This window comes from Rissa tridactyla, chromosome 14 (genome assembly GCF_028500815.1).
Source record: "Rissa tridactyla isolate bRisTri1 chromosome 14, bRisTri1.patW.cur.20221130, whole genome shotgun sequence".
Taxonomy (NCBI): Eukaryota; Metazoa; Chordata; class Aves; order Charadriiformes; family Laridae; genus Rissa; species Rissa tridactyla.
The window spans coordinates 8,003,245-8,147,423 of NC_071479.1; the positions used below are offsets into that span (position 1 = coordinate 8,003,245).

At 45.4% G+C, this 144,179-nt stretch overlaps 1 long non-coding RNA gene across 2 annotated transcripts; it reads left to right on the forward strand.

The window, feature by feature from the left end:
- The first annotated feature begins 7,506 nt into the window (after positions 1–7,506).
- On the forward strand, positions 7,507–84,971 carry LOC128917545 (uncharacterized). 2 transcript variants are annotated; one of them, XR_008469296.1, is made up of 3 exons: positions 7,507–7,666; positions 77,215–77,277; positions 82,949–84,971. It is a non-coding gene; the product is annotated as an uncharacterized LOC128917545 (long non-coding RNA). The 2 variants fall into 2 exon arrangements; XR_008469297.1 differs by lacking the exon at positions 7,507–7,666 and adding an exon at positions 20,114–20,243.
- Positions 84,972–144,179: the final 59,208 nt, after the last annotated feature.

A 144,179-nucleotide genomic window follows, 5' to 3' on the forward strand; every position in this document is an offset into this window, starting at 1 on the left:
ACAGTGCTAATTAGAATTGAGTAACGTACGCAGACAAAGACAGCTTTACCTATACCAGTAAATGGAGGATCTGGGAATCTGACTGCCTTTTGTTTCACTACTCAGTGGAGAACTACGAAACTGTTCTATTTAATTATGACCAGGGACAACGTAAGCAACGAACAACCCACACGGCACAGTGCTGAGGGCAAGCTGAGTACAAACAGAGGATTTGGGGATCAGCCAGTCCTCATGGCTTATTGTGCCTCAGGGTTTTTTTTCTTTGACTTCAGATGAGCCACTTAAATTTCTCTGCCTCTGCTTCTTTGCATGTGACAGGCAGGAAAAATGTGTATGTGCCTTGTGTGGTAAATGGTATGAAGTGTTTTAAATGGTGGCAGGTTTTATTAGAAATCTTGTCACTGGTGCCTACGTACAAGAATGAAGGATGTAAGAGAAGCGGGACAAAGCAGCAGAGACCCCTCAGAGGATCCCTTTCTTTCCCAAAGAATTCCCATGAGAGCTCATGCAAGGCAGTTTATTCTGTGCCTCAGTTTCCCATCTTTCAAACGGGGACTACAGGCAGTGCTGCTTCTTCACCGTGTCCCTTTTTCCTTCTGGTTTCTTCCTTCTTTGGTGTATGTAGATCAAGACCAATGCTTTGACTGAACCCTGGAGCTTTGAAAATTAAATGCCCTGCCATCCAGTAAGTTGTTTTCTTCACCAATAAACAACTTTATCTGGTAATGGAAGAAAGCAGACAAGAATGTATCTGAAAGGAAGGGTGTTAATAGGTTAAAATGAATCCTCCCACCTTTGCAGAAGTGAATGCACATTTATCTGAATTGCTTGATTGGAGTTGGTTATGTAAATGAATTGTTAATATCTACACACGCTTTATTCTGTTACAATGAAGTCACAAATCAAATTAGGACAAAGATTTCTCTTTAATTTCTGTGCTTTTCTTCTTTTTTTCAATTACTGCACTTTATATAATTCTTCATCTCGATCTGACAGCTTATTAACAGGCTTGAAACCCACAAATTAGCTTTTTTTAAAGCCCACAATGGGAAGAAATGCAAACAGTCCATCAATATATTTATTTCCTCTCTATTTCTATGATCTAGTGACAGATATTTAAACCTTAGCCTCAAGTCTCTCCCCAGTCAACTTTTGGGCAAATCCATCTCCTTTCTTTACAAAGCTGAGCGCTAACAAAGTCACACACGGGGGGCAAACTCATTACCCCGGCTGGGTTCTGTCAGCTTAAAGCAGATGCAGACATTTAAATAGATGGTGGAGAGGACCGGTGATCACGGCTCCTGCCAACACCACGGGAAACAGATATTCCCCTCTCCTGACCTGCCTGTATACAAAAAGTTAAAGAAAATAGTGAGAAAAAAAAAGGCCTGTGTTTGCAGCAGATATTAGCCATGCTTTCCAAAGACCAAAGCGACCCCAGAGAGTTCAAATGGGGAGATGTTGTGTGAGTGACTTCAGTGTACCCTATGGAATGGATAACAACTCGAAGAATAATTTAGATGTAGAAGGCATGCTGAGAAACACAATTTCCATTGCAGCAAATCTGGGGGGAAAGAAATCAGTGTGATGCTGTTTGTTCCCTAACTGCAGAAAGGCTTTCACAGGGGATAGCATCAATTGCCTGTGCAGTGATCTTGTACGCTTTTGAAACGAGAACCTGCTCTCTTTATGGAAGGGGATGTCGCAGTCGGACAAAGGACCTCAGCAGATTAGATTGGACTTCTTCCCGACTCGAAGTCTCTTTTATTTACTTGCTGATAAATTCTTCTTCCAACACAGCAGACCTCACTTTTTTCCCTATTCTCTTACTATCTCCGTAGGCATTTTCATTTGGACTTCTGTGGAATACATTTTGGGAATCCAACTGATTCTTTAGTCAGGTGAAATCAAGTATGCAAGAGAACTCAAAAAATAACTAGAATAAGAAAACTCAAGGTGGATTATTTGTGACCATGTCATAAAGTTTGTTTTTCTAACTGCTTTGAATTCTCGGAAAAAAAAGGATGCTCTATAATCCCCTCACTGTTATAATGAAGTTTTTGTTCTCTAGAATGAGAAAGGCTATGAAGAAGAGGCAAATGTGTGGTTTCCTCTGTGAGGGGAGCATTTTGATCCAATTCAGAGAGCCTAAGTTCCCTCCAAGACCCAGTGTGTTGTGGTGCCTGTGGCCTGGCTTGTAGCCCCCAAAGCGAGTAGCCAAGGCAACTCTGCTGGTCTCTGCAAGTGGCCAGGGATCTGGATCAGGGCGAGTTTTCAAAAGGATATCAGCTCTTGTACTTCATTGTTTAAGCTACTTGAGAGATGAGAAGAGCCTCCTGAAATCTAGGTTCTCGCTCATTTACCTACTCTAATTATTCTCGCATTTTTTCTCAGAAGCACATGATGGCTGTTTTCGACAGAGGCAAAAAGCTAGACCGAATAGGTGAGAATCCAGCGGTTCCTGTGTTCTCGTCCGCTAGTTTCCCCCAGTTACTTAGGCTGCCCTTCCCAGCCATCACACTAGGGTCAGTCCTCAGTAATTCGACATCTCCTTTTCCTGATGGAGCCGAAATGATGTTTGCCCATTTCCACGGTAAATCAGCATTGTTTGATGCAAAAAGTATTTTACTGAGAACTGCCTGAACTATTATCTATTTCTAATTGTCTCTCAAATGTCACTCCAAGTGAGACCCACCCAGCTGTATCTCTGACATCACTTCTGCATGTTTCTTTGCAGGGTATAAAGGACATAGATCCTGTGTCTTTTAGTGTGTCTTCATCGGACAACTGGCTCTTATCCATAATGCAAAGTTATGAACAAATTAATACATGACCGTGCATCCAGCGAAGGACCCTCACCACTGACAGGTCCCAGGCTGTGTGCATGGCCAGGAGGCCAACGGCCGTGCACGGGCAGCACAGCTCACATCTGGTCATGTTCCTTCGTAGCCTTTCTTTGCATGCTGCTTGAGCAAGAGCTTTGGGGTAATGTTTGGTTCCTCTACAAAAACACCACAGGGGAAAAAGGACATCGCCCTCTTTCAACAGTGAGTTTTTTACTTCACGTATTGACTTGCCCCCTTGAAATCTGCACTCATGTCTACTTTGTGGGTTGTCGTGGTTTTTAGCGGCAGGATTGTCTGAATTTCTGCTATCTTTGACTCTGGCCGTGGGGTTTGAGTATCAATATCAGATGTCACATAATACTCACTCCTGCACTGATATTTAACTGTAAACCACCCCTGCAACGCATTCAGGAAACCCAATAACAAAATCACGTACGAATGAAAGTAACATTCACTTTCCAAACAGCCCGAAGGTTTCTCATCCCCTAATTCTGTTACTGTCACTTTGGCATAATCATCAAAGGCCAAAGTAAACTTTCCCCAGGTAAAACCAAGAGTGTAATTAGTAAAAGACTCCATCACAAGATGCCCAAGATATGCAGGTAGAACCGTTATCCAAGCTGAAGGCAAATCCACACCAACATAGCACGCTTAGACCATTGCATCCAAACACAGAGAATAAATAAACCACGCAAAATATTTGACCAGTTAATCCCCATTGCGTCAATTAACTTCATACAAAACTCTCTAAGGACACGATACAAGATTTCATGTAAGAACGACATAATGTGAACAGTCTGTTCTCCCTGCAAAAGTTGGAATTCAGACTATTCAGGCAATCTATCAGAGCTCTGCTTGTGCCCCACGTTGGGTGCCAATAAATCTGTCGTGATTTTGGCCAAATTGGCCAATGGCCGGCGACAGATGCTCCCCCCCAGCCTCTCGTGCACGGGGAGAAGGCGGAGAGATAAAGAGATTTATGAGTTTAGAAGAAACTAAACTACTTTAATGAAATATTAATAATAACATAAAAAGGAAAATAATGAAATAGATACAGTATATACAAAACTGTATTAAGCTCCCAGGATGATGTCACCGGCAGGCACTGGGGAAGTCCCAGGCTGGACTCAGCGATGGGTGGGAACCGGGCTCCAGAGTTGGAGTCAGGAACACACAGATCGGGATCAAAGGCAGATGAACAGACTTTCCTGTTCCTGTCCTCCTCGGACGTCAGCCATTGAAGGAAAAGAGCTGACCCTTTGATCCCTCAGCTTTTGTACTGAGCATGGGGCAGATGGGATAGAATATCCCCGTTGGTCAATTTTTGGTCCCCTGTCCTGTCCGCTCCTCCCCGCAGGTGGGACCCCTCTATGCCTCTACGCTTCCAACCCTCTAACGGGGCAAATAACGAAATTAGCTGACCTTGGTTGTTATAGCAGTAAGTATAAGCAAGAGCCTCTGTGCATACCATGCCTTGGCACAAACTGTCTTATCGCTCTGAACGAACCGTTTTAGACACAACGTGCCGTTAATTTCAGAGAGTTAGAAGAGACCTAACTAAGAAGTAAAAATTACTGAACAGAAAGTTGGTTCTGTTTTACCTCAAACCAGGACATGGGTGAAAGGAAACAAGTCTGTCCTCACGGCTACCTTTGCACAGTATTTGCTTCGTGTGCACGGACAGGGTTTTTTAGGATTACAGAATCGGTTTTGTTACCTGTGTCCAGTTTAGAAAGGCCATTAGGGTTGTGGTGAGAGAAGTCTTCGGCGAGCAGACCCGTGTTTGGCTCACCTTGTTGTTTTGTACTGCTGCGAGATCCTGGAACAATTGGCACAATTAGACATGCAGTACTATTAGAGCAGCAATACCTAGTCACAATGGAGCAATTAAGACAATTACTGTACGTTTTATGTAACAGGACAAATGGATCTCACTCTTAAAGTCTTTGAAAGTCTCCTATAAAAGCTCTAATAATGCATTAATATATTAATCCTCCTAATCCTGTCAAACTACCCAAGTATTTCCGTGAAGGGGTTGACAGGAGATCTCAATACTAAAAGGAATAGCAGCAGCAACCACTTGTTAACAATTTTTTAACAATTTGCCTATGTCAGGTGTTGCGAATCACTTTGATTTAGTGGATGAAGGGTGGGATAAAGGAGCAGAGAAATTTTGGAAAAGCTTCTCTTGACCTCTGACTTCGAGAAGGTTCCCTTGACTTGTGCACACCGATGTTCCTGCTGAATCCAGCAAAAGTATGACAGTTTCTCCTGATCCCCAAAATTAAAAGGAGAGGACTGTGGCCAGGAGTAAGCTAGTGGGTTTGAAGGTGCAGAACCCACCAAGCCAAGGAGCAGTCCCCGCTAATGGCTCTCCCCGCAGCCCCCTGCGTGGTCACCTCCCAAGCCAGCCCCTGCCTCTTGTCACAGACACAACCTGCCACACCTGCAGTGCACACACTTTGGGGACCTGAACTGACACCGAACATTGAGAAAAGAGCCAAATATATTTAAAAAAAAAAAAAGAAACTAAAATAGAACTAAATATAAATTGAAAAAAAAATATTTTGAAATATTTTGTAAAATATAGGTACTGCTAGCACCCTGGCAGTGTCGTGGAGAAAGGAGGAGAGAAATAAAAGAAAACAGTGTTTCTATTTACCTATGCTTAGATCAGATCTAAGAGACTTCTCCGATTCTCCATTATCCAGCTGGCAAGCCATTTGCAATACCCACTTTATCATGTGCTATGTCTCCTGCTCTTAGGCGAAGCCCATATACTTAGATTGCCGTCAGGGGAGAGGATGTTCATTTGGCTATACAAATTTTGGGTTGGTTTTTTATTTATTTTTTTTTTTAATAATCTGCCTGATATTTGGTTCCAACAGCAGTCTCTCCTCCCTGGATATCTTTGATTCCCAACATACCTTCAAATTAGTTTTAACCCTCCACCCACCAGCCTACCGGCTGTCTCAATGCTTTAGTAACTCCTTAACGAGTTGTTAACCTATTGTAAGATAACATACTCTTTTCTGCCTGGCATGGCAATGCTGAAATCTCAGCGTGAAGCCTTTTTCACATAGCCAAGCTTGCATTTCATAGCAACCAAAAATTGACAATCACATTTATACGATAATATACATCACACTGATACAAGTAGCTCATTAATAGCTCTTAATTGAGACTGGACTCAATGGCTAAGACACCACTTTGAGAAGATAATGGGTGTGAGGTGAGTGACCCCCACTCAGTCTTTGAAGGATTTCATAGTACCTGGATTTTCAGAACAGCCTGGGGAAATTAGAGCCACAACAGCTATTGTATTTCACTGAGAATGGGATACTTAGTCTGGCTTAGAAAAATAAGATTCCCAACTTTAATCTTCCTGTATTTTAGATCTTGATGTGAAAGCCAAGGCTAATTCTTCTTTTCCTAATTTAGAGGTTCATGGATCCCTTAAGGTCTGTGAATTACGTAGGTGCTAGTTTAGTAAAGTACTGTCTGAAAACCTGGGACATGTGTAAGCAAGGACCGTTCTTCTGCATTAGCCCAACAGTATGGGGCAAAAGAGAAGGTTTGGAACCCAGCCCCTTGCTACAGCTGAGCCCCTGGTTAGACAGAGGGCCCCTCTATTTTGGAAGACATCGTTGTGGAAAACGCAGCCCTGATCCTCACCTGTACAGATTTACGCTGATTTGCAACAAATGAGTGAATATCTGTCTGTCTGTGCCTAAATATTTGAGAGATTTACAGGCAGCAGCTAGAGAATGACAACAGAGGGGAGAGGTTATGCCCCTTTTTCCTGTGAAAGTTTTTGAAGGGAAGTTTTCTCAACGAAAACAAGTTTACGCTGAAAGGATGAAGATGTGAAATTGTCTCTAATGTAAAGGAGGGCGAGAGCGCAGGGCTGTGGGGGGGTGCAGAGCCTGCCCATGTGAGGGGAGCCTGGAAAATCAGCAAGGCCAAGTGCTGCTTATGATCCTGAGATGAGTGAGGATTACCTCTCTTTGAGCGAGCCATGTGGGGTTCTATGGCCTCAGACGGCACCAAAGAACCCCGTGCCGCTCTCTCCGGCTTCCCGATATCCCACGTGTTTCCCATTCCAGTTCGTTGCCCAGAGATGATAAACAGCATCGCAGGGAGGACATAAACCACACGGGAATTTGTATCACACAGCCACGAGAACAAACCCAGCAACGTGGTGACCAGCGACTATCCACCTAATGCTATAAACGCACACAACAAATCTGTTTTCACAAGCTCCGGCTGGACTCTCCCGTTCCCTCAACCCTCCCAGCCCCACGTCGGGCGCCAAAAAAGGGCCGTCGCGGTTTGGCCTCAGCCGGCACCAAGGAACCACGTGCCGCTCCCTCGGGCTTCCTAGTACGGGAAGAATCGGCAGAAAACAAGGGCAAAACTCGCGGGTTGAGACAAAGGCAGTTGAACAGAACAAGAAAACAACGACAGAGGAATAAACAAACCCGGCTCCGGAACCGCCGCTCACCCACCGGACCCGGGACGCGCCCGCCTGCTCCAAGCGGCGACTTCCTGCCCCCGCCCCCGGCAGCTCCGGGCGGGAAACGGCTCCCGCGGGATGGGATCCCGGTGTCCCTGCCGGAGCCTGGGCGGGGTTAACCCTGTCCCCGCCGGACACAGGACACCATGCCAGGAGACTGTCATGCCAGGCTGGCGTTGGGGAGGGCTGGGGCCGGGAAGGGGACTTGGCAGCCTGATGTCCCCCACGCGGTGATCTCCAGGAGGAGAGCAGCGGCGCCCCAGCAAATGACGGCCAGCCGTCTACCCATGAGCGTTTCATTAAGGTAAAAACCCGGTTCCCCAAAGGGTGCCATTTAGCAATAAGGTCGCAGCATGGGTCTCTGAATAGCGATGTGCAGTCCGGGGGGTGAGCCGGCGGGGACACCACAGGGGCTGGGGAGCTGGAGTTGGTGGTTCAGGGCTGACAGATCCCTCCCTGTCAGCAGCAGGTTGTAACGCCCGGACCAGCCAACCTTTGGCATACACCGAAAACACGTTTATGCCGCTTAATTAAGTAACACGCTGTGGGTGGGCTGGTGACCTCAACTCCTCATTCTGATAGCAGAATATGTTTACAAAAATTAAGGTTATCGATTGCAGCGATTCTTTTCAATCGGCCTATTAATGCTCGTTTTATGTAACAGGACAAATAGATCACAGTGTAAAGTCTTTGAAAATCCCCTGTGAAAGCTGTAATAATGCTTTAATGTATTAATCCCCTTAATCCTGTCAGACTCCCAAAGAATTTCTGTAAAGGCTGACAGGAAATCTCAATACTAACAGCAGAACCAGCAGCAGACACTTTTCAATAGGTGGTTTTTAACTATTTGTCAGTCTTCTGGCTTTAAAATACTCCTCAGCTGAGGGTGAAGAGAGCTGCAGTTTGTGAAGCGCGGGGAAGGATTTTAAGCGGTTTCGTGGGTTGGATTGTCCTTCAGCGTCCACCATGTTAAATCAAAACTACTGCTGGGTGTTGACATGAGGGTGAGGATCAGCATTTTACACCCTCCTTTATTTGTATCTCCCTCCTTTTTGCCGTGCTTCCGCTTCGTTTTTATCATCTTTCTTTGGTTTTTGCCAAGCACTCGCATATTCCGGCACCTTCCCGCGCAGGATGGTGATGTACACCCTTGTCTCCTGAGCCCTAATTGCATTGCATGCTCCTGCGGGTCCGACATGCTCTGCGAGCAGGCTGGGGGTGCCGGGTCTTGGCGTGATAGGATATAAACGCTCTGCCAGAACGCTCATGGATCTCTCTTGCTCGAGTGCTCGAAGGTAGAGAAATAACTTTGAAAAGAGAAAAATCGGATAGTGCCATGTTAGCAACATAATGGCAGTGCCTCTTTGAAAGGTGGCACCTCCAATTTCAGGCGTGTTCTTAGCAGTCTATAATTTAGACAGAGCTGAAGCGTTTAGTCTGTAGGACTTTGTTTTTCTTTCTTCACCTTTTCTTTAACTAGTAGAGAAAATGACATTCTATGTAAAATGTAATAACCAATAATGAATCCTTTAAAGTGCAACATTATCTTTTCAGCACACATTTCCCCTGCACCTCTCCTAATTATTTGATTAAATATATGCTTTAGCGGGTGTAGTGTTTACTGGAGTGATCAGGATGAATTCATTTTCCTTGTAGTGAAGAGAAGATAGTGTATTTGGGGATCCTGTGCAGTTACTTGCCTTTGTGATATGGGAGGAAAAAACAAAGCACTGACAGCTATGTGGGATCGGTACAGCCCATGTATTAACTCCAAGTCCGCTTTTGATTTCATTTACAGCAGTGCAAATGGTTAGTAATTTCAGTAAATCACCAGACTTGCTCTGAACATAAAATCAGAAACTGCGTGCTCCTCTCTGCTATCTCTAGCACGGCTGGTGTCTCAGCATCTTCCCTCCCTGGCCAGCTAGTTTAGAAACAGATTTTTCCATTCAGGGTAAAACCACTGGAAAATGAAGTCTTCTCTTGGCGTTCACACGCTGAGGAAAAAGCCCTTCTCCCTGACTGCAGTTTCCTGGTGGAGCAGTGGTGAAGTAATAGAAGGTAACTTCCCCATCTGCCGCTGCAGGCAGAAAAAATGGGCAAATTTTGTATTCCCAAGTCGGAACGCACTGATCCTCAGTCCTTGATCAGTGCATTGCTGTTCTCTCCTTTCACGTATCTGCATCTTCTTTGCTGTGGACTCCTCACTTGGACACAAAACTCTTGATGCGCTTCACTTGGGAACTCCCGTGATGAACAATGGAAAACCGCCAAGAAATGAAATTACAGTGTGCTGGGGGAAATGTAGTCCACCCACTGAGCATACCCCACACGGGAGAATGAAAACACAATGAAGGCAGAGCCGAAATGCCTGTGAAGTACTGTAGCATCATTTATTAATCTCTGGTTTGGGGTACATGATGTGCAAAAGTGTACAGTTTAGAGGTTTTCATGTAAAGATCAATGTTTTCCCTGGGTAGGCGGAATAATTATTTTCTGACAAGCTTAAACTCTGAGTCACCACCAAAACACAAAGCTGCGATCCTGGAAGGTAGCTCACTCGGCGGTGTCTCCGGCAGGAAGGCTCTCCGCTTGCTCCAGGCAGAGCCTGTGTGCGGAGCGTGGCTCCCCACTCTCCCCAGCAGATATAACGGCTTAGCCTGACTCATGCCTTTTCCACTTTATCCTGGGCATTGATAGTTTATTTGAGCTACTTTTGCAAGAATAGCGTTCAACATTTTCTTGCTTAATGCCTTGGCAACAGCATTTTTAAATTTTTTTTTATTATTTTTTTTTTTTACTAGTACAAGATGCCGTGCCAAGAAAAATCTAATGCTCATCCAGAAAGGATTAACTAGATATCATAGCAGTATCCGCCAGTTTACCCACAGAATAATGGAAATAGTTTCCTTTTGTGTAAGACAGTTTAGAGAGTATTTCACCTTAATTTTTATGTTGAGACTGTTTGTCGTCCAGAGATAAGTCTTTGCAGGAAAATCGATAATAATTCATGCATGCACAACTCGCATCAGCTTCCACAGGACATTAGGTTTTGTATTAACATAACTGAAAATTGGAAAGTTCCTTTTTCAATAGAGTAGAGATAACTAGTGTTAAGTGCTTTTTCACCTGTGTGTGTGTGAGTCCCATATGAGGAGGTAGACTGTAAAATATAGCTTTGTAGGTACATTGTTTCACACAAGCTCTGCATTGCAAGTGCTTCCAAAAGATAGCATCAGAAATTCATGACACATTAGGCTAGCTTCATTAGAGACACACAGAGATGTAGGTTTCATCTAGAGAATTGTGAACGACCAATTTGTCATTTCTTTACCTGTTGATCAAATACGGATGAGAAATAAGGGAATTCGTAGGCCTGGGACTGAAAGGGAAGGAATGTCTCTTTGGTACCATAAAATGTCGCTCTAATTAGTTGGGGAATGTCAACAGAACATAGAACCTCACGAACAGGAATTCAAGGGAGAGTAAATATCATATATAACATAGGCAGTGTCAGCCTAGGGATTGCAGATTCCCCCGCCTGTTTTAAATGGTATCTCTACTCTGTTACTGATGCTTGTGTTCGCTGTCCTACCAAAGAATGAAATAAATTATATTTGTGGTTAAAAGGATAAAAGATAAAATATGGAGTCTTTCACTGTTTTGTGATGGGTTTAAAATCTGGGCCAGGTTTGCAATGATCTGTGACAGGTCAGTTCTGTACCTCAGGTTTATTATGCTGAAAAACTGCACTGCGAGGCATACTCCAACATAAAAGCAAAGCCCTGCTACAGCTAGAATTGAAACCAAAGAAAAATAAGCTTCCTATCAGTAAATGTTCATGCTTTCCTACCATGAGATATAAAAAATAAATCAATCAACCTATCAAGGTTCGCTTTAAGGTACAGAGGCAAGTGTAGCTACTGGTCCCAATTTTAGTCTCCTTGCCTCTGAGGACTGCTGAGATTTGAGGAGTGGAAGTGAGCCTCTGGTCAGGCTCAGACCATGGACCAGGTTGACCACAGCACTTTCTGTCGTACCTCCCTGCCACGCTACGTGATATGATGGGGTTTGCACCATGTCATCCTTTGGAGAGCTTGAGCTGATGCTCGGCACTTGCATCCAGCTCACAGCGCTAGAAAAAAAGAATATATTCTCTGGCGATGCCCAGGGCTGCGTGCAGACGCTTTGTGATGCTTGTGCATTTGTGGGGGCAGATAACAGCGCTGCCGGTCTCCATCACGTAAGCTAAATATGTGCTGCTCTGCGTCATGCTAGTGGGGGTCTCATACCTGCCAACCGCCTCCCTCCCCAGGTAATGCCACTCTTGACTGTAGCTGTTAATTCCTGGTGAACCTGTGGGAAGCTCGTTGGTATTTCTGTTTGGAAAATTAGTCAATGGCTGGTTGAATGTGAGCCAGTCTTCGGCGTCTGTACTTGTCTTCATTCACAGACATGAGAGCATGAGTGCTTAATTTCTTTGGAGAGGGTTCTAACCTGCTGTTGGGTAGGTATTGCATGAGGTTTATCTATTTTATCAAATAATGAAAAATCAGAACACTCTGCAATCTGTTGTTGACCCAACTGGCACAACTTATTGCTCTGTGAGCTCTTCTTATTGATGGAAAATCTAAATCAGAAGAGCCGTTGTCTTGCTCGGCATGAACCGACTCATTTGTCATCATTCTCACCAGGGAAACCAGCAACCGAACTGGGTGTCAGGACTGAACTCTTTTGAGCCGCCTCTCTAAACTGGGCTTGTTGAACACGCGGGGGAAACCTCTTGGGAATACTGCCTCTGGTGTTCAGTTGATTGCCAGGCTATGACTTTTCGCAAGTGGCTCATGATAGAGCTGATCTCGCACTTCATGTTTGTAGTTGGAGACATATTGGAAGTGTCTGATTTGAAGCATCTACAGCTCTGAAATTTTGGTTCTAAATGGAGGTATACCAAATCCTCCATGAAAAAACCATACTCCCTATCCTTTATTCCCTTTGAAAATCCTCGCTATGGATTTTTCACTCTGACGTAGGTTCACAAGCCCCACAGTTACTCAACTGAAAATGAAAGAAAACTCTACTCATGAAATCATATGATCCTTCAGTGGAAAGATATCTATGTTATAGAGATTATCAGTTCTGTGGCACATTTACAGCATTTTATAAAAACATGCATGTGGGGATATGTATTTATTTCAGTAATTATGTGCTCCGTAGTGTTCTGAGAAGAAAAAAACACGCCAAGAATAATTCAAATAAATATTAAGGCCTTGACATAACTAGAATTCCAGTGATGTAGTTTTCTAAGTGCAAAAATTTTCCCAGCTCTTTGGTATGTCATGAAGGAATAATGAATGCAAATGCTGTTGATAGTCATTAAAATTCTGCAAATGAAAAATGACTCACCCCTTCGTTAATTCTAGCCCATTGCATAGAGAACCTGTGAATGCCTTTGTCAGTGACACTGTTAGCTTTGGAAAATGAGAAGAAGGTTCTTGAGTAGCTTTCCTGTTCCTGGGAAACTTTGTCCTTGTATGGTAGCAAGTTTTCTGACTGCCAAAATGATGAAAGCCATTTAACCACCTTGGATGTGTGAAATGGCTCCAAAAATAACGGCTGCATATGACAGTGAGATTGGAACGTGGTATGAAAGGGTCAGTGACGGTGCTGATCATTATGATTAAGGAAGGAATATCACCTATGTTCGTGAGGGAATTTGGGGCTCCATTGCACTGACTTCTAAATAAAACGTCTCTGGAGAGCTTGTAATATAAATAGGAATGACTGACAAAAGATGGGAACTATTTTAGGGACAGAGAATTGAAAAAGTGAAGGATTATTGTTCATCTTGAAGCACATTGAAGCCCTGCTCGCAGATCAGGACCTCATTGTGGTGGATGCTCTATCAACAGCGACTATCTGTGAGACATGGGGGCCATGGGGTCATCTGTGTGAGAGTCCACAAGGTCCATGGGAGGCAAGGGAAAATGGAATATTTGGGAAACTTGCTTTGGCATTGCCCTTGGACCAGTGTGTCTTTCCTGCTTGTAGGGTGATCCTCGGTAACTGTGGTGGTATAAAGAGACCAGAAATGGGAGGCCAAGTTGGCTGAAAACAGCAGTAGGAATAATTTGTCTTTGACAGAGCTGAAGTCCTTCATTTTCATTTAATTGGATAACGTGAGCTACAACCTTGCGATTTGCTAATTTGTGGCACTGGAATATGATTAGAAGATGTTTTGAGACTGGGTGATGAGGAATTTTAATAAGACATTTCTGAGGTGGGGCTGTTCCGACACCAAGGATTTTGTTACAGTATTTTAAGCTCATTGTGACTCTAATGATGTTACAAATGTGGAAGTGAGATAAATATAAATGAATTGCTATTGAAGCAATCCAACAAGAAACTTTTAAAGTGTTGTGGGACATATGTAAATGAATATGTAAATTAAATGGTTTGGGTTATAGAAGGACATGTCTGAAGAGTGGTTCTTTGGATCAGCATCAAGGATGCTGATCATTTGGAGCTTTTACATATGTTAATCATCTTGTTCTTCCAGGCCAAGGAGGCTATGAATATAAAAGTGCTAACAGCCTATTACCAAGTTGTTTGCAAGAGTCCTCATAACGGAAATGTTAACTGTACAGCTTAATTTCTACTTAAATAAACCTGCAGCTTTCTGTAATAAGTGGAGTGTGGTTGGTTGGAATCAGATCTATCTAAAATAAGCGGTGTAATTAGGCTGCCTTATCTTATCTCAGTTTAGTCTGACAGTCAACAAAAGGTTTGAAATGGAAACAAGTTGTTTTAGGGGTGATAGATAGGAAGTAGCTAAGGGATGGTAAAAGAGGAAGCCATGAAAGGGTCAGAGTGGTGGGCAGGGAAAATGACGTTCGCGGCAGCATTTTGAATGAACAGGAATTGCTCAGACTATGGCTTTCCAAGCCAAAAGAAAAGCATCAATCAGGATACAAGATGTTGAGAGGGTTTGCTTGGTTTGGCTAAGGTCGGAGAATGACTCTGTGGACTGGCTAAGTATAGAATGAAAATCTGTAAGGTTTTCTACCAATAGGTGATGGTCTCAAAGCTCTCAGACTTTTTCTTAAGTCCGTTTCTTGTGATTCTTGGTGTAAGACTCAAAAAAAAAAAAAAGCCCTATGACGACTGTGCCACTCAGTCGCCCTTTGCAGCGGCTCTCCTCACAGCTGCTGAGCTCTTCCTGCATTTGGTTGGCTGCAGGTGGGTGCCAGCCTATTTCTTTGTGAATCCCAGGTCACGTTTGTCTTTGGGAACTTTCAGTGATGCCCCAGCGTGTCTCTCGCATGCAAAACTGTAGTCGCCCCATACCATGTCTCGTACAAACATGGTACGTTTTACCTGGTGCCCTGTGCTGTGACGTTGCCTGGCCATGGCAGTCACCGTTGCCAGTGCTCGTGGTGTTCCACACTGCCTCACGTGCTCTTGTGTGGGGAAGGCTTTTGTGGCCTTGGTGCATGTTTCTGGGACCCTTTGGTGACAAATGCCTGTGACTGCAGGAGAAGCTATAGAGTGAAGTCTAGCTGGATGCCCTGCTGTCCCCATGTTTCCTTATACACCAGCTGTGATGGGTCCCAATGGAAGAATACCTCCCCCCTTCTAGGTTTTGGTCTCTAACTCCTTGATCACAACAAGCAAAGACCAGCAGCATCTCCAAGGCTATGGGGAACACACACTTGCTTTTTGCAGTTCTAATTCCCAAGGGTGAGTGGGTCTTTCTTCTTATCGCTGTTCATTTTTTCACCCTACTGAGGAGGATTGCTCTTAGACCTCTTGGTCATGAGTGGTGGGATGAGAAACTCAAGTTTTTCCCACTTGAAAATCACTGAGACAAGGAGTGATGCTACTGACATTTCTGTACAAAATAGTTTTTTTAGTCTTTTGAGGTGCACTGCTCCCCCGAGCTTGGCTTTTTGAAGTAATAACATCTAATCTAATTTCTGATGTATTTAACTGAAATCTAATTTCCATTTTTGTGTCCTGTAAAGAACAACGGGCTCTGGGGATCCCTGATAAAGCTGTGGGAGGGACCCCCTGCTTCCATATGCAAGGAACTAATCAATCTGCTGCCAGGAGTTTACACTAATATCTGTGGTGATTGCAGCTCACGTATAATGAAGACAAATCCTGTTCTGGCTAAAGATCAATAATTCAAGGGGGGAAAGGGGGAGCCAGGAATGGGGGATGGAGACTGCGGGAGCATCTGCCAATGAAATGCTTTTTGAAAACAAGGAGCTTTAAAAACAGAGTGGAGGACAATTACTGAGAATTACTGAATGTCCTGTGGGTACGAAGAAGACCCCGTGAATACAAAATATCCTCTCCCACCCCTTCCAAAATCCAATTCCTTTTAGGAGCTCCTAGGAGAGGTATTTAGAGCCTATTAGAATGGCAGGAAGCCAGCTGTTAATCAGCATGCTAATTCTGGGATGACATCATATGGACCAGTAGCGCTACCCGCATATGTGAAGGGTGAGGGAGCTGAGCTGGCAGCCTTAGCTTGATTTCCTCGGCTTGCAGCACCACAAAACTCTGGCATCTTCTGGGGACAATGAAGCATCCAGGGAGGATGGAGCAAGCCTGGGATGCAGCTGTAGAGGTTTTGTGGTTCGTTTGTACCATCATCCCTTCTTTATGAGATGGGAGAAGTGATGTCTTTGTTCACCGTTGGTACAGGCAAGAGGATGAGGACAGAGAGGTGAGCAGGCCCGTGAGACAACTTGACTGCTATTTTGAACGTGTTGGTGGGCCTGGCATGCCAGTTAAGCGATGCATCAGACAAGACACGGGCACTTTGGGGTGGACTGTGACATCTCTTGCCTTCTGCAGGGTGAGGATCCTGGCTCTCAGGGGCTCATCTCCGCCCAGGCACCATACCACTTCATTACACTTGCTTTGGGTCTTGATATTTTACCAGACATGTCTCGTATTTTAAAACATTTATTGGGACATGGGCTTAGGCAGTTGTCACAACATCTTGAATCAGATCAGAGCGTTAATGTTAACAAGTGTGACAAGGCAGAAATTGGCCTGTTCAGGCTGTTATTTGTCCTCCTCTTTAGAGTGTGAAAGGGTTAAGAAGCTGCCTGAGACTCTCCTTTTGCTGAGACAAGAGAACTAAGGGTGTATTGATTTCAGCCCCCCTTCCCTTTTTTTTTTTTTTTGAGCACTATGAGCTGTGTTTTTCGCTTGCCCTGCAAAAGTGATTATTCAACATAAATACAGACAGTTTACAGTGTTTACAAGTTAGCTGATATAGCAAGTCTCCTTGTCATGTGCTCCTGGAATATAGCGTAGGGTCGATGTTGCCAACCTTGAGCATTCAGGAATCACTAGTGAAATGCTTCTAGAAATCACAAGACTGGCTCTAAAAATCACAAGGGGGTTTTTACTGAAGAAAGGAAAAGGTGCAGAAGTATTTTGCCATACCTTTTCAGAGCCTGGAAGGGGTCACATGGTCACAATTTTAATTTTTTTTTCTCCTCAGTGAATTCGCATTGTCTTCCTATGTTTTTTGTGTCTTCTCCCATGGCTCTGGAGGCTGGAGTTTTAAGATTAAAAGCTGCCAAACAGTGTGAGGTGACAGCACCGAGAACTGATGTCATTGCATCAACCCAGCTGCATCTTCTTCCTCTTTGGGTATCAAAAATAAAGGGGTAGGAAAGTTCTGCCTCCCCCTCAGCAACCTTTTAGTGTGAACTGAAATGTCCTGTGCAGTCAACTGAAAATACAAAGAAATATAGAGCGTTCATGTTGTTTGTACCCCCTACTACTTCGCCCTTAAAACTGAAGGTAGGAATAAAATGATGTGTGTCTTTGTGTAAGAGAGGGATGACAAGCAGGTAAGACAGGCTCCCCAGAAACACAGCCGTCACCCCTGGCAGAGCCAGTGCAGGAGGGAGGCAGGGAGAGAGGTTTGAAAGCTGGACGTGCCAGCAACCACTCTGCCTCTCTCCCTGCCCGGACACGAGAGGAATTCAGTGGTGCTTCGTCTCTAGGGACTCTAGTGGAAACAAAGGCTTGTCAAGGCCTGATGCGGCTTTGCTGGATGTATTCTTTGCTGTAGCTTCACAGAAGCGCTGTTGGAGGCATCCAGGAGCCTGAACTGTGGGGCTTTTGGGCACGTTGATCCCCGAGCAGCCCACTGGTCCAGGAGGGATTTCGCGCCTTGCTCTCTATCAAGGAGGAAATGTAATTTCTTTTGGGTTGGTATCAGGGCGGTATGGATGGTTTGGAAGAAACTAGAAAAGAGACTGTGGAACTTGCTCACATCCCCCCACACTCCCTTCAGAATATTTCTGGTGTGTTTTCCAGCTATGTGTAAGCTATTAGAGATCAAGGCAGGCTAACAAGTTTCATATCTCGATCTCCTCCATCTCTCTGCTTTTCTGCTGTGGCTGCCCTTGGGGGGTCATTTCGCTGATGATATCTCCCAGACCCTCTCAGAGCAGTGTTCGGGGCCTGACATGGCCACAGATCTCCTCTCCAGCACTGCCCCTCAGCCACCGCCAGCTGAGAAAGCACCTTCCTTAGGGAGGTGGAGGGCAAAGAAGGCAGAAACTCAGCTCTCTCCATCACAGCATGGTCCCACAGCAGAAAGGGCTGGTGGAAGAGGTAGTGCCTAAGTGGGAAATAGCCTTCTGCCCTTCCTCCTAGCTGAGGTCAGACCAAGCACGCTGGCGAGCATCTCTCGGAAACCATCTTCCCCGGCCCCTGCTGTAATAGTTTGTGGCTAAAAAGAACATCGCGTTCCCAGGGTTGACAATCCAGGAGCTTTAGTCAGTGCTAAATTCACTTTAATAATAATCCTCAATGAATCAGGTGGGAAATATTTCACAAGCTTAAAACACCAAAGAAGCTGCAGGACTCTCTTAAATGGAAACCCATGAAAGTGAGCGTTGCCAATTTATTCTGAGGGGGGGCTGGGAAAGAGGTAGCAGCAATTTTATAACGTTGCAAAGCTGTGGCTTTGTAGCGGAGGAAAACATTATAACATTCACGAGCAAGGTCCTGTTCATTTTCTTTTTCTACACTTTAATACTGCAGTCTTTTTTACCAATTGAAGGAAGAGCTAAAGGCCAGCATCCCATCTGCCTCTGCTGAATGTTAAGCTGATGTATGCAAAACGGGAGCTAGCTGGAAACCCAGTGGACTTGCATGGGGTACAGAGACACAGCAAAGGCACATATGCTGCAGCTCCAACTATGTCATTTAACTGCTATATGTAAAACACCATCTGTGGTGCAGAGACCTCTGCTATGAGGGAGATGCACATTCAACCCAGAAAATTGTCAACTGAAGTGCTATAAAGTTCTCTATAAGTGTCTTCATCACTCATTGCTTGAGAAAAGCACCTAATATCATGGAACGCTGTAGCAAGAACTAATGTAGATGTAGTAAGCCAAAACCAACACTGGTGTAAATGGCTGCAGCTTGACTGCCTTTAGTAGTAGCCGTGGGGCCAAGCTCCACGGACCTCACAGATGAAAAGGGGTGTAACTCCATTGAATTTAGTGGTGCCTTGGCGCAGCCCCATTCAAAAATGCAGTGAGGGGGCTGGCATGTGTTTTCCACATGATTTAATTTGGGCCATAATATTTTGCTTAAAGACAAATTTTATGGAAGGCAGGAGGCCAGGGGTGCCAGCCTCGTACCCTCCCCTGGCAGGGCTGTGTAACTCTGCAAGGTCGTGCCGGGTTAGTCCCTTAAACTTCACCTTCACGTCTTTCTCCAGACAACAGCAGCTTGAAGACGCGAGCTGTCTCCCACACACAGTGACCAGCAACTCCAGAGACGTTAACAACCTGTTGCTGTGAAAGTTTGGTTTGCAAGGAGAAAGGTAAATAGCTGTGCTTTCCTGAGACGTGCGATGCCACTTATTGCCACGAAGTGACCTGGTGCGATGTCAGTGAGCTCAGGAGGTGCTTAGGTACAAAATGGATACGGTGCACGCTGCTGCAGCTCCATGGTCAGAGCTGGTGTAAAGAAGATGAAATCAGTGTTGCTTTTTGCTCCACAGACTCAAAGAGCTCGTTAGAATTATTTCCTGATGGAGCAAGAAGGGGGAAAAAAAATTAAAAAAAAATCCATTCCCTTCAGGTCCCTGTAAGAGTGGTTGAAAAATACCAGCTTTTACCACTGAACGCCTTGTGTGTGCAATGCTGGACTCCCCCCGCTACGCGGCTCTCCCCTTTCCCAAGGCTGGGAGCTGGCAGCGCGGGGCTGTGCCATCGCCAGCGGGAGGGCCCATGCCAAGTAAGTGGCTCATTAGCGGTTGCAGCAGTGGGGAGCGTGCTGTTTAGTTGCTTTGCTCTTGCCTGTAGATTGGGCTTGCTGTTGAGCTCGGCGCTCGTAAAAGCAGCGGGAAGTTTTGAGACGTTTGCCTCTCGCCAGCAGGCAGCGGCTCATTCATCATAGCGGTGGAGAGCTCTTGGGCGGTGGTGCAACCACAGCCAGGGGAAAAAAGGGCCAGGGAACGCGGGGAGCTGGCAGGCGGCTTGGACCCATGTTGGGAGCGCAATGGCAGAGCAGAGAGGAAAGGAAGGGGGAAGACGCTCATTTTCCTCCCAGTAGTAGCACCTGTGTTTGTTGAGTTTCATCACTGCAATTGGTAGAAATGAGGAAAAGACAGAGATACCAGCATAGGGTTCAGAGGGAATATGAATACTGAGTTTTGGCCTTTTTATACAGGTACATTTGAATTGTGCGCTATGTAGTATGATTTACTGCTGGAAGGATCTATAAAGACCAAGGTACCTTGGGCTTGGACTCAACCTTTAACCATTAAAGACCTTCAGGGCTCCAGGAGGAGTGGGCGTGCATTACGTCTTGTAAAAATCACACAGGTACATTTGGAGGAAGCTTAAGGTACAAAACTAGAAGAGCTTAGAAGGAGGTAAGAGTCCCATAAATGCAGGACTGGGGACACAGGAGAGAGAAGGACAGGGCAGACAGGACTCCTGGTGGTGGCCGGGTCCAGCTGAGTTCCAGCGTGGCTTCTCAGTGCATGTTAAGGTACTTTTTGCTCCTTCTGCCTCGGTTCTGGGCTCGTTCCTGTGCTGCACCTCTGCACCTGGAGCTCCTTCCCCACCCAGGGCTGAAGCCTGTATCTAGTTAAGCAAGAGGAGTATGTTCACTGCGGTAAACGGAGGTGCTGCAGGTTAAAGATGAGCTTTTCTGGAAAACTCCTTTGCCTCACCGAAGTCCACAAATTTTGCCCTTTGCTGGGAAAGCTGCTGCCACTTCATCATCAATAAAATACAGGGACAAACAGCCCTGAGCTTTTGCAGCCTCTTCCATTTTCTGCACCGTGGGTTTCCTGTCTTCTCTCTCCTCGTTTGTATCGCGGTCTCCAAAGGATGGGGACTGGGCTCTTTCTCGTCTCCCAGTAGCACAGAGTGAACCATCGGTGCCAAGCCTATAATCAAATTGTAATAATCTTGCCTAACTGTAACTAGACTCCATTTGTCCCTGCAGTAACCACAGCGCTGTGGTGCCTGGGGGCTATCAGGGTGAAAAATCCTCCGCCGCGCTAGCTCCGCCAAGCCCAGGGAACAGACCCCAGCACACGCAAATTCACACTCTCGTTTATTACGGAGCATTAAGATAGCAACTAGAGATGCTGTTCCTGATCGGAGTACACAGAATGTTCACAGTTCCTCCCACAAAAAATGTATAATGAACGTATGATGAAAAGGGAAGAATTGTTCGTCCATTTAACACGGGAGGAACTGAAGTCCTGAATACCGTAAAGGAAGCTGGAGGCAGAATCAGGGGTTAAACTCGCTTCTTTCAAGCTCCAGCACAGTGACTTTGCTACAACACTCTCCCAAGCATGTGATATGAGGACAGTTATGAGACAAAATATGCCATTCTTATTCTTTTCCATTGCATTTTTGTGCCGCCTGCCACCACGGTCATCAGGGAAGCAAGGCCATTTTGTTCAGTGAATATACCCAGAAGGTAACTTAGGCTGAAATCAAAATGTTTTGGTCTTTCTGCACTGGAATGCAGAATAGCTCAAACTTCTTCCCTCGTTTCTTGCAGCCAAGCGCTGCCATTTGAACTGGAAATGTAGCACGGTTACAGTGTGGAAATCCTCCTGCCATCTGCTCCACCTTGAGTCAATGTAAACCACAGCAGGGTTAACTCAGACTATAAAACATGAAGCTATTGGTACATTCATCTCCTGATGGGCAATCTGGCACAGGGGCTGAACCCATTCCTTGATCACTGGCTTATTTTATGCGATCGAGCACTTTTTTTTTTTTTTTTTTTTTTTGCAAACCCGTTATAGCTTGCATCCTCATTCTCACACGCTTTAAAGTGAAGCTAAAATTTATCATGAAATAATGCAGTAAATGCCAGCGTATAGTCCTTTACCCAATGCTGGGGGAAGGCACAGCTCCTGATGCCTCCTCAGTGTAGGGTGGGGGGTCAGTTAAGTTTTGCCCAGCTCTTATTTTGATCCCTTGCATAAAGGCACTTTTACAAGTTGTGAGGGCAGTGCTTCAGTGACTGTCACAGTAATATTCAACACTTTATGGACATTTCAGTTTGAGCGATGGAAAGTACAACTTGTGCACGTGGTTTAAGAGGGAGACGTATGCCAGTGCTGGTTTGTGCTTGCCCTGTGCTTGTTGACAACTCATTGGTCACCACTCTAAGTAAATGCCATGCATGGAAACGTAGCAGATTAAAGGTGCCTTTAATGCTTCTATAGCATGTACCTAGAAAAGTCATGAAAGATAGATAGGTAGAGTCCCTTGGCACCGTCTCTAATTCGTGTGTTTGTGACTTTAATCCTTAGCTTGATGGTATTTTAATTGACAGAATGTAAATTCCTTTTTGTGGTAATCCTTCTGGCGCGTGGAGATGTGGACAGATGCTCTCAGTTCACAGGCAGCGAGTGGGAATAGACAGGAGGGGCTGGCACTGCCGTAGTATTTACACAAATATTTCCCGATTATTTATTTTCATGTACTTCACCTTGTGCTGTCCCACTAAAGTTTGCCAAGATCGTGTCTCTGTCTCTCTTTCCAGAATTGCTGCAATAGAGCAACAGAGCTGTAACTTCTTTTTTCTTTTTTTTTTTCCCCCCCCTTCCTTGGGCATTTTGAGGTACTCCCAGTGAGGCTCTCAAGTCTGGCAAACCCAGGAAAAAAAGCTGAATGCATTTGTGAAAAAAGGAGGAAGCCATATCTGACTTCTCAGTGAAGAATGAACTCTCTTTTCCAGCAGCTTTTAGCTGAGGAAAATGATTCACTGCATTTCTTTTCCATTAGGATGAGAATACCTGCCCTTACGGCTTTATACAGCAGGAGGATGCTCAGTTAGAGAGGGACAGGCAATACAGCCATCAAGAGCCAGGCTGCCGCCAGCGCTCCCTCCAGCTCTGCGTACAGACATATCCTCTGGTAATTTAGATTCAGATTAACTTGGTGACCCGCCGGAGCTTTCAGTGTTTGCAAAACCAGTGGAGATCTTATAAGGGAAGGAGTTCTCAGGAGATGTGTGGAGCTCAGCGTACCATCCCTCGCTGGACCAGCTGAACCAGCAACTGGAGACATGCCTAAAAATGGAATAAGCTTTGATAAAGCATTTTAAAAAAAATTAAGCAGGCTTTTCAAGGCTGCAGGAAGAGCGGTGTTCAGATTATTTTTAAATTTACTGTCATTTGCAGTAGTTTGGTCTACCCAGCTTGTGTAAGCACATTTCCTTCTAAAAACAGTTTTTCCTTCTTGGACTTACCCATAATAACTGAAATCCTGACCGTTTTCGTTACTTGTCATACCAAAAGGTCCCCCACTGAGTACAATCAGAATTTTGGTGCAGAGAGAAATGAATAGCGTCTGGGAAAGAATTTCATCTAATGATATAGGAGTTAATGGGTTTTTATTTATATGTATCTCACTTAGCATTTAACAGTTTGGGGATATGAATAGTATTTCCAAGAGTTTCAGACAGATAAACTGTGACATTGCCAACCTCACCCGTTCTACTTAATCTCTTTTTTTTATAAAATCCCAGTCAGCTGCTGCCCTTGTTCCCCGCACTGGGGAAGCCGGAACAAAAACAGGCGAACTCTACAACGATCGGTTCCTTCCCAGCGTTGCCCTTCCTGCTAGATGTGATTAGATTTCTCTAAATTCCCATGAACTGTTATTTTCCCAGCTGGTTGCAGTGTCTGTGGCACGGCACCGAAAGCCGGGGGCTGGGGAGGGGTCGGCAGCGAGGAGCGGAGGGGCCGCTGGCTGAGGCCGGGCTGCAGCCTCTGCTCTGCCCTCCCCGAGCTGGCAGGCTCGGTGATCGAGAAGGACAACTACAACTTGCATGTCCTTTCTCTTTATTTCTGCTTGATTTCCTTGCCCTAGATTCAAAACTTTGACTGCTTCTCAAGTTGCTGCTGAAAAACAAGTTCCATATGCATTACCCTTCATCTGCATTAGACAGAATAAAAAAAGAAACTTTTCCGGCCGAAGCTGCGTCGTCTGCATTAACTTGCAGAGTGCCTGACTGGAAACGCGGCGTTTGCGCAGGTCCCTTCTCTTTCTCTCTCTCTGAAACACCATTTCAACTCTCTGAGATGCCGCTGGGTGCCAATGAAGACAGGACACCAGTGCCATCACACCTCTTTTCAGGGATCTGTGGGAGCCAATCAACTGAAAATCCTCTTTGAGTAGGTTGTGAAAGAAAAGCCTGAACTTCCAAGCATGAAACTGAAGAGCGAAAGTCAAACAAGCTCCAGTGAGGATTTATTTCCTCTAATACAATCACTCAGGGATCAGAGGGTTTGTTCGTTATTTCTTTAGCTGCCTTCAGCCGAGCTCTATGCCGTTCTTCATCTTTAAATATTTCATTGCTCTGTGCATCCCAGCATCCCGCATGCTGCTGGACTGAAGTACCATTCTGGAGCCTGCACCAAATCCTCGCGTTTGCCCTCTGATTTCCTTTGGGTAGTATTTTCTCTTGGTAGCTGGCAGGTGATGTTTGTACTTTCTAGCCCTCTGCAGCCTCTCTCAGCTGGAGCTCAGTGCCGCCCTGTGCTTGCTGGGTTGGTGATGGCAGAGGATATAATGGCACATTGACCTCAGAGAGATAGAATCATAGAATCATAGAATCTTCATGGTTGGAAGGGACCTTGGAGATCATCGAGTCCAACCATACACACACAAAAAAACCCGCCCTACAATCTCTGCCACTAGAGCATGCCCTCAAGTGCCAAATCTGGACATTTCTTAAACACCTCTAGGGATGGTGATTCAGCCCCCTCCCTGGGCAGGCTGTTCCAGTGCCTGACCACTTTTTCAGTAAAGTCATTCTTCCTCATATCTAATCTAAACCTCCCCTGCCGCAGCTTCAGACCATTTCCTCTGGTCCTGTCCTTACTCACCTGGGAGAAGAGGCCAACACCCACCTCTCTACACCCTCCTTTCAGGCAGCTGTAGAGGGCAATGAGGTCTCCCCTCAGCCTCCTCTTCTCCAAACTAAACATGCCCAGCTCCCTCAGCCTCTCCTCATATGTCCTGGTCTCCAGACCCCTCACCAGCCTGGTCGCTCTCCTCTGGACACGCTCCAGCACCTCAATGTCCCTCTTGTACAGCGGGGCCCGGAACTGAACACAGCACTCGAGGTGAGGCCTCACCAGTGCCCAGTACAGAGGCACCATCACTTCCCCGCTCCTGCTGGCCACGCTGTTCCTGATACAAGCCAGAATGCTGTTGGCCTTCTTGGCCACCTGGGCACACTGCTGGCTCATGTGAAGCTGGCCGTCCACCAGCACCCCCAGGTTCTTTTCTGCTGGGCAGCTTTCCAGCCACTCTTCCCCAAGGCTGTAGCGTTGCTTGGGGTTGTTGTGACCAAAATGCAGGACCCGACACTTGGCCTTATTAACCCTCATACAGTTGGCCTTGGCCCATCGATCCAGCCTGTCCAGCTCCCTCTGTAGAGCCTTCCTACTACCCTCAAGCAGATCAACACTCCCACCTAGTCTGGTGTCGTCTGTAAACTTGCTGAGGGTGCACTCAATCCCCTCATCCAGATCATTGATAAAGATATTAAACAAAACTGGCCCAAAATCGAGGGGTTTTCAGGGAGAAAGGTGGTGGGTTGACGGAGTAGTGTGTCCCTGAGCATCTCTGATGGGTGGGCTCTACCTGACGCAAGATGGACGCGTCTGTCCCTGCCTCCTGCCTGTGCAGACAGAGTGGGGACCTTTATACAACGTAGTGTTCTATCTATCTGCCTCATGAATGTCGCCTGCTGTCCTGTGTACACATTATCACTCTCAGCACAAACACGGGCATTTTTGACAGGAAGGCATAATTTCTATTTAGATACACTCAGCACGTCGCAGGGAGCCTGATATTTACCACTCTTATGAGGTTCAAAACTGGCCGTAATCAGACCAATGAACCATCAGTCTCATGGTACAAAATCTTCTTAAATATAACTCAGTTCTCACCTGTGTCTGGTCTAGGGAAATTTCCTTAAAGAGTCATTTGCGTGACCCACTGTTTTTTTCCCAGTCATCAGACAGAGGGAATCTGAGCAGACAAGCGGGATTAATAGCACCGGTGGAAATTTGGTGCTAGAGGTGGAAATTTCACATCCCTGAAACTCAAGCCAAAGTTGCCATGACTTCCGCAATTCCAGCCTTCCGTGAAGCACTTCTCAGGCACATTACTTTTGATGTGTAACAACTTCGGGTTTTTCAGTTCAGTATCCTCATGCTGCCTTTCCTACGCACCTTTCCCTGGGCATCTACAAAACCCATCTGCTATTCTGATCCCAAGGCACTCCCAGTCGCAGGTTGACAAAGGAACTGAAGAGCTGTCTAACTTCAGGGAGCAGCCATGGACCCATGAGGGTATGCTGACTTTGCAAAGTTTTGAGTCCAGGAAATAACATACTCTTCTTACCACTAAGGAGTCTTTGAAACAAGCGTTTGCTCCCTGAATTAGGAGACTTCTGCTGCTGACCTTGTGGGTGTTCAAGTAGCTTCACTTTTCTGAGCATTTCTTGGGCACGGCCATGCAAAGCGCAAAGTCCAAACCAGACTTGTTTGTATTGCCAAGTCCACCAGCTCAGCGGCACGCTGAATCCTGATTAGAGCTCCGCAAGAAAGCTTGTGGTTTGTATCTTGAATTCTTCAGTCAATAAAGCAGTACGTTTCACATTCAGGTCAAACAGAAACATTTTATTCAAGCCTAGAAGACCTTCTGTTTCCCTCGCAGTTATTCAAGGGTGAATTATGCAGGCTTATTACATAATATTGGTAATTTTTTCCTCTTGGGACTACGCTTTTTGACCAATTTACGATTTCTGAAAACGTTAGCCAACCTCTATTCACATTCACCAACCGCGTTTGCATTCAGCAAAGCCTACGGCAGAGAGAAAGTAAGAGCAAGAGTCTGATGGACAAGTTTTGAGAGCAGTAGTTCAACATCTCATTTGACCCCACGTACACCGTTCCGTTCTCCAGTTTACTGTTCACAGAATTAATAGCAAAGGCAAACTCTGGAGGGAAATGTCATGGAAGTTGCACCATGTCCTCGTTGCAATGAAAAGCTCCCTGCCTCACACCCTGAAAGGTAACTGTAATATATGAAGAGTGATTTAGTTTCTCGATGTTTATTGGACCAAGTACTGCTGCATATAAACCCTCACTGATCATGGACTTTACAGCACGGGTTTATTTGTATCATTTCGGGAGACTTCAATGGCTTTTGCATTTTCATTTCATAATGATAAATTACCTGAAATCATTCCTCTCCGAACAGATTCCTCCAGCTTTGGCTCCTGCTAGGATGTTTCATTTTGTGTCGAAAATTGCAATAGAAAATTTCCTTGAGCCGTTGATATGTCAGAATAGAGTTTATTATCACTCGCAGTCCCAGCGTATTGGAGCTGTGTGAAAGGTTTTGTAAATAATATGACATGGGTAGGAACTCATTTGATGCTGTGATAGGTGGTGAATATTCCTAGCCAGGCAGGCAGGGTGAAATGAAGTAGCAGGAAGCGTGACCTTTTCTCGTCAGGGGCTTTCTCACTCTGTAATGTATATTGGTAATTAATTAGGAATTTTAGTGGAGGGAACAGGATTTCAGTGGCTGATAATGACACATGTTGTCATGTCTACCTGTTATTATAACTCTTTGCCGTTCCCATATACTTGTAATGAACTCGAAGGTGGCTTCTGCATGCGGTCTCTTAAATTCTGTTTCAGGACCTGCTACGAGTATCTTTTTTGAGAGGGTATGAAAATCGCTGTTTACCACATTTCAAAGCGGAGGGTCAATCAATAGTTGTCCCCATCCACAACCAAAGGCAATATCACCTCTTCGATCACTTCGGTGAATTAAGAGACTTGACCCCTCCGCATGCCGGTTTTCCCAAGTATATATTTAAAAGTTTTACTAAATATTAGGAGTTTGGAAACTCACGAAGCAATTTAAATGTGTTTGTTTCAGCCATGGTCCCCTTAAAGCTGGTGGTTGCAAAAAAACCTACTCCTGCAATAAATTTGAGTCCCGTAAGGACTATTCTGTGCTTCATTGAAAGGAAAATGAGAGGTGCTGTCTGACTGTGCCTTCCTTGTATTAGCAAACACTGAAAACCAGGCTGTATTGTCTTAAAACTCTGCTCTCATTAAAACCAGGCTAAATCCATTCATCTATTAACTTTCAGGTGTATGTAGCAGAAGGAAATTAATTAAAAAATGTATCCATGGTTTGCCCAAGTGTCATTATCTTGGTGTCTAATCATAGTTCTTAATTTACATATGAGGAAATTGACACATGAAGAGGTAAATTTTCTCATTATCAAATGAATATCTAAGTTAGGCTGTAGCTATTGATTGCCAGTTTTAACCTTGATGTGTCTTGTGTCAAGTTTCTCCTCTGTGGGAGTGTGTGTCGGATCAGGGATTAGCCACCGCTCCCAAAGGCGACCGATTCCTGCAGATCCGCGCCGCTGAATCTGTGGGAACGATGCTTTCAGCTTGGAGTCCTTTCTAAGCTGTTTATTTCAGGTCTTGCGTGTTCGCTATTTGTGGTGCGTATCACTCAGGCCATTCCTCTTGGGCAGTTCGTTGTACCAATTATTTTTTAAAGAAATTTTGTGCGCAGCTCAGTTCGGTATCCTTTCCTCTGCTCAGGAGTCTCTTGACACTTCCTCGTGGTTTCAGCATTAGTTTATATGCAGACAGAGTACAGATTCAGCACTCCTTCCCTAGGTTTTTGGCTGCTTTTTGTCAGTGTATTTGTCATAGCCCAAGTGGTGTTTCCAACTGGATGCTGCTAATCGTTTACTATTCACCGCAGCTAAGAATGAGATTTTATTTTTAGGTTCTGTCACCCTGTGTCTTTCCATTTTAAGATAAATCCATCTCTGATGTCTCCTGTTTCTGAGCTACAAAAATCTGGGTTTCATTTCCAGCTCCAGTTATTTCATTCATGTACTAACTTAGTCGTTAAGATCTCTTGCTTTTATTTATCAGACATTTCCAGAGGTTGTTTCTATTTCACTGAGCCCCAGCAGAACCTCTGGCTCCGACGCAGCCTGCACATTGCAAGAGGACTGCTGATTGTTGGCTGTGTTACTTTACTACCTACAGATAACCTTTATGTAGATGCAAAATGCTGGTCTTAATGCATTCAATAGGACCAGTTTATCTCAGGGAAACTGAGGCACATAGTGCTGGAGCTGGAACAGCCTTGTTGATGCTGGGAGGGAAGGGATGGGAGGAAGCGTTCTTTTACTTCCATTTTTCTACCAGCCTAAAACCTCCCCAGCAGAAGTTGTCTGTTCTGTCTTGCTTTGCATCCGAATGTTTCTCAGGAGGGTAAGCAAAGGGCCGGAGAGTTTCAATACAAACAAATCTTTTTTAGACCTTTTTTTCCTCTCCAGCCCTCAGTTCTGGAAATTAGGATGATTTAATAGTGTAGTGCCACGCGATTTTTTTGACTGATCTTATCCCTAGTGATGCTGTGGGCAAAGTTTAGACAAAGCAACGAATAAGAACAGTAAAACGAGGGGGGTGTGTTGGACCACAGCAGCCACAGCGATGGAAAACTGAGAGAGGAGTTTGATTTCTTGGGTGTCTCAAATGAAGTCTGCAGAAGAGGTCAGGCAGGTGGAGCCAGGAAGAAGAAAAAGAGATCTCATGGAGCCAGGCAATAGCGGATGGTTCACTGAAAGCTTTGTAAATATTTGCAAGTTTGGCCTTAGCTTCAGATTTATTGAAGAGCCCGGATCACTCAAGCTGCACCTGATTGTACTGTGGGCAGCTGTGTACAGCTTGACGCGGTACGGTGAGGCTTGTTCTGCCACTTGTAATAGCTTTTCTAACATGACTGAAAAGCTTTTCTCCTTGTTGCCATTCCCTTTTAATACTTTATTTTTATTGTGTCTCATGGAGGGGGGACTATCCTTATCTTGTACCATTCTAATGTTGTCATGGGAAACTGGTTTCAAAAAGGCAATTTCTCTCCCGCTTTCCCTCTTTCTCGCGGATGTGAGTGTATCTGCACAGCCTGTGCCCTCCTCGCTGCACCTGCAGCGCTGCCGGGAGAGAAAATCAATTAGATGCAGTTAGAGCTACCCGTATCTTCCCAGCACTTGTAAGGGAAACAAAATGATCCCATCTGAAACACACGGAAAGTTGGCTGTTGGTTTGGCCCTTTCTGCGTTCTGCTGAGAAATTGTATGGCTGCGTGCAGTTGTCACAGGTATTTAGGACCTCAGACCCTTTAATGGTCCCCAGGGTTTCTCAAGGGTCAAACTTTTAAATGAAAATAATGTATAGATGACACTTTTTCCTTCAGCAGGTGACTTACTGCGGCCTTGTGAGGTACAGGCTGTCCAGTTGCCAGTTTGGGAACTGTTGTCACGCACAATAAAGAACCTGTCTGGGTGTCATAATGCACGGTTTTCCTCCTGGACTCCCCATTGATGATTTGGGACAAGTCACCCCATCGCTCCGTGCCTCAGTTTCCCTACCTGTAAAATGGGGGGAGCATATCTTTTTTATAAATCCCTCCGACAGCTACAGCTGGGAGGCACCTGGTAAAAATGAACGGGAGTTGTGATCATTACTGCACTGGGTTTCCTCTGTGCATTCGCTCTCAGATTTGGTCTTGGTGGCTGCGTTGTCACTGGTTTCAAATTCCACACTTTGAGCCTTTTGTCTTGCGCTCTGCAGCCTGGTAGGAATTTCCCTTCAGACAGTCCTACCGTGGGCTCATTAACTCATTTAAAACCTAACTCAAGTTCTTTTATACTTTTCCCCCACCCTATCTAATCTCCTTTTATTCTCGCTTTACGTGCTTATCCACGTGCTTTGTGAGTGGCTTGTTTTCCTGTTGGGCACCGTGCTTTGACTTTTGTGAAAGGCACTATATTAAATCTCTAATAAAGTGTGTGTAAGCTATTCATGTCACACTCGGCACTAGGGAGCATAGTCCGTTATGCAAATGGTCAGTGCAAGCTTCCTATAAACTACATCTACTCAAAGGGCACTGTCTTTATGTTACCGGCAGCCCAGCATAGATGTGTGAAAGGAACAGGGAGGACACGGAAAGGAGGATGCTTTCTATCAGGTTCTTGCAATTTGTTCCTCTCGACAAGAAAAAACCCCACAGCCTCAGGAGACAAAGTGATGGTTTGCTGTCTGCAGGTTAACGCTGACCCTGCTGGCCCAAACTCAGTGAAACTCCTCGTCACCAAGCCCGCTGGATTTAGGAGGTTAGAGCGGAAAATGTCTCGGCCTCATTTGCCGGGAAAGCAGACAGTGTTGCGTGGACGTCAGTGGGGGTTTCAACGCCCGCAAAGGGCAAACTCTGCCCTTGATCTCAGGGCTGCAGCCACCCAGGCTGTGTGGGGCAGAGCAGGGGCAGAGGAGCCCACTGGTGTCACCACCCCCCTCCGGCAGCCCGGTGGCCCTGTCCTGCTAAGGCAGCTTGCTGTAGAGGCTCCAGACATCGCACAGATCTGCTTTTAGCCATTCTTCAACAAATATTGCCAAAGGCACGCTAAGCAGATTTCTGATGCGCAGCCCTTAATATCCACCGTGGCTTCCAAACCACCTCATCCAGTCGGGAAAGAGCCACGTCACGGGACCTGGGGAATTGCTCAAATCAGCTCACGTTTCGTGCGATGCACACCCACAACACGTCCCTCAGCAATGGCCCATGATTAGACACATAAGTGATTGTCCACTGACGAGTACCAAATAATGGACACATTTGAGAAAATGACAATCTGCTGGCAGACAGTTTGCAAACAGAAAAAGAGATAAAATTCGTCAGCTAAATGATTCATTATGGCTTCCTCTGACTTTTTCATGGCAAAAACAAACCGTGCATAGCTCCACCAGGCAGTTTCTGAGCTTTGCAATTTCTTTCTATGATTGTCATGCATATAATATCTTATTACATTTGATATTAATGGCAGCGTGGTGCTCAGGTATTGAAAATCCATATGGCCTGTATAATATTTACAGTATGACAAAGTAATAAGTCACAGCGACAGCCTGCTGTCGTGCACTTCTAGCGTTTTGCTCCAAGCAAACGCAGAGATGTGCCGCGATGTTTGTTGGGATGTGGATGAGCCTGGCTTTTAATTAGTTGGATTTGTGGCTTACAGTGGGGGAGCTGTGGCGGGTGGGTGTCGCTTTGCATATGTTACCGTGGCATGAAGACTCATAGCAGAGGAATCGTTCAAGTGCGGCTTGAAGGCTGTGGTTGTTTTTCTGGCCTCGCTCCTTGCTGACAAAGCAGATGGGGGAACGCCATGAAAACACCTTGCTCTTTCTGGTGGGCGGTCCTGTTTGGTGGAGACACGCACATGGGGAAGGGGAGCGGTGCTTCCTTCTGCGCGGGATGTGGGAGCATCACTGAGGAGCTGGAACGGTTTCGGGAAAGGAGCACTCTGACTCTGGAAGTGGTCAGTTTGTTCTCTACAAGTACCTGAAAGGAGGGTGTAGCCGGGGGGGCGTCGGTCTCTTCTCCCAAGTAACAAGTGATAGGACAAGAGGAAATGGCCTCAGGTTGTGCCAGGGGAGGTTTAGGATGGATATTAGGAAAAATTTTTTCACCGAAAGCGTTATCAAGCGTTGGGACAGGCTGCCCAGGGAAGTGCTTGAGTCACCATCCCTGGAGGTGTTTAAAAGACGTGTAGATGTCGTGCTGAGGGACATGGGTTAGTGGTGCTTTTGGCAGTGTCAGGTTGATGGTTGGACACGATGATCTTAAATGTCTCTTCCAACCTGGACGATTCTGTGATTCTAACTATGGAGAGCAACCAGGAGCGAGGACAGGGAGAAAGGAGTGCAGCAGGCAGGGTGCAGATGGCTGTCAGTGGCATCTTGGTAATACACCTGCCAAGGAAGGGACAGAGTGTGAAGTTTATGCTGTCAAGAATGGGGATAAGATGAGGATGCCAGTGAGACTCTGTGCAATGGTCTAGATCTGAGAAAGGAAAAAAACAAACCCAAGCCCTGAGATTTATATGCAGCTTGGTATGGGAGGTCGGGGATGACTGACGGGGACTGGACCTGAGCAATGGGAAGGAAATTGCTGTTGTGAATAGGAGGCAGAGATTGGAGGCTACAGAGACAGTCTTGGGGGGAGAGGTCAGGAATACAGGGCTACGAGACAAGCAGGGCTAAAGCTCCAGCTCCCGAGGAGACAAAATGAGCAGTGTGGCTAAGTCCTCGTGACCCCCGCACGTGTTATGCGAGGTACCTGCTATTCCTTTTTTTTTTTTTTTAGCCATGGGAAGCAATCCCCATGCTTGTGTGCCTCGCAACTGTGTTTATCCTTTCCTCCCTGCAATTTGCATCTCCCCGAGTCGGCCCTGCCCCACGGAGCCCGCAAAGACGCAGGGGCTGCGGTGACTCCTCACTTCCCCGCTCACCCTTTCAGATACGGACGGGGTTTTGTGCCACAGGGGACAGAAACCTGCTGGCATGTGTCACTCCGGCTTTGCTCTCATTTCCAACCAGAAGATTTCATATAACGATGGGAACTTACCAACCTGAAAACTTTCCAGAAACTCTATTTCTTGGGGGATGAAGTGGAAATGGGATCTCCTCCTCCAGGACATGATGGCCTTTTCTAGGGGACAGTTTAATCTTTTAGAGACAGATGAATATGAGACTCAATAATCCGGTAATACAGGCAGAAAATGAGAGGAGATGGAGAGAATTTCAATAAAGCAGCTGAAAGTAAAGAACCTGGAGCTGCTGTAGCTTCCCTTCAGAGTCTCTGCTTGATGAACCTGGGGTGAAGTTTACCCAGGGCAGGTGGCAAAGTGTTGGCTCAAGGGCAAAAGCTGCTTTATACTAGAGTGGCTAGTCCATTCCCTCCTTCACTTGCACGCTTTACAACTCAGTTGCCTCCCCCCAAGTCAAATTCCCCCATTTTTCTTGCTTTTCGATAACTCTGTCCCCTCATAGCTCTCAGGCACTGTACTCTTGCATTTCCTTCCTACGTGTTCCCACCTCCTTCTGCACTCTTGTACAGGCTTTTCCCTTTCCTGGCAAGAGCTTTCCTGGGACCTGAGCTATGCGCAGGGTTTCTGCTGGCTGTCAGCAAAGGAGAGGATTTCATCTGGGCTGCGTAAGGAAAAGGAACTGGGTGAGGGGAAGCATTCCCCTGATTTCTTCTTTCATTGCACTCACCTTTCAGTAACAAACAATGTACCAGGCACTGAAAACAACGGAAAGGGTGTGCGTGTGAGAAGTCACACATCGCTCACTTTTTCCTATCCTGTTACCCTGCAGAGCTGGTCCTCTCCTACCTGCCACAGCACTAGCGGTAGGGAGGTGTCCCATTGAGAACTCAAGGGTCACCACGTGTATGAGTTATGGAAGTGCCATGTCCCACCCAAAATCCCTCTGCAGAAGAGCCACTGTCTGTAACCCCCCCGCCCCAGCAAAGTTGGGCCCTTAGGGTTGTTTTTATTCTGGTAGAGATGTCACGTCTGACAGTTGCTGTCACCCTATGATTAGACCAGCAATCAGCCCTAGCTTCTTTTGATAGAATATGAGCCCTGACTGATTAACAAAGTGGCCTTTGGCCTCAGGTTAATAACAGATTTCACAGCACTGCTATGGAGTAATTATTATTTAAAAAGGTCTTAGTGGAAGTTTGATATTCTCCTACAGGCTTCTGTCCATCTGAATGCAGAATCGGAAAGTAACAATTATGGGCATGAACACCAGCTCAACTGGAGGTCTCATACTCCTGATACATCAGTATTCTTGATGCATCTGTCACATCTCTGTGTTAGATGGACTAATGTATCGGGTTTGCTTCTTTTTATGACACCTCAGCGTATTAATCAACCAAAGTATAAAGTTGTCTCAGTCCGTCAGTTATTTGAGTTATCAAGTTATCTTGTGCATCACTTTCTTCCATCTGTCAGTTGTCTCACGATGTCAGCTAGTGAAGTCCCCTGGTAGGTCTGTCTTCCAGGTGTGTCTCATTCCCTTACTTTTGATTGTCATGGAGGTATCAAACTCCACATCATGAGCTTGTGTCTTTTTTCCGTTACCTGAGTTTATCAGTTTTCTGGATGGGTCTTTTACCTCAGTGGCAAAAGTGGCACAGACTTGTCTTGTGAAAGGTGCTGCACTTTAAACACAGAGACCAACTGCAGACCACTGACTGCAGCCCATGGACTGCAGATCTGAGCTGTTTATGGCTCACTGAAACCCCTTGGTGCCTCAGGCTTTAGTACAGTAACCTCACATTGCTCCACTTTGGTACAGAAGTGCAGTTACTGTTATGTCTCAGAGGGTGACCTGTGAATAGTCACTCTAAGGGACGTGTTTCTGAAGGGACGGATCTGAGATTCTGTTAAAAACCATATGGCTTGGATGACTTAGATGTCCAAGTGACATATTCAGAGTGATGTATTGCATTAGGAGCTTAAGCTTAACTGAAAGTTAATGAACTTTGTTTCCTAAGTCTTACGTATTGCAGTACTCTGCAGAGCAATGCCTAAGTGGTGCGCTTAAGAAGCTTACTGAGAGACCAACAGGAAGCTTGCAGTGAACTTGGATCTCCCAGTTCCCAGACCAGCTTCCTCTCCTGCACCATCCTTCTTTCCCTGATAAAAAGAGGGAGACAGAGCAGCGATGACTATTTCACCAGCTGTGGATATCTCAGAATCCAGACCCAAAGAGTAGAAAATGGTCCTGTTAATGCCAGTAGAGAAGGTATGGCAATTTCTTCTCCTACATGCTGAAAGGACCTCATTGAATGTGCTCCTTTACCTGCAGACCTCTTCAACTGAGCAAATGTTTTTGCCAATTAAAGGGTTTCCTGCTGCTGTGGTTGATCCACACAAATGGAAATAGAGGGGAGGCGTGGAGGAAGGAATCATTAAATCAGCAGAACAAAGGCATGAGGGCAAGTTAAAAGACCTGATCTGAATAAAGGAAGCTCCTCAAAATATCAGCTTCTTTGTCCTGCCTGTCCTTCATCCATCCAATTCTCCTGAATGCTGTAGAGAGGCTTTGTCATTCTCGATGACATGGCAGGAGGAACCAGTCCTTCAGCACGCTGCCTAAAATAGCAACAGACAAGAGACAAAGTGCTCAGAGGTTCAGCTCAGTCTATGAATGCTCAGAATTTCAGGGCCAGATCTGGATTATTCAGTCCTCACAATAAGCTTCCTCATCACAGATACTTGGTGCTTTGTAGACCGAGCTGTAACGATGGCCTCGTTCATGGTTGCCCATCTCACAGTCATTATCTATTTAAGTTAAGGTAATGTGTGTTAGACAGGTGAGGTACCAATACCACAGTAGTATGACAATTCAAAATTGGGCCCAAATTGCTAGGATGTCTTTAGCAGCCTCATGTACCCCTGATGAAATTGGCATCCATTTTTCCTCATCTCCAAAATTCCTCATCCTTTAGACAGTCACTCCAGCATCCTTACTTCTTTCCAGGTTCTTGTACGAGGTTTATCACCATGATGTTTGAGCAGCTTCCCGTGTGTGAGTGACTTAGAAACATCTGAGTACTGAGATTATTGCAGCTCTACATTTATATTATCAGAATTTCCCCTGCTACTGCCTTTTTCTTCCATCCTTTCCTCTTCTATTTATCCAGTAATTCACCTCTTGGGGCTGAGAGATATGACCTGTGAAAGGATCCCAGACTGAAACTGCCAGTTCAGGAACGATGATTGAGTTACTTTCCCATAACTATTAATATCAAACCTCCAAAACTTGTGTATAGGACATTGCAACATGCCCTTACTTGCATTGTCAGCAGCTTGCAATACCGATACAGGACTTTCCGTCCTCACAAAACAGTTGCAGCAAGAGGCCTTTATATTCCTTGTTAGTATTTACAGTGCTCTCCTTCCACATGAGAAAGCAACCTTAAGCAATGCAATCACATCATTCCCATAGACCTTCTCCACTCCATTGTCCACTACATGCTTTTGTGCATCTGAGGCACGGATCGTGTGTGTGTACAGAATAAAATAAGCCTGCTGAAGTCACTGTGGTTCAGATGGATAGACAGGACCATGGAAATATCTTTATGCCACATTCCTGCAAAAATTTGTCGTGTTTTTGTCCCCCTGCCATAGCTAGCTACCTGGCAGAGGAGTTAGCAGCCTATTGCTCACAACTGTGAGATGGAGTTACTTTGTTGGTCCAGTGGAAGGTATGGAGGTTCAAATCCCACAGATGCGTCATTTTGGAAGCTGTGGCTTCTGCTAGAGATTGGGTTTTTTGCCAGTTCGTGAGCAGAGCCTGGCAGGTAGCTGGCTTGTAACTACCACTACGTTCTGAGCAACGCCAGGGTTAAATGGGCCTTGCTGTGGAGGGAGGCTGTGTGTGCATAAGCCTTTTCAAAGTCCCTGAGCATTTATCATCGTTCCTGTCTCCCAGCTAATGAGCAGCTAAAGTGATTTTCTATTGCTTGTAATTCACCAAAATTGTTCTAACTGTTCGAAGAGCCAAAATTGACAGGCTAATGCGGCCGCTCGCCTGACTGTCTCAATGGCTCATCGAAGGGTGAGCTGATTGCTGCCTCGGTGATCAGCCGAGGTGCTTCAGACAACATCATTTCTGTAATACATCAACAATCTGAAAGCTGAAAACAAAGGCCAGAGGAGAGCAATCATCAGTCACAACGCAATGCTTAAGGCTAAAATAGGTCAGGGCTGAATACTAAAGAGTACAAGGAAGAAAAAAGTATCCTCCAATTCGCTGGTTTTCTTTCTTTCTCTCTCTCTGCATCAGTCTCCAGGAAGTGTCCTGGTGGTTCTGGACCTTTCCTTACTTAAGCAGACTAGATTAAAGTGGAATTGAGGATGGAGTGGGCTGGTTGGGTTTGCTGTTGCTCTGGTAGGTTTGTTGCTGGGTCTTGGAAGACTGAAGGGTGGAAGGAGCAGCCACAGCCAATGACTACAGGCGAGTGCACTGGAGAAGACATCAGCCTAAGACAAGTCCACCATGTGTTAGAGGTAGTGTTTGCTGCTCGCTCCCCTTCTCTTAGTCCCAGGTAATATGGCAGCTTCAAGAATGAATGTTCTCAGGGATGCAAAAAACAAGGTCCAACCATGCCAGCTCCTGGCATTTGAACCCTCAGTCAGACTATCCTCCTAAAACTTCAAAAACATAAACCTAGCTTAAAAAGTCTGAGATTTTGTATTTACAGGTACACGTGTACATACACACATGTAGTCACACATACATACCGACAGAAAAATGTTTCAGGATTTCAAGTTTTTAGAACATACTTTGGGTTGCGTTTCTGTTGTTATTTTTCCTCCAGTGACAGGAATGAGAAAGTTATCTGAAAACAAACCAGAGCGCGGCTGGAAAGGCTGAGCACTGAGGGTGCCTCGCTTCCCATACGGTGTGTATTGGGCTCTCTGATGTCCAAAGTGCCGTGAGTCCCTGTAGTTGAGAGCTTCAGTGGCTCTGCTGTATGTGAACTCCCTGGTCCCTAATAACATAGTTGACCTCCTACTCCATATGTTCCCTGAGTAAAGCCATAGGGTCTCTACCTTCTAATCAGCCACCTATCTTCACAAAATCAAGAGGAGTCCAGTGTGTTTTGAAGTATTTACCTTGCTGGCAAGCTGGCTTCAAAATGGCCAACAAGTTCCAGCGTTGTTGGGAGGGGATGAACGCACATACAGAGTGAGTGCATGACCCTCATGTCTTTAGGAAACAATGACTAAAAAAACCCTGAATCAAGGTAGGAGCTGAGGTTTTCAGAGAACTCCCTAAATGCTTGGGCTCAAGAGAAAAATATCTCAAGCACTGGGAAAACAGAGGCTACAGAGAAGCCTAACCAAGCCTAATCAAGGCTTTTAGCATTCTGGATCTAACTCCTTCCTTTTCTTGCTCAGGACATGAGTAAGAATGCAAACTTGTTTTTTCTCCAGGTGCTCCGCTGCAAACTCAGTGGACCAGGAGATGCCTTTTCATCCGCCTTCCTGCAGACATAGGTGTCTCTACTGGAAGTTAAAGTATCTGCCAGTGGGGCTTTCAGCACCACTGGATCTCAAAAGCTTTCTCGCATCATCAAGCGCAGACCCCAGGGAAGTAATTTTAACATGGTGCTTATGCACTCAGCCCTCTATATCTGAGCTAGACAGCTTGAAACCTTGAAATACTACCGCAATTCTTCTATGGCCAGTCCAGTCTCTCATCATCGTTAAGCTCAACTACAGATGAAATTTGAAGGGATTTATCCAGCCACTCTCTTCAAAGACGGCCACTAAAGAGAGCTCTGAATATTTACCCCGTGCTGTGTTTATTTATTCACCAAAAAATTCTTTGGAGTACAAATTAGTTTTTGAACCTAATTTTCAGCGTGTGCTTTGTTTGGTGTGTAAAACCTGAGTCTGTGTGTGCTGACCACGGGGCTGTCTTAGCAGCTGCTGTCTTGTCCTCAGTAGAAGGGATAATTACACTGATTTAGTCTGATAGAATGATGGCTCTGCCTTCAAACTCTAGAGATGACTGAGAGACAAACCTAATGCTTTTTATAATCAGAGAGCCTGGATTCATTTCTTACCATTGCGACCCAAGAACAGGCACCAGGCTGTGACTTAAAATGGGTAAAAATAGCCAGGGACATATAGGATGAGGTTCCCTGTCGCAGGAACATGAATAACTTGTGCTGCGCAGATGCTCGGGATCTTTAGATACCATATGGTCGATCTGCACAAACATAATATAAAGCACGAAGAGACTGTAGCAAAGGTGGGATTTGAATCTGTATCTTCTGAATCCCTGGAAAAGGTGTTGCGTGTAGGATAACATAAATAGCACCGCTAATTGCTTTTCTGAGACTTGTTTGCACAGGTCCCGATTTTAGTGATGGTTAAGGGCGCTCAGGAGATTTCTTGAAGGACTTATTTACGTGCTAATCTTCCTCAGCTTTTAATGTAGATAGAGGATGGCTCTTCTGGAAGCTGGAGAAGGAGCTGAGTTGCTGTTGAATTACTGATTTAAGGAACCTGCCTTGCTCTGTTGACTTCTCAGTGAACCTAAAGATTTCGCTCTCACTGTCTTGAAGCTAAGGAAACAGTTGAGAAGCAAAGTTGCCAACATGTTCCTCATTTATCCACAGAATAAAGCCCTCTCATAGTAATTGTCCACATCTCCATCTTCTTTGGCTGGTTTGCCTTTCAAGTTGCTTGGTTTTATTTAGTTGGATGCATAGGACATTTATAACCGGAGAGAGAGGCAGAAAAGACAGAAAGCACATCTGAAAAGGAGACTAAAGTAGAAAGGATGCTTAGATTTAAAGAATTGTCCCCATTTCCAATAGTGACGCATTAAATCACTGAAGTTTCAATAACTCATAGAGTATCTCCATGGAGATGTGCACCATATGGAGTTAATTAGTAGAACAACAAAACAATCAATTAGTTCCTTAATTAGTTTTACTAAGAAATGATAACAAACACAAACAATTTATTCAAACAAATGCCCGGACCACAATGATAGTTTAATGGCCCCTGTGAAACTGGCTCCACGCTGAGCCCCTTAGTGTTACTTTGATTGATTTTGAAGATATTGAGGGTAAATGTTAGCTTTGGTCCAGCCAAAATGTTTTATCAGTATGATCAATTATTTACAGTATTAGAACATAGAGAGGAGATTGCTGGGAGGTTTTAATTTAAAAAAAGAAGAAGATAGAAAGGGGGAAAGAAAACCTTAAATAATATGGTTGCATCAAGCCTATATTTAACCTGGTAGCAATATGTGGGGATTAAGACAGTAGAGATTTTCGCGGCATGCCACAGTCTCATTAAATCCTATAAATAAATTGGTTTTCTGTGTCTTATCCAGATTAGAATTTTTGGTATATACATTACTTGGAGAAGACTGAATCAGGACTGCACAGGTCGTCCATTAACTCGGACCTATTCAAAACAAAGTGATGCTGGGAGGTGGGATGTTGGCAATAAAGCAGTTGGGAACAGATCATGGAAATCAGAATGTGCAAGGGGAATTTGCTGGGGTTTTTTTTATGCTGATATGTATCGCAGGTATTCGTATGAGGGTTTTTTTGCATGAAGGGAGGCATCTCTACATATCACACCTGACTTCTACTGATAACAAGAAGGAGTCGAGAGCTCTGGAGAACACATTACCTATGCCACCAAGAAAAGTAAATATCCAAATTAGCTCCTTTGCTGCACTCAGGAGCTGTGATTAATTGCTTGTTAACAAGATGTTCAAAGTACAACGATTTATCTGAGTTTGATCAGGCAGATTATGGAATATAACATTTTAATAAATTCATTGTGACTATAGATATATGTTAAAATGATAAATAGGTCAAGCTACTATAGATGTTTTAGATCCAATAAAGTTATTTTTAGAATGTTGTTTATGTGAGGGACTAACCTATTGTTTACCCAGTTGCATTTTTATGAACTAATCCTTTTCTTTAAAAAAAAAAATGCCCAGACTTTAAAATGGTGGCTTATTACTGCCGTCTTCCCCATAATTCTGCTTTCCCCAATAAATAGATCTCTTTTTTTTTTTTTTTTTGGAAAAAACATTCCTCATCCATTTGGATGAGGCTCAGGCCTTGCAGCCAGAGGCTGTGTGGGGATGATGCTCGGGATGCAGATTGTGAGCAGTCATACCCGGAGGGGGCACATCTGGCACTGCTCTTTGGGGGAAACTCATCCACTGAGCAGTCTCTCCCAGCTGGGGCATCTGCAGCAGGGGACCAGGTAATGAAAACTGCTGGCAGAGAGAGACGCAAACTCTTGCGTAGGTCATCAAAGCCACTACCAATCCGTAGCCCTCGTTTCTTTGACCACCGAAGTGCGCGTGTGTGCGTTTGTGTCTGTGTCTGAGTCTTCCTGCTGCAGCAGGGAGCAAAACGGAGACTCTCTCTCTTTTCCTGCCCTTGCTTTAGTAGCTCCTTTTGCCAGCCAAGCAGGCTGTAGGTGGGTTTCCAAGGTAGCCTTTGTTTTGGGAAACTGGTTCAGGACTGACTCCTAGTTTGCAAAGGAGTAGGTGGCACTATCGGCTTTGTTTCTGGTGCGCTGGCTATCGCTGCAGTCCCTGAAGATGCTGATTTAAGGAAAAACTTGAACACTATTTACAAGTCTCAGTACCTGTGGCTTCTTTACAGCACCTTTGATTTGCTCTGCTCCTATTTTTGGAGGCCGTCTTAAATAGCTATTCTAACCGTGTGGATACGGCTTATTATTTTGCTAAAGAAGAGGAATAAAATGTCATTTTCGGGTGTCTGTGTGAGCTAACTCTCCCTCTCGGCTTTGTCCTGGAGGTCATCGGGAGGTGTTCCAGTAACTCAGCCACCGTCTGCAGCACCCCAGCAGCCTCCGGTTGGTGGCTGAGGAGCCGGGGATAAATCGCTGCTCGCAGCCAGGCTGCTGGTTAGAATGTAAATGTCTAAACTTTGGAGAAGTGACCTCTGTTAAGTGGTTTAATGCAGTCTGTTGCCAGGAGCTCATGAATTCTGTATTACAGCAAGTAGTTCCATGAGATTGCAACTATCTTACTAATAATACAACCTCAACATATTTATCACAATAACTCAGACACGGAGAAAGTACAAATATCTTTGATACTGGGAAATGAACTGGCTGCCTATAGGCATCCTCATTGCTTTATTGATTTAACCCTTTACAGGTGTCTCTGCCAGGGACAGGTGCAAAGAAACTGATTTAAAGGGATTAAAAGGATGTGTCTGCACAGCAGACTTAATTCAACACAATTCAGAGTGTTTTACAGATGTTACCAGCAGACCTACAGGTTGGATGCAGGAAGGCTTGCTTCATAAACTGCTGAAACGCAGCCACTTGTGCATTTGGGGTAGAGCAAACTAGGTTTCTCTCACTATGCAGTACATTTAGGAGAGGGAGCAAAGAAGAAATCAGTGTCCAGCTGAGGCGCCATGAATAATTCCAGGGGGGCAGAATTCTGATCCTGTTGGTGGGTTCAGGCCATCAGGCAGAGCACAGTGCTTGGGATTGCCTTCTGCTTTCTGACCCTGTGTGCGGGGGGCTCAGAGGATCTCGGATGCCTTGTAACTGGTATAAGGGGCCAAAAGGGGAGAATAACAACAGCGATCTTTTGAGAGTGCAGTAACGAGTGTCAGGTGACTGCTTTTCCTATACAATACATGAAGCTGGATGGATCTACCACCGAGGAATTGTTACCAATGACCTTGGTTTTAAGTCCACCCCATCACTGCCCGTGACGTGTTGTGTTGGAGGATAAGAGACCCATCGGACACTTGCTAAACGTAACCACCGTTCGCTGTCTCTCGGATCACTGCGGAGGTCAGACGGTGCCTGTTTGCACTAACCCTTATCTGCACTAACCCTTATTTGCAGTAACCCTTACGTTATCTGATGTGATCAGAGACCGTGGTGGTACTGGATAGATTTTAAAGCACATGGATATGGTCAGGTAGAGCTGATTTCTCCATTTCTGAGGGATTTAGGAGAGGGAGAATTAGAACTGATTATGCACTAGCTGAAATCTTTTGCGTGTGATCAAGCCCATGTGATGAAGATAGTCATGTTCTGGAGTGATAAAAGCCTAATTTCACGGGCCATCCACACTGGTTTTCTTGAGAGAGATAATGTTTCTACCACACGCATTTCGCCATCTTCTTTTTTGGGTAAGATCTCCTTTTACTTCTTTTTAAAATGAACCAAAACTTTGGAGTTGCTAAAGAAGTAGCACTTTTTATGGTCATTTACCCACCGCCCCCCCCAAAAAAGTTCTTCCAATATTTCAAGCAGCAGCAAACTTTGGAGAGAAAAAAAAAAAAAAAGTTTTTGAGGTTCTTTTCCCTTGAAATATGGACTGGATACAGAGAGGAGAAGGTCAGGGCTGCAGCGGCTGAGACAGCAGGGGAGGGGAAAATGTCAGGGCTGCCTTTTATTGTTTTTATGATACTACTTAGACCCAATAAAATGTGTCAATTTCAGACATAAACAACTTGAGATGGATCCAGAACAAATGTGGTGACATTATTGAAATGTGGGCCTCATTTCTCACTGTAGTTTCGCTCCGTGATGGGTGCACAGACCCTCCCTCCAGTTTGGGGGAATCATTCTCTAAGTGCGCATTGTGCTCGGTGCCTGGATTTAGCTCTTCTGTATGTATTTGTAGCGGGAGAATGTTTTCAGCTGTGAAATCCCTGTGAAATTGCGATTTCACTGCATGTTGAACTTCGGGCCCTCTGAATAACCAGGGTCCTGTTCCGGCGGCGCAGCGTGCTCTGCAGGCGGCTGGATCTCCAGCCGGAGTGTGTGCTCGGCGTGCTTAGGGCACCAATCCTGCCAGATACCAGGCAATCCTCTACTTCTGAAAAACATGAGCAATCCTCACCGCACCTTCCTCTCTGCTCACCGAGTTTGGTGGGACGCTTCAAAGCAAGGAAGAAGAACCCTCTTTGTCTACATGCTAACCTCTAACTCACGTGTGAGCAAAGTCTGCTGACAGGGAAACGGGTCCCAAAATCAGACCTAGGTTTTAGTATGACTTTTATTAACCTTTGTCGTCTCTGGCAAAATGGATTCAAGCTGCTTGTGGACTTTGCTCTACAGTGGTCACTGCACTGTTGCCCTAGAGAGATAAGAAGGGGCAATGCCAGTAAGAACCTACTGAGATAAGAAGAAGTAATGAAAGATGAAATAATGAAGATGAAATAATCTCTTTCTTTTGCCAGTTTTTCCACAGCCCGCCCACAGATGTACATTTGCTTAGCCACCCTTTTCAAGGCAAATGTGGGCTCAGGACATTGCAGCCGCATTACAAAGGGAAGGCGCTTCCTGATAGAGATGTAACTGTCTCTAATTAAAGTGCCTGGTAGGGGATCCCAAATCCACCCGACCTCGTCACAACCTCGTCCTTGCAAGTGGAGACCTCCGAGTCTCAGAACTTGTCTCTCCCTTGTCTATTTTTTATTTTTTTTTTCCCCAAGGCTCTCAGATTGATGAAACCTCAATTATCTTAAACTCAAAGCTAGGCAAACTGAGACAGCTGTCTGAGGACACGACTGCTCTTGCCCATTTAGATCACACACTTTCTCTCTAATCTTTTCAAATTTTTCTAACATGCTCTTTATTTTTTAATGGCGGACTTTTTTATTTATTTTTTTTCTTCCCTGGAGCTGCAATCTTCTACACCACTGACAACAAAAATCCTTTTACTGTCTCTGGTCCGTGCTGTTTTCCCAGCCCAGGGACATCTGCAAAAAGAAGCAGCCCCACTGAAGACTGATCTCTGCATAAATACAGTGGTTATGGAAAGGTGTTCATTCTGTTTTCCACAACCTGTCATGTTGACTTTATAATGAATCGGTTCCTCAGCTCTGGAAAGCAGATGGAAACCTCTTCTGACAGCCCCTGTCAAAGGAATAGGCAGGAAGAAGGAGAAAAGAATTGCTGGATATGAACTCCTAGTACTTACATGGACAGTGGCAGGAACCGAGGAAAGATGTAGGTTTTGAACAGGATTTAAAGGCTTGATCAATCGTAACAATGATGGAAATGCTGCCATCAAATAATAATAAAAAGATATATAACTGGTTTTACACCATCAATTATTTTCTTCCCTAGCAAAAGCAATGGCAAGGTGGCGTTTTGGAAACAGAATCAAGAAGCAGGTAATCAGTCTATTTACATACTCCAAGCCAAAGGGAATATAAAAAACCTGAGGAAACGGCAGAAATGAGCATTAGTAAAACTGATCTAATCTCTGGTGTTATTAGTTGCACAAGCCAGGCTGTTTGATAGATATACATATAGATTGCTTCTCTCCTCTTTCAGCCGTGGCCTCCTATAACATCTGTCATCGTGCCCGTCCCCAGTGGCAGAGGCAGCGCTACTGAGCATGCCCTGCGGAGTCAGCTCCTAGGGATCATCTTCCCCAAGCTGTACGAGTACCGTTTTCTCTGTGAACAGGGCACGGTGCTAACGGTGAGGTGTGCCGGCAGGATGGGTCGCTCTTCAGCCCTGGCCCAAACTGAACGTGTCGGCATTTGGCAGGAGCAGGGCATGGTCACTCTGTGCTATTATAAAAGATTAAGTGCAATAAGAGGTTGTAGAGACTGAACCCAAGAGTTTTAGCTTAGTTTCCTAGGGAACTGAGATGTCTGTGATGTAGTGTCCAGGCGTCTATCAGAATCCACGTAACAATCTGCGAACCTGTTGGCTTACATCACGCAAACTTGGCAGATGGGTCAAGCTCTCAAAAAATTTAAATTCCTGTGGATTTCATGAAAACAGATGGATGAAGGAGAGGAGGCGCCCTAACAATAACCCCAGGCTGCACTGTTAGATATCCAAAATTTTAAAGAGGTGTTTTGTCCTGAGACATAAATCCTTCGATTGCCCAGCTTCATTTGTTCTGCTGCTCAGGGAGCTGCTTCTTTAATCTGGCATGGTTTCTAAAATTTAAACCCCTTAGGAGAACTTCCAGGCAGTTTCATTCATGCTAAACACACTTTCTTCCCCCGCCCCTGATGATATAGTTAGAGCTGAAATCCCTTGAAAATAAAAACTAAAAAGATGATGACATTTGATGTGATAAATCCTAATGTTAAGTGGCAGAGCCAGCCGCTGCCTTCCTGATGACAATCAACAACCTCAAACAGAGATGACGACCAGCATTAAGCAGTACAACAGCCAGATGATTGTCTTTTGTAATTTTGTTGAGGAGCACAAACACGGGGAGGAATCCAAAGAGGGGTGGGTGTGTGCGTCTCCTACTGCGCTCAGGCAAAGCTGCTGCTTTGTTGTGATGGGGTCCGGGACCTCTCTTCAGTTATCACAAGGTCAAGGTCAAAGATCAGCACATACTCAGAGGCCATCGGGGTGGCATGATGAAGGCAATCCAGCATCTATAGCCAGCGTCCTGCCAAGTTTTATATAGCTAGCATCATCCCTCTCTGCCTTTGACTTTCCAAGTGAATAATCAATAACTGTTTATAGCTGAAGACAGCCTTGAAATTCACGTCTAGACCCAGAGGATGACATTTTACCCTTTTCCCTCCACGCCTGTTAGTTACACATGCAAAATCAATTGTCAGCGTGAGATGACGGGATTTATTGTTATAGAAGTGTAAGGGGAAGAGGGTTCAACTACAGTTGACAGAAGACCACACAGGAGGATTTTATCAACTGAAAAACAGGATCGTGGATGGAGGAACCCTATGCCTAAGTCTGGCTCCCACCTCCCAGAGGTGCCTTCTGAGCCTAAACCAGCTTTTTTTGTCCTGCCCTTACTTGGCTACACGACAGAAGTGACCTGTGTGGTGGTGTGCTCCTGCTGGCGCTGCAGTCCTTTGCGTGTAGCACTAAGGCTTGTGTTCGGCAGTAAGGTGAGGAGAGAGGCATCCAAAACCCTCGGAAATCCTTTGGTACATGTTTACTGATCTGTTCCATGTATTATTTCTCTGTGGATTGTGAAAGCCTCCTAGAGAGGCCTCCATAAGGGACCAATGGAGGGAATCCTGAGAAGGCACTGGAGGACTGGAAGTATCTTGTACCACCGCTAGTGATTGCTACAATGGACAATACCATGGGTGAACTCAAGATTTATCCCATGTTTCCACCAGACAAATCAAGCTAATTAGCTCCAGCATGCCAAAGAAAAGGGATTTTTGGCACAAACAGGGTTGTAACTAGGGTCCACACTCAGGTGGCACAAGTTGACTCGCGTGTTGAAGGGGAAGTGAGGTTGGCCTGGGGTGCACGTACACCCAAGCAGGACGTGGGGTTGCTCAGTACTGTGGGTGGAGGTTGACTCAATAGTCACGGGTGGCTGGGGTCACTGTGCTTGTCTCAGTGAAAGCGGTTGAGACACCGATAGCTGCTCTGGACAGGATGGAGGTGGTGTGGGCAGTGGGTCCTGATGGGACGTGGTGAAACTCCGTCTACTTTGACATGGAACTTCTTACACATTGAAAAATGAGGCAGCGCTGGAAAACTGTGCGTGGAATAAATATACCACTGATCCTAGGAGGGCTTCAAAGGAGCCTGAGAGCTGGGTGCCTGGATCCTATAAATAAATCAGACTTGAACACCTAGCTGCCCCTAAGATGCCTTTTGAAAGTATGAACCAAATGCCAACACCCCCTTGAAGAAAGTCAGAGGAGGATTAGAGGGGGCAGCCGAAGGAAGTGGGCTGTGGGAAGAAGGACTCTCTTACTTCTTTGTAAGGAAAAAGCATCTGCCAGCACTTTAATCCAGGCTGATTGGTTCTCCTGGGCTGAGGGAGCTGTTTCTGGTGTGCAAAGCTGGTGTGTACAGACGAAAGTGCTTTCAAATATTTTTTAAAGAGCCCTGAAGAGAAATGCGATTTTTCTGTGAAACTCCTGAGAGTTTTTAAGCATGGATTTGTTTGGGTAAATTGTGAGTGAGTGCCCTCCTGTGAGCACATGGGAACGGCTGTTTAATTGGCCTACACCTGGTGTTGATTATGATGCTGCTTTTTTTTTTTTTTTTTTTTTTTTTTTTTTTTAATTTCCCAATTCCCTCCACTGTATCTCATTTTGATCAGCTTCACTCCTGTACCCCACGGCTTGGGTTTGGCACGTCCGGTGTGAAGCATAAAGACTGCTGGAAAAACTTACGGAAAGGTCTCCCCACCTTGATGTAATTCAGTGTTAAAAAGCAAAGGCACAAGTTTTTCAGCCTGGTTGGGAAGTTCTCGATTTGTCTCTGAGAGGGACGGAGGAACGTGCTGTATCTCAGGCTGTATTTTCTAACCAGGACTTCCCCTCCACTCGCTGTTATTTAAGCACAACAATATTTAAGGGAAAACAAGCCGTGTCCCTCATTGCTGGCCATTATTGGTTATGGTGGCAGGCAAATGCCTGGCACAGGGTGCTGTAGAAAGACATAAAGGCTGCATTACAGCCCTGTCTTGCCTACCAATTAATTGCCTCACAGGCAACTAATTGGGCCTTGATGTGCCTCAGTCAGGCTGGGTAAGTCCCAAGCCACGGTCTGGACCAGTCGTAGTGGGGTAAATGCAGAGGGTACATTTTTCGATATTATTTTTTTCTATTTCGGTCAGATCTCTGGGTGCTCACCTGAGAATCAAAACTCATCTCATGTCTAAAACGGGAAGTTCCAGTTCTGGAGTCGTATTTATTGGGCTCCCAACTGTCTCTGTATCTGCAGAGGCAGAAAGAATAGCCTTACACTTGACATTGCCTGGGTGTGAACTGAAAGGGGGGGGAAGAAGCGCTAGCAGCTTCTTCAAATATTGTCATTTCATTTTTTTTCCAGGGCTGCAGAGCTAAAATAATCTGGCTTTGAATTTGAATAGAAACTGAAAAGCAGGAGAATTTGGGAAGAGGTGGTACTCATGCAAGGCATTAGCTGTTAAATTATAGCCTTGCGATGAAAAGCAGTTGTGTGTCTGTGTAAGTGCGCGGAGAGAGGTTACAGTGGGGAGGGGGTGTGGGCAGGAAAAGACATTTGATTTAATACGCAGATTTTGCTCTGTCCTTTGGAGACCACTTTTGGTGCAAGAAAATAAGAAATTTTCGAGGGCTGGATTCTGCATAATATTTCAGGATTAAGCAAACAAACAAACAAAAGCCCCCAACCCAACATCAATGCTCTGAGTAAGTACCTTCTCATGGGCTGCTTTGTTATTTTCAAATCTGAAGCCTTTCTTTCCACACAGCTCCAATCTTTATTAAAAAATGAAACATCTGGAAGCATGTGTGTGTTGGTGCTTATATAGAGACCCTCCACACTGAGCCTCTGTCTCCTCTGTGCTCGTTAACCGGCTGCAGATTCTAAATTAGGGTTGTGATTGGAGCTGAGATGTGGGGAAGAACCCACCTGGTGAGCAAGTCCTACTATTTATTTTTCTTAAAGCCCTCAAAGTTTACTCAGCTGGTGCGACAACAAACTTAATGTCTTCAGCTGAAATGTTAAAAAGAGAGAGAGAAGAAAAAAAAAAGCAAGCGGAGGAAAGCAGGGAAGGAAAGAGGAGGGAAGGAGAAAATGGAAGGAGAAAATGGAAGGATTGCCTCAGTCTGCTTTGCTGCGTGTCAGATTGCGCCTGGAAAAATGGTGCCTTATATTAGTCAAACCCAGCCCTGCGCCCTGAGGGCGTCTCTTTAGCGTCTCATGGTGGGTCATTCATGGCAAAGGCATCCAGTGGTGCTCACAGTCCCCCGTCTGTGTCCGTGGTGGATTTGGTGGCCCTAATTCCAAGCCCGCAGCAGGGATGCAACCTCTCTAAGTGAAATCTGCCATGAGATGAGATAGAAATATTGTGGACACAGCAATTTGGTGGACCCGTCACCTGCCAGTTCATCAGAGAAAGCCACCAGTCGAACTGCTCACAGAGCAGGCAGCAGCTATGTGATGCTCTCCCGTGTCCCTTCTCGCTCCCCTGACGCTCCTGACCCAGTGCAGGTGGAAACCCCGATGCTTATTACTCCAAGCATTGACTTTGTTGTGACTGTTTTCTTCTGACTTATTCATTTTGTTTAGGACTGAGAATAAGTTTTGTTCCAGTCTAGTAATAGCCTACAGCCACGAGCCGGGCAGTTGAGATTTCAGAGAGATAAAAAAAACCAAAAACACAAAGCAGAAGAAAATATGTGAAAAATTGCAATGACAAGGTTTCTGCTGGTAGCTTGTGATACAGAGAAATGAAGTCCCAGGCCAACGTGCTTTGGCAGCTGAGAAAATGCTAGTGCTGGCATTGTCTATCTGGCAGACAGGCAGGCAGAGGGGGTGAGTTGGGGGGGGAATTGGGTATAGAAAAGGCTTGCAGGAGGCTGTACAATGCAAGCAAATCTAAATTTTCAAGCAAACACTCAAGTCAGTCTCCTGTGTAGTATAGCTGTGGGTCTTATACGCAGTTTTCTCTTCCTCTTTAACATGGCAAGCCCTACAAATGCAAATAGGGAAGGCTCTGTTCATCTACTCCGGAAAATACACGGGTCCCAAGGTGTTTGGCTTCGTCAGCTCAGTGGCAATGAAGAGCGCAGAAAATGTTGATGTACCCGTTCCTGTGAATTTGCAGGACCTGCGAGCTGTGCGCAGTCCTCCTCTGCAGAGTTCAGCCGACACGCTGCGCTGCGGCGTGCGCTCTGCTGTGCTACGGCTACTCGCAGGAGCATCTGTATATTTTGAAAACTTGTCTTCACGCGTCTTAGAGAAGTGCAATGCTCTGCCAGGCTCCAGCAAACCGAAGGTCAGAAAAGTTCCCTGCGGACAACACTGATAAAACCCTGCTCTTGCAGACAGGCAGTACCAGGGAAGATTGGGCTGGGGGATTAAAACCTCATTTCTGTTCCATCTCTTTTGGCAATCCCATTTCCCAACTCACAAATCGCCTTTGTTCCCTGCTTGTCCCTGGCATGTGGTGTTATCCCTACACAGATACCAGCAACATGTTGGCAGCCTCTGTCCTTCTCCCACATTTATCCCTACCATCCTGGAGAAGGATTTATCCCTGCTTTTAGATGTGCAGAAGAAACAGCTGGATCGCAGCTCATTTTAGGTGCACGTAAACCTAGGGCGTGTGAAAGGCGGGTGATCAATACATCGTTACATTCAGATATATACCTCCATCATCATGGCAGAGCAGCTTCCCCTCTTGATCTTAGAGGTGGAGGTACCGCCTGTGAGTAGGGGTGAATTCTTTCTCCCTTTCTGGAATTTGCGCTTTTCATGGAGGTGATCAGACAGAGGGATCAAAACAAGGCTTGTTGATGCAGATGAGAAATGCAACCGATTTTAAGCTGACCCGCGAGCAGCCGTCTCCTAGAAGCCTGGCTTATAAACGACCTAGGCTAGATCTGAACCGGCGCTCGAGCCAAAGGAGCCTCAGCCCGTTATCAAACCCCTGAGCTCACAGCTCTTGATAGGCAATAAATCCTCAGCGGCAATTAGCGCCAGCCTCTCTGCATTCCTCCTGTCCGCAAGCTCTAACCACGTATCTGTCTCCCCCTCAGCGGCACGTGGTGTATTTTGGGCACTGGCAACTATTTGCGACGAGCAGTGACGCTGCGTGGCTGTAATAAACACGCTGCCACGTTGATGATTTATAGAAGTCCCACCGGCACCCAATTATGCAAATCCGATTATCTGTTGAGGAGGCTTTGCTGAAACAGCTTGTAGTTGTAACACTTTATTTTTATTTGTTTGGGGGGAAATGGGAAAATTTAGTTTAAAGCGACTTTTGAGTCTTAAGCATTAGGCTCCCGGAGCGGAATGCAACCGGCTCACTTGCATGTGGCTCTGGAAGGTGGGTTTGTTTTCTTTAGCGATAATACCTTTATCTCTTTCCCTTCACGCACAGGCCGAGGCTGGTGGGGGGCTGTTGGTTCATACCTTGACAGCGTGGCACGTCCGAATGCATGCAGGAGGGAAGAACGGGCCCACTGCTGACAACAGACCCCGGCAGCGGTTCGGGGTGGCTCGTGGGCACAGATAACTTGCTCTGCTGCCGTTGCAAGGATTTTGCAATACAGAATTGCAATAACAGAAGGTAAACTTAGGTATTGCCACAGGCAAACTTATGGAGACCTTAAGTCACACTGCTGGCTCACAGCGGTGGCTAGGTGTGCTGAGCTGTTTAATGTGAAGCAAAGTTAGAGAGCACGGAGATGGTTTTAATTACAAAATAATAATAATAACAACAAATCTATGGAAAAATTAAAGCCCTGCTGCTGCAAAATTCCTAGCTTCAGCGGATGCGTAGGGCTGTGCAGGTGTGGAGCTAAAGAATGGGTTTCTTTGTGAGCATCCTGAGTAACAAGGCACCTAGATGCCTCTGAAAGCGAGGGAGATCTTCACTGCATACCTAACAAAATGGAAGATAAAAGTGTGAGCGCACCTCCTCATCTTTCACCTGCACAGCAGATCCCACCCAAGCTCCTGTATTTGCTTCTTTGTCTTCATATCTCAAGTAGGACCTTTCGTCCAGGCTTTGCTAGAGGCAGAATTTGACTGGAGGAGGTGGCACTTGTACTTCGGAGAAGCACGAGCGCTGCAGGGGTGTGAAGAGGGTGAAAGCCGTGCCTGCACCCACTCCTCCCCTCTGAATAAGCAGCAAGTGACGGCTGGAGCTTTGAGGCAGAGGTGCTTTCCTGGAGGTGGTACCTCCTGAATGCTTCATGACATGTGTCAGCAGACCACGAGGATAATGTGATGGTCCCCAGGCCCTGCTGGAGGCTGGGCTTGCCTCCTGCAGGCAGCGAGGAAGGCGAGCAGAGGGGAGAGAGGCAGGAGGCAGCCCAGGCCATGGGTACAGACACCCAGGAGGCTCTTTTTTGGGGGAAGGACAGATACAGCCCATACCGGATCAACTGGACGCTTGTGTTTCGGGAGTTTACGCTCTCCAGAGGCTGCCTTGCTGAGACGCAGTCGGGTGTGCACGTGAGATAAGGCTTGCAGCCAATTTTACATATGAGTATTTTATTTCATTTGACTTTTCTACAGCAGAGGGAAGGTGTTAGACATCCTCACTGCTCCTGCTAGCGGTTTCTTAAGAAATCTGTCAGCCGTACTGACAGCGGGGGACAAGCCAACTTTCAGCCCCCCTGCGAGCCCACCGACACGTTTTGGAGGCCCTGGTGCTCCGAGAGAAAGGCACGTTGGTTAGGTTGGCTCAGCCGAGGCGGGTTCCTCTTGCCACTGCTCAGGGCTGCACTGAGCCATAATCACGGCTGTTAGGCTGATGCTGGGAGCATGGCACGCGGCCCTTTTCCCTCGCTCCCCGTTTCCCCTTCTGTGTGGATTCACATCCCACGTGAGCGGTGGAAAAGAGAAAGGATTTATTGTTTGTGAGCATTAAAAGCAGATGTTTCGGCCAAAAAGGAGAAAAAGAAAGGCTCAATTAACATGTAGCGAAGGGACAAAGATAACCGCAGACAGAGGAAACCTTAAGTAACTCAGCTTGTTCCAGAAAGGCTGAGAACCTACCCCAGCCTGCTCCACGCACTGCAGGGATGTACTCCCCGTTCCTGCGTAATTAGAGGCTCTGCTAATGCCTATTCCTTCCTTCTCTCTCTCCGGAGCTCGGCAGGAGCGGAGGGAGGAGCGGCTCATTTCAAAGTGCCAGGGGACCGAGAGAGAGAGAGAGATGCATTTGCTGCCAACAGCCCCATCTCATCAATTTAATCAAGAATACGCCGGCGCTTTGTCTCCCATTGTGGTCCCCGCACAGCCGGCGATGGGAAAGGGATGAGGGCGAACCCTGGGAGACCCACCAGCCACCCCGGCGGAGCGGACGGCATGTCCCCCGCCTCCCCCTGTCAAAAAAGGGTTTGCTGTTGCTGTTGCTGACAGCAGGAGCTGGACGTGGCTTCCTCAGCTCTCCTCCACTCCTCAGCCTGTGATCAATCTTTCAGTCCGTTGGATCCCGCTCACCTGTTCGTGCTCCGGGATGAGACCTGCTGCTGTTTCCCAGCTGTGCTCATCCCTTTCAGGGCCGTTTGAACTCCTCTTTGGGCCTTGACTTGATCAAGACTTTTCAGCGTCTTTTAAAAGAAAATAACAAACTCAACTTCTTTATTAAAAAAAAAAAAATTTGTATTTTTCATTAAAAGCAAATGTTCTATTAAAATATTCAGTCTCTCCCCAAACGCTTGAATTGTAAACATTTTCCAAATCTATACTGACATATCGTGTTTGCTAGCACCTGTGTTTGCAGTAAATGTTTTCATTAAAATATTTCACCATAAGTGTCTGAGAAAAAAAAAGAAAATAAAATAAAAGAAAAAATGAGTCTATTTTTAACCTCTCAGGATGAAAACAGTTTTGAATTGTGGTGTGAAATTAATTTCACGATTTTTAATCAGCTTTAACCAGGTGGAGGAGGGAAGAGAAACAACTAAGGGACATCAGAGAATGGCAACAATACAGTTGTCAGCCTGGATCAGCCTGTGACTATGGCTAACTCCAGGTCTTCTAAAGAAGATATAAGCACGGCACAACAAACAGATGTGGGATAATCCATCTCCCCCTCCCTCCCACTTATTCTCTAATACACACCGGTTTCTAAGAGAATTGTGTGAAGTCTCTTCCAAGAGTTTGTAGCATTAACTGCTCTAATTCTGGGCGTTCTCCTTATCCAAGCGAGTGGCCAGTCCCCAGCCAATCTTGTTAAAGTCTTGTTCTCAGAGGGTTCCTCTGGCAGTGAAACAAAGTGTGAAGAAAAAGTTCCTTTTATCAGTTTTGAATTTGCTGCTTCTTAATATCCCATCGACTGTCTCTCTGTTCTCCTGTCGTGAGAGCTGGAGAGCAGAGCTCCCAGCCCACCCTTTCCAGCCTGTTCCTCATTTCATACAATTTTCCCATATTCCTTTAGCATTTGTCCCTGTACTGAACTATTTTCTTCATGTGGGCATTTCCCCAGATGCCTTTAATTGTGCAGTGTCCTTCCTCAGCTGGGGTAAGCAGCGCTGCTCGCAGTACTCCAGAGGCTGCGTCTTCCGTCCAACTCATGGTTGCAAAAGGGTTTATACATGAATGTCTGTGAAATTCCTCTGCACCCAGCTTCCAGGGCTTTGCTTTTTGGGTTGTTTGTTTATTGTGGTTTTGAATAAAGAGCGGAGGTCTTACATTGCGTGTTGCAGCATTGCTGGCAGGGCTGCTGACCGAGGCAAAGCCAGAGCAGCGGGCAGGACGCTGGCAGCTCTTCTCGCGCTGCCTTTGCCGTGCGGCCCCATCTCTGATGCCTTTGAGGTTGTACTTGCCTGAGAGGTCGCAGACCCTGCTCCATACGTCCGTGGCAGAGACTCCACAGCAGAGCTGCTCCTTGGACAGAGGAGAGGGCTTTCCTGCCCGAGCCTTGCTGGTGTGGATTTTCACGAGTGGTGTGATGGTGGGCAGCGATGCAGTTGGACATGCACGCTCTGCAGGCTGAAACCCAAGGAGAGATGTTCTGGTCCTGTGTGAGACAGACCAGATAAACACCCTGAAGAGTCCATAAAGCTTTTGAGTGAGAGAGGAACATCTTGGTCCACTTTCTGCTGAACAAGCATGCAATAGCCCTGCAGCAGTGCTTTCCCTAGGAAGAAGGTTTCATCTCTGTGCTGTTTACCCCACCAGCACTCTCCAGGCTGCTGAAAGCTAGAAGTAAGTGAAGAAGCAGAAGATATGAGGAAGATCAAAGTATGTGGAACAAATTAATGACAGTTCTGAATAAGAGCGAGCTTTAAGAATGCAGTAAATGTTGGGGGGGTGGGGTGGAGGGAGTTGTAACAGAGATAAAGCAGGCCCTTTAATAAACTAGAAAAGGAATAAAATCAATGATGGCTGAGTTAACAAATAACACAGCCGAGCTACTGAACTCCTCTTTTCAAACTAGCCCTTCACAGAAAAGCACAAAAAACTGGGACAAACAATTAGGAAGCAATGAAGACCTTGTCAATAGAGCTGTTGATAAGGAACAGATAAAACGGATACTTAAATTGAATACAGTGGAATTCCTTTTTACTGATCGCTCCTCCTAGTGATCATCCAGCTCTCTGGATCAAACCTTCCTTTCAGAAGCCAGTTCCCATTTGTGTTGATAAGTTTGCTTCTTGCTTAGATGGCTCAGCAGGGCTCTTGGTCATGAGGATTAGACTGAAAAGTTATTTCTCTGATTTTCTTTGATGTTTTCAAAGGTGGAAAAAACCTCGTGCTCTTGAGGGTCCATAAATCTCTGCGCCAGTTTAACGAAGCGCTGGCTCAAGCCATTTATAATTTCACTTATCTATCTTGGCATTAAAATGCCCAGCAGAACTTACCTCATTCTCCCAAGATGCAGATTCTGGTTTTACACATATGCCTGATTTGGAAAGCTTACAGTTTCATGGGTCTCGTGTGGTAAGAATTCAGTCTTAATAATCATCACCCACTGAAGTCAATGGGAGGGTTTCCAGTGAAGGTAATGGCAGGTAGTTTAGCCTCTGCAGAATCAGCTTTTAAAATAAATATTTATATCAGAGTTCACCCTTTATGGGCACAACAGAGCATCTAGGTGAGAAATAGTCTTGCGCCTCAAAGGAGATATGGTTTATTGATATTGCTAAAAAATGAAAAATCGCTAGGATGTTATCAGAGAAATTGGGAAACTTTTTTGCCTGGATGGTTTGTGACTGTTTCACATCTGATTTTAAACCGCGAGATCAAAATTAGTTCCCACAGGTGGTACGGCTCTTAAAAGGGGGAAACAAGAGAGACTGGCAATTACATCTGAGTCTGCCCAATTTCTGTTCCTGCGGATGGGCAGGGAACCTACTTGAGTCTTAGCTCTCCCCTGGCCTCATACAGAATTGTAGGCAAATGATGTCCCATCAGACATTTAGGTGCGCAAGCATCACTTGATTACTCAGGAGGGGGCCCAAATCAATGTGAGGTCAGGGGCAAGATCCTTGTGAAAATGAACATGGGAGGAGACAGAACTTATTTAGGTTTCTGTGAGACATGTGAGATGCACCTCGCAAGTAATTCTCTGAAGTGTGATGGGTATTGACAGAGATGGAAAATTGCCAGCCGGACAACAAAGGAAAGGTAGGAAGTCAGTGGGACAGTAGGCACGGCTGGAAACACTGTCCAGCAGAATGCCGAAAAAAGATCAATATTAGCACCATTTTTACTCCACATCAATCTTAATGACTAGGGGGAAGGCATAAATAAGGTGTTGATTCCGCTTGCAGATTATACTCCAGGGGAGTGATAGCAAACACTGTAGACAGTGAAACAACCCAGATGTACTGCCGTGGTCAGAAGGATGGGTTAATGAAAAGCTGAAAGCCCCCATGTTCAGACTGGATTTCCAGAGCCTGTTTTTCTTTCACTTATGCTGGTGTGAATCACTAGAGAAGGGAACTGAGTTGCGCTCCGTAAAACTCACCGGCTTACCACAGACCTCCTGCATAAACCTAGTGAACTCAACGCGATCAAGTTACTTATCGTTGATTTCTGGACTGGGTTGAAATGAATGAAGAATGAAGCCAATGCACAATGTCTAGGAATAAATAATCTAACACAGAGGAAGAAGACCAGATTCAAGCTTCTGCCTGTTCTATTCGTGCGACAGAATTGTACTCAAACGAAGGTGAGCACAGGCAGTGAGCTGTGGGCTGGTTTCGAGCAATAAATCATAAGCAAGGCTGCAAAAACCATAAACCAAGAGTACCCACTCCCTCCCTCTTCCCTTGCAGTGGATGTACACCGTACCGGAATCTGATTGCCACCTATAAAAATATTTCTTAAAATTGGTATTAAATATTTCATTGTTTTTTTTAAAAGCAAGAATATTCAACAAAAAACGGTGCCTGTGATTTGTTAGCAATATTTATCTACTTTGTTCCTACACAGCATATCTGAGAGATATTTCACAGTCTTCTTTATAATGGTGATGCTAGAGATATAAACTGCGTTAATAGAAAAAAATGCATAATAGCAATACAAAAAGGGCTGATTATTAATAAAATAGTGTCAGATTAACTAACAGTAAAGTAAAGCCTATCTAGTAAGTGCTTGAGAGATAATTCTTCATTCCAAAGTGGTATTTTAGAGTTATGCACTAATAACAAATTACTTTAAACTTTCTACGAGATTAAAACTGAATAGTTTGGGTTTTTTTAAATTGCTGGTAAAAATTCGACTTAAAAGAAGTACTAAATAATAGACATCAGCATTGAAATCACATTATGGGCAGATCACCTTTCAAAGAAAAGGTGCTTTTTATGTTTTCAAGCGGCGAATCGCATCTGATATCGCCGTGTCTTCCTCGTTGGCTAAGCAGCTTTTGAGCTGCGTGCTGATCATTTTAAGTTCCAGTTAGGGTCTGGTCTATGGACAAATGAAGGCAATGGGGTTTTCCCCGGGCTTTCACGGGGCTACCAGTTGACTTCAAGGCACAGCAAAATACGGTGTGGGTGCATTTAGACGACCATGACGTCTGCAGCAACCCCTGTCTTGGGAGAGTACAACTCCAAGGAGTTGTTTTGGTTATAAACGGGCTCCTGGCCAAGCTGCCCTCCTTTCTGCACAAGAAACAACCCGGGACACCGTAGCATGATGCAGGAAAGGGTGTCAGAGAGAAGAAATCATGAGGGGGATGTTAGAAGCAATGGCTTGTAAGATGGGGACAGGGAGAAATCTGAGCCCCCACAATTCAGAAGGTGGATGCCTCAAATCAGACACTTCAATCTCATGTTAATATTATGAAGCATCCATGTGAAGAAATACTGAATACGCCTGCGAATTCAGTGGTGCATCTACACAGGTAACTACAGCTGTGCTATACTGGAAAAATTGCAGCTTGTACATCCATTGTCCCTCCGTGAAATAACAGAGACAACCCACGCAGGAATCTGGGCAGTGAAAAATGCAAAGCACGTTCTTGTTCTGGTCTGCAACTAGAAGTTACAATAATACAAATAATAATAGTAAACAGTAAAGAGAATAATTTGAGAGGCAAAGAGTAGGGACATTTGAAATAACTATAATAAATCATTCTGGGCTATAACTGAATGAAGAAAACATGAAGATGATTATTGGCAAACACCTTACATGGGAGCGTTTTTCCTGTATGAAAGAGCTGATGGAGGGAAATTTAGATCTGGTAGTTGATACCAGCGAGAGTAGAGGACGCAAAACTGGAGTCAATTGCCCTGCCACGACAAGAGGATGACCAGAGGAGTACTGATCCGGGATAAAAGAGGAGGAAACTTGCCTTTTCCAAATTCCCACCCGTGACCATTGTGTAAGAAAGACTGCTGCAAAATTTGAAACAATTTACTTGGTACCAGCAGTAAAGCTGCTGGAGAATTTTCACACAAAAGCTGTCAGTGCTCCTGGTTGGTTTCTGCTTCACAGAGTTTGCAGGGTAAAAATGGTAAAAACTCCCCCCCAATCAAAAAACTCTCTCTTCCTACCTCCATTAAAACCAACCAACAAAGTCCTGCAGCGTTTAAGGGCTCTGAATCCGATTGATCTGTATTTGGAGAAGTGTATAATTTTTAAAGGTATTTATGTATTTGTCTTGTGCTTGAGGATGTTCCTGGTTGATAAAGAACCTCAGAAAGTCTATTTTAGCACTAAGAAAATTTCTTATTATAGATGGACATGACCCACTTTTTGGCTATTTCATGCTAAATGAGACCATTTGAGCCCTGTATGTCTGAAAAGTCAGTTGTTTGTTGCAACTGGTACCTGTCTGAAAAAGTTTCAGGGTGAGTCCTGAAACTTTTGGACATATTGGAGGTACCAGACGCTTGTGTGGATGCTCTGAACTGAGCTGCGGCTCACTGCCTGGCAGCAGCCGTCCAGTTCCAGTTGGCCCTGAGCAGTCACAGGTTTCACATTTGCAAAAGGCCACGCGGAGGTGCCACTACCTGCCTGAGCCCAGAAGTAGTAGGTAGGCTGCTAGTGGGGTTGGTAGCCTTCTCCTGCCACAAGTTCAACCCTTTTTCTTAAAAAACCACACATCGTACGTTGATATGTCCTACACTTGGTTCTCTTCTCTCCCTCTCAATACATGGTCCTGTTCTACCACAAGCACCCAGCACGGGGACAAATATTGTCACTAGACACTGCGGTGAGGGACATATCCTGTCCTTTGCCCCGAGGCAGTGGAATGGAGGCAACCTCCCCACTGAGAGATGAGAAGATTTAAAAAATCTGTCAGCCCTTACCGCAGCTGTTCCCCTTGGCAGTTCTGGAAAAAATTCTTGAATACGACTTGTTTCGGAAACCTGTGTTTTGCGGCTCCAAGGTACTCACTGTTTCTCAGGCACAGTCCCAGAAGATTCAATAAGAACAGACGGAAAAAGACGGAGTTAGAGGAAAAATAAAACAGCTGGGTGGATAGAAGGATGATGGGAGTAGAGAGAGGAGTCTCTGTTTTGCCTAGTATTCCGTATTTCTTGTTGCTGGAGTTCCAGCAAGCAGGTATTAATAATAAATAAAAAGAATTGTGAAGGTTATCAACACTGACCCTTTCTCTCTTTCAAGTAGATCTCAAGTTCTTTTTATTGATTATACACAGACTTCATCACATATGGACCAGTTCTGTGCTGCCTTTCAAGGAAGACTACCTTGAGCAACCCAGGCCAGAAACTGCTCGTTTCCCCCCACCCTCCACTCTCATTTCTAAGAAATAAAAAGCTTTTGGAGTTCTGGGGAAAGTGGCACCAAAAATGCATGGTTTTGTCTTTTCAATTTGCTGGTCTACCACTGGGCTTTTGATATCATTTTAACACGAGAGACATCGTGTTGATCAGCATTTTATGATGCTTGCTCCTGCAACAAACATGAGCCCCACATCTTTGTGCCTGGCTCAGGGACCTGGCCGCGGGACTTCACTTACAGAACTAACAGCTAGCAACCAGATTACGCGCAAATCCTTCTTAAAGAGAATGCAAATATCATTTATTGCACATCCTACTGTATTCTGCACCACACGCGGGCACTACCCCTGTCCTCTTTTGTATAATTTTAAATTAGCCAGAATCTCAAATGAAAGGATGTTGAAGGTCAAAGCCAGCTCCTAAAGTGGTAGCACAATGCAATGAGCTATTCTGGTTTGCTCCTCCTCTGGCTTTAATTTCAAGGGGCAAGAGGGTGGCATGGGGGCAATTGCCTACTTCATTTGTCAATATGAATGCAATGGGATGAAAGTGCCGGACTGATAACTTTTGAGAAAGCCTTTCAGAGCGAACTGGACTCTTCCCCTCCAGAGGAAGGGAAAGGCAAGTCGATGGTTTATTCAATGCTGTGTGGTAAACCGAATCTCATTTCTCAAGTCATGAATTTTGAAAATGAACTTGCTAAGTATCCAAAAGGAGAAAAAGACTAAGACATGATTATTTTATAACCTTGCCAAATGGATACTTAGAGAATGGAGGGGAATGTGTGTACTTACAGAATGTGTGTGTGGGAAAACATATAACAGATCACAGCATCACCTGTCCCAAATATTTGCAATTGCTTCCCCTATCAAGTCTTTGATACCCAGTAAAGCAGGTTCTCTCCCACAGCCGCAACCTCTCCTATATTTATGTCACCTCACACATCGACGCTGGGAGAAAGAAAACAACCTTAAATTGCTTCCAGATGGGTTTTGGTACCCTCAGGCTGGGTGGTGTGTCTCTATCGGAGGCAGGAAGCAGCGGATGTGTCACACATTGTAATATCGGGGCTGTTGTTGAGATGAAATACCGTGGCCTGCTCTAAATGCCTCACAACCTATTGCTTAGCTAACAGAGATCCTGTAGCGTCAGAGGGAGAGATGCTGGTGCGACACAACCCGGCCCTGAAATGTGCTAGGAGAAATCCAATATTACAGAATTTATATCTGCAAAGTTCATCTCGTATTCTTCCCCCTTAGATGCCTTCCTATATTTCAGGCCTGTTGAATCGATGGAACCAAGGGGCAGTTTGTCGTAGCACCCTGTAGGATGATATTAAATTCTTGCTTTATTGCTAATATCAGCAACTTTTTTAGACTGAGACAAGAAAGACAGAAAAAGAGAAAGGAAGAGTGTGGGAGAGAGACGGAAGCTACAAGATGTATTGCTTATACTGCTGAAGTCTTAACTAGGGGAAAAAGGCAAAGTCCAGTTCCATAAAGCTTAAAAACAGATGATGTCCCCATTTGCTAGCTCTGTAGTGGTCCTTTAACAGCCATAGCTAGATTGGTAGTGAAAAGAAATGTCAGTTATGCAGTTATGTCAGTTATGCTGTGCCAGAGTAGTGCCCTCTTGGGTAGACCGGTTGGGTCTCTTGGCTGCGGTGGACCGAGGCGCCGGGGGTTGTGTTGCCCACAACCCTTTTTAACCCACCATCCTAAGCCCTGCTGAAGAGCTGGCCCCGTACCAGTGAGACTCGGTCCCTAAGCGCTTGAGGATTTTCCATTGTCTCTCTGCCCGGGGCTTAATAACATTTCCCCGTTGCGAAGCCGTTGTGAGAGTCAGGGTTGGCGGCGAGGATGCCAGGTACTGCAGCAGCAAAAGTCCTACCAAACGCTGCGGTTTCTCAGCAGCTCTGCCTCAGAGCCAGCACCAGCCCACCACAACCCGCTCCCTTACAGTCCGCTTTGAAAACGACCCGCTATTGATTTCCCCCGCAGAATTATAATCATAAGCTGTAAGGATGAGTTGGCAATTAACGCCTGGAGTTAATTTATCGCTGGTGTAAGCAGGAGTGACTCCTAAATCACGCAGAGTGTCTCCCATTTACCTTCGTGATGAATTTGGCCCACCAAGCGAGCATGACTAACTTCTGGGCTCTCTGTGACCCCATTCCTTCGCAGCAGCGAGATGGTTATTACGCAGTACGTATCCGATCTGCTTTCATGGCAGTTGCATGGCAATTAGAGTAATTTTGTGTAAAAGGCTTCCGCGGAGATGGCATCAAGGCACGGGCTGGATGAAATGGACACAAACTTTGCTGGATATAGAACTAATATTAAGCATGATGATAAAACCCACGGCTTCATTGGGCTTTTTTAATTGCTCTTGGAGCCCTAAGAAATATTTTTTTCCCCTGGTTAGAACCATAATAATATTTCATTCCCACTGCTTACCCTAAAAAATGGATTTCCTTTCCCTTCTCAGTTGGTGATTTGTTTTGCATTAATGCCTTTCATAACTCATACGTTTCGCCATTAAAAATTAATGCTTGGTGCTGACATAAACAAATGAAATTTGTATTATTAATGTTTTACATAGGTAAGACTTTGTAATAACAGATTCATCATAACAGACTGTTTTAATTAAAAGACTTGCTCATTCCCTAAACTGATTTCAGACATAATTTTGGGCATTGGGAAGAAAGTCTTGTACAAGCGCCTGGAGAGGAGTGATCAATAAGACCTCACAAGCCATTTTTATAAGTTTGCACCTGAGTTCAGACAAGGGCTCTGCTGGCTAGGTTATATTCAATGGGAATAGCAAGTAGGAAAGGCAGCGGCGATGGCTTTTGCCCTGGTGCAGCTTCAGGCCTCTACACCCAGGAAGTTTCTACCTGAGGTCCAGTCAGACACTGGGCATTGCTTTGCTGCATGGGAGTACACCAAAGGTGAATAAAACACCGAAGTGGTGGGACTGCCCGAAGGGTTTGGTTTCAGGTCTTTGGAGTCTTTTCCATTTGCTGGAAAACCATGTGCCTCTCAGGACACATCTCATAGGAGAGTTTGCAGGCTGGGCTCCAGGCTGGCCTTTGGGAATACAGATCTAACTCTGCAGAGGTGAGGGGGAACTGGTTATCACTGGTTGGAGGGTATAGTACAAAGCTTCTGGTACCATCCACAGCTCAGTTAAAGACATACTCTCCACGACTTCACTACAAAACTGGACATTAGAAAACGGAAGGAGAAGCAACAAGTTCAGTTATAACCCCCCTCAATTGAGTTTCCTCTAACAGAGTAGTGCATACATGAAGTTCATGTTAATTATAATGGCAAGCAAACATTTATTTGAAAATTTCTCATTAAAAATTTGCTTCTGCTTCTGAGGATAATAGTGCTGGCTCTCCAAGAGAAGAAAACCTTGCTACTTAGCTGCAGGTGGTGTCGCCATAATACGGCTGTATGATGTATTCCCAGGCAAATGAAGCTCTGGTTGAGAATAACTCAGTGTAAACTCCATTACGAAGCAGTGGTAATTGTTCCACAAGACAGGGCTGCAGTCCTACAAAATTCATAAAAAGAAATTCAAACACGTTAAAGCATGGAGATGGACAGGTGCGAAAGAGAATGAAAATAGGAGCACACTTTATAGGGGAACTGGGAGCAGTGGCACAAAGCGTGCTAATGACAGGGAACAGGGTGATGGGAAAACATCAAGGGGGGGAATTTCTAAAGCCCAATGCACTTGCCTTACTCTTCCCCTGTTGAAATCAATGGAAATGTGCAGTTCAGGTTTTCTATACCAGTCAGTTCAAGGGGAGCCGAATTAAGCCAGGGCGCTTTTAAGTCACCCACCCTCCATATCTGTAAAGAACAATTGGAAGAGTGAAGAGCTAAGAATTGAAACCATTGTAAAAAAGCTGGCCCTAGAAAATGGTTCCGGGAAACCAGGAGTGCTAAAAAGAAAAAGAGAAAGATGATAAGAAGAGACTATCTGTATCGGACATCAGGAGCTTATAAAAGGCTGCGGGATGTAAAATGGCATCACTCTGGAAAGGACACGAAAGTGATGAAGTGAAGAGCAGGGCTCTATGACGTGCTCGTTAATGGGCGAGATGACTTAGGCTGCTTGGTTACCTAGAAGCAGTTGATAAAATGCCCCTCTCCACCCCATTATGGCTCCCACTGAGACCAGTGCAGCCCCATCCAAACCAGTGGAGATGGATCCAGGCAAAAAAAATGGGAAAGGAGGCTTGTGCATGTCTAAGATGGGGTGGGAATACAGACGCGTACAGGCCAGAGGTGTGTATTTTTTTCTGGGTCTGACTCTTACTATTGGCATCAAGGAGTTTAAGCGTAGCCTAGCCCTTTGATATATGTGCGCTGTAGAGATTTTTACGTTGCAAGGGGCTTTCCACTAAGAGAAGGTTAAATGTACTTTTTGCACTTTTTACAAGCATGTGTTGCAGCCCTGCAGCTGCGTGTCTAGCATGAGATTGCAGCCATTTCTGCAGTCTTTGTGCTGCTGAACCTATTTAATTAGATGGAATTGAATTGAATCTGCTAAGCAGTTATTGTCGAGGCTGCTTTCTGTGCACGGATACATTGTCCGGGAACCCACAGGAGTGCTGTGCTGGACATGGGAATATTGTGCCTTGAGTTGAACCCCAGCCAGCTCCACAAAGCGATGGCAAAATAAGACAGAGATTTCAGGTACTAATCTAAGTCAAAAGTTAAAAAAAAAAAAAAAGGCATATTTGCCCAGCTGAGTGAGCACGCGAAAGGGAATATGGTCCGCTTCTGCCTGAGGCGGATAAGGGAAGCTGGTGGTGCCTGGCACGGTTTCTCCTAGATTTCAGGAGCCTGAAAACAAGCTCTCCAAAGGACATTGCAACGGGAGGGGATGCGCTGCCCCCCACGAGGAACCCTGACCTCCCCCCGCTAACGAAGAGCCGCTAGACGGGAACGGGGGTCGAACGGCGTGCTGTGCGGCAGCCGCAGCTTCGTTTATTGGGTAGGGCTGTGCCAAGGCACAGCGAACGTTCATTTTCCTAACTTTGCATCAATAATTAATCAAAACTGGTTTTACATAAGCCTGAACATAAAATTATTAGCTCCTGGAGGTTCTTCCAGCAGTTACAGCAAGACCTCTGTCAGCAGCTTCAGAATTGATGTGCTTTAAAAGGAGAGGAACATTGATAAATACTCATTTCTTTCCCCTGCTGTTGCTCACTCAATCAGCTCTCACCTTTCATTCTCTTTTTCTCTTGTGTTTGGAGGGGGGGGAAAAAAGGAACGAAGAAAGCGGGATTTGATTTGGAACAGAGAGGTGAAGAAGGAAGCTTTCTCTCTTGACAAACACAAGGAAACTGGTTTGCAGAATAATGCAATAAACTGAGCCCTTCCTCAAATCTGGGTGTGTTCCTGCGATTTCAATTACATTGTAAGATCTCTGGGGCACAGTCTAGCCTTTCTGTTCTCTTTCCTTAAGATGTTCAATGTGACAAGGTGTTGATCCTTGGTTATTTCTCTGAGGTGCTTTTGGTAAAAATAAAACAATAAAGAGAGCATTATATCTGGACTTGGCTAGTCTGATGACCGGTGCAGCGTGAGCTGGAATGGAGGGCTCACGCAGTGGAAGGACAAACCTCTAGTCCTCAGGAAAAGCATCCACTGCTTCGGCCAGTGGCTTTTATGGTCCTCATTGAGTTTTTTGGGGGGAGCATCCTTGAGGTCTATCCCACTGCTCTGTATCTGCAATGGGCAGATGAATTGCTCTCTGCGCAATGAAATATCGTCAGAAATTCCCCCTCTGTCCCCCTTCTACTTGCTGTGGATGGTCGCACCCTCCACAGATTAGGTCCAGATGTGTCCCATCTTCCGGAATGGGACTGTGAACATCTGAACCTTGTCAAACTTTTTAATCTCTGAACATCTCTGCTCCCCTGCGGAGAACGTCTGGGATTTTTTTAGGATTTTTCCAGAAAGTTTTGGTGATTTAAGGCCAGATTCTTAAGAGATGAAATTCAGCATCATTCCCCTGACTTCAGGGAAGGGATAGCAGTTTGCACCGTATTTATTGGCCCATCCATCTCAGAGCCCTTACAGCATCCACCCTTTATTGTGGCCATGTCCCGCGGTGTAGAGAGTTTCGACCACCTCACAGCTTTTGCAAGTCAGCTGCTGAACACATTGTAGTAAATCATGCTCATTAAAAATTTAATTCCTTTCTTTTATTATTTCTGAACCCAGTAATGCATGGACGTAGGGTGCAATTGTCAAAGTAAACCTGAAGAGTTTAGAGGTCGAACTTTCATTGAAGTGAATAGTAATAAGGCAACCAAGTCCTTTAAAGGATTTCTTCCCACTGGTTCATCCTTCAGGATTCACTCCACAGGATGATAAAGATTTTAGACTTTGGGCTGTTAGAAAAGTGTGTCTTCACTGTTCGTACTGTGCAGTCAGTCAGCTAAAGCACTACCTAATTCTTCTTGCTCACAGTGAAACAATGGGAGAGATGAATAATGAATAAAAATATGAATTTTCAGAATTTCAAAAGCAGAAGAAAAGAAACTCTGGAGGTTTGCGGGATCCACCTCAAACAGCTGATGTTTGTATAGGAACCTGAAAAAGGGATGAAACCCAGCCTTGCAAAACACAGCAAACAAACCCAGGTTCCCTTAAATGTGAAAATATGCATAGGAAAAGAAACCGTCCTGTTGACATATGTTTACTATTTCTCCCTGATTGCTGATCCGTTTCCTCACAGTCTTCCCAACAGAACTGCATGCTATTTTTCCTTTTAATTTCCTGAATGTAGTTATTAACTGGAGTAAAAATAAATAAATAATCATGATGACAACATGACAACATTGTAATTTCTTGCAATGAAAACTTGAGATACTAGTTATTTTCCAAGATTAAGCTGAACGTTTGCAAGTCTCTTTCTTCAGTTAGAAGGGAAACAGGACCTGTCAGCAGGGTTCCTTTCATTTTCCTGCTTTTTGCTCTTTTAACGACCACGTTCCTATTTTTTTTCTTGCCTGTAGTAGAAAACCTTCTTTCCTATAAATCTCTTTTGTTCCTCCTGAGACTCCCCGGCAGTCTGTCAGGAGCCCAGCAAGGAATAGCTCATTTCTGTCAAGAGCTTCATATTAAGCATTAAATGTCTTCTAAAAAGCTGTCCTGATGACAGCAAAGCACAGGGTCACACTTGTTTGAACAACAATTTACTCCCTTTCATGGCAGAGTGAGAAGAACTGCTTGGAACTGGGAGCTCCAAGTGGGAAAAAGGCTCGTGACCCACTTGCCTTGAGGTGCTGGCACGATACGATAGGGTGCTGTGGAAATGAGACTGCATTTTGGGGTAGTTGAAGGGAAATGAGATGCCTTCGTAACCACCTGAGCAGCACCATCACTCAAAGCCAAATGGCTCGTGCCGCTCCGGAAATACAAGGTGTCACTCACTAGGAGAGAGTGGCGTGGCAAAGTCCTCCCTTTCTGTCTCTGCTGCGTACTTAAACTGGTGCCTAACAGGGAGTCCAGCCTGGCTGCTAAGGAACCTCTAAGATACCTAACGATACCACAGACATCTAACGCAGACTAAGGCAGAACATACACTGAGCCAGTGGAAGACGGACCGCAGCTGGTGTTGCATTAGCTTTAAGCATCATTCCCAGCCTTCCCTCCATCTTCTTTTCCAACAGCTTACAAAGCTGACACCAAAGATGCTGAAGATGAGAGGGACATGGTCACAGGATGGTGTTTTCTTTCTGTTCTTTCTGGCGCTGTGGGTTTTGTCACTATTACTAAGAAACAGCCCGACTTCAGGCAACATTTAGCATCTTGACTGGAAGATCATAGAATCATAGACTTGTAGCATCATTTAGGTTGGAAAAGATCCTTGGGATCATTGAGTCCCACCATCAACCCCACTCTGCAAAGTTCTCCCCTACACCATATCCCTTAACACCACATCTAAACGACTCTTGAACACATTCAGGGATGGTGACTCCACCACCTCCCTGGGCAGCCTATTCTAGTGTCTGACCACTCTTTCTGTGAGGAATTTTTTCCTAATGTCCAGTCTAAACCTCCCCTGTTGCAGCTTAAAGCCATTCCCTCTTGTTCTATCACTAATTACCTGTGAGAAGGGACCAGCACCAACCTCTCTACAATGTCCCTTCAAGTAGTTGTAGAGAGTGATGAGGTCTCCCCTCAGCCTCCTCTTCCTCAAACTAAACAGTCCCAGCTCCTTCAATCGCTCCTCATCAGATTTATTCTCCAGGCCCTTCACCAGCTTCGTTGCCCTCCTCTGCACTCGCTCCAGCACCTCGAGATCTCTCTCGTATTGAGGTGCCCAGAACTGGACACAATACTCCAGGTGTGGCCTCACCAGTGCTGAGTACAGGGGGGACAATCACCTCCCTCCTTCTGCTGGTCACGCTATTTCTAATGCAAGCCAGGATGCCATTGGCTTTCTTGGCCACCTGGGCACACTGCTGGCTCATGTTCAGCCGCTTGTCAATTAGAACCCCCAGGTCCTTTTCTGCCAGGCAGAAATCATCTGAAAGAAAGATCATCCATCTTTTCTGTGTTACTGATAGGTGACACCTGTGCACGATACTAATAAACAACATATTGCAGAGCTGTCAAGTACTGCAGTGTTACTGGTGAGGTTTTGGGCACTGTGAGTAGGCTCATGGAGCTCTTTCTACCCCACTAATCTTGTTGTGAAAGCTGATCAGATCTGACCTCCTGACACGTGGGGTCATTCCACCCTCTAGGTGCATGGTACCCCAGCCTTGCTCTACCTCAGTACTTCATTAGGAGAAATAGCGATACACTAAACGGAGAAGGCGGCTGTCATCCCACTTTCTTTCTCTTCCCTATGGAGAGAGGTAAGGTTTGGTAGGGAGCAGCTCCCTTCCCTGATTGGAGAGGAGTCACTGGGGATGACATGACCCCGAGTAGTGCACAAGGAGGTTGATGACCCCGCAAAAGCCTAGTTTCACAAACCCTCCGAGTCCTAGCCCTCCCCTAGTATTTCTGATATCACTCAGACCGGTGAGATTTGCCCATCGCTCTTCTGCATTTAACACCACGTTTTCTGCACAGCCGGGAGGGTAGGCATTAGCTTCCTCATGAGTATGACCATTGTGTCCATTCATTTATGGAGAAGATCCTGGGAAATTACCTTAGTCTTGCTAATAGCAATTATAATAAAAATAGAACTACCATAAAAAGGAGCATAGTGCCAAATCACACAAGAGAGACCTCATTGCACTGGGAATTGTTGTAAGGCAGTGCATTCCCTATCTGTTCCTGAGTGACGGATAACACCAGCCCACCAGAGAGCAAGATTATCACTGCTGCCCTTCCTACGTCCTCTATGATGGCAGGAAAGCGTAAGTGGGTATTTGCTGCTGGAAGTATCTGTAGGCTCCAAAGTCTAGGAGCATTTTCAGTCCTGGGAGCGTGAGGCAGAGGATGTATCTCTTTCTCACGTCTTCCCTCTTTATCTATGTTTCCCGCCATCGGTATCTCAGATTCTGCAAATGCATCAGAAAAGAAAAATCAATGTAAACTAGACAAGAGACTTTCCAGGCTGTAAAGCAGAGATGGCATTAGGTGTCCATTAATCCCACGGCTGTAGCAAGTCCCTGAAGCGATGGAAGTGGAAGGGGGGAGAAGGGAGAAGGGGGGGGAATGCCAGGGGACAGAGAACAAGCAAATCCTCTCTTATGGTTGTGGTTGCTTTCCTTTCTTTTTCTTTCTTTCTTTCTCTTGTTTTTTCTTTTCTTCCCAGTTTAAAGAGCTCTCATAAAATGAGCTGATGCAGTATTCTATTTTCTCTGCCTTTGTGCTAGATTCAGAAGGCATGCAATGGTTTCTAATGTCAGCAGCTCCAAATAAGATCATTTGCATTAAAAGAAAGCAAAGCTTGCAGCTATCCACTTAAAAAAAAAAAAAAAGAAAAAAACATAGCTTTTAAAGTAATCAATGACCCCTCAGGTTGATGCCTGCATAGAAGGACTAAACTAGAAAGTTCTGCTTCTAATCATAAAACCTCTGAATTAACTATGGGTTGGCTGTATCGGGGTTTAATCCAGGTCTTTCTATGACCCATTCTGTTTGCTCCATGGCTCTGGAGGATGGAATCAGTGGCATCCAGCATGACGGGTTCTTTGGAGAGGCTGTCTCTGCCTCCCATGAGCACCATGCAGCCAAGCACTCCCCTGGAAACCAGACATGAAGATAGCTCTTTCCAAGGATCTAATATATAACCCTATTTTCCCTTCATCATCGGCATAACTAAGACACATCTTGACACTTTTTAGTGCTTCATCTCTGCACATTCAGGGCGGTGAGATGGATTAATAGATGCTCTCAGATTAAAGAAAAATCAGAAATTGAGAGGATCCCAGCTATGAGGCCATTTCCAGGATGGAGTTCCTCCTGATAGTGTAGTAGCCTTGATGTTCTTCTAAACATCCCTGGGACCTCCACCAGCTCTCCTCTTGCTGACTCTAGTCATGAGAAAATGGCATGGTGCACGCGCGCAGTAGAAATAACATCACTGCAGCAGAGTGCTGCCTTGTGCATTTATTACACACACTTTCCTAACATCATTTTCAGGGCAGTGATATTGTCCTGTGGCAATTTAATAAAGCAGCAATAAAATCTCTGCCTTGAGGAAGGATATATTCATGGGGAGGTATTCTATGGTGCCTTTGCCTTTCAGAAAGGGATGCGTGGAGGCAGGCAGCTTCCCTTGCTCGTGTGTCCTTGAAAGAACAGAATTTAGCTGTGGCTGCGGAGAAAATGCGACTGTACAAGGGTGGCTGTGGTCAAGCGGCTCCTAATGACTTCTAGGGCTAGCATGGAAAGTAGAAATGTTTTGTTTCTTCAGCTTTTCCACCGTTCAGAAGCACCATGAAAGAAAAACCCAACTCTGTTATATGGTGAGTCCAAGTGTATTTGTTCTTGCAGGAATTTATCACTAGATCTCCACTAGTGGAGAACATTAGAAGGCGGTCCTTGAAATGATCGTAAACCCACCTTCCTCTTCAACTATAGCATTCAGTGTGGTAAAGGTAGGGCAATAGATGAACCTGTATCTTAAGTTTTACTAGGTTAAAAGTGGTAGTGTCTGGGACTGCAGTACCCAGGAAGGTGCATGAATTTCCTTTCTTCCTTCTCAGTAAGGTTACGGGACACTTAGGATTCAGGTGTTTGAGGAGCACCGTTTTAGGGGACCTGCTGCTCCCACACACCAGGTTACACTGCTGGGGGAGAACGATATAGAGATCCCAGAGCATGTCCTGGGGATGGGGGAAACGTTCATACGTTCAGTAAATATCTTTATCTCCATTAGGTCTTACCACCTCCACCCCCTTCCCGAAGGTCCCACTGAGCCCTTCTTTTAGCCTTTTGAAAATAAAAAGCAGTCAATGTGTTCCACGTGCTACACCACCTGGGGCAGCATAAACTGCTTTAGGAAGGATCACACGTGGCCAAGAGCAAAATAGCAGGTTCCTTCTCTGATTCTCCTTCCCTATCCGTGTGAACAGATACAGAACGTAGCGGGTCTTCTTCAGGGAGCTGAGACCAAAGCCCAGTAGCTCTCACAGTGAGGGGAGAGACAAAGTCGATCATCTTCTGTCTCAGGGTAACCAAGTCAAGTCCTTTGGAAAATCTCTCCTGAAAATTGTGATGATAATCCTTATTCTAAGCTTCAGTTTTCCTTACATATACAACTTCATGATGGCTCCTGATGCAGTTCTGCAGCTTAGCGCTCCTACACCCGTTTGGTTTTTTTGCCCAAAAAGAATTATTCTCATGCTTAGTTCTGTAAGAACCTGCCCACGTCCCCTCCCCCCAAGTGGAAACCCATCAAGCCTGTGGGTTTTGGTACTTGTCCATTTTGATATGCTCCAGCCACATCTCAGTTTATAATTTCTAATAATTCCCAGTGTTAGTGAGGCTGAAAAAGCCATTGAGTGTTTTCAGGACTGAAATTGAGCCATCAATTATGAAAATGTTTCTTCTGCTCAGTTTCCCACTGAGCCATTATCTAATAAAAATCACCAGGAAAACACCTCACTCACCAGAGGAGGAAACAGTTAACAAACAAGAGCTGCCGCTGGACTGCCCTGAGAGCTGAAGTGCTGGGCTGGGTACGGACACCCACAAATCCAGGGCGATCACCGGCCCCAACAGCACGCAAGGAAAATTGCGGCCTCACACAGCCTCAGTTGGCATAATTTTCTATGTGAACTTGTCCCCTTTTCTTGAAATACTAGAATTACTTTACAATACAAAAGCTCTTTGCAATAAATGGCTTTTTTTTTTTTTATTTTTTTTTCCCATGAGTCTCCCCCGTCGTTCCCCCTCTGCCCAGCACACACTGGAGGGAAAAGCTGATTTGCATGTAAGGCACGGTCATTAGGTTCCTCTTATTATAGGCCAAGAAAAAAGTAACTACAGAGAAACAGAAGAAGGAAGGGGGGGAAAGGGGCAGAAAAAGTGCAGACACAGTAAATTACGGTGTGAATTAAATCTCCAGCTGACTGGAAATGGGGCTGTTTGAAAACTCCTTTTGATTTTTGCAGCGTAAGGTGGGGAGGCTGCCATTCTTCTATTTTATGTTTGCTGATCCTTTGTTGTTCCTTTATGATCTTTTCACCCGACGATGTGTGATTTAGAGTCATTTCAGGAATACAGAGAACTGCAAAGTGGGCACGCTTGGGAGGGAACCGAAATGACCAAGGTTCAAGGTTGGAGGCAAAGTACGTACCTGAGCTCCCGTACTGGGTGTGTAAAGACGCAGCCCCAGCCTGAGCGAGTACATGCAAGCAATTAGGTCTGGTTTATTGAATATTTCCCTCTTTCAGCGGTATAGAAACAGTAGGTTGTTTAGAGTCACAAATTCCCTGGAGATGGCTGGGGAGTTTTGACCAGGCTAACGCAGCCAGCCAGCGGCAAGAAAGAGAAATAAATCCACTCATCCCATTTCTCAGTTTTCTGTTTTAATTTTAAAATGAAGAGAAAGAATTGGGTTGAAAGAGGTCAGTTTTCAGACGGCCAGCTCTTCTCTACCTCATGTAATATTACTTAAGAAGAAAGTAATGGGGAAGAAGGGGAGGGGGGAAAGATTAGCAGAATAAACAGAGAGACAGAACAAACACAGGATGCGGGGACTGGAGATGCCAGTGGAGATAACCATTACGAAATGAAGCTACTGGAAATAACAGTTAATGAAAATGAGCAAAATATGAATTCTAAACAATGCTGCTATGTTACCTTGGAATGTTACCTTGGAAATGTGGTACCATAAAGTGATTTTACTGACTTATTGTACCTGCGTCTTGCCTGCCCTTCCCCTACCGCTACCTCCAGCGCCGTGCCCAGAGAGCAGCTGAGCTGACTGTGGGGCTGGGGGGATTACGGCCAGAGTCAGGGCTGTCCTGATGTCTCTGCTCCTCTCCCCTTCCCACAGAGAAGCTGTAAATCTGCTGCCCAAGTACAAACTGGGAGCTCTCAAGCTAATTGCGGGAGAAGGGATACCTCGGATTGTCTCCTCAGGCATCTGGACTACTCTGTGATAAATAAGATGGACTTTGTGGGTGTTTGTCAGTAGGACTTTATTAAAACTGACTCCGGCGATACCGTAGCTCCCCTAACACAAGCCATTTACCCTTCTACCGTGCGAAGACAAGTAGCTAAATTCAGAGCTGGTGTGAAACACAACTGATGTTAGCGGCGTTGCAGCCACTTACCCGTAGCTCTGGATTTGGTCCAGGGCGCCAGTCTACAAAGCTGTCCCTCAATTATGGCTCTTTATCCACCATAAATTCCTGCCTGAGCTCGTCGCGCAGTCTCTGGGCAAGGTCTCCACTCTCCATGGAGGCATTTCTGCTCTCCCCCATCCCTGTGCCGCTGCCAGTCCAGGGCACCGCTGACTGGTGTCGGCTGCCTGTACTGCACTGTTCGGCATTGACCAGATCTTTAAATCTCTTTTTCTTTTGCAGAGAGAAAATGCCAATTACCAGAGGCTCCCACGTGAATTCTGCTGATGACAGGAATCACTTACTGTTTGTCACTCTTTTGCCTATATCTGATGGTTTATTGGAAAAGGGCTCAGTTTATGTATGCACCCAGATACTGCTTCATTGGTATTCCTTTGGTGGATGCTCTCCTGCTCCCATCTTAATAATCATCTCTTCTTCTTATCTAAGAGGGCTTTATATGGGAAGAATGGGGGGCAGTGAGGGGTGAGGGACAGCATTGTAGGAAACACAAGGTTATCGGAGCTCCTTTTCTGCAGAGATGTGCATGGAGTTAGCAGGATAATGCTCATCAAATCACTTTTTCATTGGACACTTGTCATATTTCAGCCCTTATTTGTACCAGGTGAATAACTTGCAAACGCCCTGTATGACTGGCCAGTTTCACGTTCTGTGAAATTTTCTAAATAAAATATCTGTGGAAAAAGGATGTAATTTTAGGCGTTGGTAAAATTTTATGTAAAAACCCCCAAACCTCTAAATGCACTGTGCTACATTTGCGGCTGTAATTGTTTTTTCATTTTTGCTATTCAATGCCCAGCAACCTCTGACACCAGGGACGGTGATGCCTGGTGCCCTCCAAACCGACAGTCAGATATTTTGCCTTCTTTGAAGGCCTTGAAGTTTTAGGCCAAAAATTTCAAAGGACTAGACATCCACATCCCACACAGCGCGGTTCCTAGCCTGCTTCGCATGCCTTGAGAACCCTGAACGGGAAAAAACAAAATATGGGAGGCAAAAGAAAAACACTGAGAAGGCAAAGGACGTTTTTAGGGTCAGGATAAACCTTCTAGGTAGAACAGCCTCTTGGCAGGGGTATCCACCGCCCTATTTCAAGTGCTTTGAACGGGAATCTCTTTGCTACTGGCTCAGTTCGGTTCCTAAATGGAGCCTGTGAGCACCACCTTGCTCCCCGCGCGTCTCTCAAGCTCCTGTCTGATGCTGTCCCCCTTCCTTGCCTGTCCTCGTCACGGCATGGCAGCTCACACTGATCCGCACGGCCTCACCTTAAATTATTTAAATTTACAGCTATGTGCCATAATCCTGCATTTATGTCACCTTTGAATCCATCTCAACAGCGAATGGCAGCTAGCGCTGTGGTACCTGTCGCACAATCCCATTCTAGTGAACAGAACTTAAGTAGCGGAAGATTGAATTAGAAGTCAAAATAATTACTTCTCTGGGCACTTTTTCTGCACAGGGAAGAAGAAATTGGTAACCACAGCCTGGGCGCACCGGGATATTCAGCAACCCCCCCCCCCCTTTCTCACCTATGCACAATACAGTCTGTCTTGTGCTAGTTCTACTCCTGTTCATCAGCTGATTATTAAACTGAGTTGAAACTCCAAGAGAGGTTTGTGCTAATTCACCCTACAGTGAGGAAAAAAAGCAAACAAAAAACCACATTCAGGGGAGCATCCAAGCCGCACACGCGAAGGTGGCAGCCAAACGGGCCTCTCCTGCGGGAGCTGGGAAAAGGAGAGGCGGGTTCCATCCGGCAGCGCTCCAGCGGCCTTTTGCCGAAGCCCCGGCGCGGGCAGTGCAGGGGCAGGGAGCTGGGCGTCAGCCCTCAGCTGCAGGGCTGCTGTCACGGGAGAGAAACCTGAAATATTACCAGCTGAAAAGAAAACACGTGCGGCGGATGTCATTTAAACGCAATCATACAGCCCAGAGTCTCTATTCATACGCCAGACAGCAGCCGTAAGAGTCAGCAGTTTACGAGCGTGCTGAACCACATGGAGCGGTGCAAAATGTCCGCGGTTATGACTGCTCTGATGGTACCGTCAGGTGCTTCCCAGATATTAAAAGACATCTGGGCTTTGCTGTCTGGAGCTCCCAGGCTAAAAGAGCCAAAGGAGGAAGGCAACATTAAAGGCAGGTAGGAAGACATATTCCCAACTAATCACCCAGAAGACACCAGGCATATTCATGCTCTCTTGATTCCTGATGGTCCTCACCTGCAGATTTTACCTTGAGCTCCGCTGTTTCTAGATATCATGTTTCTTGGTGATTCCTCTCAACGAGCGGCTCCCGCTGAATATTTATCTCCCTGTCTATATTCAAATCCAACAGAATAAAGTGTAATTGCTGCACTTCGGATGCTCTGAGAAATCCTGATTCACTGTTTCTTTACCATTTCAGACACTGACGAGCTGAATTCATGCCTGGTGCCTTGTTTGCCCGACTTCCTGCGAAGTTACGGCGGTGAGTTGTCCACCACGCTCCTCCTCACACGGGGTATTTTAATCTGAATCCTGTTTAGACAACAGAAGTCCGGTTCTGCAATATTAATGACAGACAACTGCAGGGCTTGCGGGTGATTTGCATTGCATCTTTTTTTCTGGAATGAAACAGGATCACCTTTCCTGGGACGTGAGTCTGTGCAGATTGCCTTTGCAAGCGATGGAGAAGCGTGCACTGGCATGCTGTCAATCTCATAAACAAAGGTGTTGTCAGGAAGCCTTATTTAGAAGTATTTCAAATTAACCTTGACAGAAGAATTAATAAATAATAAGAGCTGAATGATTTATAAAGAAATCAATTACACTATAAATTTTAAAACAGCGTGGTCTCAACTATTGCAGGGTGAGCAATACGGAGAAACTTCAGGTGGGCTAAAACTTCTCCGGAGGGTTTCTGATGTCCTCCTCAGGGTCCCCATGGCTTCTGAAGGGAAGATGAAGGGAGTCGCAGACTGAGAGGGGTGTTAGAGAAAAAAAAAACCTTATGTGCCACAGAAGATAGTGATCTCCTTGATGCTTGGAATTTTGTTTCTCCAGATGGGATCCCAAGGGTTACAGTTCAATCATAAATAAAGTTATTTCAGACTTCAAAGAATTTAAGAAGAACAGCCAATATCAGAGCTTCTAGGGTCTGGCTCCAGGGTACCCATAAAATTGGGGGAAGAGGTAAAGAAGACCAAAGGAGAAATCAAAGTGAGATTTGTCTTGCCTAACTCTGCCTGTCTGCGCTGAGTTAGTCTTTTTGGCTCCTTCTCTAGCTGATGGAGAGAGAGAGGAAGGTCCAGAGGCCAAGTCACCCCATGTGTTGCAAATCCCTATTTCAGGATGGAGCTAAAGCCATCTCAAACCTAGTAAAGCTTCCAGGAAATATCTTGTTAGTGCCTGCTCCCAGGTTTTGGCAGTCCAGCTTCTGAGCTGCTGGAGATCTGGGCATCCAATAAAGGCAAGCCCAGCAAGCCCCTTGCCCTTGGATCCTGTTTCAAAGTCTGCTTGTCGTGGGGAGGTGACCACATCAGAGGCTGCATTTTCATGGAGAATTTCAGCACTTTGATTTTCACTCCAGAGAGAAAACTCCACAGACATTGACCTATTGACGGTACCAGCAGAAATGGAACCACCTCTCTCTGCCCAGATCTAAAACCCGTGAGCAGTTTGCAGCCGCTGAAAGGCTGGGCTAAGCTTATCTGGGCGATTGATCAAATAGATATGAATATTGCTGCCAGTTAGCTCATTTACTTTAATATCTGAAGAACACAAAGCCCCCAGAAAAGGCAGGGAAAAAACCTGTTCAGACACCGGGGTGGTGGACGACCTTATCAGAACTCCATAGTTAGGTGGAAATTGGTTTAAAAATTCAAATGACTGTTCACATAAAATGGCTTGCAGGATTCACCCAACTGTAATAGCAATTCTCTGCAAATGATTATGCAATTACCTCCAGGAGGTCAAAAAGTAATTACCACGTAACCTGCTCTCTTCTGCTGGTTGCCTCTAATAAATAATAGATGCAAGCTCTACTCTGGTTTAGAAGAGAATTTGCCATTCCTTTACCCTGTAATTACATTAGATTATTTACCCAGCATGGTCAGCTGTGACCATGTAGGTCTGCTAACACGGTATAGGAAGAACGGATGAGAATGATTTATGTTCTGAATATCCTCCAGGACCCAGGATCAAAGGGAGCTTTGGTTCCTCATGCAGCTGGGACATCCCCTTCTCTCTGGCCGTATCTGCACTCGCGGGTGCTGAGCACTCCCGTGTGCCAGCGTCCTCCTAAGGGCCGCTGAGCTCAGTGCAGAACCATACGTTCAATTTATGGGGCTTCAGCCAAAGCCTCTAGCAACCAAGATGTTCACCAGGGATTACCAGGGAATCACTGGAGGACATTTTGCTTCACACACTGTAGTGTTGTCAGTACATTAGGCCTCAATAAAGAGATAACATTTTCTTTAGCCTCAGGCTTATGAAGCCTGGAAGACCTGGGTCTCATGTGTTTTCCCATGGGCAAGTAAGCAGGCTATCATCATTTTCATCTTTGTCAGAAACAGTTGGGGTTTTTTTCTTGGCTGAATTTCACACCGACACAATTTCTTCCCGAGGACCTGGAACGATGGCATTTGCTTTGTTTCTCTGACTCTCACCTTGGAAGATGCAAACCTGAGAATCCGCTACCTTTTTCTGGCAGTCTGCGAAATCGGCTGCTTTGACCTTGCCGCAAGGAAAGACGCTTATTATTGGGGACCACGGAGAGACGTGGGGACACGGTGTGCTCAGAGCCCGACAGCAGCAGAACAAGATGCACAGCTTCTTCCTGGAGAAGTTAACAAGAAAAGTAGAACAAAGTGTGGGAGAAAGGCCGGATTATTGTTTTCATTTTAGGCATGGCAAGTGAGGGGCAGCAGGGCTGAGCATCTTGCCCGAGGTCACTCAGCAGACCTGTGGCAGGGCAGCACAAGCAGAATTGGCTCTCCCGAGGGCTGGTCCAAAGTCTACACCAGGAAAACATTTCCCCTCTAGCGCTCTCCCTGTTGGGAAGCAGCGCAGGCTGAGTCAGAAAAGTATACGCTCCCCCATAACATATTTCCTCTGTCACAAGATAAGTATATCTCCCGCTCTCTGCTTACTGTGGTTGCTGTTTAATAAATTAGGTGTCTAATTACATGGTATAGAAGTGATGTTGCTATACAGATGCAGTGACTGGAAACAAGACGGAGCAATAATGTTCCAACAAAACCCAGCGGCCTCTGCTCCTGATTTCTATTTTATGCTTTGTGGTCCCTGCATTGGAGTATGTGCCACAAGCTGGGTTCAGATCAGGTTTTAATGTACCCTGTGATTGATGGACACGGCTCCAGCAAGGACTGGAGTCTCAGCAGCCTCTCCTCTGCCTTTTTCCACCTTCTCTCCCTCAGCCACAAGGCACGGCCAAGGCTGGTGGTGAAAAACGCACCTAGAGCCGCTCCTCCTTGTCACCGAAAGGCAAGGAGAAGTATTTATGGAGGCAATACTTTCATGATTTTCTGTTAAGAGAATACCAGATTGCATATGTCCACAGAGCTTTGAATTTCAGCCTGTGCAAATCTGCCGAGTGTTTTTCCTGAATCCCACGGAAGGTCACCCCACAGCCCCATGCCCCCTTTCACCACAAGTATTTCAGGAAGCGTTGCAGTGTTGTGGTCCATGGCCTTGGGGTCTACAGCCGTTCCCTCCCAGCTCTGCTTTCTGGACCTGTAGCTCAGAGGTACCCAAGGAGTTAAGTGGAGCTGGTGGGTGTCATTTCAGGCAGATGTGAGTGATTTCTCAGTTGTGGGCAAATGCAGGTCAGGGTGGGCGTAGCTTTCATGTGCCTGTTACACCTTAATAGCAAGCTGGGAGAGAAAGGATGGCAGGTTTATTTCCTTCCGCTGTGAGCAAGCACAATAAGCCATGGCTGTGGATTGCTGAGCTCTATATTATCAATAAAGGGCAATCACACCACTGGGAGTTAATGACAGTTTTGCGCATAATAGAGACCTTTGAGAGTAATTACAGAGTCCTTTAATGCCAGTGGGACCCAGTGCACACACACACGTATCTCCCGTTGCCTGGGTAAGCTGAGCAGGCGGCTCTGGGGCTTGGTGGATGGCACAGAGACAGACCCACGTGTCTATTCTCCAACCCTTGTCCGGCGCCTCGGCTGGCATCTGTGAGCCAGAGCTCAGGACCTAGTGCCAAGCGCAGCTGTCAGGACCTCTTTTGGGGGAGGCCAGGCGATTTGTACAGTTCTTGCCTTCTGCATTGCTATGACACTACCGCATGGTCCAGCCCACATTGCGCCCGTGCCGATTTTTTTGTAGGAAGCAAGAGTTTGACTCAAGATTTGCTGAATGCTAAAGACTGAGTGATGAGAAGAGAGGGAGGAGCGTGCGGTCCGATCTCAAAGCGGAGCACAAAGTACCGAGCAGGAGAAGAGAAGAGAAGGAGGCAAGGAGACCCTCAATAATAAAATCTGTAGGCTCTGAAGCCTGGAATTAGTTTTAAAACGCTAGAGCTGGGCCATTCCCCCCCATTTCCTTTCCTCTGGACCCCACAGCTCTGCAGAACCTCCTTCAAAATGTCTGCTATTAGCAACAGTTCCCTCCTTCCTTCCCTAGCAGAGAGATGCATTGAACTAATTAACGTGCAGAGTTTGTGCAATCCCATTTTGGTGGCTTAGCACTGGATGTCCCTCGGCGGCGACGTGGCCTGAATGAGAAAAAGGCCACGGAGGCAGAAAGCGACGACACCAATATCTCAAAAGCCAAAAGGCACCGAGCCAGTGGGCTGGGAGGGCGACGAGCCCCCGGGGGCATTGTCATTCCAGGGAGCAGAATCAGATGGCTGCAGGGAGGGGAGATGCTCTTAACAGCAAGAAGGAGAGAAGGCGGGGAAAAGGGGAAGGGGAGAAAAAATAAAAGAGAGAGAAAAAGGGTACAGCATCCATGCTGTGCAGAAGGAAAGGGGTGCTGCACGTCCTGTTTGTTCTTGCAGTTCTTTAACAGAGGAGGCACCAGCTCTCATTTCAGTCTTTATATTTCCCCGGAGCGGCACCAACTGTATTTCAATATAAATGTAACATAGTTAATTGAAATCAGTAGTTTCAGCAGTTATTAATAACAAATCTCTAGGAAGGAATATCCCTGCTGCAGTTAATGATCAGCATAAAAAAGACCCTCTTTTAAAATGTAACTCTGAGCTCGGGGTTCATTTTATAGTTGATTAGAGTGAGTTAAACTTTGCCCCTGTCTGTAAGTTGTATATTTAAACATGAGAAGTTAGCAATATTTGAAGTTATCAAAATACCACAGGTGCTCTGGAGCAGATCCAGGCCTCACGGCTGATCCCCAAGAGAGTGATGTGACCCTGAAGAGCAGAAAAGGTGGAATTAGCCAACAGATGTTTGAATGGACCAAACTCTGCCGTGAGCCTCAGTGTAAAACAGAGCTGAGCCTCAAAAAAAAGCAAGATTCCTCCAAAACTCTGGGAAAACTGGCAGAATGTGACCCAGCCTGAGGCTCGTCACTACCGCCCATGAGATGCTATTGCAGGTGACAGGCAGCTCTGCTCCAAATTGCAGGAATGCCCTGAATGTTTAAAACTGCCTGTAGGATTGTGTTAGTATTGCGAATTCCTTTGGAAATCTGAATGTGTAAACCCAAAGGGCTCTGCCTCTGTAGGTACTGCGTAATCAGAATTTGCTCTGTGGTTGGGGTGGTAACTCAAAAGCAGATCAACTGTAATAGGAAATGGAAATCCAGATAGAGGTCCTGAATTAAATTCTCTCTATTAGAATGGATTGTCTGAGAGTGGCATTTTCCTAGAGGGCAAAAGCCAGACATCACCTTAAAAACCTTGGTAGAAATGTCTGCTGTAAACACATGAAGCGGCGGCGTTGGACTGTTGAGTGGGTTTATCATTTTCTTCTGCTGGAAGAGCCTGGTATCATTTGTGGTTCTGTTGGTTTGCACCAGGTGCGGGTTCAGAAAGGATGCAGTCACAGTTGCAAACCTCTCTCAGGGACGCTGCAAGTCCATGATGTATTCAGAGAGCTTGGTGAAACCCAAGAGCTGGGTGATTCCTTTACCTAAAATGCTCGTCCTTCTTTCACTGTGCAGGAAACCTGTTGGGAAGGGCAGATGTCATCCTTTGACGTACCACCGTGAAACGATCTTCTCCATGCACAAGGCCCTCATTAACAATAAAACCCTGCTCCTTTAATTAGAATAAGGAATATGATTTGGAAAGGTAAACGGCAGAAAGTGTATGTGCAGCAATTACCCATGGAATACGCAAGAGGGGAGCCCAGCAATGATGAATGCTGAGAGACATGCATCTGAAGTGGATTATCTACTGGGGGAAAATTTACTGCACACTTGAAAATGACACAGACGTTAAACCAGTCCCAAAAGTCCGTCCTTGATCATCTCAATTGGTGCTTGGACTGTCAGACTCCTGGTTGGAAAGACTGCATTTTCTTTTCTCCCTGTGTTTTGACATACAGGCTTTTGTTTCCCAGCAAAACCTGCAACTGTAAGTGTAACTCAGTGGTGAAATAAGCTCCAGTACAGGAGCAGAGATTTTCCCTTCCTCCAATTAAAGGAACTACCCTGTGAGTCCTGTAGTAGGTATCGGTGTGGCAGTGCTGAGTGCTGTGGGTCCAACTGCTACACATGCTTCACATAGGTGACAGCTATATAGAGGCACTGTGGAAACGAAAACAAAAATGCTGTGTATATAATGCAATGATGGATTGTTTCCTAAATGTCACAGAACACCTTGGTTTGCATCCTCACTGAAGGCTCGTGTTGGTGCTGCCTAGGATTGCTGTAGTCTCTCTGTTACCGGAGCGCTTATAGCCGGTGCTAGCATGGCCTTGGTGGCCAAAAAAGGAATATTAGTGAAAGCATTTACCAAAATTTAAACTCCACCTCTTCAAGAAGCCACTGAGAGGAGATTATAGCTTCAGGAAACCCAGGGTCACGTCTGCAGGAATCTGATCTTCAAAAGAAATACCTGAGTATTGAGAAAGCTTAGTGGTCCTGACAACATTTGTGGGGCTGAAGGTATAAGCCGCTAGTGAAACTAGCTTTCACATTCATGGCTTTTCAGCCCAAACAACCAAAAAGCAGATCCCTGTTGGTCAATGAATCTGTTCACAGCTTTCTATATCACAGTAACTCACTGAGTTGGGCCTTGTGCACCCGCAGAAAGGGAGTGTGGCCGCTCTCTTGTCCCCTCTGTCTCACCAGGGAGCCACCACGGTGCCTAATGCACACATGGACCCATGCACAGAAGACAAAAGAAGCACCTTATAGTTTCTCCTCAGAAGGTGTTTCTAACTGCAGAGGACACTCTTCCTGGGATCCCAGTGCTTTCCCAGCATCTCCTTTAATTGGTTTGGTAGAAGCCTTTGGAGCTATACGCTGCTCACTTAGATGTGTAGTTATACTGGCTGATGATGGCTGAATCTCAATACTTACGACCAGGATATATTACGCTATCAGAGCAGCTCTGCTAGGAAGCCAGCTGGAGAATGAGGGCTGGCTTGGGAGCTCTCCATCATCAGATAATAGCTTGAGCTCCATAAAATCTCTTTTTTAGCATGAAGTTCCATTTCTGGAGCACAGCAAATCCATGGACAATTGCTTGTTCCATCATGGAAGTCAAAACATTTTATCCTGTCAAAATCAATTTTTATTTCCTTTGAGTCCCTGTACAGCATCCTGAGCTCGTGTCATTGGTTTCCTTCATCATGACTCTCCCAGTAGGATAGAGTAGAAAGAGAGAAGGTGTGATATCATTTGAACAGAAAATTTTAGCTGCTCTTCCTACTGATGAGGAAAAAAACCACTCTCTGCTCTTAGAGGGCTCATCAGCAGGGAGACAGTCCAGCAGCTGGTTCCCCAAAAACCACAGCTGGAAAACTCTGGCTGAGCCAGCAATGTCAGGAGTGCCCAGCTCAGCACTGTCAAGGAAGAAGAGATCTCCTTCCCTTCCCCTTCTCCCTCTCCATCACCAGTTAAGATCAGGTCAATCAGTGCTTTGTAAAATAAACAGTGTGCACTGTAGAGGCAAAGTGTCCTGATATTCCTGTCATCTACAGGGGCTCGGGGTGTTTGCCAGGTAATTGGGAGTCTTCGTGGCCTTTCGGCAGCAAAGCGCATGAGCAGGGGCTGAGTGCTGGGGTCTGGTCTCCAGGAGCTGGGCAGCACAGGGCTGTGACCTTCACCGTGCAGGAGTCGGGGAGAGAAAGAAGAAGATGATGCATCTCATAACAAAGAAGAAAAAAACAACCAAAACAACTAATGAGCTACACGAGCTGGCATACAGCCAGCCCCCAAAAAATCATTAACACGGTCAGGTTAGGAGAGCTCTATTAAAGTGTCTATCAAACCCCTTGCTCTCAAATGGATTTATTGGATGAGAAGGAGAAGCTGGGGTCCAGAGTAAATACAATAATAATGGGCCTGGCCTCTCCGTGCCAACAATGCCTAGTTACTGGAAAAGCTCTGTGAGATGGAGCGATTTGCCGGAAAATGGGAGAAAGGGAATTTAAAATCAGGCCCTGGGAAACACTGCGACTCCAAACCAACCCGGCAGCTAGGGAGGCAAGCCTGGATGAGGAGAGATGCGAATTGCTGCTCTGAAACCTTCTGAGCTGGGGCTGGGGACCCAAGGAGTTGAGCCAGGGGTGGCACAGCTCCGGCACTGGGCACGAGGGGCAAGGATCGGCGCAGGTTATGCTGGAATTTTTGAACAAGGACAATTTTTGAACAATTCATTACAAAAGGAATTGAAGGCTGTTTAAATGAATATGGTGGTACTTGAGGATCAAACCAAACCTAACTGACTGGAGGAAACCGCCGTGCTCCTCCAGGGTTGGTGTCTAGAGGAACCCAGACCCAACTGTGTTCTCCTGCCTGGGTTTGCAAGCACCTAAGTCCAGCACGAGTCAGTGTTCTCGCTTCTCATTTACACCAGCACGTGGAAGAGAAAAGTCACACACGTCTGGCATCCCCCTGGGCTGCCACTGTTTGCCCGGTCCTGCCAGATTCCCTCTCTGCTCGGAGTCAAAGGGCTGCAGCGATCTTTGATGACTGGATTTGTGATACGCTGCTCCAAAAGCTGAAGTTCAATTTCTTTTACGCTTAACCTGGAAAGTTTTTCACGAATGACATGCAGCAAAACCTGCCTGAGGGAGGACCCGAGGGGCCAGCAAACGTCAGTTGCCTACTAGGGGTGACTCTTTAGTTCTTTTTATTTATTTTTATGTGTAGTTTTGAAAAACTGAGGTCCTGAAGGACGGTTCAAGACAGTCGCATGGGTGGAATGGCGGGTGGAGGGCTGGGTTGCTGAGCACACCTCGGCACACGTGAATAAACGGGGGCCAGCAGCACGGCTTCACTAACGAAGCAGCAGAAGAGAATCTCAACCATGGGAAGCAGCGTGCACCAACCTCCTTGTGGGACGTTCAGACGGGGATGGGGATGGGAGCTGAACCCAGGCACGTGCCCTTCTGCTCCCCCTCGGTTATTCCCAGGTGCTTTGGGGAAAGGATTAGTGGGAGAGAGAGGCAAGTCTCCCACTGCCCTAATTGTTTCCTTTTCCTTATAGAGACAGGCGCTACTCTCCTTGTAGATGCGTAGACTTTAAGGTGCATTTCAGCCGACAGTGAGACAGGGAGTGCTGACGCAGATCAGATCGCCCACTGAAGCAGCAGAGCCGGCGAAAAGCCAGGGCTCAGACACCGGACAGGATCAGCGCTGCTGCAAGCAGCTGGACCCTTGCAGGCAGCAGGGTCTTACCTGCACGGCACGAGGACCACGGTCTGACCACCAGCCCCTCGCGATGTCCGAGTCCAGCACAGGAGACAGGGACTGTCCTCGGCTGAAATGCCCATCCAATATGCAGGAGAAGGGAAACAACACTGTCTGCGGTGAAAGAAATCCCAATAATAAGCGAGATCCTCATCTGGGCTTGGGCACGAGCCCTGCTCCTCTGCCTGCTTCCACCCGGCACGGCACGGCGAGGACACTGTGCCTGGGCTGCAGTGACAACTCCGGCAGCGTGTTAGGGCCAAGCTGGCACCTGGCAAAGCTGCTGTGAGCCTTGATGTCAATTTTATGTACCAGATCACCTGGTGCTAAATCGGGAGACGATCTGAAACTTGAGAAATATTTCGGTGTCTCAGACTTTAAGCACACGAGCAAGTCCCAGGGTACCTGAAGTTAATTCTACGCATGAGTGTTTTTTACAGGAAGGATGGATTTAAGCATGTGGTTAAATGTTTTCCTGAATCAGAGCCCTCGGTGGTAAAGAATGAAGAGATGTTATTGGAGATGCACTTTATACCTAACACTTGGCACATTAGGCAGCACTCATGTGGTTAAAACACACTTTTTCATTAAAAATTATAATCGGGGAAAAACAAATTAGAGCCAAAATGAAATAGGCTTTTTATTTTTCCCCTTTTACCAGGAGATTATATATTTCCCAAACACAATTTCTCTAATCCATATCTAATGCATTAGAGGCATTCTGCTATTTTGCTCTAGACAAACAAATTTCCCACCCAGTGTGGGATCACAGCCCTGTTCCAGAGAGAAAAACAAGTCGTAATAATACAGAGGCCACTAAAGGAAAATGTTAAAATAATTAAAATATGAAAGAAGCTGCTGTCTTCCTGGGATTTCAATTTCAGAGGTGCCTGAGGGGAGGGGGTTGGATATCTCACACTGATACACTGTTTGATAAAGTGTGATAAAGACTTAGAAAAATTGGCAGATTAAACTGAAATAAAAGCTGCGGATGTTTGCATTCAGAAAGCTATTAAAAGCAGTGTGATTGAGCAGCAAGAAGCTTCTCTTTTATGCAAGGATGCACCGGAGTGGGATGTTTGCTGCACCGATGTCAAGGAGATCAAAAGAGTTGTTTTTGTTAGTGGCACTAACTGTTCTTTTTGGCGGCTGGCTTGGATGCGGCATTTAAAGCCTCCAGGATGGTGCTGCGCCGTGATGCAGCCGTACGATGGGACCGAAGCTCCAGGAGAGCCACGGGATGGTGTCCTAACGTGATGCCTCCATTCAGATGAGTCTCACAACCCGTCTGTCAGGTGTACATCGAAGATGCCAACATGCACAGCACTGAGATGGCTCACCCAAGTATCTACCTTCTTTCCCTCAAAACTTCTTGGAGGTCTTGCCTCTATTCAGTTTTCTCCAAAACAATGGTCCTTTGATAAGCCGGTTCAAACTCATGCTGTCAGGATGCTGCCTAAAACTGGAAGAACGGTTTGATAGATCATTCTTTACCTCCCTTATTAACTATCCTTTCGCTTTTAAGATGGACAAGTGTTGCATGCTCAGGCAAATGTCCTCATTTCCTTGTAAAACTGCAGGTTTGACTTACAAGACCGGAGGGTTAAAACAGGAAAATGTGAATGATCTGGTAACTAAACAGAAGTTGTGACTGCCTGATGGATCTCACAGCTCAAATAACTGATAACTGGAGGCTACTCACAACCAAACAGCCCATGGACGGACCAGCCAGCGGCTGACATACGTTTGCGATGAGCGTGTTTGTTGAACAGAAGAGCATGAAGAACAAAGATGTTTGCAGAATCAGAAGGGGTGATGATGAGGTCCGTTCCCCGGCAAACTCCAAAAAGGGCGAGACACAGCATTAAAACCATGGCGAGCAGATGAAGCGACAGTTGTGCTGGTAACAGACCTGATGCTGTCAGAGCCATTTTGCATCCGACTTCCCAGCAGCAACATCCCGGCAGATTGCTCTGCCCGCGCCTGCGATTGCGTTGCCTCCAAGGGCAATGGTGGCCTCGTGCAACATCCCAGCAGCCGGATACCCCTGGCAGGGCACATCCCAACAGCAGGACGGGTGGGTGCTGCAAGGGGATGAGCCTGCCCCCGCTCCAGAGCTCCCTTGCTCTGGGAGAAGGCTGGGGTTAGGTCATGGCTGCGCGGGCATGCTTACTTGCTCTCTTCGTAAATACTGCGGCCATAAAAATATGATCTGCAGGTTATCCGTAACAAAAAATCAAAGCAAGCACTGATTCAGCAGCGGCACAGGTCACACACACAAGCAGATTTTAAGTTTACAGCACGTCTTGCTACTTTTCTAACTCTCTCCCTCTCCCTGCTCCAGCCCAGACTACTCTCTTTTTTTTTTTATTTTTTTCCTCCAATTGCCTCCGTCTGGCAGCTTTATATTGGTGACCCGAGGGTGCAAATTAGATGTTTGAAAATACAGCAGTTAAATCAACAACTCTGAAGTGTAATAGAGGTCAGGATAGTTTGCTTCCAACTCAGTAGCTCAGTTTCTGCCTTGGTTCATGCTATCTACATTTTGCAAAGTCCCTTGATTTCTGAAGAGGGTGAAAACGGGGCCCAATCCTCCTTCCATTCAAACTCCCAGGAGCTTTCTCCTTATTTATTTTTAGGCTTCTAAAAAGAGGCAGTGGTTCCCTTGGTTCTTTCACCATAATTTTCTGGGACAGGCTCCCAGTCTGGCCTATGTCCTTTGCCCTGGAGCTCTTCTCCTAAATCCCTCTGTCACTGCGACTGGGCAAAGGAACACATTTTCCCCTGAATTTTTGGTCTGTCCTGCTGCCAGTCAGTCAGAGTGTCTCGTCCGATTACATCTTGTCTGTCCTTAATGGGCTCGTTAACATTTGGATACGGTCTCATGTTCTGCTGACAAAACACCCCCATAGCGCTAAATAAACACCACGAATCAGGAGAACCATAACCAAGAGCTGCAGAATGGGGCTTCAGGGGAAATATTTCACGATAATATCTGAGCCTTGTAATTGAAGGCTGACTAGCGTGGGGGAAGGAGCGATTCAGCTGCACTATCATACGCTCGAGACTTGGTTCATTTGTCTTGATTAGCAAAAGTTTAACTATCGCATGCCTTTAATTAGCGGCTTTCTCAGAAGACTCATTGGCATGAACAACCAGGGCCAGGCAGAAATGAAGGCTGGACCGGGGAGAGGCAGCTCTGTGTCGTCTGCTTGGAGGAAGTCTTGGGCGACAGTCGCTCGGGTCAGCGGCGGAGGGAATGAGAAGGGTCTTTAGACCGAATGTTGCTTTGCAGCACTGATGTCCGTGTAGCAGAGGAACGGTGCTGTAAAACAGGCATCTGCTCCGTCCTGGGGAAGAGGGATGTGAGCATTATTAGGGAGACTCTGGAAGACAGAGGTTACCCTTGCAACGCGTACGCATGCCGAGGTGGCAGTGCTAGCCAGCATCGCATCGACGCAGGTGGTTGCAATATAAGACTAAGACCTTTGGTTTAAGTGCCTTAATTCTTTTATCGCGGTATTTAAAGCGCCTGCTGCTTGGGGGGTGAGAACAGTGAAAGCTGCTACCTACAAGGTGCCTCAAGCCCCCACAAGCAGGTGGGATCCAAATAACCCAAAGAAAAGAGAGAGGTTGTGAGCATCATTTGCTAACTGATTCTAACATTTGGAACAGAAGCATATAAAAGTTCATAGATACCCAGTTATTAAAAGACATGGAGTTGTAAATTCACGGGGAGGAAGAGAACACACTACCTGAAGCACCTGTAGAAGGTAAAGCAGACCTTGTTCTCACCTGATGTCAACACATGAGAAAGAATTAAAAAAACAAACTGATCTTCATCTGCAGAAGGTATGCCTGCTGGCCACATTTTAATTGGTTTAGTGGTGGGTTTTGTCAGTTTTAGGTTGATGGTTGGACTAGATGATCTGAAAGGTCCCTTCCAACCTGGGCGATTCTGTGATTCTAGGTACTTTTGCAAAAGAGGAGGCTTGTAGTGGGGAATGATTTGTTCTCAATTCTTTCTCAGTCCCTTTGTGCAGAAGGAGGGTCGTACACTGGTATTGCCAAATGCTGGAGCTGCTCTACAGCACCGGTATCGACAAATGGCGCAGAGCAGCATCGGATGGGTCCAACACCTTAATCAGAAATTAAAGCTCTTTGGAGAGGGCTGGTGCAGTGTTTTGGGTGTGCAGGGCTGAGTTCTCTTGGAGGGCAGGGAAATGCCAGAAGGGGAATTTAGGGAAGGTCATCTGTGACTTTGGGTTGCCTCTGTGTGTGGCCGTTTGGTTTCAAAGAGGTTTCTATTAGGAGATTATGGAGCACCCCAAGCCTCATGGGGACCTTTACTCTCTTTTTTGTCAGACAGCAACAAATTAAACCCACACGAGCTGTTCCGTCTGAAATAGTTGTCCCTCATGTAAACAAGGCCATTAAATAGAGAAAAAGAGAAATGATGCTAGTGGGCACGTGCTTCATTCTGTCTCAGAAAGCTGCATCCGTTGATGGCTGAGTGATCCCACGTGCACCTTGGAAAGGCCTGGGCTATTAGAGAGAGTAAACAAGTCCTCGCTTTACCTCTCCTATCCTCTGCCAGTTCCTTTTCTCTCCTTCCTCTTTCCACTTTCCCATATTCCACTTTCCCATTTCAACTTTCCCTAATTTCTCATCTTCCAGTCTGTGTATCCAGGAGGCAGAATACATATTTTTTCCAGGCAGGATCACTGGACTTCTAAATCCTTTTATTTTACTTCAGATTCTTTCTGATCACGTCCCGGCTTTGCGTGGACACACACGCACATATAAGCATTTGTATGTGTCTCTGATAACCTTTCCTTCCCTTTCCTTCCCAAACTCTTTTCATACATTCTTTGAGTTTGCTAGTCCTATTTCCATCAATCTCGAGAGGAAATATATGCTTTATTCCCTTTTCCTCTCCTTCTATCCATCCTGAATAATGAAGAGCTCAGATTTCCTGTCTCTCTGATTGCTTTTCCAGGAGATTTTGCCTTCCAGAGGAGATATATTTTCTTTTTCTCTCTCTTTTTTTTTTTTAAACTTTGCTTTCAAAGGAATCATCCTTTTCCTCCCTTGGTCCCTGACTTCTCCTCCAGTGTTTTATTCAGGCTATGGATGATTGTCTCCGTACGCTCCTTTTATGCTATGAAATGAATTGCTAATACAACCCCTGCCGGGAGAAGCATAGTCTGATCTTGTCCTAAATAGGCCCCTGTTTGCAGGGGATGATGTATAAATGTATAGACTGCATCATTATATATTCACTTAGTGGAACACAGGCCTCAAAAGCGGCCTCTGCTTATTCCATAAATGAATTCCTGGGGAGAGGAGACGCATCCAGCCTGAAGGTGCCTTGAAGTCCGTTCCCGCTCCCCCGGGCACGGCTGCTCAGCCAAGCCCCGCATCGACCCAATGCGACGGGATCTGGAAAGGGGAGGGGAGAGGAGTCCCTCGCCCCAGCACGGCCCTGTCACCCGCGGGGGCTGCAGCGGCGTGTTCCTGCCAGATGTGGGACCTCCTTGCCGAGGGGCCTTTCTCTGAGCTCGCCGGCCAACGCAGGTGGGAATCCCTTGCTCAGAGCACTGCCAGGCACCGTTGCCTTTTGTATCCCTCTGGGCTGGGGAGAGCGTCCAGGTCTGCTGTGTGTGCGTAGATTTAACGCCCTGAAACCCGCAGACTGGGGGAGACGCAGTGCTGATCCCGCTTCTCGCAGCAAAATGCAAAACACGGGGCTTGAGCAGGATGCAGCCCAAAAACTTCTGTTAAACACAATCTGTAAGATTTCCCCTGAGCTGCTTATGTTTTTGTGTGAGCTCTGAGAATAAGTGAGACAGAATAGGATATAGGAGATCTTCTTTCAGCCCCAAGGTCTACCGCAGTCGTCCTGCCTGGTCCTGGCGCAGACCCAGGACTGCCTCACCGGTTATATCCCGACCCATGGCCAGGGTGGCAGTGGGGACAGTGCAGTGTCCGTGGGATTCTCCTGGGAGGAGCGTTGGACAGTTTCCAGCCAGATCCTGCTATGGCGTTGGCTTGGATTGTATTTTCTGGCACAAAGGAAAAAAAAAAACAAACAACCAAAAACCAAAACACAACAACTAGGTTTTCCCTTGTTTCATTTTATTGTTTCCTTCTGGGCTAGGCTCTGGGCTTTTCTCGGAGAAACCCTAAACTGTCCTATTAAATCAAGTCACCATAAGGCAATGCATAACCCAGCCTCTGAGTGTAGTTTGTTGTTCTGCTACTATCAGGTCGTATTCGTCAGCCCGGCTCGGTTTCACCTGAGTTCACTCTTCGCGGAGCTAAACCCCAATCCTGCGAATAATCTCCGTCTTCCTCCTCCTCCGTATAGCCTGAGCATAGAATTACTTGAAGCTCCCGTAATGTGCTGCTTGTGTTTGCAGGAAAGCCGCTTGCTAATGGGCAAGGTTCACGCTATTTCCATTTGTGTTAGTCAGACTCCTGGGGCATACAACCTTTTGGGTTTTGGTTTTTTTTTTTTATAACAAAACCTGCATATTTTAAAGTGTAAACAGAACCTGGTGTTTTATTAAATAAATGTGACAACTGCAATAATGTTTTGCAGATTACAGGAGAAGGAACTTAAGGGAAACATTCCCAGAAACTCAGCACTGTGTATTTTGCTGATGCTTAAATAAACTCTTCTTTGTTACTGCTGTTCTTTCTGTGGTGCTGTTAGTTTGATGCCACTTGAAAACCTCCAATGCCTAGGAAATCCTTCTGCTAGACAGGGATGTTCCTTTCTGCCTTCTATTCTGCCCAGAAACCCCTCGATTCCCTCAGTATCTTTGCACTCAGGCGGAGAGATCCAGCTCTTGCGACTTTTAGCTTCTGCCTATGAGCCGGCAGCTCCCTGGGCTCCCACGAACAACCCAAATGAACAGTAGGACAACTGAGACCTCGTGGCTGGGTCCTTACCATGCCGCTGCCATCACCCCGGCAAAGCCCGGTTTGACTCAGCCAGCATGGTGGCAGCGTGGTCGGTCCTGGCATATGAGTAAAAACCCTGATCAGCCCAAGTCTCCTGGCTCTCCTCGTTATTGCAAGAGCAGGAAAAAGTTCTCCAGCTGGGAGGCATCTAACCACCTTTTAGCTAAGGTTTAACGTGAAATCGAATGAAGGCTATCTCACCTCCTTAATGCAATACCTAAAGCAGAAAGACAACTAGCTGGAAGTTACAAACCCGACTTTTCTGCAGAGGAAGCAATCCCCGTCCCAGTTGGTCCCTGGAGCTCATCCCGCCCGCTTCCAATGCTGAATGCAAACCTCGTCCACCTGGAGCACATCCTTTTTTTAGTTCCCACCTCTCCAGCTGCTTTCATGATGCTGCAGCCCAGCTTGAAAGGAGGGCAATGAGGGCAATTTCTCCAGGCTGGTGGAAAGGGACCAATCTAGAAGCCAGGTAGTCCCTCCTGCCTGTCCTAAGTCTCAGCTCTCCCACTGTGACACTGGCTTTAAATTGCCCGCAGTGAGTAATTCCCTCTGAGCTCCTTCCTTGAAATGTCCATTCCCCATCCCCAAGTAGCGTAAAAGAAAGAAGAAAGCACCCTTGCTTTAATCCCTGGGTCATTTCTGCTGCTTTAAAGGCATTTCTGCTTTCTGTCTGGACTCACAAAAAGCATCATTAAGCTGTTCGATAGAACGCAGAAACGCATGGAAGGTAAAGCCTCCCGCACTGAGGTCAGGGTGCTCTTGTTTTCTACGAAGAGCGAGGCCGGAGCAGGCAGGTCGCGGGGCTGCTGGCCGCGGGGGACAGCCAGGTGAGCTGCGCGGGAGCCCCGCGGCGACGGGATGCGACAGCTGTAACCCTCGGAGAGCACGGACGGGAGGGAAAGGGAGCGGGAGCGGGGCAGACCCCAAACGCTCCGGCACTGCCCTCTGAAATGTTAAGTATGAGGAGACAAGGGCAAGTGTCTGCCTGACGCCCTTCTGCCTTAGACACGCTGCTGCCGGGCCTGGGCCACATCTCTCTTTTTTTTTAAGGATGCTTAAATATTAAATTGAGCCATGAATAAAAAAAACCCCACTCATTAGGCGTGCAACTGGATCTTAGCGTGTAGCACATCATTTTTATAGACACCGTAGGCCCCAAGATGGTGATGGAGAGGAGAAGGAAGAGGGGACGGCATGCCGAGTAACTGCAGGAACATGGGCCTGCGGGTCTCTCACTGTCATGAACAGCTGTTGGGCTCCCAGTCTTCAGTGGGCAGAAACAACTCTGACAGCAGGTCGCGTACCTGCTGCAGGCAATGCCTTCTGAAGACCGGTATAGTCCATGTCTACAGTATTACATTTCCTTGGTGTCTTCCATGCTGCCTTAGCTCCTGGAGAAACCCAGCTGGCTCTTCAAGACCGGGCGTAGAAAGGCTTTGCCTTCTCACTGCGGCTGTGACTAATTTCAGCCACTTGGCTCTATGGCCTCAAACCTGAGCTCAGGAGAACAGGTGAGAGGAACCTGTGGAGGAGAGGAACATATGGAGGAGAGGAACCTGTGGAGGGCAAGAGGGCATTGCTGGGTGTCTGCTGCCTGGCCTTGCCAAACCTGTAAGTCAGGGGCGAGAAATATTCAGCCTGAGAAGGGCCGGTGCTTAACACGGTATCCTACCTGCCTGTCCCAGTGTTGGACATGCTCATTGCTCTTGCCAAATCAAACACCTTGGTTCACGCCTTAGCACCACCTTGCGTGGCTTTATGGCCCGGAAGGTTTCAGTGCTGATTACAAAGAGGTCTTTATTGGTCTCACTTCTCCATGCTGATAAATGAGGATGGTAATAGAGAAGGGAAGGGATACCTCCCAGGCAGGAGTCCCCTTTCTTTTGGTGGCTTGCTAAACTCCATGCTCGTTTCTGCCTCCATTGTCTCATGCCTTTTACTTGCCAAAACTCCTTCAGGAGCTGGCAGGGGTGGAAGGTTTGCCCGGGCGGAGGTGGAGGAATTGGTATGTCAGCTGAGATATACATATATATGTATATACATAAAGATGTATACAGCAGAGAAAGTGCTGAAATTTAGGAATGTCATGGTTGTCCCTTTGCTATGCATCGCAGCCACTCGCAGATGAACCAGACTGGAATTCAGAACCAAAGACCTGGCTCCAGACGTGGGGCTGAGCGTGCTCCTTGCCCGGTGCTGGTGAGAAAAAGTCCAGTTTCACAGGTACCACCAGGAATGCAACCCTATTAAGATAGGTTTGGATATTGTAGTGTCGTCTAGTCAACCCCATGACCCCATGGTCCACACCACATAAAGCTCTCCTGTGGAGGGCACTGGTGTACTTTCCCACTCACCAGCACACTCCTGCCTGCACACAGAGAAACTCTGGCTCTCTGGTGCTCACTCATCTCCTGCAGGGATGTAGAGATTGTGTGCAAAACCCCAGTGACTTTCAAGGCAGGAAGCAGCTGAGAATCATGGCATAAAAAACAGCCTTTTTTGCCTTAGTCTTCTTCCAGTTGTGTTTCCCCCATACTCGGTGTCGGAGTCCCTTTCAACCTTCACACCATATTGGTATGGATTACATGCCTCTATTAGTTATGGACCTTAATTCCCACTTTGGGACCTATTTACACTGTCTTGCTGCTTGCTCCATCTTACTCATCATTTCCAAATTAGCTGAACTTGATTGAGCCAGATCAGACTGCAGCCCTCGCGCACCAAAGCAAAGAAAAATTAGTTGCTGCACTCCCGCCTCTGCAAAACCACGCTTTAAAGAGCATCGCTCGGTCTCTCCTGATGCTTATATCAGAGTTTAATAGGGGAAAAAAGTTCACAAAGCTGAAAGGCTGCGAGCGGTTCAGATGCACTTGCTGTGTCCAGCCTTCCCTGCCTTTCCCTGGGTCTAGACAACACCTTAATCAGAGCAGCGGTGACTGGGCAGGGGCACACCTTGGTATTCTGTTGCCAGAGGAAAACCAAACTAACGGTGTTAGTGTGGGTTCACCTGGGTGGGAAGGGAATTCAGCGCTGGACCCACGAGCGTGTGTGCGGGTGCTGCGTGTTGAATGCAAATGAGCGAAAAAGAGCTGTACATAGACAAGGCTCAAAATTGTTGAGCTAAAAAGACAAATTGAGCTGAGCTGCATATTCGCTTTGCCCCTGGATGCCAAGAAAGCTTGTTTGAAGGTCTGCAGAAATAAGCCTCTTTTTCTCTCTCTCTTCTCCCAGGGAGTTGGAGTACACTGTATAGTGCTTCCTCTTTTTTTTTTTTTTGCAATGCTCACATTTTTGTTTCTCTTCTGATTTCTCGTTTTGTGTTTCATGCTTCTGAATTGCTCCGGTCATTCCCTTTTTTGTATCTTCCGGCAATTGTCAGGGGGGAAAAAAAAAAAAAAAAAAAAAAAGAGCCAAAAAAAAAAAAGCCCTCAAAACATTCTGCAAACTAACTTTGCTCAGCATCACAGATACAGACGCCTACCCTGACGGAAACGCAAGCTTGTTTGCTTTATTTAAACCTACTCCTTTGCACACATGATACAGCTTCACAGATGCCTGGAGTCTATTTACCTCCTGGCTTGTTTATCCTGAAATGGCCAATGGAAACTGCTCACATTTTTGTCTTGATAAGAATCCAATCATGGAAATTGATTGAACTTCTTCTTTGAGCTTTTCTCTTGCATTTACACTTTTCAACCAGCTTGAATTGTTTAATCTGCAGTTAATTTAGAGACATACAGCCGTGGCTCTGATATATCAGGAGATCAAGATAAATGGCTGGAGTGTTTTTATGAGCAAAAATCTCTCCAGATTCCAGTACATAAATCATTTGTTGTGAAATCGCTCATTGTCTTTAGGCAATGTCATAGTGAAAAATTCAATCTATTCATGAACAGAAAGTCAAGGGATTAGGAACGGTTTGAAGGGAAAGACTCCACATTAAAAAAAATTTAAAAAAAAAGAAGGAAAGATTTATCTCTTAATACTCCCCTAACATAGCTTCCCTGCCCTTCTTTTGCAGTGTGGACTCTTGAATTCAATTTCACACTCTTTGTCCGCAAAGTCTAGTGAATAGGAAGCGATGAAGATGCCCCCAGGGGAGGAGGGGTGTCTTTGTTTGTGTTAATTTCAGGAACATTTTCTCTGTCCTTATTCCCTGATGCAACAGAGGAAAGCTGGAAAGAGGCCTCCCGATGATTTCTTGCTGAGGGCCAGACCGTGATCCCTGTGCTTGTGGTGAGAAATTATTTACTACAGGCTGGACTCCTGCAGAGCTCAGGTAAGGACTGGGTAAAATGCAGGCCCCAGAAGAGACTCTGAAACCTTAGTACACAGGAGCTTCCCCATTTTTTACCTTTTCCTCTAATACAGAGAGTGTCTCCTTTAACTTGAGTTACAACCTCCCATGCTTCCACCTTGACCATTTTGTGGAGGTGATGGAGCATTGTTGGTATATGGCTGTTTGCCGGAGGACAACTCTAAAATTCGCAGTAACAAGAGATGCAAACAGCATAGTAGAAGCATGTGCGTGATTGAAACAGAATAGGCCAAAAAAATCCCCCCCCGGAAGAAAGTTAAGGATAGAGATGGAACTACGCAGGACTTCTGGATCTCAGTGACTTAGAGAAGTTTGCATCTAAATCCAAATTTCCCAACTGGGCATACGTAAAACTGAATCACAATTGCAGAAGGTGTGTAACTAAAGGTTGGGGATACCCAGACTGAAACCAGACCATGTCTGTGGACTTGGAACCTGTTTGGGAAATGATGGACATAAGGACCTAAGACCAACATCTTTCCCTGTTCCAAAAAATGTTGCATGAGACATAGGCTTGATGATTTACCTCTTATAGCGCTCCCAACCGACCGAGAGATGGCAAGGGCTCACTGCCTTCTAGAGCAAAAAGGTGAGGGAGATGTCCATATAGGATCAAGGCCATCTTTATGAAGATTTTTGTATATATTTAGGTGGCCTAAATTCCATCTAAGCCTTTATGCCTTTCTTATTGGCTGGTTCTAGGCCTTCACATATCCCTAGTCAATAGGGAAACATTAGGCTTAGGGACTTAGAGATTTAGGTAGAATTTAGGCCATCTGAACACGTCCCTTTGAGCCTTTGTGCTAATTCTAGAGGCTCCGTGTTCTCTCTCTGTCCTTTACTCAGATGGATTAATGGAGCTATTCCCCATCTCCCCTTTCCTTTCCCCCCCCTCCCTTCCCACTCCTCCGTCCTTGGCTTTGTATCACAGCCTGGAATTGTCTGCAGACATGGCAAAAGAGTGTTTGTTATTTATCAGCCCAAATCCATGGCCTCATGAAAAGGAATGTTTATTCATTCTGAGTAATTCAGCCCCTGGAGTCCTTCAAACATTAAAGTTTTAATACTTCTCACCTGGAACAGCTGAGCTAGCCAGGAGAGATGAAGCTTTGATGGGAATACTTGATACAAATTTCCAGCCAAGCAAAGCAGTAATGTTCCTGTACACAGGATGAAAAACCCAACTTAAAGGAGCATACATGAAATTGTGAATCATTTAGCAGTCCTGATGAAAAAATCTCTCTTGTAGTTGCCGGGAAGCTTTTTCCTAGGCGTGAAAAAGGCATCCAAGATCTCTGCAAGAAGACACCTACACTTTTTTATCTTTGCCATGCATGACCATCACCCAAATGACTCCCCTTACCATGAAGAGGCTCCAGCCACACAGACGCAGCCATTTACTTTGTGCGGCAGAAGCAAAGCCATGGTACTGCTTGGCTAGTATGGGCAATGTCAACTGCAACTGGGAGCCTGAAGCCAGCTAATTTCAGTCTAACCTAAGGCAACAGTCAATGTGACTGCTCTGCACTCCAGCTGCTTCCCAACTTTAATCCATTTAATTTGGCAAAGTGATGCTAATGAGATTTCTTTGACAGGAAGGCCGACATACAGGATTGCGGGTCTTGATACGGGATGCTGAGGCAGGTGCCTAAGCTCCTTGGGAAATGCAAGTCTAACAAAGTGTTTCAAAATATTCCACAGTCGCCAGCTTCCAGAGGCGGCTCTTGCGAATGTGTTTATTATGCAGGTACGTGGTTATTAAACTGGGATTTTATGGCTACTTCAGCAGATACAAAGCGCAACAAGCTTCCATCTCTAATAAGTAATAAATATGTCTCTTGGCACTGCTTTGCCCTGCCACTTATGAACCAGGTTTATCCCAATTTTGAAGACCTAGAAAACGAAACAGTTGACAAAAACTGATTCCTCGTTTAAATAAATGAACTACCCTTCATGTCTGAACCTATTCTCTGAACCCATCCCAGAGCCAAGGGATCAGTGACTACTGAGATTGGGTTATACAACGTGGTCCTCACGATGTGCGAACAACGTCTGAAAGCAATGAGCACAGCCGTCCTGAAAGGATTTTGAGAATCTCACCAGAATATGTCAAAGTAACCAAGAATCAGACTATGGAGACTGAGAAATTTGGGGCTGGAAGAAACTTACAGAAATTAATCCTCCTTTCTTCCATTTAATGGAGGCAGCTTCAAGCATGCTATGGGCATGCATGGTGGATGTTTGTTTATCCGATGCTTAAAAACCTTCTTGACTGCCTTACGTACTTGCTTGATTACTTCACTGTCTTCAAAATTGTAACATTTTTCCCACATCTGAAATTAATTTGATTTGTTATTATTCTTCCCCAGTATGTAAAATTAAACAACATCTTCTTCCTAATGACTTCTTATATATTGAAAGACTGTTATCATGTTCCCAATTTAGTCTTCTCATTCTTGGACTGAACAAACCTGATTCTTTCAGTCTTTCTTAAATCACATTTTCAAAACATCTAATCATTCTTGTTGTTCTCTTCTGGACTCATTCCAGTTTGTCTACATCTTTCTTGTGGGTTGGTGCCCAGAAGAGTGCACAATATTCCAGCTGAGATCTGACCAGCAGCAAATAGAGCGGAATAATTACCTCCTGTGCCTTTCATACGACACTCTTGTTAATACTATTCCAAAATGAGATCTGGCTCCATTTTTCTTTCTTTTTTTTTTTTTTTTTTTTTTTCTCTCCCCACAAAGACGTCATATTGTTGACTTGCACTGAGTTTGGGATGCACACAGAATCCCGGATGGCTTCTGACAATGCTGCCACATACCTACTTCTTCCCCATGAGGTGGGAGACAACCTGCGGCCCTTGGAGAGAAATCCCCGGTTCCTCCCAACTCAATGAAAGGTGGCTTTGCAGCCAGGATGCCGTCACACAGACCATGAAGTGTGAACTACTGCTTTTACTTGTCTCCATTTACAATGTGCATCCCAAAACTGTTGTCCCTTCCTATTAGCTTAAACAGTGCTGACAGCTCAATTCTCCTTGGAGGATCCTCTGGCCCCTCTCTCTCCTCCCCAGCCTTTCCAGTGCTCCTTCTAAGAGAGATGGTAGAGCAGGGAGAAAAGATATATGAATTTCAGGACTAATAGAGTATTTCCTTGCCAGGTTATCTTTGATCCTGAGAGTGACACGCGGTATCTTTCCCAAGGCCACATTCTGAAACGTTTTTAACAAGGAAGCAGCGAGTTCTGAATATAGTGACATTAGACCTTGTCTGACAAAACCATCAATATTGGTGCATAATTAATGCAAGGATCCACGGTAACGTGGACTGAATAGGGACAGAGTACTTTCAAAAATCAATTTGCTACCTGAATTACAAACACTGCCGATTAAACCTGACAAGGCAGAAATCAAACAGGGGAAAATAAATAAATAAAAAGCCCACAAGCCAGCGTGCTGGAACGTGATGCTGGGCCAAAGTTCCCCGTCCCCTCTTCTTTTTTCCGGTCTGGTTGCAGGAACAACTTCATTCACACAGACAAGATCCAAGCACTGGTGGGGGCTGCTCACGGGTCTTCTCTCCACTCTTTCTCCAGTTTGGCAGAACCGCCATGAGGAGCAGTCAGATCCTGTCTACACCCCTGGTGGCTCGTGTGCGGGGTCCCAGCCGTGCCTAATGTGTTGAAGACTCCTGTGGGTATTCAGCACACGGTTTATGCCTCCAGCCCACTTCGCTGGATGATGACAACCTGTGGCCAAAACCATTTTCTGTGGAGCAATGTTACCAGCCATGCTTTTCCCTTCACTGCAGCACCCAAGGGATGATCCAGTTGGTGGCTGGGGGGGACACTGTGGTACTGAAAGTCGACCCATCATTAACTTTGTCCATCAAACACTGCTTTAAGTTATATGATCCGACCCTAGGGAGTTGATGATTGAATGTGAGCAACTACGGCCTCTCCTCTTTCTCTTACGCCTTTGCATTGAGCAGCGTTGAGGCGTGCGGAGTCTCACTGGTCAGGCAGTTCCTGTAAAACTCACTGACTGCAACTGGTCCAGCTGGAAAAGCAGTGCCCTCCTGGCCCAGCACAGCTGCTGGCAGACTCCATCCGCACACCCAGATACCTTCTTCTCAGTGTTTGCTCTCTGCAGGAAGGGTTTTGGCAGGTTCATCCCAAGTTTGCAGCTGCAAGTCAAATAGCAGCAGCATTTGCCTTGTCCTAACCCCTTTCTGATGAGATTCATTATTGCAAAGCCGATGGCCCAACTGTTCCTTTTAACCCCCTCGGTACCACCGGCAACGTGCAGAGCAGGCTTGCCGAGACCCTCTGCACTCTGGAGGGGGCAGCTCTCAATTGCAAAAGCAGCCAGCCTGTGAAGGAAGGTAAATTAGGTGACACTGCACTCTGGTGCTCCTGCAATTAGCCTGGCACTTGTCACCCAGCTTGCGGGGGTCGCAGCGCTGCCCTCAGTCTCGTGCCTGTCGTGCAGATGAGACTGACAGTGCTGCCCGCATTTCCTCTTGTGCCTGCTCCTCTCGCAGCCCACACCAACGCTTCTGCTGAACTGCAGAGCACGCCCAGGGCACTAAAATGGTTAAACAACTTATTTGTCTCTGCTCGCCTCCCAGGTTCTCCCTGGGAGTTCAGTCACTGCCATATGTTCTATTACAGAGCATGAGAAATCAGACTGAGGTGGCAATTTTAACACCCTTTATTCATACATCCTATTTTTACACTGATAGATGTAAGATATGCAAAGTGTAATTCCCAGCTGAAGCAGACTCAGCACATGGTCCCTGCTGCCTCAGCCAGGGATGGAGGAGGACCAGCGAGGAGAGCTGGCACCTGCCGTTGGGATAGGCAGCCCCGCAGGCAGGGCAGGTCCTGCCTGCCGCCGGGGAGTCTCTGCTAGGTGCTGCGCGTCTCTTTTGCACTGCTGTGTGAGCACCATGTCCTCTACTGCCGCTGGTTGACAGCTTGAGGTTTGCTGGTGGTTTCAGTTTGGAAGCAGCACCTCCTGGCAGCGATGGGTGAAAGCCACCAGCATGATGGCAAAGGCAGAGGAAAAGGCACTGGCTGGTCCAGCTGCCCCCGGGCAGTTTCAGGTGTGGAGGTCTCAGAGGTGTTAGCAGAGCACTGGGACGTAAAGTGGTGGCCTTTCCCGTCTTTTGCCTGAGACTGTTTCTCTATTTTCTTTCCCCAGGAAGAGTGCAAATTGCTGAAGGTTTTGCACTTTCAGTAGTTGCCCATGTTTTAAGGAGACGGTTAAGTCAAAAAGGCAAAGTTTTGCTTTGCTAAGGGTGCAAAGAAAGGACTTGGAGGCAAGGCTGTTGGCATCCTTTTTGACCGCAGAAACGGAGCCTCTGCAAAGGGAAGACCTCAGTGGAGTACCCGTGTGGCAGGACACACACCTGAGTCAAGAACTGATGGATGCCTGGGGGAAGGCAGAGTCCTGAACATGGAGAGCAGAGTCCTCCTCCCCTCTCGTGAAAAGGGCCACCTGCCTTTTCATGCCACAGGGCTCCCTGAAACAGCGGCGAAGTCCCCTGCTCTGCAATGCGACTCTTGCAGGAACTAGTTAAAAGGCTAAAAAGAAACATTTATAAGTTTAATTTGAAGCACCGCATGACTGTGAAACAGACTTACATGAACGTCTGAAGCGAGGAGTTTTGGAAAGACAGTGGGGGTGGGAGCAGAGGGGACCGTAATTATAGCAAAGCCCTGACACAGATGCTGAAGCAGATGCCTGTGGGCCAGGAAGGAGGCCGAGCAAAAGGGGAACGGTGGGGAACTTCCTGACACACGGGAAAAGCACGTGTGTCCTGGAAAACGGGAGTGGGGATGGCAGGGGGAGAGGATATTCTCTGAGACCCGGGGGCAACCTGAGCTGAGAATGAAGGTCTTCCCTCCTCGCTGCGAGGGTGAGAGCTGCCCCCGGCGGGCGCAGGGTGAGCTGAGCGCGGTAGTCTGGCGGGAGGAAGCCAGAGACGGCTCAGCAATGGGCTGAAGGGAGCCTGGTCTCAAGAGGTTGGTTTCATGGACTGACTCTTGACTCTTTTCCTGAGATGGGTGCATTTGCAGCATCCCCGATCCGTGAGCATGCTAACCAAGGGCTGAGGTTCATTAACAACACTCTCTCCTTTACCTGATGACTTATTTTCATGAAACACTTCAAAACCTCATATTCTTGCCCACTCTGACAAAAAGACAGCCTGGGACAGAAGACGCAAGCCTCTTTTCATTTGGAAATCAGGCTAGAAACGAGAGAAACATGCCAGATGTTGTAACGTAAAGCCTGGGCAGAGGCACTCAGTGCACAAGGAGGACAGCACAGAAGTTTCGACTAGACTGGAATTATTATGAGAGCTTTGCCGTGACATGACAGACTTTCAGCCTGATTTCGGTTTCTGGACACAAAGGAAATGGGAGGAGAAAAACCGAGCAGCTTGCCAGGCTGAGATGCGGCAGTCGAGACTTTGTGCCAGCGTCCGTATTCACGCCTGTGCGCGTGCTCACGTGTGTGCAGACAATAGCCTGTGTGTGAATAAATAGGTACACCTGCAACACAGGTATGTATGTGTATGCTTATGTTTGTAGACACACACATGAACTTGTGTGTGTTTTGTGTGTTCATGAGACAGAGAAACCTCTAAGCCCAAATTCAAACAGCAGAACAGCAAAACCTTTTCCTTAGCGTGTAACTTAATCTCTTCCAAAAGGCCTGCTTTTTACTTCAATGCGCAAAGATCTCCAAATTCAAACTACAGTTTCCGTGTTGCACTGAAGCCTGAGACCATCAGGACACTTCTTGTCTTTTAGTGCCCAAAGTGTCAGGGCCTAAAATAATGTAGTCTCAACACTCAACCAAAGAAACCCCCAGGAAGGGAAGAACGATAAAACATCCCTGAAAGATGGCGGCAGTCGGAAGAATTTGGTGCTCCGTGCCATTAACAACAGGGATGGATAATTAGGCTGGACAAAACAGCACAAACTGTACACCAGGGAGTCGTCCGGAGAGGCAGGGAGCTGGGCTGCATGATCTAAGAGGTCATTTCCAGCTGTAACAGCTATGAACCTGATGTTTTTGGGAGCCTGTTTTTGCAGCGATGCTCAGTAGTGGGTCAGGGGAAGGAAGGCTTGTGATATATCTCCAGCTATCATCTGGCACCTTCCACTAGATGCCTTTTCTTTTCTCCTCCTTCTTGCAAATGGTCTCAACAAGACATCAATGGGTCTTTAAGGGAACGTTGCAAGAAAAAATAAAAGAGACACCAGCTCCGTGCCACTGGGAGGGAGTGGAAGCGAGGCAGGAGACTGTGTCTGGGGTGCTAATTAGAAGATATTTCCTGCCGTAGTGATGCTGTTATTTATAGGACTGAGCGTGATGGGGTGTGAATGAGTGTGATAGGGTGCAAGTGCGGCAGGGTGTGAATGAGGCACCCCAAACTGGCTGCCTACAATTAGAGAAATTCGCTAGTGTATTTTAAATCTGGCCATTAAAACTCGGTCCTTTAGGAGATGCAAGGACACATATATAGATAAAGTCTTATTTACACAGATAAGGGCTTCTGTGAATGTGTAAGCTACATGCATGAGCTCACATGCAGATAGACTTTTGACGTGCAGACTTGAGAAAACATGGCTGTTTTCGGTCTCGTGTTTAGCCCTTTTCCTCCTAGGAAACACCAGTCCCCTTTTAACACAAGACATAACCCACTTTAATATCCTTTTTTACCTGCAGCTGCTGAGCTTCCCAACCGGAGCAGCCTGCCCGGTGCAAAGCCGCCTGGGCGCTCCGGGAGGCTCCAAACGGAGGGACCACGTCTGCACGTCTCATGCAGGCTGCTTGGCGGGGCTTGGAGAAAGCAGATGGCAGTGCATGCCTCCGCGGGGGTCGTAAATCCGCGCTGAAGAGGGCTTGCCACTTGGAATGACACCCTGTTCCTGAAGCTGGGGATTTATTTGCAGCATTTTACGCATTCCTCATGTCGCTGGCATAGTTAAACCTGTGCGGGCTGGCGCTATTATGAAGTACCCCGTTGGCTCTGAGTTAAATTGGGGTTCTGATCTAAAATGAGATTATGCAGAAGCAGCCTGCGCTCGCTCATCAGATCCACTCCTTCTGGGTGTTCAGAGTCATAGCAGTTTTTGCTGCTAATTAATACAAGCGTATAGTGCTTTTGATTCCCTGTAGCACTGTGGAGCTGCCATTGTGATGGGAGCATGAGCTGGCATCCCATCTGCCCCATTTTCCCAAAATTCTGTTTGGAGGGATAAATCTGGCTTAGTGTTGCTTACCTGAGGACAGCAGAGCTGGAAGGATGCAGCAGGGAGTTAGATTTTGCTCTGCTGGGTTTTTATGAACGATGATCGTGCACAGTGCAGAAAAAAAACCCCTTCATTGCTTCTCAGAACCCGAACACTTAAGTCAGTTTTGGTAGGAGGTTTTTCCACCTTGCCCCAGCCTGAAAAAAAAACAGTTTAGGAAGCAATTAGACGTGCAGTTACGCTGGGATATTTGGAGGGGGTGTACTCTGCTGAAGGTGGTGGGGATGGGGATGGTTGTTAGGGGGAAATCTCAGCCCAGTTCGGCTGTACGCAGGGCAGCAGGACAGACTGTCACCCTCAGGGAGGCGGGAGGAGGCAGAAATAGTTTTTTATTTTATCTGAACCCGCACTGCCTACTCTCACGGACAAATGATTCCTCATTAATACCCGAGAGCAGAGAATGAGTATCCATTTAGGTAAAAAATGACGCTGGAAGCAGTCTTGATGTCTTGTCACTCTAATAGAAATGCTAAGAACTTAATTTCTGGCTCGTGGGTAAGTCTGATACCAAAAAATAGAAAAGGCAGCTGCTGAAATTCAACGCCCCTCCTAGGGATGGATCCGGCCTTCCCTTGGCTGTAGCATGCCGGACTTGTGGGGAACAAAGACATCTCCTGATGGAGAGCAGGCACGTGCCTGCCCGTGGTGGGTCTCCTGCACGTGGGGCTGGCGCAGCCCGTTGCTTGGGCTTAGACTCCGTTCCTGTGCCTGCCGCAGAGCCGGGGGCTGGGCAGCGCGGCCGCAGCGCCCACCACAAAGCACCTGCGTTCTCCTCTCCATCCCGGGTTAAAGCGACTGCTGGGAGGGGTTGTACCACCAGGATGTGCAGATGCTTGTTGACGCCCCGAACAAAACCCGCGCATTATGTACTGCGAAGCCATTCAGGGATTCACAATGGAGCGTGTAAAACACGGTTCCTTGTCCTTTTCTCTTGCTGACAAAAAAGAGCTGCTCTGGCCTCCGGCTGCACCTTGCAGCGTGTGTGGTGCTAAGTGAGCGGACAAGCAGATAGCACACAGCTTGGGATCCAGGAGGTTTTGGTTTTTTTTTTTTTCTAATCCCAGGTTTCCAGGTGCTTTCTGACACTGGGTGCCATGAGCCCTCCCAGTGGTAAAGAAGCAATGCCTGGCCTTCCTCGCCCTCTCGGAGAACTGAAAGGGCATCCCCATGATGGTCTGGAGACCAGGGCATATGAGGAGAGGCTGAGGGAGCTGGGCATGTTTAGTTTGGAAAAGAGGAGGCTGAGGGGAGACCTCATTGCCCTCTACAACTCCCTGAAAGGAGGGTGTAGAGAGGTGGGTGTTGGCCTCTTCTCCCAGGTGAGTAAGGACAGGACCAGAGGAAATGGTCTGAAGCTGCGGCAGGGGAGGTTTAGGTTAGATATGAGGAAGAATTTCTTTACTGAAAGAGTGGTCAGGCACTGGAACAGCCTGCCCAGGGAGGGGGTTGAGTCACCATCCCTAGGGGTATTTAAGAAACGTGTAGGTTTGGCGCTTCAGGGCATGCTCTAGTGGCAGAGATTGTAGGGGTTTTTGTGTGTGTGTGTATGGTTGGACTCGATGATCTCCAAGGTCCCTTCCAACCATGAAGATTCTATGATTCGATGATTCTATGATCTCATTCCCTTACGCAGAGAGAGCAGATCTTCTTGCTCATTCATAATCAGAGTTTGGGCAGTTGGATGCAATGTCTTGCCTTCCTCTGTGAAAGGAAGACACAGACTCTGGTAGATTAAATTTCTTGGTTCATGGAGGTTTTTTCCTTTCCTTTTCACTCTCTCCTTCTCTTTTTCCCTTGACATGCTCCCCCCTCCCATCCTAATTTTCTCTCTGAGTCAAGCTACACTTCCTCATCAAAGAAGCTCTAATGGGATCACATATTTGACCAGCTGCCAGGGAAATTTCCAGTAACCTCCGAAACCCTAAACATTCCATTTTGGAGGATTACAGGGAAAATGTTTCATCTTTCTGATAGAGAAGCACCAAAAATTGAGAGTCGCCAGCTCATCTTCTGCTGTTCCGATGGAAGGAGCTTGGGCGGACTATTTTTAGGTTACAAAGCTGTACTTTGCTAAGATAAAAGCTGGGGCTCTTTCAAAGCAAAAGCCTTAACGTGTGAAATCCATCAAGTCCCTTATCCTGGGGAGCCCTGTGACATTGTTAGGCTGCGGCAGTGCTGAGCTCCTGTCTGGGTGAATGGAAGCCCCTGCCCTGGGGAGGCTGGAGTCATTCGGTACCCACTTCTCACGGCAGCCTCTGACATTCTAATTTAGGAAAAATCTGGCTAGAACTTGAGACCCAGGTCCTCTCCCCATGGTCTGCGGTGACCTTGTGGTCTTTGCTCTGCAAAAAGAGGGTGTAGGGGTTTTCTCTGCGGCCATTGCACAGCGGTAGCTGAAAGTCCAGGTGGTTTGGGAGCTTGTGCTTGCGGCCAGGCAGGAAGGAGATGCGCACGCACGTCCAGGGACATCCTGTCCAAGAGACACTCCTGATTAATTTTGGGTATGTGGGAAAGGACCTACTTAATCCCTCCAAGTGCTACTCTGTGATGAATATGTTAATATTGCGTAGGGATATGGCAGGTAGGGGTTTGGGGAAACATAGCGCTGTATAGGGGCTGTATGAGTACATGGTGACAGCTAAACTGAGAGCATCCAGATTTGTTTACACTGGTGTGGCTTTTTTCCCCAGGAAGATAGCCATTTTGACAAGTTTTTCAATTCACTGATACTAAAAATATAACTGTCCCAAATATTTTGAAATTGACAAAATTGGCCCAGTTAGGTACTCCGTGAACAAAAACATATTCTTATTTGTTTCAGTTTGAAGCTATAGTCAACAGCCATGGGAAGAGCAAAACAAATACCTGGTTTTGAAACAATGTGACCCATTCTCCTTCCCCATTCACAGCCAGGCTCGGATTTCCATCTTCATTCGCACGGAAAGACACCACTCTTCATCCCTGTAACCTCAGAAATACTCACAGCACAGCACCAGCCTCTTTCCAATTAACTCTACCCTTAAATTGCCATGTGCCTTGATTTGCCCTCATTTAAAAATGACACTGCTTTACTGTGTTTCTTCCAACCTTCCCGTGCTGATGCAGGATAGGAGTTTTGCAGCCACCCACACCCAGTCTGCGGATCTTGGCTGGAGATCTCTGCCGCGGTGCTTCTGCTCCGAGCCCCGATGCATCACACGATGCTGCTGGGAATCGCGGACCCGGCACTGACAGATCTTTCAAGCCTTTATGTACGAGTAACATATGTGACATTTGCATCCTCTCTCTTATCAGAAGGCTTTGTACTTATGTGAAGATGTCAAAGCACTTTATAAATATTAATTGATGCATGCTTGGTGTTTTACAGATAAGAAGGCTGAACTGGTGAGAAGCAAAGCGGTGATGAAAGATGTGGCCAGTGAGGGACAAAGCTGGGAAAAGATCCCCAGGTTCGTAATTCCCCAAGTGCTGCTCCAGACACTGAGCCAAGAATGAACAAATATAATATGTGATGTGAATGAAATGTAAACAGCTCAGGTAACTCTGTTTTCCCTCAAAAGGCAAAGAAAATAAAGAAATTGCAATGATTTAGTTATTTAACCCTCAGTCAGAAACAGAAAATAGAAAATATATTTTCCTATGGAAATGTAATTATTGTTTATTCTGTTGAACTGATTTCATTTCTATATGAAGGTGACAGTCCTATGCCCAGGAGAAAATAAAATCCTTCCAGAAATGGAGTTGAAAACCAGCAAATTACAGAAAGCAGATGAAGTTCTCATATGACTTAAGCTTCAAGGATGGGATTTTCAAAGATAACTAAGGGATTTAGCAGTCTGATTTCCCAATTTGAAGCCCAATTGTCCTTGAATGAGATCTCCCCAGACAGACATGGTCCAGGGGGAAACAGATCTACTGGAAATGAAAAAAAGGTGCCAACTCTACAAATGGGCCTTTAGAAAAAAAAACCTCCTCCGAGTAATGAGGACTTTCAAGAAGTGATGATATGTTACACAGGCAGCAGCAACGGATAAAACCCACAAGAGGGTTATTTTAAAACATCTGTGTTCAAGAATGAGCTAAAAAGGGGGGCTGTGATGCTGTTCAGTTTAGCTGACAACATCCAATAATTCTAATGTGATAAAAGATCCTGAAACATCTGTCAAAGCTATTGCTAACCTTGCTTTGGGGAAAATTCTGCTATCACTGACTTTCTGGCTAGAGAGACCTGTCTAGGGGCAAGCTTTGAAAGAGGCAGCCCAGGCATTTAGGGGATCTCTTCAAAAAAATCCCACTAAGACTGGTAGAATAGGTGAAGGGAATCTTTTCTCCTTGAGCTGCTACGTAATTGTCCTGTGGCCATGACTGAACTGTTGGACTCTTTGTTGGCCAGTGATATGTGTGGAATGGGTTAGTGACAGAGTCCAGTTTTCACTCTTGGTGCATATTCAGGTCTAACAGAATCACAGAATGGTCGGGGTTGGAAGGGACCTCTGGAGATCATCTCCTCCAACCCCCCGCCAGAGCAGGGTCACCCAGAGCAGGTGGCACAGGAACGCATCCAGGCGGGTTTGGAATGTCTCCAGAGACGGAGACTCCCCCACCTCTCTGGGCAGCCTGTGCCAGGGCTTTGCCACCCTCAAAGGAAAGAAGTTCCTCCTCATGTTTAGGTGAAATTTCCTATGCTCAGATTTGTGCCCGTTACCTCTTGTCCTGTTGCCAGGGACCAGTGAAAAGAGCCTGGCCCCATCCTCCTGACACCCACCCTTTCACGGTTTATAAGTGTTCATAAGATCCCCCCTCAGCCGTCTTTTTTCCAGACTGAAGAGACCCAAATCCCTCAGCCTTTCTCCATAAGAGAGGTGTTCCAGTCCCCTCAGCATCTTGGTAGCCCTTTGCTGTCCCCTCTCCAGCAGTTCCCTCTCCCTCTTGAGCCAGGGAGCCCAGAACTGGACACAGAACTCCAGATGCAGCCTCACCAAGGCAGAGTAGAGGGGGAGGATGACCTCCCTCCACCTGCTGGCCACACTATTCTTGATGCCCCCCAGGATGCCATTGGCCTTCTTGGCCACGAGGGCACATCGCTGGCTCATGGTCATCCTGTTGTCCACCAGGACTCCCAGGTCTCTTTCCACAGAGCTGCTCTCCAGCAGGTCACCCCCAGCCTGTCCTGGTGCAGGAGGTTATTCCTCCCCAGGTGCAGCACCCTACACTTGCCCTTGTTGAATTTCATAAGGTTCCTCTCTGCCCAGCTCTCCAGCCTGTCCAGGTCTCTCTGTATGGTGGCACGGCCTTCTGCTGTGTCAGCCACGCCTCCCCCCCCCCCCCCCCCAGCTTTGTGTCATTGGCAAACTTTGCTGAGGGTGTGCTCTGTCCCCTCATCCAGGTCATTGATGAATATGTTGAACAGGACTGGACCCAGTACTGACCCCTGGGGAACACCACTCGTCACTGACCTCCAAATAGACTCTGTGCCTCTAATCGTGACCCTCTGAGCTCTAGTCACTGATGACATCACAAGATGAAATATAGGAGCACTAAAATGCCAGGCTAGGTTGGACCAAATGCCTACACAGCCCAGTGCCACTTCTCATGTAGTCTTACATGGGGATTATCAGAACAGAGGAATCTCATAGTGCTGCTTCTACCTGCACCCTTCATGAGCTTTTTTTTTCTGAGCCTTTCTAGGCTAGATTCAGGTTCTTCGTACTCAATAGCTGCCAAAAGATCAGTTTTCCACCCAGCCTCCCCTTAAACGCATACAAACTTGCAGCACCCACAGTGTCCTGTGACAAGGAGCGCCACAGCTGAACAGCAAATCGTGTGCAGAAAATGTCCTTTCAGTTTTCATCTTCTGCTAGCTTCAAAGAAACAATGAACAACTGATCGCCATCCTCTCTCACACCTTGCCACTTGGTCGACATCCCTAGATGCCCCTAATGTGTGTTTTCCTGCCTAAGAGATGTCTGCACTGTCAGTGAGATCATCTGGAGGGGGACATATGGACAAGAAGTATCCCATACCACTGCTGGTGCTAGGTGTGTGGGGAAGACAAAGATGCTGAATGTGTCATTCCAGTGACAGTTGAGCAATGCCACACCCACGCACGTATCCCCTCTTCCCTTTCTCCCCAGTTAATGCCCACACATTGATCTGTGTCTGGGACATGGGTTTTGAGCTGCACGTACGAAGCTTTGTAATTACACTGGGAATCTCATTTGAAAGGGGAGGAGGAAAAGGGGGTGGGCAGGGAAATAACTGCCAAGTTTATTATCTGGGGGTTTGGTTGGCTTTTTTTTAGCTATAGATGACAATCTACATGAAAGTCCCTTTCGTACATTCATTACTGGAGATTTTATAGCCTAATGAATGTGACTCATCTGCGTAATCGCATTGTTTTCCAGTACTCCAGATGTTCTGTGGAGCACCTCTGGCTCGCGATCTCCCATTTAAACATTTCTTGTAAACACCAAAAGCTGTTTGTTTGTTTTAATGTTCCATCACATCCCATTACCCAGTGAAGGTGAAAGATTGAAATGCAACGTTGTCTTGCCAAGAGATTTTTTTTTCCCCTCCTTCCTCCCTCTGCTTCCCCTGATGTATCTATGTCTAGTGTCTAATTAGTATGCAATGGGATGCAGAGATTCCTCCGTTAAATATCTTGTTGCTTTCTGCTTGCCTTGATCTTTATAAACAGGCAGATGCCACACAGAGATCTGGGGCCTGCATCTCTCAGGTGCCGAGCAATTTCAGCTCTTATTACTTCACGTGAGAGTTCAATATGTCGCTGGATCAGGGGTACGGTGCCATGGGACTTACCTCCCTATCTTGCACGGTTATTCACATCAGGGAAAAACAAATATCTGAGGTAAACAGTCTGGTCCAGTAGCACTGACTGCATGCTGCAATGACATTAGAGCTTGTCTAGAGACTATTTTCAATCCCGTAGGTCAGTCAAACCAGCTTAATTCTGTGAGAGCTTCTTTTAACACCGAAGTAGATGTGGCTTAACACCTTTGGATGGATGTAGCAGGTTGAGTTGTAATCTAGATAGATAAAACAGCAAGCAAATGTTGAGCGTAAGTTAAGTGTAGGTAATGAGGGTGGTTCAGTATACTCTGGAAATGAAGAAGGTTCTTTTTATTTTGCACGTCAGAGCAGTGTGGTTCCACTGCTGTCAAAGTCACACCCGTTTTAATTTTTTATCTCTGTATGTATTTAATTTTGTATCTTTGTATGGGTCTGGATCTGCTGCAAATCTGGTCCTCGGAATGGCTTGGAACCTCTGCAGTATGGGGAGACATTTCTAATTTTACAGGATTTGATGCAGGAATGTCCAACTGACAAGATTTGCCTTGTAGTCATCGTAGTAGTAGGCAACTACTGTGGTAGGTAGGTACCCAAGGACCGCGGAGCCTCAGAAGTCAGCTGTGTATGAAAATACAGATGGAGAAATGTAATGATAAAAAAAAAAATTTCTAAGCAAATCCCAGGATGAAAAGCAGGAGTAGAAAGGAGAGTCTTTGGCCATGAGGCCATGAGACAATTGAACAACCTGGGAAAGTCTGATAGGAGAAAAGGGAACACCAAAATAAGAACCAAGAAAGCACTAGGGCAGAGATGGAATGGTTATTTCAGTGAAGCTTTCAGAAGAGAAGCTTTAAATATTTCAAAATTATTATCAACATATTAGGCATGGGAGATTGATTTAGTCTTATGTTCTTTTGAGAAAAATTATGAAAACTAATAACAAGTCTAAAGTATGGCAAAGCTGCACTGCTTGCTTCAGTCTTAACAGATAAAGCTTAGAGGATTGTGGGAGATTAACGGCTGATGAAACGAGTCTTCGGAGTCTGTCAGACATGGAGTTCAGGAGCTGTCTGAGCTCTCTCTTGCCTGAGCGCTGCAGGGCTTTCACTAAGGAGAATGTGAATTAGAAACCTTGGGGAATACTGTACTACAGAGGAAACCCAGGCTGATCCTCAGGGAATCGCCGAGACGGGAAGGGCAGGGGACACTGGGAGTCTGATGTGCTACATATATGTTTAAAAAAAGGACTCTGCAGAAATCTGGTACATTAAACAGGACACCACGAAGGAGAAGACTGAACAGATTTATTTGCTTCTGAGAAGGAAGCTGAGAGACTCTTCCCTGAAGGAATTACAAGAATAATCTTTCTGCCTCTGAAGGTGGCTCCTGTAGTCTGATGTATCAATGGCAGCTGTGATCTTCCGTAGCTGTTTTGTTAATAACATGTCAACAGAAATGCTTATGATACAAGCTTTTGTTTTGTTTCTCTTACCCATATATTAAAACAGTGGGTGACATATAAAAATGAAGATATATCTGCTTCCAGTTAAATGCTTCATGCAGCAGAGCAGAAGCAATATTGAGTACTATTTGAGTTCTCCCCTTTCAGATTTTGGGTTGGTTTTTGGTTTGTTTTTTTTAAGAGGTGGAAAGGAAATTCTTCCAAAAGAGGTCTTCTAAAAAACATAACTTGTGGTTATTCAGCGCACTATTTTTGCTCAATGCCAAGTACTTTCTTCCAGTTTTGATATGTTAAGCATTACCGATCTGCATAAAATATTTTTAATGGAGTCATTTCAACCTCCAAAAATTTGAAACGTTCTGTTCTGATAAAAAGTTGAACCTTATTTGGAACATTTCATTTCAGTTCTATTTCTTAAAAAAAAAAAGGGACTTAAATTGACATGTTCCTTGGGATAGTTTGATTTCAATAAAATGGCATTTTTTTGACAGAAAAAAAATTCTAGCAGAACATTTTTCTACCTGCTCTAGTTATGAGTTACTGCACATATATTCGCTGTCATAAAAGTTATATCTGTGGTTACATTTTAATAATTTGTTCTAATTTCATCCAACTTCCCTGAGATACTTCAGATGTTTAATGAATGCAGCCAGATAATTTCCCACCCATCTCTCTTAACATTTTTAATCAAGTAAACCCTGTTTCTCTCGCCACCCCTTGGTTGTAGGCGGCGTTTGTGGAGTTCAGGCGCTGTGGCTACTGGAATCCCAAACAAATGTTTGTGTTATTTATAGAACTGTATTACTAAGACTCAGCTGAATTCAGGCAACATTTTGCTATTTCTTTAAGAAAATTGTTTAGAATCCAGTAAATTCAAAAGGCCAGAGGAAGGAAGCATTGACATCAGCTCTGTGCGTGGGGGAAACTGAGGCACAGAGTGACACAAAGGGTGGAAGCGATCTCACCTAATCTTAGCCATCTAAAAGGTATCCAGGCCAACTTCATCATTTAGATTCCTCTCAGCATTAAGCAGAGAAACACCTCCAGAGTGTGAATCATTTCACGAATCTTAGTCATGTACCATAGGGTGGGGTGAAGCTCTCTTTGGAGATCTCTCTCGCACTCCACTGACTGTAGCAGGAGCCTTGGCAACTTACTTATTCTAAAAATTTTACGTAGCTTATGGATCTCAACTTTTGTGATAAGCCTAAGGCTTCTCAGAAAATCTGTGGCAGAGTTAGAAACCGAATGTATGTCTCCTGAATTCAAGGCTAATGCTCTAATCATAAGAGGGTACTTCCTCTCATAATCCTGACTCTATCTTATTTCAATAATTCAGCATATTTCCTTCAAAGAAACAGGAGCGGGACATCTGTAGAATGCTGAAAAGCAATTATTTAGTTGGGCAGCCGAATCATACTAAACATTTCTGCACTCGAGACTTCTGAAACCAAGTGAACTTTTGCAAATGCTCCTGAGAGATGCCACGGGGAAGATTTCCTTTGCAGAGAAACGATCTGAGAGTAGAAAGCATTTCACACAAGAGGAAGCAACATATGCCACCACAACCAAGGAATAAATAGGGAAAAATAACAGGGGAATAACAAGTTTTTCTTTTGGTGGCAAGACTGTTATTGCCTGAACACAGGAAACCCAAACCACAAGACACATCACCAATAAACCTCTTCTTGTGACAGATTTTCTGACTGGAAAAAAACGCTTTCATCATATCTGCTTCCTGCAGAAGTTTACGTGAGGACCCTACGAGCATGTGCTCACAAGTGCATAGGAACAGATGATAATAAATATCTCCACCATCCATCTTCTTTTCCTGGACAGATGCTAAATTTTGGTGGACTTTTCTTCAGACTCTCCAGAATCTACTCCTATGGCCATGGAGGGGGCTTCACCACCCCGTCTGCGATGTGCTCGCTGCTGGGGAGGAGACTAAGAGCTGCCTGGCAGAAGCACACCAGCGTTGAAGAGTAACGGACAGGAATAAAAGGAAAATGTGGCGTATCTACAAGAGGACCGTACCTCAGGATTCTGTTTGCTGTGCACTAAGGAAGAATCGCAAGACTTGATCATACCTAGGGAACCTCGGACAGCCCGTATCTCCTTTCTCTGCATGTTCTGTGTATTCAAGCACCATCTCAAGGATGTCTTTACCACAGCCCCTCTACTATGTGAAGGACTGCCTATGGTAGAAAAGAGTTTTCAGCCTTAAAAGACAAGACAAACAATATGAAGGGTACACAGAGGGGAAGCAGTGAATTCCTGAGTGTCATCTGGGAGATCGCTGGCGTGGCCGGTTTGAAACCCAGCTGTGCCAGGCTCCGAGACTGTGAGCCGACCTCACCGAGAGCAAAACGCTAATCACATCTAAGCCGAGTTCCTGCGGCAAGCGTAGTGCACATGGGTGAGGTATGATTTTACAGCTCTGTTCATCTTGATTGCCTCTTGCTATAATTTTCATTCCATTCTCTCAGCTGGTACCTTGCTTACATGATACGTGAAAATATTAAATTAGTTCCCTTTACTGGAAATTATATTCCATTAAACCATTGTCATAGCTACTAAGAGACCTTTCAGCCTCCTGGTAGACTTTGTTTTAGAAACATCTGACAAATCCTATGGTACTCTTACGGAGAGTTCAAAGCAAAGGCATCGTAAGCTTGGGCAATTACAGATTAAGTGGTTTAATATTGCAGAGAACAGAACAGGGAAAAGGCCAACGTGTTGGATATCTGTGGCCTTCCCCAGGTTGTACTTCGCTAGGCTCTTTGTGTTTGAGCCATTGTCCTTTGCCTTTTACATCCATCTGCAATATTAAAACACTTAATATGGGCAGTAATTATTCGAGCTGATGATGCTTTTTCTTTGAACTCCTTGCTGGAGTGCCAAAGGATTTGTTAGATATTGCAATGATATGGAGTGGTTTGAGGGACATTACTTTCACCCCCTATAGAGCACCCGCAAGACAGAACATAATTGGACTACAAACTTTGAACTTGCTGAGGTTTTTCATCTTACTTTTGGTGTGCACAAGTGGCTGTTAGATACTTGCCTGGATCATACTTTTCCCATGATAATAGAGAACAATAATAACATTAATTCTTAGCTGCCGTAGGATATTTTTTACGTATCGGTCTCAAATATGTCACAGAAGGGTGGGGGGTAGTATAATTTTTTAGGGGTTGATCTAAAGTTTTAAAGACATGGGAATTTTGTTGGAAAAATGGTCTTTCACATCTGGGCTAAAAACAGCAACAAAGTTGCACTGAACTGAGTGAATAGTTCTGTTAAATATAAAAAAAAAAAAACCAAAAAAAAGGAAAAGAAGTGACAGAAATGTTCTGAAGCAAAGAAAAAGCATTCTTTGAGACATGCTCAAAACATAACACCTCAACGGTCTAAAATGGCTTTTTCTTCTACGTGTTTACCAACATGCTCACCGAAAGACAAGAAAAATGTTTCTTTCAAGAATTGTGTCCTACAAATAGAATGTAAAATTTAATCTGAGTGAGTGTAAATGAAATGATTTCATAGACATATTTCTCATTCCATAGGTTCCCCCCTCCCACTGTTTTTTCCTTTTATCAAATATTTTTAAAAGACGAAAAAAACCCCAAAATCTTCTTTGCTTTGACAAAGGTTTTCGGGGCAATCATTCTTGTGCATGTGTTTGTCCTCCCTGGAATAAATTGTGAGTCCATTCCCCACTCCCACCTAATCCAAAGTTGTGCAAGAGAGATTCCCAACGGCACAGGAGACCCCAACATACAGCCCGTGCCTCTGGGCAGGGAGCAATGCGGTGCCTCTGAGAGACACCCCATTCCCCACAACACATCCGTTTCACCTCCCTGCTCTGCAGAGCTCTTCCAGCCTCATCTTCTGTGAGCACTCCCTTTAGACAAGTTGTGATAGTTTCATTTGCTTTACTTTGTGGACTATAAACAGAGATCTAAGTGGCTAGAAAAAAAAAAGGTGTAGGCAAAGGGAAAAAGAGTGCCATTTCAATCATCTGCCACCTAAAAAAAAGCCAAACGTATAATCAGAAATATTATTTTATTTAAAAAAAAATGAAGCTTTAAATTTAAAAAGAGGAAAAATTATGAAAATTTTAATTAAAATTCTCCCTTTCGTTTCTTTCTACACTGAGATTTCAGATTTAAAAAAAAAAAAAAATTCCACAAGTTCTACTTGTGTCGTTTGCTGTTAGCTTTTTTTAACCTCAGTTCACCAAAACACTTGCCAAAATAGGAGTCTGAAAAGTGACTTGATGAAAGGGTGTAAGTATCTTCACTGGAAGAAAACACTGGGTGCTGAAGGACTCTAATCAGGTAGAGAAAGGCGTAATAAAACCCAATGTCTGGAAGCTAAAGCCAGACAAATTCAAATTAGAAGGCAGACGGATATTTCGTAACAATAAGGACAATTATCCGTTGGAACAAACATGTCTGCTAACAGACACGCTGGATTCTCCGTCCCAAAGCCTTCGGGTCAGTACTGGATTCCTTTCCAGAAGATTTGCTTTAACCGGGTACAATTGATGGACCTGAATACTAGGGTAATGGGCTGAAATCCTCTTGCTCAGAGCAATGCTTTTCCCGCTGAAATCAATGCATCTACATCTGCACAAATGGGGAATTAAGTTCCCATGAGAGAAGTTGAAAGATTAGAGATGAAATGGTATGCTGGGCATCACGTTAAAGAAACATATTTTACTTACCCTCTTAAGGGACAACACCTGGTGTTTTGTGAAGGGATAAGGGTGAGAAATGGTTCCCAATCTGATAAGAAGTCTTAAGGCAAGAGAAGTTTCTAGTTGGTTCCACATGTGTTAGTGGCTGCAGAAGCAAATTCATCAGGAAAAGTTTGTGTAATTTAAGAAAATCTCATCCAAGTCGGGAGCTGAGTGAGAACTTCACTTTTGATCTATGTGAATAAAACCAAAAAATCCATGAAGCCATTCTTGTTAATTTATACTAAGTGTTATGTTAATAGTTGTAGTAAATCTTTACTCAAAAGATCAATGCTTAGATAAATAAAGTAGAAAGATAGGAACGGAGGGGTATTGTTATGCAATAGGAACTGCTTTAAAGCAACTCCTGGGCTCATGCATTTTGTCTAGTTATGATTTCTGCTTAAGAGAAGTATTGGATTCATCCTCTTTCATGTTATGCACTTCTCTGAGCTCTCTCCTGACAGATCTCTGGTCATCAGTAGTTTTGCCTTCAGCCTCTTGTGCTCACCTAAAAAGCAGGTGTTTCTCCTTTGTCCCTGATTGACTCCAGTACAGAGATGGGCTGGGGTGGAAGGAAGAAAGAAAAACACCATCTCCCTGTTGGTCCCTGGGTGTTTTTTGCTGTCATCCTTTGTCTGACCATTGCTATCAGCCTCTGAAGTGAACTCAGAAGGAATCCTTGGGAAGCTGTCACCTGCAATGAGACTCGCTCTGCGCTCACCGAGGAACTGAGCTGTGCTCAGGTGGCAGTGTCTGGGCAAGCTTCCTGGACCCAGGGCAGGTGGGTGGCTTTGAGAGAAGTGCAAGTTACTGCACAAAGTGATAGTCAATGTCTATAATGTTCACATAACCATTGCACTAAGAGCTTTGCTACTGGGAGTATCCCATGTTGTACTGGTATCTGGTGGCTATCTGTCTTTTTTGATGGCTATGTCTCAAAGCCCAAGAAGCTTTACACTGCTGAATTCCGTACTGTTGGGCAAAACTGGATCCTCTTTGCTTTTTGTCTACATGGTTAGATAAGAAATGGGCTCGGGACTATGGCATGTGTGCTTTCTGCCTACCTTGTCGGTTTTGGCATGGGATTGAAGTGTCCGCTTTGCTTAGCAAGGGCTGCTCTCAGGATAACTTTGCATGGGTGGAGCTGGAACAGGCATGGTCCTGTGCTGTCTCCCTTGCCCAGGTCCCATGGATGGGAAGCTGAGATGCTCCTAAAACTGCAGGGACACTCGTGCTCTCCCCACAGCCATGCTCCAGAAACGGAGCTGAAGAGTTTCATAGGACAGGCTTGGAGGTTTCCTATGTGGGTGAGAATGGGCTCAGACCTATACTCAACTGGCCAGACTTACTCTGGTAATTCCAGGGAAAATTTCTGGACCGTTGTGTAATCTGTTTATTACTGTGAAATCTTATGTGGATTAGTGTTACTGTGGCATTCGCATACAGCAAGCCGCTCTGGAAGCTTTGATGAGCAAGAGCAGAAAGTGAAAAGCAGCAGGGGCCCACAAGGCTGGGGCCAGAACAGAGTTAAAGGTCTTGATGCCTTCATAACCTCTGCTAAAGCCATTGTGCAAGCACATCCAGCGTTGGGTACAACCTCCTTCCCACAATGCCTGTGAAAGCACAGGACTGAAATAACACATTCTGATTTGCAGGGGTCATTCCGGTAGCCAATGTTAGGCTATTCTTATGCAATGAAAAGACTCTTGTTAATTACTGTGACTTCTTTACAATCATAGGATGTACACATTTGAACCCTGAAGGGTCCTCTCCAGAGAATAACCTTTATTTGCTTGATTGCTTCTGTTCAGTTAATTCTGCCTAATTACTATTTTCTTCCTATTAGATCCTAATTATATACAGTATTTTCATTATAAAGTGTAATGTTTCCCCAAGAACTATGTCAATTACACAGACAATATTACCGGAGGTCTCATTTACTTCATTAAACCAGGGAGCAGTCTCTCTTCTGATTAAAACTGCAGTTGGAGGTATGGGCATAGCAATGTCCTGCTCCTATAGTGTAGATACAAGAGCTGATCAGATGATGATTAAAAAAAAAATAATTCATATTTTAAATTGATAAAGATGCCTCTCTCTGACTGCTGATAGCTGTAAGATCTTATGTATTCCAGCTGGCTGCCTTTGCAGGGAAGTCAGTGGTGCTCCTCTGAAGTTTCAGGAATTAGGAAATTAGGAAATTATGAAACTATAAATTAACTGTGTAAAGCATGAATAAGTATTGTGTAAAGAGACATCAAAAGACTAGAAAATTTAGTCCCGTTAGAACAACTGTGTGAGCGATTGCATAGCAATACAGTGGCAAGTATTGACTGGAATACAGAAAATCTAAGAACATGAATTCCCATAGAAGAACAGTCTGTCTTTGCCTTGAATGGTGGTAGAAATAGTATTGCTGTGAAAGGGAATACATTTGGATCTCATATGTAACGGGCGTATGGGAGTCATTGCTACAGGATCTCAGCTCAGCCGAGATCTGAGCCCCCAAGGGAGTGAAGACTTTCCATTTCCAAGCACAACGACTATCTCATTCAAGTCAGTAAAAATAACCAGCAGCTTACAATGGCTTGAGAGCTTTGTCGTGTGACACCAGAATGTTTAGTTTCCTCGGAGCCCCAACATCAACCTCCGTCTGTAAAATGGGGGTGCCGTTTCCCTCCCTGTTTTCTTTTGATGTCAGATCTAGTACGCTAATGACTTAAAATTCACAGATCCTGTTCAGACCATCACATGATGAAGGGGCCAACTACAGTAAATGAAAAATATCATTCTCATGCAAAGGCTGCAGGTAATAACATTACATCGTAATTCACTAGACTGTGCAACTCCAGCGTAACTCAGTGTATAATCATATAAGCATCTAGCACACACTCGGCACTTCATAAATAATAAATAATAATATTAATAATACAACTGCTGGCACAGTAACTTTCAATAATAACTAGATTTTTAAAAAGTGTCAGAGCCAAATGGGATACCCAACATGCTCTGTGTTTACCGGGGCTTTAGAAGCCTTTCAGGAGAGCATCCAGGAATCCCGCTTCAGTCACAAGTGAAAGGAAGCTTGGGCAGAGCTGGGGATGTGAACGCAAAGCAATTGGCATCTCAGGTACCCCTGACAAACCACACAGGGACCACATTAAATGTCTGTGGGTCACAGACCTCCAGAAAGCATGGACAGAAGAGATCTCAAAAGGCTACCTGCTCTGCTCCCCAACCTAGTGCAGGATCAGCCAGGCTGTTCCCATTCCAGACTTTGGTTTAACCTTGTTCTCCAAGGCTTCCTGTGGTGGGGATCAATGCCATCCTCAAGCAACCTGTTCCACTGCTTCATTTCTCGGAATGTGAAAAATGTTTTCCTAAAACCTACCATAAATATCTCTGCTGCAATTTAAGCCCAGTGTTTCTTGCCGTATATCTTCCTTTTTGAACCTTTTATTCTTTGGAAAGAGGTTACATCCTGATTCTTCCTATATCTTTTCTGCGAAGCAACCCCAAGCCCTTCCGTCTTTCCCCTTTGATTTTTCCATCATTCTTATTGCTCTGGATTCTCTCCACTTTGTCCACCTTTCCCCTAAATGCGGTGCCAAACCTGAACATAGTGCTCCAGCTCAAATCTCACCAATCCTCCATCTAGTGGAAAGAAAACTCATTTGTCACTCGGGTTATTCTCTGATTTATGTATTCTTGTATATTCTTTGCCCTTTTGTGTGGGATTGTACATTAATATATGTTATAGATCCTTTTTGCTTCCTAAGCACTTGACATTTTTCCCCCTAATTTTCCCTGTTTTGAGATTAAAATCATATTTTCTCGAACATGATTTTGTTAGGTGGCAAATACAGACATGACTTTTTCACTATTAAGTAAATATAAAGTGTGGCTGTGTCAATGTAGAGATCTTTAGCAAGTGAACAAGAACTGGAGTTACCCCCAATATTTCAACCTCTAGGACATGAAAATGCAAAGAAAAAAGAGGCAACAGTAAGTGGAATTCAGGGAAAAAAAAATGTTTATCATTTTTATTTCCTAGAAGATTTTTCTTCTCTGTGAAGGTTTAATTCTGTGATATTCTTGATTGGATTACTGACAGAAGTTTAATGCAGTTAGATATCATCTCACTGAGTTTCAAATTTCTAAATCCACTAGGATCTTTGATTATCCTGGTCCTTTTACTCACATTAGCAAACTCGTCTCTAAATGAGAACGGGGCAATAGAGCATTGTGCGATGAAATAGAACTCGAGGTAATGAATCGGAAGCTTTCGTCCAGTCAAAAGAAAAGTGGAAGTACTGGACAGTAACTGTAATATGGATGGGGATAGGGGATGATTTGAAAGTTTGGCAAAAGGCCTGAAATAAGGACTTATGTATAACTCCGAACTGGGTGAAAGGCGGCAGGAGCTGTTTCTAGGGTTTTTTTGAGGATGACTCAGAAAACTCACTGAATCCCTATTCCACCACTGTCTTCAAGTCAAGTTATTCCTTTGCAGCTGGGTGTATGAGCAAAAGATTTGGGTTACTTTTCCAGCAAGGAAAGAAATACAAGACAGAGCATCTCAGCAGCTGGGCACGTCACCTGGGTGGGTGCATGGGGACACTCTTGTGAAGGTGCACAGGACGCACATACTATACTGGCAGTCTTTTCGGGGGCTGGCCTTATGCCATCCGGGAACAAGACACCATGTCTCTTGCTACAGCTCATTACACAGGTTTATGGAGGCTTTATGGACCATTACAATGATCTGATGTGGATTTTAAATATGGAACAACATGGGGTGCTCTAATGGCTTTATGGCCATCTTCAGCTAGGAAAAGCTAGGCCTTCTGCCAAAGTACTGTGAAAGCCAGAAGAAACAAGGGGATGAACAGATATGATCGCTCAGTATCAAAAAAGACTGTGGTACTTCTAGTGGGAATGTGTAGATGCCCACATAATTCTTCCTCCTTAAATGCCTTGTCCCACTCCTTAAACACGTTAAACAAACATTAGGCATCCCTGAAGTTCAGGATCTACTCTTTTCTTCATCAGTCCTGCTATTCTTCAGTCAAAGATACAAACCTTGCATCAAGCATTTTTCTCTGCCACTTTGCTTCTGAGCTCAGAAAAACTACATGATTGGTCTCCAAGCCTTTGGTGGATGTTCTGCTGGTAGAAAATTAGCTCCATGGAAGGGTAAATGCAGATATCAAGGAGCATACGGGTAGCCAGATGGAGAGATGTAAACACAGAGAAAAAGCTGGATGAAGAATAAGGCTGAAAGATTGTGTGGATGGATGGACAGTGATTCACTATGGACAGATGGAAACTGAAGCTGTTTGGAAAACAGAGTTTCTGTTCAACTGCAACACATTGGAATTTGTTTCCATCCAGAATGGGAAAAAATTCAATATGTTGGCATTTTTTAAGAAAATGGAAATGTTATGTATCTGGCCCCCCCCCGCCCCCGCCCCAGTTATTTCAGCAACAAGGACATAATTCAATAATTTTAAAGCTTTGAAACGCAACGTGAAATATATTTGTGATTTTAGAAATGCTAGATGTAAGCATGCCATAACTAATATTCTCTATGACATAAAGGCTGACATTAAATAAAAAGCTGAAACTAAATGTGGTCACACATTGGAGAACAATGAGAAACGTATTCTATTTTAAAAGCAGAAGTCTTCCATTCCTAATCATTGCATCCTCCTCTAAAGGAATCAAGAAATGGTCTGAAAAAAGTCAAGTGGAGGGCTTGAAAAGGGACAGGGGATGAAACAGTGGAAAGGTGTCAAAGATGCAGTGCTGAAGGTTCAGAATTTGTCCCATTGCTGTTGGTGACAGTTCTTATTAGGCTCAGTGGGACCAGCTGGGAGTTTACCCCAAGCTGGCAGTGTCTAATGGAAAACCATAAGCCACATCAGCCTGTCCCAGAATGAGGAAGGAAGGCTTTCAGACCAGATACCACATGCGTTTTAGTGCCAGGCTTTCCAGATGATGTTCCTGAACATCTCTGCACTCCAATTTAATGATTTGCAGAGAGGCCAAGGCAGGCTCTGTGTGCCAGAGGTTTTTTGTTTGTTTTTTTTAACTTGACTTTCCCTTTCAGTGGGAACATCCTTTGTTCCCAACTAAAACATGTCCATGCCATATGAATGGCTGCTTTTCACGTAGGAGTCCTGATGGGATAAGTTCTGCTTTCAGGTGCCAAATTGTTAAATGATCAATGAATAATAAATCACCTCCTGAACTGTGCCCGTGTTGTGGGTGATACTGTGCACTCTAACCTTGGGATGCAGCTTGTTTGTTAACAGAAAAGAGACACAAGCTATGAGGACTCGACACTAGCCTGCAAAGAAGCAGCAAAATGACAGATTTCTGCTACGTAGGTGTTGCTTTGGATCCTTTCTGCAGCAAATCTAGAATCATAGAATGGTTTAGGTTTGAAAGGACTTTAAGATCATTCAGTTCCAACCCCCCTGCCCTGGGCAGGGACACCTCCCACCAGCCCAGGTTGCTCCAAGGCCCGCCCAACCTGGCCTTGAACCCCTCCAGGGATGGGGCAGCCACAGCTGCTCTGGGCAACCTGGGCCAGGGGCTCACCACCTTCACAACAAAGAATATCTTCCTAATATCAAATCTAAATCTACATCTACCCTCTTCCAGTTTAAAGCCATTACCCCTCATCCTATAACCACATGCCCTTATAAAAAGTCCCTCTCCAGCTTTCCTGTAGGCCCTCTACAGATACTGGAATGCTGCTATAAGGTCTCCCCGGAGCCTTCTTTACTCCAGGCTGAACAACCCCAACTCTCTCAGCCTGTCTGGATATCTCCTCTTCAAAACAAATCTGCCCAGAGACATGGCTATCTGCCTAGCATGAGAAAATGCGAAGACAATGCGAAAGAAGTGGAGCCCCAGGGGTGGCTGCCAGCGAAAGTCCAGAGAGGGGCTGTGACTCTGCGCCTCCAACAAACCAGGCGTGCTGCGGGATAGAGCTGCTGCGATGTGGTAGCTTTAGCTCTTCTGTGATTTGATCATTTTTACAGGAATTACACTGATTTTTCTTCAGCTGCCCTTCTTAATAAGAAAAACTGTGCCTTTGTTGGAGCCAGAAAGGCTTTATCCCGGAGGGAGGATCCCTTAGAGGACGGCTGGGGGATCTGAGAAGGCTGTAGAGTCATATGTAAGGGGGGATCATGAAATCGCTTCCCAGATCAGCTTTCCTTTGCAGCAACAACACCAACGTGTGATGCGCCTCTTAAATTTTCATTCCATGTCCCTGTTTTTCGCTGATCCCTTGCAAGAAGCAGCTAGCTGGTGCCATTGCCCGAGGAGGGCAGATGAGCAAGAAAACAGGGCCTTGACACTGAATTTTGGCCTGGCTGCTTCTCCCGTCCCGAGAGGGGCCCCTGAATATCCTCTGCCGCGTCGCATTCTGCGGCAGGACTTGTTGCATATTCTAATTCCCCCTCGCTCCCTGATTTAGTGCTACAGCTAATGCTTTTGATGTCAGCCTGAGTGAGATAGAAAGGTTTAAAAATTCATAGCTGACCTTTCACTGACACGTTTAGTTTCCGTTAGGCAAGCGCTGTGTGGCAGGTCCAGGGGAGGGGAGGGCAGTTTTTAAGGCTGAATTGCCTTTTTCTTAAAACAAGAGAAAGCATTAGGGGTGTGGGGGGAGTTGGTGTTTCAGCCCTGTACAAGGGAAGAAAGGGAGATGGGAATGAAAATTAAACCGAGGGAGAGAGGCCTCAAAAGCAGAGAACAGGCTTATGAAAAATATATACCTTCACCAAAGGAAGATGGAATACAAATTGGATCCCTTTTAAAAATATGCCTTTAAAACAGACGTTTTAAAGGGTGGGAAGGAGGAATAAGGGGGGAGGGAGAGAGGGGGAGCGAGGAGGGGGGGGAAAAATGTCTCTTAAATGTGTTCAGAACATTTCTGCAGCCTGCAGAGCTGGGATTGTTTATTAGAAGATAAGATAGTGAAAAATGTATTTTGCAGAAAGAAAATAGTAAAGCTGGTTTCCCAGCAGATAAGAAGCCAAATTTCTATTTTATGCTCAATTGAATGATTCAGTTACATTATCTAGGAGGCAGCAGTGAAATAACACCCTTCGGAAATGAGACTGTGAGGACACGCGGTTCAGAGGAGGCAGCTTGGAGCCCATCACCCGGCCACTCGGACACCAGCCCCGGGCCACCCGTGGGCGGTGCAGCCCTCCCTCCCGCTCCGCGTCTGGCTGAGGATGGAGAGAGCCATGTCCCAAACAGCCTCCGCAGCCCACGCAGCGGGAAAGATGCAGGATTAGTGCTTTGTCTCCGCTGGCACAGAACACTGCTGGTTTGCAAGGAATGCTGCTTGTTTTGGGATGGCTCCCTCCCTCCCTCCTGGCCGTGCTGTGGTCCATCCTGGACCATGGTTCATAGGAATTATCAGGAATAGAGAGGAGATCCATGCAGAGAGTACTGCTCTCCCTGTCTCCACAGGATGGCTGCGGGGCCTGGAGTGACGGCAGGATCATGTTGGTTTTCCCTCTACGTCGCCTTTGCGTTTCTCAGGTCTGATGTCCGCAGAGGCAGCTACTGTCTTGTGTGAGAAAATTAATGTGACATGTGTCAGGACATGTGTTTTTGCAATTTTACAATGAGTTCTGCAGCTTTTAGGATTTTCCTTAGAGCTCCAGCTTCAGGAAAAAAGAAAGAGGAAAACAGGAAAAGGGAAAAAGAAAATGGAACTTATTTAGCCTTTGGGCTGTGAAGGACAGCCTGTTTATATAAAATAAGTACCCTGTATAGTCTCGAAATCCAGAAAAACAATAGGTATAGTTATTTTAAAATAAAAATTCCACCGACTTCGCACAAAAACCATTCCTATGATTTTTTTACCCCAGGATTCTTAGATGATGGACTCTCCATTTTTGACTGCTCAAGGTTGGCAATATCATTTGCTGTGTTCCTTAAGAGACTTTACTTTTGTTTTGCTTTTTCTTTCTCTTAATATAAATGTCATTCCTTCTTAAAGCTTATGGCTCCCTCTGTAAATGAAGAAACAAATGAAGCATGTGGCACATTAGTGCCAATCTTTTCCTTGCACTAGAGGGTCTGGCTTACAATAGTGGTTGTTGTGTCCTTGATAAGTCCATTTTTTATTTACTGAGCCATTTAATTCATGATCCATTATTTGTATGGGCCTGTCCACACCGATCATCCAAAGAGAAATCCAGTATTAAAGGACACAGCAGCTTTCTGCAGCTTTTACAGAGTCTATGTCATGGGCAATCTTAGCTGCTAACAGAAGCTACATCAGGCTTTGAGTTGATGTATGGTTAAGTGTACAGTTTAGAGTCCCTAAAATCAAACTCGTGCATTGGTGGTTGTGGAGGAGAATATTTTTCTGCATGAGACCAAAGTGTGATGATGACGGGCACGTCCAGGATGTGGCCAGTGAGGGTGGTGGCAACGTGCTTGTCCGCTTCAACCTGATGCTTTTTTAGTGGCCTGTTCAGATGACTAATAATTGGAGTCCAGGTACCAGCGGGCAGATATATCACATCAATTGGCTTAAACTGGCATCTTGGATAATGGCACGATTTGGAAAGATAAGAACTGAATTCCATGGAGAAAAAGGACTATTTATTGAGCCGAAGGTGCAGAGGCATGATTCACCAGGAATGAGATGGTGATTTAAAGAATGAACCAGAGAAAATATTCCTTCTTGACCACCACAGGTTTAAATACCTCTTTAGGGACTGTATTTGATTGCACGTATAATATTATGGTTTACTATATGATTTACAGCTAAAGGTCATGATTAAGACTGAATTGCCATTGCGGTAGGTAGGCATTGATTAGACACGTGAGAAATAAACTCCGTGCTCCAGCCTTAACTTTGGAGAGAGCATAAAAGATAGAAAGGAAGATCTTCAAGTTCACGGAGCCGCTTGGTGGGGACTGGAACCCAGTTTCTGTAGTCTAATTCACAACACTTACTAAAACTTCCTTGTCATTTTCTGCACTGAGTTTCCTTTCAACAACACTCCTATGTATCAGTTTGATCCACGATTTTGACAACAACATGTCAAAACAAGTCCTTCCCCAAAGGTCTGCGGGAATTCTCGCTGCTGCTTTTAGGATGTATTTCAATAGCGCCAAACTTTCCATTTCCACGTTGTATTTTTTCATTGTAGTGTAACGTACACTGGTGAGCTGATAAAGTTCTGAGGAGACATGCAAGACATTTTAATCTTGCTTAATGGTTTAATCTTTTCCATATGAAACTCAGCAAGTTTTGTTGTGGGGACGGTTTAAAAAAATCTTGATTTCCAGCCCCACAGGAAGGCTGGATGGTGGCTGCACTGCTTTCCTGGGCCAGCTTTCCTTTTTTAACGCCATATGTTGGTAATAAAGGTACCTGGTGGATTCTACTGTCACTCTTATTACTTTTCTATCTGTTAAAGAGCTACAAATAAATATTTACCCTTTCTTCTCCCAAATCTAGGAATAAAATTTTAAGTCTTGACCCCTGCTGACAGAATTTTCAGCAGAAGCTCTGAAACGAGGGAGTGTTTAGAGAAAGGAGATCTCCTAAGGGGAGGAGAGATCGAGAATTAGAGAGATTATTTATAGCTCGCTCCCTGCTGTGGGTGAGACAGCGCTGCAGTGCCCAACTACTCAGTAATTGTGAAACCGCTGGCCCTGCTCCTTAGGAAACCAGGGTAGCGTCTAAGGTGGTCAGGAGAGCAGAAGTAGTGTCTTTTTAGACTGCACTTTCTTTACAGCTCACCCCCGCAGGTTATTTTCTTAGTACAATAAGGTCTTTGTCCATTACTGGGGCTCCAGAGCATTACCGCCACATGAAAAATAAGCTATATATTGAGTCTGTTAAGGTTTTCACCTCTACGGTAAAGGCTAGGCTGGCTTCTTAGGGGACCAACCCTCTCATATGCTGTAAAAAATAATTGACAAATACTTCTGTGAACAACCATCACAAACCACAAACTCCCTTCATTAAGCCTCTTGGGGAAAATCAGTCTTGGTGTGAAATTGCTGGAAAATCCTGAAAGTTTGGGTGAAGGTTTTTGAAAGACTGTGCATGAGTGAAAATCTTGCCCTTCCTGAGCAGGATGTGATCAGTCCATCCATGTATTTGGATCAAGCACAGTATCAAAAGAGATGCAGACATTACCGAATACAGCCTCCCTGGGGCTGTGAAGAAGTGTTGTGCCTGTTCCAATGGTGCAGGGTGAGACACGGATATGCAGATATATGCAAAACCAGTGCTGGCAAGAAGTGATGGCAATAAAGGAGACTGAGCTGATGTCAAAGATAGTTTAATTATCAGGGTTGCTTAAAGGCATAGACTGTTCAAAAAAAAAAAAAAAGCCCCCCTGACTACCCTGAGAAAGTACATGCAAGAGCTTATGAATTCTTTTTTTGAAAGAAATGCGTGATTTCCGTTGACCTGCATGTTACCAAATCTCTTTTGGTATATTTGCCCTCTTTAGTCATGAGTGAAAGACTCTGACATCTGATGGATACTCAGGGGTCCAGAGTACTGTGAAGAGAAAATAGATTTTCTGTCCGATAAGGAAGTTGGGTATTTTGATATCTGTTTTCCTCAGGAACTACAATAAAAATAATAATTTAAAAAGGTATCTTTTTTTATAGAATGAAAAGTTCCTGGATGTTGCGACTGACGAATGTCATTGTGTGTTTCATTTTGCCCCAACACGGCAGCTCTCAGGGTGCTGAAGTGCCCGGTGGGAAGTTTAGCTGAGCCATCCCATTCCCACGTACCTCTGTAAAGGCTCCATTCAGGTGAGATGCAAAGAGGCAGCTTATTGCAAGAGATCCCCAAGTGCCAACTCCGACCAAAGGCTGAAAATTGTTGGAGGATGGCAATGAGGGAAGCACACCTTGCAAACCCTTCACTGGCTCCGTGAGGAACCATAGGATTCCACTGGGGCCGTCACACCTAAATTTAGTGAAAAATTAAACGCTTAACAAAATAAAGCAAGCTCTTGGGGGGAGGAAGGATATTATTCCAGCCATTTGGGTCATCGTTTGTCTTGTGGCAAATGCACAAAAAGAAAGAAAACAAGCAAGACAGCCCAACTGCTGTGCTTGGTGCTCTTAAAATCCTCTTCACCCTCACTGGTAGTTACGGGATCTTGATACCAAGGTTTTCCCCATTGGATAGGTTCAGGACAAAAGAGTAAATCTTAGTGACTGCCTTTCTACGTGCTGTCATTTAGATACCTGTTTTCTCATGTTTCTCCCCTATGAAGTTTCTCTTCCCTTTTCTAAGATCCTTCTGCTGCTGGAGAAGGTGACTAGAGTGGGGATGGGAAGTCTAAATAGCTTGTAAGGGCTGCTATAGATCTTTTTTCGTTTGGGTTTTTGGGGTTTGGTTGGGGTTTTTTTGGTGTTGTGTTTTTTTCTTTTTAATTTACAAATTTAATCTCCTTGTACTGAAGTGCAACGTCGCTACATTACTTTCAGTCCAGGGAATCATGGAGCAGGATGTTTGCACCCTGTGTCATCCATGACATTACACCATGTCGCTCTGAGCATGACTTTCTTGTGCTGTGCTGGCGCCGTGGAATTCACACAAACAGGGTAGAATTCGTACAAACTCCAGACCTTCCTTTTGGGGATTTTCACTTGCTCTTGAACTGTCAACATGGCTGTGTTCATTTTTGGCTTAGGCTCAGGTCTACCTCCCCGCCATGGAGCTGCGGTGCTGTGGTGGACTCGCACTGAAACAGCAGACAGCAGGGCTGGGCATGGAGACAGTGGTTTATCTTGCAGACTCTGCTGTGCTATTATCTGTTAGGGTCGCAAATAAAATATTGATTCGTTCAAATAACTGCGTTATTTGGGCTAAAGAACAGAAAGAAATCGTAGCGTGGCTTGAAACTGGGAAACAAACTCTTCCACATCAAACAGGGACAGTAGGAGTTAATGAAAGGTTGAGAGTAAAGCCGTTTTTCTTAGCATTTTGTATTGTTTTGATAATCAGTAAAAAAGATGTCATTTCTTCAGGCCTGTGGGGACTAAAGTAGAAGACCCTGAGATGATTACATTGGATATGAGCTAAAGTATCTTTCCAAGAGATAAAAAATGTCTGGCTGACTAATAACTATGAGACAACAAAAAGAGAGGCGGTGGGAGGGGGGAAGAGAGAAGATGTAATGCAGTCCGAGGCGCAGAGGTCTGCTGTGGGAGCATTTTAACGTGCACCCAGTCTGCCCCACCACACACACAGAACCGTCTCTTTAACGTGCCGGTTTCTCTCACTCGCTTTGTAAAAATACTGCCACGAAAATGGGAGAGTTTATTTATAGGGAGAGCACAAGAAAACAAATGTTTCATTCCCTGAACTCTAACCTCTTTCGATATTAATGCATGTGATAAATTTGTTGGCTAAAGGCAGGAGATAAACGAACTGCGTTTAGCCACCAAATTGCATTCCTTGTTATCCTTCAGCGAGAAGAGCGAGGGAAATGCTGGCGAGTGTGTTTTTTTTCATGGGTACCACACCTACCACATTATGAGCAATACCGGTGACTAATAACAGCAGCTCTGCGAGCAGGTATTTTATTCCCACAATACCCTAGAAAGAAGGAGCCTGAATTTCCTTCAGAAAAGATGCCCAGAGTTGGGTTTTACCTCTGCAGGCTGATCTGCATCCTGCGGCTACCGGGAACCCTATAGACAGCAATCACACTCCATCCGCTCCTCCTGCCTGGAGGAGATTTCAGGCTCTGCCTGCGACAATCACGGTGGCACTAAGCAAACAGCATTCGCCAGGTAATTTATTCAGTTGATGTTATAGTATTTTGATAGCGTTATTTGACAATTGTGTCCTCCCTATTCCTCCATTAGATATCCTGTTTATAGAACTGGCGAAACAATTTGTAAATAAGTTTAATAGATCAGATTCACAACACTTTGCAAATAAAATATCACAGGAGTAATCCCCGTGCTTCCAAGGCAGGAAGCCAGCATGAACTCGAAGAGAAAAGCTTTCTCATTCCTCTTACTCACTGCAGTGCCTGGTGGGAAGGTATGAGCAGGTTTCCTGGAAGACGGATACTTCTAATGTGCAGATTAAAACTCACAAAAGTCATTATGGGACATCCTAAACATTGGGAAACTTTCTAGAAAATTTATAGTAAGTTATGTACTTTATTCATTTAAAATGTCTTTTTTTATTACAAAATTTTTAATCCATTGCCACCACAGGTGCATGAATAAACACGTATCCTCCCAGAAAATTTAGGGAGGACTGTCTTATATACTGTGTTTTATTATAGAATCATAGAATTGTCAGGGTTGGAAGGGGCTTTAAAGATCATCTAGTTCCAAGCCCCCTGCCCTGGGCAGGGACACCTCCCACTAGATCAGGTTGCTCAGAGCCCCAGCCAGCCTGGCCTTAAAAACTTCCGGGGATGGGGCTTCCACCACCTCTCTGGGCAACCTGTTCCAGTGTCTCACCACCCTCATGGTGAAGAGCTTCTTCCTAACGTCCAATCTGAATCGACCCATCTCTCGTTTTAATCCATTCCCTCTAGTCCTGCCATTTCCTGACATCCTAAAAAGTCCCTCCCCAGCTTTCTTGTAGGCCCCCTTAAGATACTGGTGGGCCTCTATAAGGTCTCTTCGGCAGACTGCCTTATTTTTATAGGTATCTGACAGTGATAGACAATTAATGGACATATCTAAGACAAGGCAAAATTGACTTTTTAGTCCTGCTGCAGCCGGTGCTGGTCAAAAAGGGATGTGCAAAGTAAACAAAACCAAGCCTCATCCTCCTCTTGTGAGCTTTCCCATCCTAGTCCTGCTTGCCCAACGTGCCAGAAATGGATTGAGGTGGGGGAGAACGCCACTTTGGTAGGACTTCCAAACAATGAGAGTCTACAAACCCTGACTTTCTCATGTGCCTTCAGCAGGCTCTTGCTCCCTCGCTGACATTTAGTACGTCTACACCTGGCCACAGTGTGAGTCAAGAGGAAGGCAAGTGAAGCCACTCCGAGCTGCAGGCTGCGCAGCTGCCTGTAGTGAGCCCGCATCGATAAAATTACTGTAGCCGGGCTTCTGCAGAGACATTCCTTCTCCCCACAAACAAGACCATTCATTGACTTCTAATTTTATTTTATTTTTTTCAACTGACTTGGTAGTGAAATGGAGTTTAATGAGGGAAGATCCTAACTGTCTGAGACTGATGACTTTAGTGGTGTTAATGCATCCTATGAAAGTTATGCATAAATAGACCACTTATCAAGGTCATTGTGTATTTGCTTTGCTGCAGCAACAACAGTATCAATCTCCCTTCTAAACCCGGCAGATTATATAAAGCCAAGCAAGTATTTAAAACCTAACTAAGAAACACGAAAAGGGAATGTTCTCTCCAGGTACTCAAATGATTCTTTAGAATTAGCTGATGATTTAGTGACATTAACCTTGAAAGGCCCCAAATCTATCCAGCAAATCTAAAAGGAATGGAACCGATTTCTCTGGATTGGCGAGGTATAAAATTACATCGTCAGTGTATAATAGCTGAAACTCTCTTATTGATGATTAACCACATTTATTAACAGCAGGCTATAATCCCAAGATGTTATTTGTACAATGACTGAGATGTAATGTAGTGCTTTCTAAAGGACCAGATCATGAAATGCACCAAAGGTCACCATGAAACCCTGCAGAAATTAGAACATCAGTCTTGAAAGAAATCTATAGTTAGTCCTATCGGCCCTTCTGTCTAGTGCAAAAACAACTCTGACTAGTTGAAACCTCTAGAAGTTTCCTTATTTTCAATTCAAGAACTGATTGCAAGTTCAGACCCAAGCCTTATTTGTGCTGGAGATTTTAGTTAATAGTACAGCTAATGCTGAGGTAAACTCCCAGGCTGGGAAGAGCAGCTTTGACGAGCCTTGGGTACCAATCCCAAGGTGGTAGGGGAGAGGAGGCTTCAAAGCATCTGGCAACAACGCCTGCTTATTTAAGTGAAGTTTATTTAGTTGCATGTTGTGCTAGGGAAGCTCTGCGGAGCTCAGCAGATCCAGTAGAAACAGAGAAGTCAAAATAGCTGACTGTTTGTCTTTATTCTGCCTCCTTTCTCATCCCAAAGTGCACAATGCTAAAATTTGAGCAACCAATTCCCTTGGAAGCAAAAGATCTAACAAATCAGCAGGGGGAAGTTACCTTAAGGTCCACTAAGCAAGTAGTTTCTCCCCAAATTTACTTTGTGCTGGAAAACAGATATAAATAATGACAAATAGCAGAAGTTCTACTGACTTAAGATATGTTAAAAGTAATAAAAGACACTTATAAAACAAATGAACTAGTAAAAACGAATCAGGTTGTTCCTGTAACATAATGCAGGAAAGCTCAGCTGCTGGGGCTGTTAATCGTGTTACAGCTTAAACAATACGTAAGGGACCTAATTCATAAAAATGGATGGAGAAGTGATTAGGGGTATGAACCATTTGCAAGGAACAGTTGGTGAACGGTCTTTCTACCCCGAGTGGAGTTTCATGATGGAATAATTTTCAGCCGGATCAGTTCCCATCCCTGCTGCCGGGACCAGCTAAGCATGGGCTGGGCACCAAGAATCCCTACAAACATTGCCGGGGACTAGCAATAGTAGTCCAGTCTCTTGGTAAAGTTTTGATGCAGGCAACTTTGTTTTCCCCTGTTTAAATCCTCTTTCAATTTCAAATTAAACTAAGTACTCCTCAGTAATCCCCATGCTCACCCTTGCAAAGCGTTGCTGTATTTTGGTCAATAACTGCCATGTTCCATCTCAGAGGTAGTGGCATTTGGGTGTTCTGGTGTCTCTCCTTATGTGTGTTGTCTATAAATCACTCTTGTAGCTCTTAGAATGGAAAATTATTTCTGAATGTAAAGACGAAATTATCCTTAAAACACAATGATATCCAGCCCACCCACTTAAAGAACATATACGATACTGCAAGACTACATCTCACTTTCCACTCTCTGTCCCTCTCTACTTGCATGTATTTACTAAGGCAGAGAGAAGAGAATTTGTCCTGAATTTTAAATAATAAACCATTTCAAGATGCTGGGGTTAGGAGGGGCAGCTAAAAGCTCTGCTTTGGTTTTCTGAGCTGAGGGAGAAATGCAGTTCAACTTACAAGACGTAAAAAATAAAATAAAAAATTAAACCTACTACTGAACTATTCTCTTGAAAATCAGTTGAAAAGGGCGGAGTATTGGAATTTGGGACAACAAGAAAAATGATCTTAGTTTGGAAAGTCTGCTTGCATTCTAATGAGAGAGGTTATTCTTGGAAAATCAGGCACCTTTACTATGCTCCTTCAGTAGAAGGTGGTATGTCAAGGACAGACACCATGCTCCCTCTGACTTCTTCATGTCGGACAGACAAAAATTATAACCATTGACAGTAGTTAATGAGAACCTCCAAATGGAGCTAGTGCCATAAAAGGAGTCTATTAGAGCTGAAAGGGGCTTTCCTCTTTCAAAAATATTGTGGAGAGCTTGAAATGTTTTCCTCTCTTGCATTAAGACAAGAAGCTGACATCTGTGAAACCTTTGCAAACCTATAATCGGAAGAAATATTTCACTTTGAAAAAGAGAAAGCGTTTTCATCTGGTATTTGAACAGCTCCCTCCCCTCCATAATTAAATAGTTAAAAGGTAGCATAACTCTGTGTTTATTTTAAAATCGTGACATTAATAATTCTGCACTAATTTAAAAATGGGAAGTCATCTTGAACTGGAAAATTGGCATTTTTCAGAGAAAATGTCAGAACAAAATGTTTTGACAACTCTAAAACTTAAAAAATATGGAGTTGAGGAACAAGTCAAAACCATTCCCCAGCTTGTAAAGTTTCACAATCCTAACTAAAAATGTTTGGGCCAAAAAAAAAGCGCCTGTAGTAGAGCTGGCTGTGGTTTATCTGTGTTGTACAGATCCACCCAGGCTTTCTGTTGTAGCTGCTGATCTGAGGACGTCCTTCCACACGTATTTTCATCCATATCTTCCTTCTGATTGCCTGTACTTGGCTCTGGATGGACCAGGCTGAAAAATGCTTCCAGAAAACCATTCCCCCCCTCCCACAGCTGGGAGCATTTTACATCCACTTTTCACATGAGGCTTTATGCTCCATCACCTTGGGTAACAGCTTCCTCTGCCCCTCACGGCTCAGAGATACGTTGTTCCTCCCCACAATCCTTCTGAAAGCCCTTCTTTTCACCCTTGATCAGCTCACTGCTGTGCCAGTCACCCTCCCGAGAGATGCACGCTCTCTGCAAGCACGGGAGGTTGGAGGATTTCCTCCTCTTTGGCATGGCGATCTCTGTTTACTGGGCTTTGACCACAAAGTTGAGAATATCAGCAATCTTCAAGAACACTTGGAGCTGAGCATCTGGATTTTGGCTTGCTTTGGTTCCTCATGGCATAAGGTCAGCTCCTCCTTGACCCTTCTCCCCACCCTGCCTGTCCAAGAGGAGCTACACAGAAAGATCTTTCATGCAAACTTGTGCATCTTTCCCCGTAGATTAGTCGAAGGAGCAGATAAAGGAGGGTTGAATGACTGAGTAAGGCTGCAAATGAACTCCCATTAGCTCTTGCTGTATATCTCTAGTGGAGGGGTTTGGTAAACAGTTAGCACTTATCTCTCTGCTCAGCATTTAGCTGATTTCCATAATGAGCTCCATTGAACTGAGAGGCCTCGAGGTGTCCCAAGGCTTCTGAGACGCAATGTGTTCTCTAAATCTGATTTATGTAAAGGTGAAGGCAATTGTGTTAACAAAGGAGAGGAACAGGATCAACACGCAGTCTGTAGCGGCTGGGAAGGCAGTGGTGTTTGCGACTGGCTCTCTCTGAGAGGGATCTGGCAGCACCTGGCTGTAGGATGGGGAGATATTGAGATGCAGCCTTGGAAAACACAGCCAGGAGGAAGATGCATGGGGTTTATTTATTATTATCTTTATTTTATCCTCTCTCCCCCTTCAAAACGGAGAAAAGCTGCAGCTCCGAGGCAGGCAGAAACCATCTCCGAGGGGACGGGAGGTGAGTCAGCCCAGGGTAAGCCCATTGACTGCAGGGTCCCTGCGTGAGCCCCAGCGCCAGGTTCCACCCTTAATCCTATCACAGCCTGGCAGGTTCGGCCGCAGAAACCTCACTTCAGGCCTCAGTGCCATCTCCGTTCCTCCTGCTCAGCCAGGCGCAAAATCCTGCAGACGCCAGCAGTCCCTTCTGTGGGTTTCCATCTCTCCATCATAACCACGAACAAAGAAATGAAAATTTGTCCAGGTTTTTACAAAATCACTTATTTCTTCGCATCATCTCTGAGGGCCCCTCTTTCCATCCAGCATCTACAGACTCCATGCCTGCAACTGGCGAGTCTTTCCAAGGTCGCAAACATCAGGAGGCACTTAGAGCCAGCTCTGAGACAAGGTGGACCTCGGGGGCTTTTGTCCACAATTTAGAGACAGCTATTAAACTACAGAATAATTTCACAAGGGAGAAAGTGGAAATCTGGTCATGTGACTGAATAGAAATTAAGACTCTTGGAAAAAAAAATTATGGGAAAAAGATGCTATCGTTGGGAATAATTCTACTTTGGTTGTAATGGGAGCTGCATGACTCGGTGGAGCTTTTGCATGGCTGGATGCTTTAAGCAAGGATAATCATAAAGAGAGATGAGTAGAACATGAAGGAAAAAAGGATCGAATACATATTTTTCTCATGGTAAATTAAAAGAAGATTGTAGGAGTGGAAATTCAGACAGGGCAAAGGCAATGGAATTACCAGCACAAGGGAACTAGCCATCTGCGTCTGCTTTAATCCCTGCTCGTAGGGTGAAGACGACAGTATGAGCATGCCTGTCCCTCAAGGAGAAGAGAGGCGTTTTTCTGCTTGTTTGCATTTAATTGTGTATTTTGCAATTTCTTACACCACCAGCTATTCTGCAAAACTTGGTTTAATATGCAACAAACACTAACCATATAAACAACATGTCTGTCCTAAACCCTTATTATAATTCCCAGAACCACTTGCAGGCTTTCTGAAACCCATTATTATAATTATAATCAAGAATCACAGGACACTGTGATTTGTGCCAAAAATACGTACACACTGAGTTGTTTGTACGGGCCGCAGATAGAGTGAGTGAGAGAAAGAAGAGAGAGATGCTGCTTCGGTGCTGCTCAACTCAGCAGCAGGAGCTCCCACTCCATTTAATTTTTCCTCGTTTGTTTTCCATTTTGACTTGTAGCTGCTGAATTCCCAGAAATCCGGGCTAATATTTGCTTTGTCCTCCGTGCTCTTCTTTTAGCCTCAATGCAGGGAACCTGGAGCTGTGCCCTCGCTTGCTGGACCCCCTCCCCAGCCCCAGCAGCCTCTGCCCCTGGGCGAGGACTCAGCTCTGCTGGCGGGACACGGCGCTCAGCGCCCATCGATCCCGGCGGAGGTGAGGAGCGCCGCGCCTTGGAAATCCCCGCAACAGGGCTTAGCAGATGCAAAACGCAGACAAACTCAGTGGAAAATGCAAATGCGGCGGTGGGTCTTAGTTTTATTAGTCTTTTGCACACAGTTCGTCTCTCTTGAAACACTTTGCAATCAAAAGACACTGGAGTGGACTATTTTGAGCCCTGATTCTTCATGCTAAGAGGTAATGCTGATTAGGTGGTGTCAGCACAAGGCGCTGATATCAATATTCTTTCTGAGGGTTTTCTCATAGAAGCCTGGGGCCGGATTCTGATCTTCTATTAGCGTATTTAGGGAGCAGCATCACCGAGGTCAAGCCGCTGTCTGCGCGTTGGAACAGATTTAATCTTCTCTGCAGGTCTGTGCTTTGAACAAACAGTTCTTCAGTGTTGCTTATGTATACATACATATAAGTATGTGTATGTCTGGGTGTATGTATGTATATATTTGAAGATATCTATATAAACATCAGAATGTGGATAGAGAAGATGGTGAAATGGACAACCCAACATCTCCTGCTGGGAGAACAATGGTGGGCCAAGCACAGTTCTTGCTTATAATGACACATCTCTCCCTGTTTGAGGCTACCTCTCAGCACTGCAGTGTAAACCTCTCTTTTAGAACAGAAAACCTAATGCCCCATATATTGTTTTCATCCCAGAAACGGAGAGCCAGAGAGATGAGGTCAGTCCTGGAAGCAGGGATGGAGGCACCTTTCTGGGTCTGCTGCAGTCTGTCTCCCAGGGCCATACTAACCCGGGGAGCTGCGGTAGAATGAATGCAGTGGTTTAAAAGCAGCAGAGCGGTGCATTGGATGGTAGGAAGAGATCTGAGCTGGTTCTTGCTCTGCCTGTACACTGACACACAGAAACTCATCAGGGACATGCCTGATCACCATGCAGTAAGTGGCAGTTAAAAATCACCATCTTGTGGAGCACAGGTGGTCTTTACTTTCCTGTTGCTAACTCTGTCCTCTGATTTGCTCACAGGAGAACACAGGAGGACTCTGGCACTGAATATTAGCTAAACTACATCCGTTTTTCAGTACCAACAAACCAGCCAGTGTGTGTAGTTATTTGTTTCCTTAAGATGATTATGCTAGATAGCTCAGTTCAGAAGCCCATGTACACCCAAGGGTGGCTCAAAAGACACTGCAGAGGACAAAAAGTAGGACAATGCAGTCTGAGATCCCAGGGCAGAGTAAATTATGTCGAGAGTTTACATTTCTTCTCTTCAAATCTGCAAAATATCACCGGAGTCCATTGGCTAGGTTCACCTCTCTGTACATGCAGGCAGAGCTCCGCTGGCTTGGATGGAGCCAGACTGAGTTACACCAGCTGAGAATTTGGCCTCTTATGTTTAACGGTCATTGCCAACTCAACTCACACAAAAAAAAAATAAATAAAAAATCACCCCGGCTGAAGCCCAGCCAAGATGACCACAGAGGTCATGAAGCTTTTAGAATTATTAACTCCTATTAGTATAATAATCCTTTTTATGACACCATAAAATTACATGGTGCCTTTCAGGATGGAGATAAACTACATTCCCTGCGCTGAAGGGCCATCTCTCGCACAAAACACCGAGGTTGCCTGTGCCTGTGAGCCCCTGCCCTTCATTCTCACTGCCCTGGGACCTCATCCCTTGGTTAAATCTTCCGTGGGAGGAGTTCTATCACCCCGTATCCTCAAATCTCCTCCCAATCCTTCCACCAAAAAGGCCTCAAGGGATGGGGAAAAATCAGATATTCTCAGCTTTAATAGTCTAAAAGCGGAAAAAATTTGCATTTCCTTTGTTCCACCTTTGGGCTATAGCTGCTGCTTCTCTGTTCTGCAGGGATATGTGGGGTGCAGTGGGAGGATGGCAGTGGGCTCATTCTGGAAAAGTAGGACAGGCGCAGTTTTTGCGCTCAGTTTTCCCATGAGGTGACTAGATGATCCGAGGGATACTGCAGGAAATTAGTATCAAATTCATACCAACATTACAAAAATGGCAAGATTTTCTGCACTCCCAAGTGCCAGTGACCACAGGGAGGACTGTAGGGCTGGAGTGGGATAGAAGATCTCGCGAGGATGACAAATAATGTTGTAGCAGAGCATCATATTGCTGGACAAACATAAAAGGCAGCTCCTAGGCAAGAGGCTCTTTCCCATGTACCAAAGCAGCCTGTAGAAATAACACACTGACATTTTTTTCTCTAGTAATAGGAGGTAGAGATAGATGGCGTAGAGAATGACGTTTATATTTCAAATGGCTAAGCAATTCATTAAAGATCGAAAATTAACATGGAAAAGCAATGAGGTTTTCAGGCCCAACCAGGCTTTTTTTGCTGCTCGTGTAAGCTGTGTGAATAGAAAGCATCTATTGCTGTGCCATCCTGCTGAGTTGGTATCTCTGGGTCACATGATGGAATATGTTACAATTGGGGATGAAACTGGTTGGTTCTTTTGGTTGTTGTTAAAGTATTTTAAACCAAAATAATTACTTGAACGTTGCCTTCTGAGAAATGAACTCCTGTCACCTTCTGGGAGAAGAATTTCTGTTTATGGAGACTTGTGATTTTTTGATTGCAAGCTAGATCCTGATTGCAATTTGTGATGCAGAGAAGGAATGAACAAAATTTTGAGTTTTCCATGGAATAGTTGTTTAGCAATTCCGGAGTTTAAAACTGCTACTTACACACTTCAAGTCCTTATTCCCCCCGACCCCCCAAACCTGTCTTGCTTCTGAAAATAATTTTAAAATGTATAGTTTCGATTGCTTTGTTTCTTATCCGCTTCCCACCTACTCCCCCTTATACAATTGTTTTTGAGGAATATTACTCTGGACAACAGATGTTACTTGTTTCAACAACAACAAAAAAAATCCAATGCCTTAAAAACATAGAAAACAGAAAACTCAATTTGCCCAGGAATGCTGCTAAAACATTAGCAATGATCCCACTGTTGACTGATACACCCTTACAGACCTTGACACTGGCACATACAGAACACAGAAATTTCCAATTCTGGCTGATACCAAAGTGAAATGAAAGGGAGTTGCATTGGCTTGGATTTTCTACCCACAGCAGAAAAGAATAAAGAAATCAGCACGTGGTTAATGAGGATGAATAGATGCAGGGAAAATGGAATTTTCATGTTTCTAGGGGTTTTAAAAAAACAGTGAGTAAAATCTTCCTAATAACATAACTTAAAAAAATAGCTTGTGGATGTGATATTAGTCTGGGCTGCCCCTGCATTGATTTCAACAGGCTTCAGGAGGGAGGATTTTCTTCAGGGAGAAGTAAGGACTAATGCCAGCGGAAAGTGACCCTCAACAATCTGTGTTCATTTTGGTACAGGACAAAAGCGAGGTCCCTCTGTAAGCTCTGCTCCCACCGAGCCTGTTTATGCAGCGCGACAGTATGTGCTGTGGGTGTGAGGGGCTCCCTGGGGCGCAGGACACTGGTGGGATACTGGAGCAGCCTTAACTGGTCATGGGTTTTCCAGATTATGGGCTGTAGAGTGATCTGTACGTTCTCTACTTTGTGTTTTCTGCTTTCTCCAAGCGTAGGTATGTGGCAGGAGAAAAAAGGAGCTGAAGATACACAGAAATAGCCTGATCTATCAGCAAGAGCATGGTGCAAGGACACAGGCTACTTGGGTTCTGCCCGGGGACTCTGCCATTGGTTTGCTGGGCGCACATGGGGAAATCACTTGATTTCAACTTCCCTAGCTATAAAATTGGGGAAGTAGACATTTGCCTCCACTTTTTTGAAATCCGTGGCTTAAAGGAGCTCAATGTTTTGTTTCATTAACAGGATCATCTTCAGTTCTACAGAGAAGTGAAGCCATTCTGCTGGGCAAAAGAGAGAAGTGTCTCTGCTACAGACCCTGTTGCAAAAATTTAGGAGCCAAACTCTCCAGTAACTGCGAGGCTGCAGAAGCGCAACCCCTGAGCTCAGCAGCACACGGCATCCAGCTCGGCGAGAGGAGGAAGCTGGAGAGTGCAGTCTGCGGGCACGGTTTGAGCCAGGTTCTGGCAGCAGCGAGTTCCCTGAAGCGCCTTTCCATCTTTCTGAAGGATTGTCTTAGCAAAAGCGGTGCTCGGTGTTGCCTGACACAGTGAGTCATATAAGGTCAAGCTCGTAAGATCTATGGCAGTGTGCGTGTGGGGGGGTTCAGCTTCCACAGTGTTATGGCACAAGGAACCGTTCTTCCATTACACGGAGATCTATAAGGAATCGCTGCCATTAACGGACTCCATTAAATGCAATACATGTGGGAAAAATTGCAGTTTGATTTAGTTTAGCAACATGGAGATATTGGCAAGATAATCACATAAAAGTGACACCTTTTATGGCCAAGCTCTTTGATTTTATGTCAGTGAGTTTCAATTTCTCACATTTTTATGT